Below are 119,693 nucleotides of genomic sequence, written 5' to 3'. Positions count from 1 at the left end.
TGTCCCCTCACTCTCATCCTCCACCATACATGTCGACGTGATTATCATCTCAGGCGGATTAAGTTCTGGCGCCATGGCCTTTATCACGCTCGATATGATAGGAGGTTTTGGTGCTTTCTTCTTCTTTGAGATACGTTTAGCTGGTCGGGGGCTGCTCTGGAGCTCCAGATGTTTCTGTATTGCTGAGGTCAGCACCTCCGGGTCCACAGATGCTCCATGAACGTCCCATGTCATCCCATCCTCGTCCCACTGCACCTGCTTCATGCTTCCTCTCCTCCCCATCTTTACCCTCTCCTCTCCTTGGATCTTCAGACACGACCTCCTCCTCTCCAGATCGGAGGAGGCAGAGTCCCACGGTGGGTCGTCTCCTTGTCTCTCCTCCTCCCCCGCACTGCTTGCCAGGAACATGCTGGAGGACGGGGACACCAGATTGGAGTTTGACCCCAATGAAGACTTAAGGTTCAGTCTTGATCCAGGCGGTGAGCCCAAGACGGAGTGGGAGTCCATGTTTGAGGTGGAGATGCCGAGGCCCCACAAGGAGCCGGCAGGAGAGACTGTCTGTACAGCTGCGTCTACTAGTTCCAGCTGTGAAGTCATTGTACCCCTCTCCCTGAACATCTCAACCTTTTTGATGCCTGCTCTGGTGTTGAAGTTGCACCTGCAGCAGTCACCCAATTGAGAATCACTCAAGGAAGAAACCAGGGGTGTCCTCCAACCTCGGCCTGTCAGACAACTTTGCCCTGGCTGCCGTGGCAGCTCAAGATGGCAAACAGAGGCTCCTCTTCCTGATTCTTGTCCCTCTGCTAGAGAATTAGGCGTCAGGTAGTTAGACATTTGCACATGGGTCATCACATCTCCAGCCTCCGGTAACAGTGTGCCTCCAGGACTCTGCAGCTCTTCCACCTCATCATCAGCAAGGCATCCAGGATCTGATGACACACCACCTCCCACTATGCTAACAGACGACTGGTTCGGGGAGGGGAATGTAAAAGAAAGCAAGTTATTCTGCAAGAAGACCTCCTCCTCTGTGCTGGTGAGATGGTGGAGGTCGGGGGAATTGGACGACAAGTGTGAGGAGGAGAGACCCTGCAGGGGTGTCGGCAGGGGTGTCGGCAGGGGTGACTGCAGTGGAGAGCGTGTGGGCGAGGACACAAGTAAGACTTTCTGTGTTCGTAGTGAAGAAGAAGAATAAGAAGAAGTTAAAAGATCTACAGGTGGTAAAGTTGGAGTGTGCAGGGGGGAGACAAGGGGAGAGGGTGTGGTTGGTGGAGTGGTTGTTTTGGACATGGGAGAGTCCGGTGCAGTAGAGAAAGTGGTTTCCTGGCTTAGACTAGAGGGACGTGAGGTCCCATCTTTCCATACAACTGTCTCTGGAGTGCTGCTGCGGCTGCGTGTGCTGCCGCTACATCCGCTCCAGCGCTGCATGTTGGTAATCCAGCGCTCGCTGAGGGCAGGAGGGCTGTGCGCGTCCATGTTTGAAGCAGTGAGTGACAACTGGTGGCTGTTTGCGTTGATGTGCTGCCACATGTGAGGATGCAGCTGCTGGAGCATCACCGAGTTCTGCTCAGAGTGTGTGTTGGTGCTGGAGCTGCGTTTCAGGTTTGTTTTGACCAAGACTGGGTCCCACTTGTGCAACTGCCCTGTTGCCATGACCACATCCATGGAGCTCTTAGAGAGGGAGAAAATGGGAGTGCGATCATCCTCGTCCTCCAGTCCCGCAATCACAGCTTCACTGGAGAAAGAGACTGGCTGACTGCCCGAATAACAGACTGGCTGGAAGCTCTCAGACGCAGGGCGTACGGGCCTCGCCATGGCAGCATCAACCTGTGAAGAAAAACACATCTTTGAGTGTGTAATCTCTCTTTATCCTTAAACCAGCTTTGACACAGCATTGACATATCATCAGCTTTAAAGCTGATAAAGCATATGGAACTTGTTAGCAAACATTTGGAGTTGTGCTTCTTGTCACATGATGAATGTAAGTCAAATTTCAATCTTTTTTAGCTCTGAAATTATCTGGTTCTTTAGCAGCTACAGTACGTGTGGAACATGCATGTGTGGAACATGTAGCTGTTCACCAGCTAGTCTCTCTGCCTGCTGTTTGGTGCTAAGCAGGTAATGTACACTGTATTTTAATAGCTTTTTTCTGAAAACAGCTGCCTGCTGAGAGCGAACGCTTCAGTTTTTGAACATATTAATAAGTGAGCCTTAAGGCTCTCGTGGACCTTCAGTGTCGGCCAATTGCCGTGCTGTTCGGACTACACAACTTGCCGTTTTGTAGTCATTGTGGCATTCACACTACATGACCGATTGTAGACAGGGGTTCACACACTACACGAGCTGACAACGACTCTGTCACCATGTTTTGTCAAGAAAACACACATGAAATGGGAAATGGGAAATGATTCGAACCTACACATGAAACATCTGTTGTTTTGTTATTATAAAGATACCAATTATAAAGACAATGACTATTGGTGAAAGAATGGATCAGCACACACAGGTAGCAGGGATTGTCTGAGCTACAAAGAGAGCTGGAGGTGAGTAAAAAGTGTTTTGTAGTGAAAATGTAGCTGCCTGCTCTGCCAGCTGCCTGCTCTCATTGACTGGATGTGGATGTCGAGTCGGCCGACTCCTCCAGATATTTGGCATGCTAGATATCTGGCAGACGTCGAGAATGTGTCAGTGATGTGTCAGGGAGCCGTTTTGATGAGTAGTTTACACATAACTACTGGCGACCGCCAATTGATCACTGATTTACTCCTGATTACAGCTTGTGACCGGCAAATCGGGCTTTAAATCGTGTAGTGTGAACTAGGCTTTAAATGTCCTATTAGGTGATTTTGTTGCATTACATGCGGTTTCCACGTTAGCAGCCTTTATGCAAAACCAAGCTAACCAGCTGCAAGCTCAAGCTTCATATTATGAGAGTGGGATCAGTCTAATTAGTTAACTCCCTGCAAGAAAGCGAATAAGCGCATTTCTGAAAATCAACCATTGCTACTTCTCAAACTATTTCTTTATTTGGGGGAGGGGGGTGAGTATACAGATACAGGGTCAGATTTTTGTGCGACGCCCCTGCTCAACCCAGTCAATGCACATACACACACACACACACACACACACACACGCCAAAACATTTACATGCACTCCCAGATTAGCCTAATGGGATTACACAATCCAGATTATTTGATTATTGAGACAAAGCGTAGATTGATCTAGACAGTTTAAGCGAGTATTTGGCCTTCAACTGACAGAAAGACAATGAAGCAAAAGAGACAAAGAAAAGGAGATACAGTGAGAATGGTAGAGGTTATTAGAAAATACAATGAACCTGTTTTCAGTCAGTGTGCATTATTCTTACATTATTCATGCATTCTTCTGTGTATGTTTTTTTTTAAAGTAGGTTATGCCAGTTCTTTAGTCCCTGATGTATTTAAAACCAATGCTACTTTGCCTGATTTAGTAACACAAAAACATATAATATATCCATATTTACATTACAATTAACTGCCTCACTGTAAAATTAACCTCTGTCCCAAACTGACCTGGTGGTGTTTCGACTACAACTGACCTGCTGATATCCAGACTACCTTACAATTTGTCTGTACTGGAAGAATGACCACCCAGCGGCAAGCCACATGAATTATCGTCTGTGTGCACAAAAATACAGCGTGATGTCAGATAAAAGAGAAAAACAACCTCTTACCTTTAAATTCTCACTATGTGTCCTGTTTTGCCCTCTGCCCTGCCACAGAGCAGGTGGTGCTAAATGGTGTCCCTCCCTCCTCCCCTCACTCCTTCCACCCTTCCTCCCTCACTGCTTAAGAAAATCACCTTTCGTGTTTCCAGCAGCCTTCACAGCCTCAAACACTCAATTATCCTTTCCGTGTGACTTGTCTTCAGTTTGATTTTCTCCTCTATCTCTTCTCTGATAACAGGACCTTATGTAAAGTTGCAATCAGCATGAATATGAGGATTTCCCTTTGTGAATATGTTTGTTTTGTGATGTGAGCATGTGCGTGGGGGAGAGGGCCAGTACTCCACCTTTAGCTCTAAGGATTAGCTGTCATCTCATTAGCTGCTGTCCAATCTCTTAACAGAGTCTGCATTTGTGTGTCAGTGAATCAACGGTGGGTGGATGAGTGGCTAATGAGCATTCTGAGTTAAGATCAGATCAGTTGTTAGGGAAGTCACATGTATATATTACATTACATGCATAATACATGCAGATGTATTACATGTCTATTACTCAGTTATTTACATGGATGTTGTTTGTCAGGGGGGTTAGATCTAGCTCTTGAAAGCAGTGGATGAATTAACACATGCTAACAGTTCTGTGAGGCCGTACTAACAGGCACAGCAGTGCTTTGAGCTAAATTGCTTACATTAGCATGTTAACATGCTCATGATTACAATTACCATGTTCACTGTCTTAGTTTACCCAGGTCGAAAAGAAGTGCTCTTAAAGGCATTGAAAATGTACTAGAAATTCACATAGTATGCTTATAGTACAATCATACTTCTAACATGCTTACTGCAAGTGTCTTAAAGATATTTTCCCTTGAGCTTTCACATACTTCTCAAAAGTATACTTTGAATAAATTGGTAATAAATATATGCTTAATTAGACTTTAAATGAATATGCTTAAATATAAGCATATTTTTCACACCATGTAAGTCTATTTATTAAAAAAAATATTTGTACCACTCTAAGTAAATACTATTTAGGTTTACTTTGTTGAAGTATATTGTTAAACAACAACCCTAACCTCCTACACAGCCCTCTAGAGCAGTGCATTCAATTTGACCAATCAGAATCAAGGTTTTCAAATCAACGCCCCAATCACACTGCGTGAAAGTCCGCTGCACGAAAGTACCTCGCGGTTAGGTTACTGTGTCATGTTAACGTAGTGTTGTTGAGAGGGAAGCTAATTTTGGCCAGAAAATCATGTTGTTTCCCAGGTTTACTTTGTTTTACTTTCCTGATTCGGACATGGCAAAGGTGGACACCACAGACATAATAAGAAAAGAGCACAGAAGGGAAGAATATCAGGTCAGCTCCCATGCACAAGTTAAATCATAGACTTCCTGACTGACAGGAGTCAGCAGGTGAGGCTTGGAAACATCACATCCAGCACGCGGACTATCAGCACTGGCGCCCCCCCTTCCATTCTCCCTCTACACCAACGACCGCACCTCAGGGGACCCATCTGTCAAACTCCTGAAGTTCGCTGATGACACAACGGTCATCGGCCTCATCCGGGGCAGTGATGAGTCGGCCTACAGACGGGAGGTTGATCAGCTGGCTCTCTGGTGTGGTCAGAACAACCTGGAGCTTAACACGCTCAAAACTGTGGAGATGACCGTGGACTTCAGGAGGAGCCCCCCCACTCTGCCCCCATCACCATACTCAACAGTCCTGTGTCTGCTGTGGAATCCTTCAGGTTTCTGGGTTCCAATATATCCCAGGACCTGAAGTGGGAGCCCAACACTGACACCATTATCAAGAAGGCCCAGCAGAGGATGTACTTCCTGCGTCAGCTCAGGAAGCTCAACCTGCCTAAGGAGCTGCTGATCCAGTTCTACACAGCCATCATCCAGTCTGTTCTCTGCATCTCCATCACTGTCTGGTTTGGATCTGCCAGCAAAAAGGACAGGGGCAGACTACAACGGACAGTCAGGACTGAAGAAAAAATCATCGGTGCCAACCTGCCCTCCATTCAGGACTTATACATTTCCAGAGTCAGGAAACGGGCAGGAAACATCACTGCAGATCCATCTCACCCCGGACACAATCTGTTCCAGCTCCTCCCCTCTGGTAGGCGCTACAGAGCACTGTACGCCAAAACCAACAGACACAGAAGCAGTTTCTTCCCACAAGCTATCACTCTGGTGAACAGCTGATTTCTGACTCACAGTGTCAGGAACAATTCCTGTGCAATAACCCAGTAACTCTGTCTCTAATCAGCCACCTGTTTAATGGTTTCCACTTATTATTTATGTATTCCCCATTCTCTATTCTAGTGCTGTTCATACTATGTCATTTTATATACTATATACCAATACACCTACATCAGGTCATAGGTCTTATTTATTTTTTCCATCACACTGGGTACATGTGTACATGTATGCATGTATGTGTATGTGTACCTGTATATCATATCCACCTTCAACATGTACATAATGAGAATAGTTTACTCTTGCATCCTTTGCACTCTGATCACTGCACTATTTGTCAATATGTCTATATTGTTTTGTTCATAGTGTGTATGTTGTCTATACTGTAGCTTGTGTCTGATTTTATTTTATTATTATTGTATTATGGTATTTTTGTACAAGTAAGCACTTCATGAGAAATGTATAATCGAATTCCTCGTGTACACATACCTGGCAATAAAACTGATTCTGATTCTGATTTTGAAATGTGAAGAGAGGTGTGCCTTCAAAGTGCTAGCTTAGCTGGAGTGGACAGATGCAGATACTGCCGGTGTTCTGACGATATATGCTGCCTTGTCGAAAAATGCTACCAGCGCAGTTCGACAGCGCTACCTTATGTGTTCCCTTTTCCAATCCCATAAAGTTATAACTCTCATAGTATTATGACATCTTCTGTTTTTGATTATATTATCACATCATTTCAAGGATAGTGTATTCTATACACTAATATCCCCTATCAAACAATGCTTCCACTACAGAATCATTTTATATTGCAACACTACTCACTCCATGTGTACTGTACTGAGATGGGGAGCATGAAATCCTATATTATGCCATCTTTATTTAGGATATCAGGGGTAGTGTATTCTGATAGACTAATAATGATTTGTTTTTTTTATATTACTGACAATCAGCCACTGTCTCGACGGCATGCCCAACAGCAAGGTTGCACAGAGTTATGGGCGTGGAAACAGACCACACTTGTGGGTCACACGCATGTGCAGAACCGCTAAGTAGCCCATCTTGATAGGTAGCATAAATCGACAGAACACCAGCAAAAATCCTCCTTCTTTGTGGTAAGTTAATTATTGTTAGCAAGACAACACATTTGTGTAGCCTAACTAATGTTGAACTCACTCTGGGTTTGAAAATACTTTTCCTAGGTGGATAGCTGGTGTGCATTAGCATGCTAGCTAACACGTGGATTTATAACTTTAATAGTAATTTTCTGATATTTATTAGCTGACGTTAATTAACTAGCATCTTAATAGCTTCATAATCTAGACAGCAACTTTTGTCTGCCTTAGAACCAGTGATGGGAGTAATGCGTTACAAAAGTAATGCAATTACAGTCATGTATCGCTTATTGCTGTAATGCAGTAACCTTAAATAATGCATTACTAATAAAATAATGCAATAATGCATACTAATAAAAAAGGGAGGTGATGGGGCAATGGATAAGACGCATGCCTTTGGTGTGAGAGTTTGAGTGAGACCAGGCTTCGATTCCCACTGTGACCCATCCTCTGTTGTGTCCCTGAGCAAGACACTTAACCTCTAGTTGCTCCTTTTAACCAGAAATTAAGTGGTGTTTTTTTTATATATAATTCACAAACACCACAAAACATTTTGCCACTGCAAAATAATTCTACCTGTTGCTGGAATTTGATGGTTGAGAATGTAGGCAGGCCTGTGGATGCGTGTGTGTGAGCACTCACTTTAGCTTTTATACTGTTAAGATGAGGTCTTTATCAGAGTATTAATGCAATTATTATGATGCTGTCTATATGCTAAAGAAAAGGTTCACATTTTTATAATAGAATACTCTAATGTCCATACTTAGCTTATCCTAATTAAATTGTATAGCTGTAATAACAATTTGTCTTTCTCTGTTTGTCTGTCTGTGTGTATGTATGACCACTTCCGATAATCCAGTAGTATCTGGTGTTTACTTTTGTTAACTGTTATAATACTTCTGATTGTTTCTTGTTCTACCCCGATTACTCTTGCTGATTCGTGAGGTTACAGTCCCCAAGAAGATGTTTGAAAGACTCTACAAGTCACGAGTTCCCTTTTTTTTACCCAAGACCTCAAGACATTAAACAAAATACTTGTTTCCCTTTCACAGATGCTGTGATAAACCTCCAAATACCACAGCATTTGCTGTGCAAATCCTCATTTCGCAGAGTATATAGTATATTTCTTTTTCACCTGGGTGTGCTTTTGTAAGATGGAGGAATGATGTTATTATGATGTTTTATACATATTAAGGATTTCAAACAAATAACAAATCTAGCAGAAACATTAAAAATATGTAGTAAATAAAAATGTCTATTGTGTGGGATGAAACTGGAGCCCCTGGAGTAAACCCACACATACACGGAGAGAATACACAAACTACACAGAGAGAGAACCAGAGCCAGAACTGAACACCAGTTGATCCCGTGCAGTCCACAGTGACAGCTTGTGTGGCGGAAATTGGACAGAAAATGCCACTGACACTGCGGTGTAGACAGCAATGTATCTCCTCTGATCCACATGGAGCCTCCTTCAGCTTATTTTCACCTGGCAGAGAAAAGGGTTCACTGGTACCGAGGTTCACCACCTCTGTACAGGTCCCACCCAACCGGTAGGAGTGTATCATACCTCACTGGTTTCCCACCCATAAAAAATGCACGCATTTGTTAATATTTTAGATGTGTGGAGTCTCATTCACCTTCACACATACTCACCTCTCTATATATACTTATCCTCTGCTCTGCACCCAGATGTTGATCTTCTATCTTCTCCTTTATTTCAGACTTCAGCTGGCTAGCTTCCCATGGACCCTGAAGATGTACAGACACGAGTAGTCAGGATGGCCCCAGTTGCTCTTGACTTGCAGCTTCACAAAGTTGAAGACACCTTTTTTTTGCGACAGGGTGGGAAAGGGCGATGACTAAATGTCCACGCCCACCTTCAAAGGCCCAGCAGCTTCGTGCTGAAAGATAAAGTGAAAAAGAGAGTGTAGGATGTTGTATGTATAAAAAATAATAGACAGAAAAACAATGTCAGCTATTATCATAGAGCCATCTGTTTTGTGTTTGTAGTTCCTACCTGAATAACAGTCCTTGGGCTCACAGAAAATATCTGTCCTGCCTCTTGTGTCTGGTACTTTTTTGAGCATAGCTGGAATAAAACACTGGCCCCTGCACACAAAAGCATACCCAAAGAAAATAAGAAAGCAGTCTAAAAAGCAAGTGTGAATTACAATCTGACAAATGAAAATGGCAAAGATGATTTAGATGTCTCACCTTGAGACTCCAGAGTGAAGATGGGCATAGTGTCTGCTGCCGGAAGCAGGTAGATCTTCCTGTGCTTTAACCTGCTCGTCCTGTAGCTGTCTGAGTTGCTTCGCCACGTCCTATTAGGAAGAAGAGTTAATTAAATAATGCTGCATGTTAAAAACTTTGGGATAGTAATACTGTATCCTGACATCAATCTGTATTTCACATGTAGGTGAGAACATCTTCAGACTGATTTCGTTTAGGTGCACAGAAAGAATAAAAATGTTTCTATCTAAAGAAACAGTCAAGCCACTTCCATGGGCTTAATTGTAGTCATGACAATAAATAACTTATGTAATTTATTTTCACAAAAATTCCATCCGTAAAAAACACAATGACAGAATGTTTGACTATTTGGGATTCGTGTAATTTTTAATAAAACAGCTAAAAGTGAAAATCCTTTCAGATGGAGGACGCTGGAAAAAAAATCTTATCAAATGGGGATCCGTGGTCTAATTTGTGGCAGTTTAGGGGTCCTTGATATTCTATTGTGAAGCTCATTTTGTTGTATTGAGCTGAAAATGACACATGCACTCAATGCAAAAAATACTGTCAGATTCAACCAATCTGACAGCAGAGGAAAACACAACCAAAATCAAACATTATTTTAAAATTTATTTATTTTGGAATTTAATGATTTTTTAAATTTGAAATGTGGGAGGAAACTGGAGCAACCAGAGAAAACCCATGCCAACACGGAGAGTATAGAAACTCCATACAGCAAAGATCAAGGCAGGGAATCCAACCCTGATCAATGCTGTGAAGCCACAGTGTTAAACACTGAGCTGCTGTGCGGCACTGAACGTTTCTCACAGCGGACATTTTGACTCAAGTGTAAATGGTAAATGATCTGTACTTGTATAGCGCCTTTCTAGTCTTTACAACCACTAAAAGCACTTTTACACTACATCACATTTACCCCATTCATACACTTAGGCATCTGCCATCAGAAACAGAACTGAACAGAACTGCTACTGTACATCAAAATGGCCGCTGCGAGAAAGGTCGGTTGACAGGTCAGTCCAGAGTGAGACAGGTTTAAGCTACTGGACCACCACATGTAATGCACCACATGAAGGTGGTGCTTGCAGCTTTTCCCACGGCTGAAAAGAACCTGGCAACTGCGGACATCTTTGGGGGTGAATTGAGGAGGGCATTTATATGGATTTTCAGATACTTCACAACAGCATCATCAAAAGATGTATTGTTTGATGCCATTGCAGCCTCCAGTATCTTTTTTGGAGAGCCAAACTCCCGGTCAAGGTCTTTAATCACGGCTTTGTTGACTTTTGTCATGCAGTTCTTGGTTTTTCCAACAACAGGGCCAGTGATTTTGATCTCATCCGCTACGTTGTCGGACAGACGCTTGATGATGGCGTTGATGTCTGCCACCTGCATGGACCTTTTGGTTTTCAAAGGGGCCTTTGTGACAAGCCTCATGAGCAGGGCAGTGATGAGTTTGCTGGTCATCCGTTCTGATGCGGAAGAAGAGGAATCATTTAACACTGCGGACATATCCCCACCTTCTGAGTGTGACACCTGACTATCGTTAGGCACTGGTGTACAGGAGGAAGTGATTGCTCTGGGTTTAGAGGTTCCTTCTTCAGGAGCTCCTGAAGTCATCTCAACATTGCATTTGAGCAATTGCTGACTTTCAACATGAACCCTGACATTCAAGTTCTCACTATCAAAATCATGGCAGACGGATGCAGATACTTCATCATCATTAATAGATGATACTCTTGAAGTCTGCCTGTTGCTGGCTTCAGGGCACTCCAACCTGATAATGGCATTTTCTGGTGGTGTGGTCAGCACTGTTGTGATTAGGTCTTTGATGTCAGTTAATGCACCTGCCACTTCCTCGCTGTGGCTTTCTTTGTTTGATGGCTCCATCTCCATCCAGAGCAGCACCTGCTGCAAGAACTTTTTCACTGCGTCCTCTGTGATGGCATATGCATTTGTCCTGACAGAGGCAGAGGTACTTCTCACGCATGGGACCGTGGGAATCTTATATGTGTGGCCAGCCATCAGATTACTGTATATTTTATCAGTCAGCTCCTTTGAAAACTTCCTGATCACGCCACTGGATGCGATGTCTTCCAGTGTTTTGTTGGATTGTGCTGCAGCTTTCTCTGGCAGGTTGAATTCATTAAACAAGCTGTCAACATCATTTTTGATGGTCTCAAAATTTAGTTGAGAAAACTGCTGCTCTCTCATGCTGATCAATGTCGAGTTGCTGGTTGGATCACTAGATGCACGTCTGGGCCTTGGAGAATAAGGAACAGTTCCTGGTAAAATGCCATCAATAGCTTCGTCAAAGACATCCTCTTCCATGGATTTAGGCTGATAGGACATAGAATCTGGGTTGAGTCTCCCAAGGAAGTCCGTCTTCAGCTCGGTCATCATTTTGTCAAACTGCTTTTGAGTAAACTTGAAAAAGCTGCGTTTGTGAACTGCTTGGTAGGTATCTTCTGAAGGTGCGGCCTGTGAGACAAGAAAGTCTCTCACCTTATGAAATATTAACCCCATATTAAAATCAGGTCTTGGTGAGCATCTTTTGTCACCGCTGCTTGCTATATCTCTCAAGTCACGAGACTGCAGGTCATCAATTATAGTTTTGACAATTTCAGATGCTACATTATGAGCTTCCAGCAAGGTGCTGCGAGGCAGGACAGCATTTTCAGGCTCTTCTGTAATGTCTGGTGTCTTACTTGACCATTTGACAAGGATGTCAGTCACAGCTTCAATCACTGAGGGGATGGAGATCTCGGATTTTAAGCCCTGAGGCAGTTCATCTCTCTCAGGTTCCTCTATTTCCAGGATCTGTTCTAGAGATTCAGAGCTTTTGTGTGGAGCATACTCTGTGTGGTTTGTCTGCCAACACATTCCCGAGCGCGCAGAGTTCAGCTTGCCTAAATATTTTTTCAGGCATTTGGTCGCATGTAACACAATCTGACGAAGAGGTGATGTGTTGGAGATGAAGCTAGGGACAAAAAGGTCAAGCTCTGATGGCGGGACACTGCTGCTGAAGACCCAAGATACAACAGAGCGTACCTTCTGTGAAACTTCTTCCTTAATTAGAGTCGTCAACTTTTCTGCACTCTCACATTTGAGCGGTGGGGCTTGAAAAGCACTGGCAAAGCTAGCAGGGAGGGAGTCTCCGAGTTGAGCATTGAAGTTCTCCAAAACTGTACTCACAGCAGCCTGAGATGCACTCCTGTGCACGTGCTCCTGAAACACTGGCATGATCTTTCTCAGGATGGCTATAGACAGTGTCTGTATGATTTCAACAAACATATCAGCCAGTGTAGCTTGTGTGTCTGGGTCCAAAGTCCCTGCAACTAACATGTTCCGCTGTGCTGCAGAGATTCTTTCAAAATGTTTTGTTACGATGGGCAGAAGAGCCTCTGGTGTGATAGTGTTGTCCATCTGGAATCCGGTTTGCTCAATTTTGGTACGTTCTGTTCACAAAGCTCTACTTTTCTTCCGTTTGTTTGAAACTTACTGTAAAGTGTTTAGTAATGCGTAGAACAAGTTATTGTCTGGAAATTGTATCTTGCTTAATGTTTTCAGTAATGTGTACCTCGCTATGGTTTCTGACTGTGGTCTGGAAGTCACTTGTCAAGAATGAAAACTGAATGTAGAATTTAGTAACCAGCACACCTTATATAGTCAGGACTGTATGACATCACGTGTTTTGATTCACATTAAAGCACAGCGTCACACATCAAAGGAATTTGAATTTAAACACAAACTCGCTGGCCGACACACGTGGGCTATATAATCACAGCAATTTTTTTTTTATTGACTTTATTGAGAAGGGCAGCATATAGCCTACATCCAACATATAAAGACATCCAACATTTCATTGTCCGAGGGTACAAAAATGATTTAACATTCATTAAGATCACAGCAATTAATCATTCAGAACCAGCGCCGATCGCGTCATAGGCAATGGAATTGGAACACAGACGTGCAGCAGGCGTCTGCACACACAGCAATCAATCTATCATGCATGAACCAGCCAATTAGCTGCAGGATTTTATATTTCGTTGCAAATGTGTGGAAATGAATTCTCATGAATCAAAAAATGTTCTCTTGCGATCACCGATTGTCATATGCCAAAATCAATAAAGTGTGAATTAAGGGATTTTTTTGTGTGGTCAATAAATTATGCCTCTCCACTGCCTAAGGCTATAATGGGTACAGTATCATAATAATTATGTTGAAGATACACAATTAAACAGGCAACCAATGCTGTCACATCAGCATCAAATTCATTAACGGATTAAATACTTTAAAATGCGCCTTTTTTGCAGTCTGGGCCACCTGTGAGCACGACTTTACCGGTTCATGATTTCAGTAGAAACAAATCTATGTCCAGTTTAATTAAACTTATATAATTAAATGATGAGTGCTCCTGACAGTAGGGGGGAAGGTTCAAACTATTAATGCAAGAAAAGGAGGAGCCTATTCTGTTGACTTGCATTCAGGAGCAGGTCACTTATTGTAAATAATGAATGCTCATTGCCAATAGTTTGCAACTTGTTAAGTAATAAGGTCATTTCATTTTATTTTATTTGAACGTGTTTTGGTCTGCTGTACCTTTTATTGTACAGGAATTTATTTTAATAATGTACAGAAGATTAAAGTTTTCTAGTTGTCTGTATGTGTCTGTTTTAAAATAATTATTTTACTGATATTTATTATGCTATAAGGGCATTTAGCAAGGTATTTTTAATGCATTAATAATGAATTATTGTCATACTGAATGGTTTCATAAAGCAGCTTCGTAGTATTAATAGTGGCTCTTGGAGTAACTAGTAATAAATTACTAATAAGCTGAAATGCTAATAATAATGTTTAAAAGCTATTTAAACTGTTGTTCAAGTATAGCACAAAAGGGTATTTTAAGTTAAATTTAAAGCAGTGTATTTAAACAAGAGTAAATATATTTAAATTTGGTCCATTTTAACACAACTAAATATATTGCAATTATCTTAAAGTTGAGTTTAAGGATTTCTAAAAGAACACTTAACATACTTTAAGTTGTTCCAAAGTAACACATTTAATATACACTCAGTATAATACACTTAAAATGTGATAAGCGCATCAAGAAAAAGTACAACTTAAGTATTTTCTTTTTCACCTGGGTTGGCATAGTAGCATGCTAAAATGTGATAATTCGCACTAAACTGAAAGTACAGCTGAGACTGATGGGAATGTCATTAATTTTGCAGGTATTTTGTCTTAAAACAAACACTGATATATTTGTAATAAGTAAAGCAATAAGTAACGTTTGAACATTTTAACATGATGATGGCGCTACATGAAAAGTCTGTCAAGTAGTTGGTGAGACATTTCACTAAAAAACATCAATGTCAACCTCATGGTGGCGCTGGAGGAAAAGTCAGGAGATCACCAAAGTCAGCATAGCTGGATTCTTGTGGTCTTGTCACATGATCAAATAGAAATTTAAGATTGGGAAACAACATAATTTGACTATTTGGGATTCGTGTAATTTTTAATAAAACAGCTAAAAGTGAAAATCCTTTCAGATGGAGGACGCTGGAAAAAAATCTTATCAAATGGGGATCCGTGGTCTAATTTGTGGCAGTTTAGGGGTCCTTGATATTCTATTGTGAAGCTCATTTTGTTGTATTGAGCTGAAAATGACACATGCACTCAATGCAAAAAATACTGTCAGATTCAACCAATCTGACAGCAGAGGAAAACACAACCAAAATCAAACATTATTTTAAAATGTATTTATTTTGGAATTTAATGATTTTTTAAATTTGAAATGTGGGAGGAAACTGGAGCAACCAGAGAAAACCCATGCCAACACGGAGAGTATAGAAACTCCATACAGCAAAGATCAAGGCAGGGAATCCAACCCTGATCAATGCTGTGAAGCCACAGTGTTAAACACTGAGCTGCTGTGCGGCACTGAACGTTTCTCACAGCGGACATTTTGACTCAAGTGTAAATGGTAAATGATCTGTACTTGTATAGCGCCTTTCTAGTCTTTACAACCACTAAAAGCACTTTTACACTACATCACATTTACCCCATTCATACACTTAGGCATCTGCCATCAGAAACAGAACTGAACAGAACTGCTACTGTACATCAAAATGGCCGCTGCGAGAAAGGTCGGTTGACAGGTCAGTCCAGAGTGAGACAGGTTTAAGCTACTGGACCACCACATGTAATGCACCACATGAAGGTGGTGCTTGCAGCTTTTCCCACGGCTGAAAAGAACCTGGCAACTGCGGACATCTTTGGGGGTGAATTGAGGAGGGCATTTATATGGATTTTCAGATACTTCACAACAGCATCATCAAAAGATGTATTGTTTGATGCCATTGCAGCCTCCAGTATCTTTTTTGGAGAGCCAAACTCCCGGTCAAGGTCTTTAATCACGGCTTTGTTGACTTTTGTCATGCAGTTCTTGGTTTTTCCAACAACAGGGCCAGTGATTTTGATCTCATCCGCTACGTTGTCGGACAGACGCTTGATGATGGCGTTGATGTCTGCCACCTGCATGGACCTTTTGGTTTTCAAAGGGGCCTTTGTGACAAGCCTCATGAGCAGGGCAGTGATGAGTTTGCTGGTCATCCGTTCTGATGCGGAAGAAGAGGAATCATTTAACACTGCGGACATATCCCCACCTTCTGAGTGTGACACCTGACTATCGTTAGGCACTGGTGTACAGGAGGAAGTGATTGCTCTGGGTTTAGAGGTTCCTTCTTCAGGAGCTCCTGAAGTCATCTCAACATTGCATTTGAGCAATTGCTGACTTTCAACATGAACCCTGACATTCAAGTTCTCACTATCAAAATCATGGCAGACGGATGCAGATACTTCATCATCATTAATAGATGATACTCTTGAAGTCTGCCTGTTGCTGGCTTCAGGGCACTCCAACCTGATAATGGCATTTTCTGGTGGTGTGGTCAGCACTGTTGTGATTAGGTCTTTGATGTCAGTTAATGCACCTGCCACTTCCTCGCTGTGGCTTTCTTTGTTTGATGGCTCCATCTCCATCCAGAGCAGCACCTGCTGCAAGAACTTTTTCACTGCGTCCTCTGTGATGGCATATGCATTTGTCCTGACAGAGGCAGAGGTACTTCTCACGCATGGGACCGTGGGAATCTTATATGTGTGGCCAGCCATCAGATTACTGTATATTTTATCAGTCAGCTCCTTTGAAAACTTCCTGATCACGCCACTGGATGCGATGTCTTCCAGTGTTTTGTTGGATTGTGCTGCAGCTTTCTCTGGCAGGTTGAATTCATTAAACAAGCTGTCAACATCATTTTTGATGGTCTCAAAATTTAGTTGAGAAAACTGCTGCTCTCTCATGCTGATCAATGTCGAGTTGCTGGTTGGATCACTAGATGCACGTCTGGGCCTTGGAGAATAAGGAACAGTTCCTGGTAAAATGCCATCAATAGCTTCGTCAAAGACATCCTCTTCCATGGATTTAGGCTGATAGGACATAGAATCTGGGTTGAGTCTCCCAAGGAAGTCCGTCTTCAGCTCGGTCATCATTTTGTCAAACTGCTTTTGAGTAAACTTGAAAAAGCTGCGTTTGTGAACTGCTTGGTAGGTATCTTCTGAAGGTGCGGCCTGTGAGACAAGAAAGTCTCTCACCTTATGAAATATTAACCCCATATTAAAATCAGGTCTTGGTGAGCATCTTTTGTCACCGCTGCTTGCTATATCTCTCAAGTCACGAGACTGCAGGTCATCAATTATAGTTTTGACAATTTCAGATGCTACATTATGAGCTTCCAGCAAGGTGCTGCGAGGCAGGACAGCATTTTCAGGCTCTTCTGTAATGTCTGGTGTCTTACTTGACCATTTGACAAGGATGTCAGTCACAGCTTCAATCACTGAGGGGATGGAGATCTCGGATTTTAAGCCCTGAGGCAGTTCATCTCTCTCAGGTTCCTCTATTTCCAGGATCTGTTCTAGAGATTCAGAGCTTTTGTGTGGAGCATACTCTGTGTGGTTTGTCTGCCAACACATTCCCGAGCGCGCAGAGTTCAGCTTGCCTAAATATTTTTTCAGGCATTTGGTCGCATGTAACACATCTGACGAAGAGGTGATGTGTTGGAGATGAAGCTAGGGACAAAAAGGTCAAGCTCTGATGGCGGGACACTGCTGCTGAAGACCCAAGATACAACAGAGCGTACCTTCTGTGAAACTTCTTCCTTAATTAGAGTCGTCAACTTTTCTGCACTCTCACATTTGAGCGGTGGGGCTTGAAAAGCACTGGCAAAGCTAGCAGGGAGGGAGTCTCCGAGTTGAGCATTGAAGTTCTCCAAAACTGTACTCACAGCAGCCTGAGATGCACTCCTGTGCACGTGCTCCTGAAACACTGGCATGATCTTTCTCAGGATGGCTATAGACAGTGTCTGTATGATTTCAACAAACATATCAGCCAGTGTAGCTTGTGTGTCTGGGTCCAAAGTCCCTGCAACTAACATGTTCCGCTGTGCTGCAGAGATTCTTTCAAAATGTTTTGTTACGATGGGCAGAAGAGCCTCTGGTGTGATAGTGTTGTCCATCTGGAATCCGGTTTGCTCAATTTTGGTACGTTCTGTTCACAAAGCTCTACTTTTCTTCCGTTTGTTTGAAACTTACTGTAAAGTGTTTAGTAATGCGTAGAACAAGTTATTGTCTGGAAATTGTATCTTGCTTAATGTTTTCAGTAATGTGTACCTCGCTATGGTTTCTGACTGTGGTCTGGAAGTCACTTGTCAAGAATGAAAACTGAATGTAGAATTTAGTAACCAGCACACCTTATATAGTCAGGACTGTATGACATCACGTGTTTTGATTCACATTAAAGCACAGCGTCACACATCAAAGGAATTTGAATTTAAACACAAACTCGCTGGCCGACACACGTGGGCTATATAATCACAGCAATTTTTTTTTTAATTGACTTTAATGAGAAGGGCAGCATATAGCCTACATCCAACATATAAAGACATCCAACATTTCATTGTCCGAGGGTACAAAAATGATTTAACATTCATTAAGATCACAGCAATTAATCATTCAGAACCAGCGCCGATCGCGTCATAGGCAATGGAATTGGAACACAGACGTGCAGCAGGCGTCTGCACACACAGCAATCAATCTATCATGCATGAACCAGCCAATTAGCTGCAGGATTTTATATTTCGTTGCAAATGTGTGGAAATGAATTCTCATGAATCAAAAAATGTTCTCTTGCGATCACCGATTGTCATATGCCAAAATCAATAAAGTGTGAATTAAGGGATTTTTTTGTGTGGTCAATAAATTATGCCTCTCCACTGCCTAAGGTTATAATGGGTACAGTATCATAATAATTTTGTTGAAGATACACAATTAAACAGGCAACCAATGCTGTCACATCAGCATCAAATTCATTAATGGATTAAATACTTTAAAATGCGCCTTTTTTGCAGTCTGGGCCACCTGTGAGCACAACTTTACCGGTTCATGATTTCAGTAGAAACAAATCTATGTCCAGTTTAATTAAACTTATATAATTAAATGATGAGTGCTCCTGACAGTAGGGGGGAAGGTTCAAACTATTAATGCAAGAAAAGGAGGAGCCTATTCTGTTGACTTGCATTCAGGAGCAGGTCACTTATTGTAAATAATGAATGCTCATTGCCAATAGTTTGCAACTTGTTAAGTAATAAGGTCATTTCATTTTATTTTATTTGAACGTGTTTTGGTCTGCTGTACCTTTTATTGTACAGGAATTTATTTTAATAATGTACAGAAGATTAAAGTTTTCTAGTTGTCTGTATGTGTCTGTTTTAAAATAATTATTTTACTGATATTTATTATGCTATAAGGGCATTTAGCAAGGTATTTTTAATGCATTAATAATGAATTATTGTCATACTGAATGGTTTCATAAAGCAGCTTCGTAGTATTAATAGTGGCTCTTGGAGTATACTAGTAATAAATTACTAATAAGCTGAAATGCTAATAATAATGTTTAAAAGCTATTTAAACTGTTGTTCAAGTATAGCACAAAAGGGTATTTTAAGTTAAATTTAAAGCAGTGTATTAAACAAGAGTAAATATATTTAAATTTGGTCCATTTTAACACAACTAAATATATTGCAATTATCTTAAAGTTGAGTTTAAGGATTTCTAAAAGAACACTTAACATACTTTAAGTTGTTCCAAAGTAACACATTTAATATACACTCAGTATAATACACTTAAAATGTGATAAGCGCATCAAGAAAAAGTACAACTTAAGTATGTTTCTTTTTCACCTGGGTTGGCATAGTAGCATGCTAAAATGTGATAATTCGCACTAAACTGAAAGTACAGCTGAGACTGATGGGAATGTCATTAATTTTGCAGGTATTTTGTCTTAAAACAAACACTGATATATTTGTAATAAGTAAAGCAATAAGTAACGTTTGAACATTTTAACATGATGATGGCGCTACATGAAAAGTCTGTCAAGTAGTTGGTGAGACATTTCACTAAAAAACATCAATGTCAACCTCATGGTGGCGCTGGAGGAAAAGTCAGGAGATCACCAAAGTCAGCATAGCTGGATTCTTGTGGTCTTGTCACATGATCAAATAGAAATTTAAGATTGGGAAACAACATAATTTGACTATTTGGGATTCGTGTAATTTTTAATAAAACAGCTAAAAGTGAAAATCCTTTCAGATGGAGGACGCTGGGAAAAAAATCTTATCAAATGGGGATCCGTGGTCTAATTTGTGGCAGTTTAGGGGTCCTTGATATTCTATTGTGAAGCTCATTTTGTTGTATTGAGCTGAAAATGACACATGCACTCAATGCAAAAAATACTGTCAGATTCAACCAATCTGACAGCAGAGGAAAACACAACCAAAATCAAACATTATTTTAAAATTTATTTATTTTGGAATTTAATGATTTTTTAAATTTGAAATGTGGGAGGAAACTGGAGCAACCAGAGAAAACCCATGCCAACACGGAGAGTATAGAAACTCCATACAGCAAAGATCAAGGCTGGGAATCCAACCCTGATCAATGCTGTGAAGCCACAGTGTTAAACACTGAGCTGCTGTGCGGCACTGAACGTTTCTCACAGCGGACATTTTGACTCAAGTGTAAATGGTAAATGATCTGTACTTGTATAGCGCCTTTCTAGTCTTTACAACCACTAAAAGCACTTTTACACTACATCACATTTACCCCATTCATACACTTAGGCATCTGCCATCAGAAACAGAACTGAACAGAACTGCTACTGTACATCAAAATGGCCGCTGCGAGAAAGGTCGGTTGACAGGTCAGTCCAGAGTGAGACAGGTTTAAGCTACTGGACCACCACATGTAATGCACCACATGAAGGTGGTGCTTGCAGCTTTTCCCACGGCTGAAAAGAACCTGGCAACTGCGGACATCTTTGGGGGTGAATTGAGGAGGGCATTTATATGGATTTTCAGATACTTCACAACAGCATCATCAAAAGATGTATTGTTTGATGCCATTGCAGCCTCCAGTATCTTTTTTGGAGAGCCAAACTCCCGGTCAAGGTCTTTAATCACGGCTTTGTTGACTTTTGTCATGCAGTTCTTGGTTTTTCCAACAACAGGGCCAGTGATTTTGATCTCATCCGCTACGTTGTCGGACAGACGCTTGATGATGGCGTTGATGTCTGCCACCTGCATGGACCTTTTGGTTTTCAAAGGGGCCTTTGTGACAAGCCTCATGAGCAGGGCAGTGATGAGTTTGCTGGTCATCCGTTCTGATGCGGAAGAAGAGGAATCATTTAACACTGCGGACATATCCCCACCTTCTGAGTGTGACACCTGACTATCGTTAGGCACTGGTGTACAGGAGGAAGTGATTGCTCTGGGTTTAGAGGTTCCTTCTTCAGGAGCTCCTGAAGTCATCTCAACATTGCATTTGAGCAATTGCTGACTTTCAACATGAACCCTGACATTCAAGTTCTCACTATCAAAATCATGGCAGACGGATGCAGATACTTCATCATCATTAATAGATGATACTCTTGAAGTCTGCCTGTTGCTGGCTTCAGGGCACTCCAACCTGATAATGGCATTTTCTGGTGGTGTGGTCAGCACTGTTGTGATTAGGTCTTTGATGTCAGTTAATGCACCTGCCACTTCCTCGCTGTGGCTTTCTTTGTTTGATGGCTCCATCTCCATCCAGAGCAGCACCTGCTGCAAGAACTTTTTCACTGCGTCCTCTGTGATGGCATATGCATTTGTCCTGACAGAGGCAGAGGTACTTCTCACGCATGGGACCGTGGGAATCTTATATGTGTGGCCAGCCATCAGATTACTGTATATTTTATCAGTCAGCTCCTTTGAAAACTTCCTGATCACGCCACTGGATGCGATGTCTTCCAGTGTTTTGTTGGATTGTGCTGCAGCTTTCTCTGGCAGGTTGAATTCATTAAACAAGCTGTCAACATCATTTTTGATGGTCTCAAAATTTAGTTGAGAAAACTGCTGCTCTCTCATGCTGATCAATGTCGAGTTGCTGGTTGGATCACTAGATGCACGTCTGGGCCTTGGAGAATAAGGAACAGTTAAAATGCCATCAATAGCTTCGTCACATCAGCATCAAATTCCAATGGATTAAATACTTTAGGACATGCGCCTTTTTTGAGTCTGGGCCACCTGTGAAGTCCGTCTTTACTCGGTCATGATTTCAGTCAAACTGCTTTATAGTCCAGTTTAATTAAACTTATATAATTAAATGATGAGTGCTCCTGACAGTAGGGGGGAAGGTTCAAACTATTAATGCAAGAAAAGGAGGAGCCTATTCTGTTGACTTGCATTCAGGAGCAGGTCACTTATTAAATAATGAATGCTCATTGCCAATAGTTTGCAACTTGTTAAGTAATAAGGTCATTTCATTTTATTTTATTTGAACGTGTTTTGGTCTGCTGTACCTTTTATTGTACAGGAATTTATTTTAATAATGTACAGAAGATTAAAGTTTTCTAGTTGTCTGTATGTGTCTGTTTTAAAATAATTATTTTACTGATATTTATTATGCTATAAGGGCATTTAGCAAGGTATTTTTAATGCATTAATAATGAATTATTGTCATACTGAATGGTTTCATAAAGCAGCTTCGTAGTATTAATAGTGGCTCTTGGAGTAACTAGTAATAAATTACTAATAAGCTGAAATGCTAATAATAATGTTTAAAAGCTATTTAAACTGTTGTTCAAGTATAGCACAAAAGGGTATTTTAAGTTAAATTTAAAGCAGTGTATTTAAACTAGAGTAAATATATTTAAATTTGGTCCATTTTAACACAACTAAATATATTGCAATTATCTTAAAGTTGAGTTTAAGGATTTCTAAAAGAACACTTAACATACTTTAAGTTGTTCCAAAGTAACACATTTAATATACACTCAGTATAATACATTAAAATGTGATAAGCGCATCAAGAAAAAGTACAACTTAAGTATATTTCTTTTTCACCTGGGTTGGCATAGTAGCATGCTAAAATGTGATAATTCGCACTAAACTGAAAGTACAGCTGAGACTGATGGGAATGTCATTAATTTTGCAGGTATTTTGTCTTAAAACAAACACTGATATATTTGTAATAAGTAAAGCAATAAGTAACGTTTGAACATTTTAACATGATGATGGCGCTACATGAAAAGTCTGTCAAGTAGTTGGTGAGACATTTCACTAAAAAACATCAATGTCAACCTCATGGTGGCGCTGGAGGAAAAGTCAGGAGATCACCAAAGTCAGCATAGCTGGATTCTTGTGGTCTTGTCACATGATCAAATAGAAATTTAAGATTGGGAAACAACATAATTTGACTATTTGGGATTCGTGTAATTTTTAATAAAACAGCTAAAAGTGAAAATCCTTTCAGATGGAGGACGCTGGAAAAAAATCTTATCAAATGGGGATCCGTGGTCTAATTTGTGGCAGTTTAGGGGTCCTTGATATTCTATTGTGAAGCTCATTTTGTTGTATTGAGCTGAAAATGACACATGCACTCAATGCAAAAAATACTGTCAGATTCAACCAATCTGACAGCAGAGGAAAACACAACCAAAATCAAACATTATTTTAAAATGTATTTATTTTGGAATTTAATGATTTTTTAAATTTGAAATGTGGGAGGAAACTGGAGCAACCAGAGAAAACCCATGCCAACACGGAGAGTATAGAAACTCCATACAGCAAAGATCAAGGCTGGGAATCCAACCCTGATCAATGCTGTGAAGCCACAGTGTTAAACACTGAGCTGCTGTGCGGCACTGAACGTTTCTCACAGCGGACATTTTGACTCAAGTGTAAATGGTAAATGATCTGTACTTGTATAGCGCCTTTCTAGTCTTTACAACCACTAAAAGCACTTTTACACTACATCACATTTACCCCATTCATACACTTAGGCATCTGCCATCAGAAACAGAACTGAACAGAACTGCTACTGTACATCAAAATGGCCGCTGCGAGAAAGGTCGGTTGACAGGTCAGTCCAGAGTGAGACAGGTTTAAGCTACTGGACCACCACATGTAATGCACCACATGAAGGTGGTGCTTGCAGCTTTTCCCACGGCTGAAAAGAACCTGGCAACTGCGGACATCTTTGGGGGTGAATTGAGGAGGGCATTTATATGGATTTTCAGATACTTCACAACAGCATCATCAAAAGATGTATTGTTTGATGCCATTGCAGCCTCCAGTATCTTTTTTGGAGAGCCAAACTCCCGGTCAAGGTCTTTAATCACGGCTTTGTTGACTTTTGTCATGCAGTTCTTGGTTTTTCCAACAACAGGGCCAGTGATTTTGATCTCATCCGCTACGTTGTCGGACAGACGCTTGATGATGGCGTTGATGTCTGCCACCTGCATGGACCTTTTGGTTTTCAAAGGGGCCTTTGTGACAAGCCTCATGAGCAGGGCAGTGATGAGTTTGCTGGTCATCCGTTCTGATGCGGAAGAAGAGGAATCATTTAACACTGCGGACATATCCCCACCTTCTGAGTGTGACACCTGACTATCGTTAGGCACTGGTGTACAGGAGGAAGTGATTGCTCTGGGTTTAGAGGTTCCTTCTTCAGGAGCTCCTGAAGTCATCTCAACATTGCATTTGAGCAATTGCTGACTTTCAACATGAACCCTGACATTCAAGTTCTCACTATCAAAATCATGGCAGACGGATGCAGATACTTCATCATCATTAATAGATGATACTCTTGAAGTCTGCCTGTTGCTGGCTTCAGGGCACTCCAACCTGATAATGGCATTTTCTGGTGGTGTGGTCAGCACTGTTGTGATTAGGTCTTTGATGTCAGTTAATGCACCTGCCACTTCCTCGCTGTGGCTTTCTTTGTTTGATGGCTCCATCTCCATCCAGAGCAGCACCTGCTGCAAGAACTTTTTCACTGCGTCCTCTGTGATGGCATATGCATTTGTCCTGACAGAGGCAGAGGTACTTCTCACGCATGGGACCGTGGGAATCTTATATGTGTGGCCAGCCATCAGATTACTGTATATTTTATCAGTCAGCTCCTTTGAAAACTTCCTGATCACGCCACTGGATGCGATGTCTTCCAGTGTTTTGTTGGATTGTGCTGCAGCTTTCTCTGGCAGGTTGAATTCATTAAACAAGCTGTCAACATCATTTTTGATGGTCTCAAAATTTAGTTGAGAAAACTGCTGCTCTCTCATGCTGATCAATGTCGAGTTGCTGGTTGGATCACTAGATGCACGTCTGGGCCTTGGAGAATAAGGAACAGTTCCTGGTAAAATGCCATCAATAGCTTCGTCAAAGACATCCTCTTCCATGGATTTAGGCTGATAGGACATAGAATCTGGGTTGAGTCTCCCAAGGAAGTCCGTCTTCAGCTCGGTCATCATTTTGTCAAACTGCTTTTTAGTAAACTTGAAAAAGCTGCGTTTGTGAACTGCTTGGTAGGTATCTTCTGAAGGTGCGGCCTGTGAGACAAGAAAGTCTCTCACCTTATGAAATATTAACCCCATATTAAAATCAGGTCTTGGTGAGCATCTTTTGTCACCGCTGCTTGCTATATCTCTCAAGTCACGAGACTGCAGGTCATCAATTATAGTTTTGACAATTTCAGATGCTACATTATGAGCTTCCAGCAAGGTGCTGCGAGGCAGGACAGCATTTTCAGGCTCTTCTGTAATGTCTGGTGTCTTACTTGACCATTTGACAAGGATGTCAGTCACAGCTTCAATCACTGAGGGGATGGAGATCTCGGATTTTAAGCCCTGAGGCAGTTCATCTCTCTCAGGTTCCTCTATTTCCAGGATCTGTTCTAGAGATTCAGAGCTTTTGTGTGGAGCATACTCTGTGTCGTTTGTCTGCCAACACATTCCCGAGCGCGCAGAGTTCAGCTTGCCTAAATATTTTTTCAGGCATTTGGTCGCATGTAACACTATCTGACGAAGAGGTGATGTGTTGGAGATGAAGCTAGGGACAAAAAGGTCAAGCTCTGATGGCGGGACACTGCTGCTGAAGACCCGAGATACAACAGAGCGTACCTTCTGTGAAACTTCTTCCTTAATTAGAGTCGTCAACTTTTCTGCACTCTCACATTTGAGCGGTGGGGCTCGAAAAGCACTGGCAAAGCTAGCAGGGAGGGAGTCTCCGAGTTGAGCATTGAAGTTCTCCAAAACTGTACTCACAGCAGCCTGAGATGCACTCCTGTGCACGTGCTTCTGAAACACTGGCATGATCTTTCTCAGGATGGCTATAGACAGTGTCTGTATGATTTCAACAAACATATCAGCCAGTGTAGCTTGTGTGTCTGGGTCCAAAGTCCCTGCAACTAACATGTTCCGCTGTGCTGCAGAGATTCTTTCAAAATGTTTTGTTACGATGGGCAGAAGAGCCTCTGGTGTGATAGTGTTGTCCATCTGGAATCCGGTTTGCTCAATTTTGGTACGTTCTGTTCACAAAGCTCTACTTTTCTTCCGTTTGTTTGAAACTTACTGTAAAGTGTTTAGTAATGCGTAGAACAAGTTATTGTCTGGAAATTGTATCTTGCTTAATGTTTTCAGTAATGTGTACCTCGCTATGGTTTCTGACTGTGGTCTGGAAGTCACTTGTCAAGAATGAAAACTGAATGTAGAATTTAGTAACCAGCACACCTTATATAGTCAGGACTGTATGACATCACGTGTTTTGATTCACATTAAAGCACAGCGTCACACATCAAAGGAATTTGAATTTAAACACAAACTCGCTGGCCGACACACGTGGGCTATATAATCACAGCAATTTTTTTTTTAATTGACTTTAATGAGAAGGGCAGCATATAGCCTACATCCAACATATAAAGACATCCAACATTTCATTGTCCGAGGGTACAAAAATGATTTAACATTCATTAAGATCACAGCAATTAATCATTCAGAACCAGCGCCGATCGCGTCATAGGCAATGGAATTGGAACACAGACGTGCAGCAGGCGTCTGCACACACAGCAATCAATCTATCATGCATGAACCAGCCAATTAGCTGCAGGATTTTATATTTCGTTGCAAATGTGTGGAAATGAATTCTCATGAATCAAAAAATGTTCTCTTGCAATCACCGATTGTCATATGCCAAAATCAATAAAGTGTGAATTAAGGGATTTTTTTGTGTGGTCAATAAATTATGCCTCTCCACTGCCTAAGGTTATAATGGGTACAGTATCATAATAATTTTGTTGAAGATACACAATTAAACAGGCAACCAATGCTGTCACATCAGCATCAAATTCATTAATGGATTAAATACTTTAAAATGCGCCTTTTTTGCAGTCTGGGCCACCTGTGAGCACGACTTTACCGGTTCATGATTTCGGTAGAAACAAGTCTATGTTCAGTTTAATTAAATTTATATAATTAAATGATGAGTGCTCCTGTGGTGTATAACATATGTGCATTTGACCATTACAGTTTAACATAATGCTCTGTAGCTGGGGACAGTGAACCCTTATGGGGACAGTGAACCCTCCTATAGAACTTGACCCCTGACTCAGAGCTGGACAGAGGCACAGTGAACCCTTATGGGGAAGTAATGATTGATGGGTGTGCAAAGAGTGAACCCTCCTATGAAATTTGACCTCTGACCCAGTGGTAGGGGGAGTAGAGGTTAGTGTGTATGAAGGGACTGTGCCCTTATATGGTATTTAGCAGATACCTAAACATGTCCTATATAAGCTGTGTTCGATGTACAGAGAGACAGAGTGGCCATCGGGCTGGGTCACTCTCCAAGCTGCTGCAGAGCTTGTAATTGATGCTGAATTCTTTGATGTAATAAACTTTTATGATCAAGAACAGTGTCAAGCGGATTTCTTCTCAACACATCATCGCAGCATTATCGTTCGGACACCACACTCCTGACAGTAGGGGGGAAGGTTCAAACTATTAATGCAAGAAAAGGAGGAGCCTATTCTGTTGACTTGCATTCAGGAGCAGGTCACTTATTGTAAATAATGAATGCTCATTGCCAATAGTTTGCAACTTGTTAAGTAAAAAGGTCATTTCATTTTATTTTATTTGAACGTGTTTTGGTCTGCTGTACCTTTTATTGTACAGGAATTTATTTTTATAATGTACAGAAGATTAAAGTTTTCTAGTTGTCTGTATGTGTCTGTTTTAAAATAATTATTTTACTGATATTTATTATGCTATAAGGGCATTTAGCAAGGTATTTTTAATGCATTAATAATGAATTATTGTCATACTGAATGGTTTCATAAAGCAGCTTCGTAGTATTAATAGTGGCTCTTGGAGTAAACTAGTAATAAATTACTAATAAGCTGAAATGCTAATAATAATGTTTAAAAGCTATTTAAACTGTTGTTCAAGTATAGCACAAAAGGGTATTTTAAGTTAAATTTAAAGCAGTGTATTTAAACAAGAGTAAATATATTTAAATTTGGTCCATTTTAACACAACTACGTATATTAAAATATATTGCAGTTATCTTAAAGTTGAGTTTAAGGATTTCTAAAAGAACACTTAACATACTTTAAGTTGTTCCAAAGTAACACATTTAATATACACTCAGTATAATACACTTAAAATGTGATAAGCGCATCAAGAAAAAGTACAACTTAAGTATGTTTCTTTTTCACCTGGGTTGGCATAGTAGCATGCTAAAATGTGATAATTCGCACTAAACTGAAAGTACAGCTGAGACTGATGGGAATGTCATTAATTTTGCAGGTATTTTGTCTTAAAACAAACATTGATATATTTGTAATAAGTAAAGCAATAAGTAACGTTTGAACATTTTAACATGATGATGGCGCTACATGAAAAGTCTGTCAAGTAGTTGGTGAGACATTTCACTAAAAAACATCAATGTCAACCTCATGGTGGCGCTGGAGGAAAAGTCAGGAGATCACCAAAGTCAGCATAGCTGGATTCTTGTGGTCTTGTCACATGATCAAATAGAAATTTAAGATTGGGAAACAACATAATTTGACTATTTGGGATTCGTGTAATTTTTAATAAAACAGCTAAAAGTGAAAATCCTTTCAGATGGAGGACGCTGGAAAAAAAATCTTATCAAATGGGGATCCGTGGTCTAATTTGTGGCAGTTTAGGGGTCCTTGATATTCTATTGTGAAGCTCATTTTGTTGTATTGAGCTGAAAATGACACATGCACTCAATGCAAAAAATACTGTCAGATTCAACCAATCTGACAGCAGAGGAAAACACAACCAAAATCAAACATTATTTTAAAATGTATTTATTTTGGAATTTAATGATTTTTTAAATTTGAAATGTGGGAGGAAACTGGAGCAACCAGAGAAAACCCATGCCAACACGGAGAGTATAGAAACTCCATACAGCAAAGATCAAGGCAGGGAATCCAACCCTGATCAATGCTGTGAAGCCACAGTGTTAAACACTGAGCTGCTGTGCGGCACTGAACGTTTCTCACAGCGGACATTTTGACTCAAGTGTAAATGGTAAATGATCTGTACTTGTATAGCGCCTTTCTAGTCTTTACAACCACTAAAAGCACTTTTACACTACATCACATTTACCCCATTCATACACTTAGGCATCTGCCATCAGAAACAGAACTGAACAGAACTGCTACTGTACATCAAAATGGCCGCTGCGAGAAAGGTCGGTTGACAGGTCAGTCCAGAGTGAGACAGGTTTAAGCTACTGGACCACCACATGTAATGCACCACATGAAGGTGGTGCTTGCAGCTTTTCCCACGGCTGAAAAGAACCTGGCAACTGCGGACATCTTTGGGGGTGAATTGAGGAGGGCATTTATATGGATTTTCAGATACTTCACAACAGCATCATCAAAAGATGTATTGTTTGATGCCATTGCAGCCTCCAGTATCTTTTTTGGAGAGCCAAACTCCCGGTCAAGGTCTTTAATCACGGCTTTGTTGACTTTTGTCATGCAGTTCTTGGTTTTTCCAACAACAGGGCCAGTGATTTTGATCTCATCCGCTACGTTGTCGGACAGACGCTTGATGATGGCGTTGATGTCTGCCACCTGCATGGACCTTTTGGTTTTCAAAGGGGCCTTTGTGACAAGCCTCATGAGCAGGGCAGTGATGAGTTTGCTGGTCATCCGTTCTGATGCGGAAGAAGAGGAATCATTTAACACTGCGGACATATCCCCACCTTCTGAGTGTGACACCTGACTATCGTTAGGCACTGGTGTACAGGAGGAAGTGATTGCTCTGGGTTTAGAGGTTCCTTCTTCAGGAGCTCCTGAAGTCATCTCAACATTGCATTTGAGCAATTGCTGACTTTCAACATGAACCCTGACATTCAAGTTCTCACTATCAAAATCATGGCAGACGGATGCAGATACTTCATCATCATTAATAGATGATACTCTTGAAGTCTGCCTGTTGCTGGCTTCAGGGCACTCCAACCTGATAATGGCATTTTCTGGTGGTGTGGTCAGCACTGTTGTGATTAGGTCTTTGATGTCAGTTAATGCACCTGCCACTTCCTCGCTGTGGCTTTCTTTGTTTGATGGCTCCATCTCCATCCAGAGCAGCACCTGCTGCAAGAACTTTTTCACTGCGTCCTCTGTGATGGCATATGCATTTGTCCTGACAGAGGCAGAGGTACTTCTCACGCATGGGACCGTGGGAATCTTATATGTGTGGCCAGCCATCAGATTACTGTATATTTTATCAGTCAGCTCCTTTGAAAACTTCCTGATCACGCCACTGGATGCGATGTCTTCCAGTGTTTTGTTGGATTGTGCTGCAGCTTTCTCTGGCAGGTTGAATTCATTAAACAAGCTGTCAACATCATTTTTGATGGTCTCAAAATTTAGTTGAGAAAACTGCTGCTCTCTCATGCTGATCAATGTCGAGTTGCTGGTTGGATCACTAGATGCACGTCTGGGCCTTGGAGAATAAGGAACAGTTCCTGGTAAAATGCCATCAATAGCTTCGTCAAAGACATCCTCTTCCATGGATTTAGGCTGATAGGACATAGAATCTGGGTTGAGTCTCCCAAGGAAGTCCGTCTTCAGCTCGGTCATCATTTTGTCAAACTGCTTTTGAGTAAACTTGAAAAAGCTGCGTTTGTGAACTGCTTGGTAGGTATCTTCTGAAGGTGCGGCCTGTGAGACAAGAAAGTCTCTCACCTTATGAAATATTAACCCCATATTAAAATCAGGTCTTGGTGAGCATCTTTTGTCACCGCTGCTTGCTATATCTCTCAAGTCACGAGACTGCAGGTCATCAATTATAGTTTTGACAATTTCAGATGCTACATTATGAGCTTCCAGCAAGGTGCTGCGAGGCAGGACAGCATTTTCAGGCTCTTCTGTAATGTCTGGTGTCTTACTTGACCATTTGACAAGGATGTCAGTCACAGCTTCAATCACTGAGGGGATGGAGATCTCGGATTTTAAGCCCTGAGGCAGTTCATCTCTCTCAGGTTCCTCTATTTCCAGGATCTGTTCTGGAGATTCAGAGCTTTTGTGTGGAGCATACTCTGTGTGGTTTGTCTGCCAACACATTCCCGAGCACGCAGAATTCAGCTTGCCCAAATATTTTTTCAGGCATTTGGTCGCATGTAACACCATCTGACAAAGAGGTGATGTGTTGGAGATGAAGCTAGGGACAAAAAGGTCAAGCTCTGATGGCGGGACACTGCTGCTGAAGACCCAAGATACAACAGAGCGTACCTTCTGTGAAACTTCTTCCTTAATTAGAGTCGTCAACTTTTCTGCACTCTCACATTTGAGCGGTGGGGCTTGAAAAGCACTGGCAATGCTAGCAGGGAGGGAGTCTCCGAGTTGAGCATTGAAGTTCTCCAAAACTGTACTCACAGCAGCCTGAGATGCACTCCTGTGCACGTGCTCCTGAAACACTGGCATGGTCTTTCTCAGGATGGCTATAGACAGTGTCTGTATGATTTCAACAAACATATCAGCCAGTGTAGCTTGTGTGTCTGGGTCCAAAGTCCCTGCAACTAACATGTTCCACTGTGCTGCAGAGATTCTTTCAAAATGATTTGTTACGATGGGCAGAAGAGCCTCTGGCGTGATAGTTTTGTCCATCTGGAATCCGGTTTGCTCAATTTTGGTATGTTCTGTTCACAAAGCTCTACTTTTCTTCCGTTTGTTTGAAACTTACTGTAAAGTGTTTAGTAATGCGTAGAACAAGTTATTGTCTGGAAATTGTATCTTGCTTAATGTTTTCAGTAATGTGTACCTCGCTATGGTTTCTGACTGTGGTCTGGAAGTCACTTGTCAAGAATGAAAACTGAATGTAGAATTTAGTAACCAGCACACCTTATATAGTCAGGACTGTATGACATCACGTGTTTTGATTCACATTAAAGCACAGCGTCACACATCAAAGGAATTTGAATTTAAACACAAACTCGCTGGCCGACACACGTGGGCTATATAATCACAGCAATTTTTTTTTATTGACTTTATTGAGAAGGGCAACATATAGCCTACATCCAACATATAAAGACATCCAACATTTCATTGTCCGAGGGTACAAAAATGATTTAACATTCATTAAGATCACAGCAATTAATCATTCAGAACCAGCGCCGATCGCGTCATAGGCAATGGAATTGGAACACAGACGTGCAGCAGGCGTCTGCACACACAGCAATCAATCTATCATGCATGAACCAGCCAATTAGCTGCAGGATTTTATATTTCGTTGCAAATGTGTGGAAATGAATTCTCATGAATCAAAAAATGTTCTCTTGCAATCACCGATTGTCATATGCCAAAATCAATAAAGTGTGAATTAAGGGATTTTTTTGTCTGGTCAATAAATTATGCCTCTCCACTGCCTAAGGTTATAATGGTTACAGTATCATAATAATTTTGTTGAAGATACACAATTAAACAGGCAACCAATGCTGTCACATCAGCATCAAATTCATTAATGGATTAAATACTTTAAAATGCGCCTTTTTTGCAGTCTGGGCCACCTGTGAGCACGACTTTACCGGTTCATGATTTCGGTAGAAACAAGTCTATGTCCAGTTTAATTAAACTTATATAATTAAATGATGAGTGCTCCTGACAGTAGGGGGGAAGGTTCAAACTATTAATGCAAGAAAAGGAGGAGCCTATTCTGTTGACTTGCATTCAGGAGCAGGTCACTTATTGTAAATAATGAATGCTCATTGCCAATAGTTTGCAACTTGTTAAGTAATAAGGTCATTTCATTTTATTTTATTTGAACGTGTTTTGGTCTGCTGTACCTTTTATTGTACAGGAATTTATTTTAATAATGTACAGAAGATTAAAGTTTTCTAGTTGTCTGTATGTGTCTGTTTTAAAATAATTATTTTACTGATATTTATTATGCTATAAGGGCATTTAGCAAGGTATTTTTAATGCATTAATAATGAATTATTGTCATACTGAATGGTTTCATAAAGCAGCTTCGTAGTATTAATAGTGGCTCTTGGAGTATACTAGTAATAAATTACTAATAAGCTGAAATGCTAATAATAATGTTTAAAAGCTATTTAAACTGTTGTTCAAGTATAGCACAAAAGGGTATTTTAAGTTAAATTTAAAGCAGTGTATTTAAACTAGAGTAAATATATTTAAATTTGGTCCATTTTAACACAACTAAATATATTGCAATTATCTTAAAGTTGAGTTTAAGGATTTCTAAAAGAACACTCAGTATAATACACTTAAAATGTGATAAGCGCATCAAGAAAAAGTACAACTTAAGTATATTTCTTTTTCACCTGGGTTGGCATAGTAGCATGCTAAAATGTGATAATTCGCACTAAACTGAAAGTACAGCTGAGACTGATGGGAATGTCATTAATTTTGCAGGTATTTTGTCTTAAAACAAACATTGATATATTTGTAATAAGTAAAGCAATAAGTAACGTTTGAACATTTTAACATGATGATGGCGCTACATGAAAAGTCTGTCAAGTAGTTGGTGAGACATTTCACTAAAAAACATCAATGTCAACCTCATGGTGGCGCTGGAGGAAAAGTCAGGAGATCACCAAAGTCAGCATAGCTGGATTCTTGTCGTCTTGTCACATGATCAAATAGAAATTTAAGATTGGGAAACAACATAAGTTACACATATAACCCAGCAATCATCATTGCATATGTAGTCTGTGTGACACGAATACAGACAAAAATAAGACAATATTTATTATGTGGAATTTGAGTAATATAGTTTTTTTATACTTTGCATGTTTAAGACTTTTTTTGAAAAAACCACAGCCTGTCACCATGGAAAAGGTGGATGTGCACATTTGAGGGTGTACATTTGAGACACAACAAAAAGAGATCTAAGATAAGATGGGAATCTAGAGTGCAACTGGTGATGTCAGACTCGCTTCACGGGCCCCTCTATAGCCCCAGTGTGGTTGCACTGTCTATACCTATGCCCTTACTGCTAGCGGTGTTAGAGGAAAAATCACAGGATTACCAAAGTTAGTTAGTTATCAGTGATTTAGCAATTTTTGGCTCCTTAACAATACACTCAACAATCTAAAACAGAACTGCATGGTTTGCAAATGCTTAGCTGTAATGTGAGGTTTTTGCAAGTGGAAACCTCTGTGTCTGAAAAGTGAAGCCAATGAAGAAGTGCTTTAAACCAACATTCAAAATGGTAGTCTACAAACCAATCTGTGATTTCTTTGGGTAAGCTATATGTTATTCGTCAATGGGCTAAAGCATCCTAATTCAATGTTATGGTCCTTTAAAGGGGTATGAGTGTAGCCGGCAGCCAAAAACCTAGATAACAGGATTAAATGGTGAGAATCAGCCAGCTGTGTTGTACTCACTCTGCTCTCCTGGGTCACACACATTAAACACTTCACACACCACTGGTCAACTACAAATGGCTCACAGGTTAATAACTAATGCTTAGAAGTAGCTACAACTTCAGTCTGTGTAAGTGAAAGCTGACGAGGAAAGCTACCTTCTGTTGGTGTTAACTGAAAAATGGCAGGTAGGTAAACTGCATTAGAACAAATGCCTGCTATAAATTTTTGGTCTTATTTTCCTTGTTAATGTGTTTGTTTTTCCAGACCAGGTGATACTGTTGCCTATTGGTCTGTCTGTGGGTCTCTTATTGCTGCTGCTGCTGGGTCTCTTAGTGTACTATCTATGGAGGAAGAATAAGGGGCAGAGTCAGTATGAGGAGCTGCTCTCTACTGTGCCTTCAGTACCACCATGCTCTGCTCCAGTGATCCTGGTGTCTCAGAGCCCCTGGGCCACGTGAGTACCACCAAAAACCTTTCTCATAAAACATACACAAATTCCTATATAGTGCTTTTCTCTAACTCTTTCTTTCGAAGAAGGTTTATTTTTTGAGTGTGCACTTGGAACAGTACAAATAAACATTTACAACAAGTTATATTTTTCCTGTTAACCCTCGACATACATTATATATTTGTTTTCGCTTTTCTTATTAGATAGTGTACAGTAGAGAGAGGGGGTTGTGTGACATGCAACAAAGGTCCCAGCTGGATTCAAACAGGGGACATCACAAACACATGGTCTGCATCTTAAACCCCTAAAACCAGCAAGACACGTTGAGTGGCACACATCTTTCAAGAGTTTAATTCGTAGGTTGCCAAAATCATTACTGCTTCACTGAAGAACAGCATCCATCACTTGGAAGCATCAGGGTTTATGGCTTCTGTAGTCTTGATTTTAAGAGTAGTATCACAGTTCAATTAGTTGATATTTGAAATGCTGCAGAAGGCACAATTAATAACATTTTCCCTCTGTGTGAAAGACCCAGTGAGATCCCTTTCACCTTGCCTCCTCGCTTCATAACACAAAACCATGGTGACCTGGAAAATGAGGAGATGAAGATGGAGGCCCGGAGGGACATACTAGCCCATCGTGGGTCACTCTCAGTAAGCAGTAGGTCATTGGCCTTTATTTGACAGCATATCAAGATGATTATAGTCCCTTTGAATTTGTAAAGTGAAATTCAGTTATTTGAATCTGAAATTGAAGGATAGGTCCCTAGCAAAAACTATAATTCTATCCGTAATAAAACAGTGTCAGAATGTATGACTATTTTGGTCATGGGTTTCATATATCTTATGTAATAAAACATCTAAAAGCCTAAAAATTATGGGGATCCATCCAACAGATGGGGGTCCATGGTATAATAATCAGTTTAGGTGCCCTTTACATGAAAAAGATTGAGAATCACAGATTTAGAGAGGTCGCTGATTTTTGTACAAGATGTTTCAGGTTCTGCCAGAGTGATATGCTCTGCCTACAAACATGCAGCAGCTCTGTGAGGCTGTATTTAAGAACAGTGGTACTTTCAGCTAAATGCTAACATCGGCATGCTAACATGGCAACTGCTAACAATGTTAGCAGTTGACGTTGATCATGTTCATCATCTTAGTTTAGCATGTTAGCCTTTACATTTTCCGTATCATAACACTAGGACTAACTAGAGACCTGTTAGCTTTAGCCTCAGTCTCTTAATACAATATCATGCATATTTACATTTTACAGGGTTCTTGTTTTAAAACGAGTCAGCTGAAAATAATAAAAAGTCAGTCTGAGAGCATTTTTAACCAACTCATGGAGCTAAAGTTTTGGAGAGCGCATCTAAGTTCCCTGTATCCTTACCTCCTAACCCGAACCCTGGAACTGGGAAGCATAGGAATGATCCCACATTTAGCTTCATTAGCTTAGCTGTCATTTTGGGGTTATTCCTATGTTCCCTAGTTCTAGGGTTAGGGGGTCAGGGGAGGACCCTTGGAACATACTGTAGATAGGCTCCCGTCTTTTCATCTGGAGAGATTTGAGAAGTCTGCTTTCTTTGACATTATTGACATCCATTTCAAAAATGACCATGTGTTAAACCTACCACGTTATTGTAAACAACAGTATCATGCCCTTGTGGCACTAGAGGAAAAGTCAGAGGTTCAACCAAAGTCATTAGGATTCATCCCCTGGGCACCATGAATATCTGTATAAATATTTACACTAAAAGTCATCCAATAAGTAAAATTTGCATCTAGAATCAAAGGTAAATCCCACAAACGTCCTAGCAAATCCTTACATACACTCACAACTTGTCTCCACCAGCATGGTACCCAGTGGGGACGGTATTGGCCGGCCTCTACTCTGTTCCTCCTCTGAACGAGGTGGTGCCCCCCCCCCCTGGCATGGCCACCCGTCTCTGCTTCTCTGTGGAGTATCGACACAGCAGCGAGCAGCTCATGGTCTCCTTGCTCCGCCTCGGCAACCTCCCTCCCCGTTTCCACGGCAACGTCACGCTGGTGGAGCTGCGGCTACTCCCTGACGACCGGAGGCCCCGCCAGGCCAAGGCACGGGGCACGGGGCCCGACCCGGAGTTCAACGACTGCTTGGTTTTCCAGGCGAGGACAGAAACATTTACAGAAGTTTTAAAATCTGATCCAAAACCTTAGAGACAAAAGAACAGATGACTTGTGAATGTGGTCTCACACACTTCCTGTATGTTTCCGCCACAGGTGTCAGGAGCGTGCGTGCCTCAGAGCACCCTGACTGTGTGTGTGCTGAGTGTGGAGCAAGATGGTAAACGCCACGTGGTGGGCAGGATTCTGTTTCCTCTGGAGGGGGAGCTCGGTCAGGCTGGCAGGGTGCTCTGGAGGGACCTGGAGACGGAGGATGACACACAGGTACACACAGACACACAAACGACGTTTGCATATGCACAAAATCGCTCATGGACGCTAAACATTTTGTTATCTCTTATCTCTCAGTGTTCAGAGCTGGGTGATATGCAGATATCTCTCAGCTACAGTCCAACTCTGCAACGCCTCTCTGTGGTGGTTCTGAGGGCTCGAGGCCTACAGCTGCTCTCAGACACAGGTATGAGGTCTTTCAGGTTCATGGAAAAGCTTGTGGATATGTGGAAGTCTGACCTAAATCAGTGGAGTAACCTTGTAAGTGTTGGTAATACATCATCTGTGCGTTTCCCAGGTGTGTGTGTCAAGGTGAGCTTACAGATACACACTCAGGTGGTGAAGATCAAGCGCAGCTGTGTGTTGAAATGTGACAGTGACCCCCATTTCAACCACAGGATAACCTTTAAACTCCGCTCGCAGCACTTGGACGAGGCCTGCCTGAGATTCGAGCTTCAGCAGCCAAACAGTGTCTGCTCAGGTGAAAGGGTCAACTTGATGTGCATAATATCTTATTTCAGTTTTAATTCCAGTGTGCTGGAATATTCTGAGGCAAAATCAACAAATCCCACTTAATTTGACTTAACTGTTGCCTTCTTTCCTTACACCTTGTCCTTTCACTGTAATCACCTGACATCTAATGACTGCTAAGTGATATGGAGCTCCTTCAAAGACCTATCTATCTATCTATCTATCTATCTATCTATCTATCTATCTATCTATCGAAGATCTGACCTAAAGATGTATTAGATCAGATCCTAGGATAATTTGTGCTTTAAGACAGGTGCACAGAAAAGGTCAACCACTTAATTCCACAGTATGCATGTTAAACTCAGAGACACTGCTAGTCAATTGTAAACTAAAAAATATATAATATATCCTTCATTTATTTAAAGTTGATTTATATGAACTTTTATTACTTGAGTTATCAACAAATATCCCAAAATTGAGTGGAGTGCTCAAAAACCTTTGATGGTTTAAACTGAGTCTGCCTTTTGGTCACTAGTTTGCTTATAAAGTTAAGAGACTCCAGGAACAATCTTGATGAATGAATGAATGAAGAAAACAATGTACAATTAAAAATTAGATGACAGAAATACTTTTTATATCCAGCTATTCTGTTTTTGTAATATTTCCCAATTAGCCACTTTTGTGCTGTATCTGTAATTGCTATAAGCTAATTGACAGGTTTCCACGTGTTAAAATAGCACTTTGGACATCTTTCTAGACATAATGCTGGAAATAACTGTGCAAAGTACTTGTGTGTGGTAGTTTTTATCAACAAAATACTTTCTCTCCGATTACTTCTCTTGTCTTTATTTTTGACCTTTTACTCTGTTTCAGTCAAACTTTGTTTGTCTTTCAGGAAAGGGCATCTGTTTTTATTTTGGACATTTTCACAACACCAGGGCTTAGAAGCCTGAGCAGTGAGATTTAACAAATCATTTAAAACAATGCACAATGGAAAAGCCAAAGGTTAGGGCACGTCAAAAGGTGAAGAGCACGTCAATATTCTTTTTTCAGCTCCAGAGATAAGATCAACTGTGTCTTTATTTTTCTCCCAGAGCCTCCAGCCCTGCTCGGAGTGCTGGTGTTGGGTCCCTTCATGTACGCCAGGGGCCTGCAGCTGCAGCACTGGATGGACATGGTCAACACACCACAGGAGCCGGTCGAGCTGTGGCATGGACTGGGCAGGGCCACGTAAACACCCCAAAACAATCATTTGCAAAAAGCCATGTCCAATAAAGGGAACTGAATAAAGAATTTGGGGATTTTACAAAAAAAATTACAACCACCTGACTGAGCTTTGAATTTATCCTTTTAATATATAAATGAAATCAAATCTGGTAACATTCTTTGACAGTTTAGTTACAAGAAAACAAATGCATACAGTAAAAAGCATGGTACCCTCTACATCTTTTGGAGTTGGGACTAAGTTAAGCTGAACCACCCTTTTTTACAGTGTAGTCTTTATTTTACTTTTATCTTTTATTTTGATATGTGTTTTGTTTTGTTTGTATGTGTGTCTATATATCTACATCTAAACCGGTTTCAATAAAGATTTTTTTATAGAACAAATCTGACTTCACCAGCGCTTCAGCACTTCCTGATGCTTTCCAGCAGGTGGCGACTTACGCCTTTATGTCAGTGAGTGCAGCTGCAGTTTGAACCAACGAGTGTTAAGGAGGAAGTGAATGAGGAGTTGGCATCAGATAAACATGAAGGTGTGTTGAAGTTATTATCGCTGATATTGGTGGTTAACATCTGTTTTTGACATCATGAAGATAAATGAGAACACTTTACTGGAGGGACACAAAGTCGTGCTGGTTCCTTACAATGCAGACCACGTGCCCAGGTAATACCAGCAGTCATACAGTAACCTAGATCAGACCCACGTGAAGGTACTGACACTGCTGTGTCATTTAAACCGATTGGCCCCCAGGACAAATATAGAAATAGCTGAATAGTAATTTATTATTGTTATTAATTCATTCATTATATTTAGCAGCTTGAGCTTTCATCACACAATCTTCATCAGCAGCTGGAGTTTGCTCAGTTGTCCTGTAGATGTAATAACACTTCAAAAATCTGCTTGTCCATTATGGATTAAAAATTGTGATTTGATCCTAGAATGAACTTTTTAACTTTCTCATTCTTACAATACAGTTTAAAAGTTGTAAAATTATCCTTTAAATCAGGAAGTAAACAACAAGAAGAATCTGACGGAGCATTCAGTGATACATTTTTATGCTCTCACAGTTTTTTAGACTCTTTCACTAGAACACATTTAAGTCAGTACATGAACGTAACCGGCCCTACATTTGAGGAGTATAACCAGAGTGTCTTGTGACGTGGACCTTGTACTAAATATCAGCTCTGTACAAAGATTGAAACATTTTTATTTTCAATCTTTAGACTCTTTATATCTAAATAGTTTATAAATATAAACATAGATATTTTCCTTTGTTTCTCTTTAACTGGCAGATAAGAAGCTGTGAATCAGAAACTCCTTTCCTTGTCTTTTATCCACCTGTTTCAGGTATCACGAGTGGATGAAGTCTCCTGAGCTGCAGCAGCTGACCGCTTCAGAGCCGCTGACCCTGGAACAGGAGTACGACATGCAGAGGAGCTGGAGGGAAGATCATGACAGTAAGGGGTCATCTGCCTGCAACCTGCACACAAAAATAACACCATCACACCATATCAATGGTCTACAGAGCTCCTCTGCTATCTGGTAATCATTGGGTATGATGTGAAAATAAGATATCGCACCATCCTGAGGTCATGCGAGATGTAATATATTGCAACCTTTACTTAAAGAAAAACTGTGTTACTATAATTTTTTAAATTCTACTTTTCCAGAGTGCACGTTCATCATCTTGGACAAGCAGCAGTGGGCAGACACCAGCGTCGAAGAAGAGCAGTGCATGGTGGGAGACGTCAACATCTTCCTGACTGACCCCACAGAGCCATCCTTGGCTGAGCTGGAGATCATGATTGCAGGTGACACCCAACGTGTTTGTCTTAAAAATTATTAAAAAGCAAAGGCATATCAAACATCTACAGTCAACCTGTGCTTTAGGTTTATATGTTTACATTTCCTGCATATATCACTCTGTTTCTAAACTGTTTTGCTGCAGTTGTTTTTTTCATAACTGTCTTGGTTTTAACAGAGCCCAGTTACAGAGGCAAGGGCATTGGGAAAGAGGTGACACGCATGATGATGTGCTACGGTGAGCATCTTATAAAATCTGTCGGAAGATTTCTAAAGCCTTGTTAACCGGTCAACAAGTGACCAAACATGTGTTGGTTCTTACAGTAGAGAGACAGAAGGGTAAAGCCACTGTGTAGTATTTGAACATTTCTGACTTTGGTTACCTCTTAATTCTGTGCCAATGTTCTACTTTTGAAAGGAAAATAAGGCCATTATTTGTTTTAAATGTCGTATCACATATGGCAGAGAGCTGCTGCTACAATACCCTGTAATTCATAAAACATGTTTCACTTAAGACTACAGCCACCACTATGGAGTAAACTCTGGTTACAATTTGTGAATAGTAGTTTGTGGACGGTGGTGATCAGTTTGTTGTCCTCCATCAGGTGTCACCAAACTTGGGGTGAAAAAGTTCCAAGTGAAAATTGGGTTGGACAACCAGGTCAGCATCTCCATGTTCAAGAAACTGCATTTCCAAGAGGTGATAATATATATATACAAAATAAAACATAATCCTATTGTGTGCCTGATGGGGCCCAAAATATGGTTTAGGCGTTTTGTAAGTGAATCTAAACATCATCCTCGTTTCTGTTGCAGGTGTCGGTGTGTAAGGTGTTCAAAGAGGTGACCCTCGAGATGACTGTGGACGAGGCTGTTCGGACAAGGCTGCTGGACGAGACGGCGGACATGAAGGAGAGAGACTACAGACTGACCTGCAGCAAAAGACAGGAACTGGTTTAACAGTGAACTGCCGTGCTGAGCTGCACTCACACGTAGTTAAAGACTTCCAGCTGTGAAGGAGACCATTCTGCACACAAATGAGGGAAATCTGAGACGCCAAGCTGAAAACTAATGTGTGGTTTCACTTTCACACCTTCACAGCATTGGACTGCTATCTGTAATACCAGAGTAATTGTGCATTTTATACCTACAGAGGTGCAGTTTTGATGATCTGGTTCTGTGCATAAATATTTTAATCTTAAAATATACAGTATTCTACTTCAACAGCTACATTTCAGAGGCAAATGTTGTACCTTTAATGTTAATATATGCATCTGACAGGTGGAGTTACTAGTTACACTGCATGCGTATGTGTATACCTGATCATCACAACTCCAAGTCACTCCGAAACCATGGGCATTACTCTGCTACTATAACAGCCTTCTCTCTTCTTTGAAGGCTTTCTGCAAGATGTTGGAACCTGGCTGCAGGAACCTGTTCCCATTCAGCCACAAGAGTATTAATGTGGTTGGTCACTGATGTTTGGTGATAATGCCCGGCTCACAGTCAGCGCTCAGGTGCATCCGGAAGGTGTAGGATGGGGTCAGGGCTCTGTGCAAGCCGGTTACTGTTGAAACAGGATCTTTCCCAAACTGTTGCCACGAAAGTGGAAGCGCACTGATGTCTAAAATATAATTTTATGCCGTACCATTGAGACTTGCCTTAACTGAAAGGGACCCAACTAAACTAAAAAAACAACCATCCATATATTTCTGGCCATATAGTGTATTTTTATTGGACAGTAACACATGCATAAAAATACCATCACCATGACAATATACATTTACCAGAACTGTAACATGATAACATGAGAAAGTTACAAACTTATTTCTATTGTGGTCCTCGTTGTAGTCTGACAAAGATGGCAAGGTAAGCCACGGATGACTAAAGGTATCCTGTACACTCAACCCTTACAAAATACAACCAAAAGACCGAACACATCCTAATACAAATAATAATTAATACATGTACATACAATTAAAATACACTGTAAGACTTAATAAAATCTTAGTCTAATTAGTAATAGTATATCTGTATATTGCAGATCCACATTTTAAACTTGCATAACAACTGTGTGTTTCCTTCTTTCTTTCTGGTACTTTCTGGTGCCTCTTCTACTTCCTCCTTAAAAGTTCACAAGGTCCCATTAAATTGGCCTTTTCACCTCAGACAGTATTAATAGGGAATATATTAGATGTATCCTTGTATACATCTAAGAGGCCAAGTACCTGCACTATGTCCAGACAACTGCTTTTCTCTGAAGTATTTATAGTGGTCTTTCGTGCTGACAGACATGAGAAGACGGTGCGTTAAAGGCAAGACGATGAACGGTGGAAACAATCTGTGGTTTTTATATCTGGTATTTTCTGGAAATGGTTCATTCTTTTTTGGTTTGGCGAAAGGCAAGTTTGTGTCTCTTTAAATTTGATTAAATAAACTAATTCTGACTTTTTGTTTCATGTTCCTCCTAATTGCCACATTAGTCTGCTGCATTTATCATAATTTTCTCATTTAGGACCGGAAGGCTGGTGGTTAAAATTAAATGCCAAATGCAGGAGCTTTGTCATTTTGGGTCGTATTTCAGAAAATGACCCCAAATGTGAAATGGAGTCACATAATTCCACTTGTTTTATCCTCTAAAAGCTCAGTGTGCTATTTGCTCCTATTCCAACCAAGTAATTTGTGTTTTTGGGATCAACAGACATATTTATTTTGGGCATGTACTTTTGTTTTGCTAAGGTCCAGTTTTTTTACATTCTAGTTTAATAAACATCACTCAAAATGAGGCAGTGATATAATGTTTGTTCGCTGCTTTTGTCCAGACTAAAGTATCTCAACAACTATTGAGTGAATTCCATGTAATTTTGTGAAGACTTTTCACAGTGATCAGACACCATGAGATTGATATTTTTGTTTTTTAGTAAAGCGCCTTGACATCTATTAGATTGGACACTTTCCAGCGCCAGCATCGGGTCAAAATTGTAGTTTGTCCTGTACAGATATCTGCAAAAGTAATGACATTCCCTCATAGGCCTAAATTGGTGTTCGTGTTTAGTGCTTAGCAAATGCTAACAAGCTAATCTAACATGGTGAACATGATGAACATAATACCTGCAAATCAATAGTTACAGTTGCATTGACATTGTGAGCGTGCTGATGTTAGCACGCTCACAATGCTGTAGACTACCATTATTATAAAAGGAACGATAACCAAGCTCATTATTATTTGCTAGATTGATATACAGTAAATGTATTTCAGTTGAAGAACCTCTAACTTCATTATGTCCCCTCCACCTCTGACACAAAAACTTAGATATTGTCTATAATTTAAATTTCAGGGGATTTATATGTCTTAGTTCTCTAACCATTTAGAAGACACTTTTATAATGCAAAATCCTGAAAAATCTTTTTATCACTTCAGGAAAACATGAATCAGCTCTTACAGCAATTACCTACAAATCTGTTTATGACTTCATGTGTTGCGGTTACCCAGACATCAATGGGCCAGCTAGGAGGCTTAACATGTCATCACATTAACTTCCCTCCACTAGTGGACACATTATAAATACATATTAGACTAAGGTTTCATGAGGCTAATGGTGACTGTTGTTGCTGCCTTTCACAGACTGCCCTCTCTGTCATGTTAGTCTCTGTACTCATTCACATTAACGTCTGAGGTATTGACTTTGTAAGTCAAAGTGATGATCAGGAAATAGCTATCATCCAGCATGCAGTTAGATCTGTGTTTGTACTGTGAAGCTTAGCTTATATTCAGCTGTGTCATGGTTAGATTCTTAGTCTTGTTTGCTCATTTAATCAGATTTTTCCATATTTAAATAATATTGTCTACTTTCAGGATGCATTTAACTTAGAGAAAGATATTTTTTCTGATGTTCTCTCAAAATCAGGAGAATTTCCCAGTTGCTAAGTTGTATTCACCGCCACCTTCTTCTATTACAAAAACACAGACACAGTTCAAAAATGTCTTGCAGTGCATAGCCATTTATTGGTGCTGACAATGTTTGAGCATGGAGAAAGCTTTACAAGAACCACAGCAGCAAAGGCAGCTTTTTGCATGAAGACACCCTGACAAATGACAAGAAGATGCATTTCAGAAGTCACCAGTTAAAACTGAAAGAACAGTAAAATAATCTGCCAGTTGCCTTTTATTTCTATAGTTAACATAAGACATGACATGATTACAAGAAGAAAGGACCACTAGTTCAATATAACTTGATCCTTATTTATCAGATGATTTAGAGTTAAAAAGGACCATACCAATCGTTTTACAACTAATAAAACAAAAAAAAAACCATGTACACTTGTATTACAGCTAACGTTTTTGCTAATGTTTTCCTCCCTTCCATGCAGCCATTGCTTTCAATTGTCTGTGTAATCCATCCATAACAGTGAACATCAAGTCTGGATGTATTTGTGCTGAAGTTCCATTATTTGTGTGGTAATGACGTTTAAGTGGATATTAAGAGTCTGTATCTTGTTACAGTAAATTCACTTTAACACATATTCTTGCAGACTTGATGTGTACTGTGATGGCGAGCTTCAAGTTACTTTTCAGACTGTACGGAAATTAATGGAAACCAATAAGTGTAGGAAAGTAGGTCTAGCGTATAGCTAACACATGGAAAACTATCAGTATGGTCCTTTTAATACAGTTTAATACATTGGAGCCTGACTAATACAGGATTTTAGAGGCCAGAATAAATATCAATATTTGAGTTTATAAAAATCTGATGATGATTAATCGGCTGTTTTTTTTACTGAAAAGATTAGTCAATGATTCAGTTAGTTAATTGACTGAAAAATAAATCGGCAAATATATTCTTGTAAATGGATAATCATTACAGTACTGCACTGAGCTGGACAAACTACGTAATGACAACGCTGTTTCTAAATGACTTCAAACGTATCTTTGGCATTTCTTGTTAGTCGTTAGCCAGCAGACACACCTGATACCATTATATATGTGATAAGATAATGTGTGTGTGTGTGTGTGTGTGTGTGTGTTTGTATTTGCTGTGAGATTTAGCTGGTGACTGTAAGACTATAAAGAAAAGAGGAGGCCACAGATGAGCCAGTTCTGCATTTGCGCAGCCTTCACTGCACATGCTCAGACTGCCACATCTAACACTGGCTGATGCACGACTCTGACTGGCAGCAAACATGTGATTCGACACTCCAGTGCAGCACTGACATGGCCACTTGACATTTCACTTAACATCTCTCAAATACAACCCACGTTCCACACGATGCACAAGAACACAAACCAGCTCTGGGTGGTGGTCAAAGTGCAGAACACGGACGGCATTTAAGACGATGAGTTTTTTTAAAAACAGGCTGTACAAAGAAGGGTACAAGAGCGACAACAATTCCATAGGAATTTAAGATGATTTTAACACATCTGTCCACCCCCCTTTATCTATCTGTACAGACTCTTCACCTCCCAGCACCTCAAACAGGGTGAGGGGATGCAGGGTTGTCCATCTTAATGAGATTCATGATTTCAGCATATTAAAAAAAGCCAGGATTCACAGGTGGAAGTGGAAAACCTGCAGCTCTGGAAGTTGATGACAGCAGATGATAGTTTAGTTCTTAGACGCTTGCGTAGATTCAAGAAACTCTTTCGCTGCAGAGGACAGATTTTGCACCAGCTGTCTAACCACACCCTCCTGCTCTTTGGCCCAGGATAGGCTGTCGTCCACGGCGACATTGACCGGCACACACACGGCTTCCTTCCGCAGGTCGGTCAGCCGGCATGCAGCGGCGACTCCGGCCAATCCCAGTAGCAGCAGGAGGAGGAGCTTGAACATCAGGCCAACAAGAGAACGCCGAGGTTTAGGAGCCGATTCCACAACAAGCTTTTTATCTGTTGAGATGAAGCGAGAGAGGGTGACATTAGAACAAAAACAAACTCTTAAAAAACTATACCTGGGTTTTGATTCTAGGTTTAATTTTTTAACAACATGGCTCATGAAAGAGATGCTTTTTTAGCAAATGGTCAAATGTTGAATATCCCCCCAGAATGCATCGAAAAGCATCAGTCCTGATTTTGTTACGTTAACATTTCAACTACTACTCTACTTTAGTATTAAAAAACTACAGACTTGTATGTCTTTACTTTTATTTTGCATGTTTGTACATTTATTTATAATATTTTATTTCAGCAACCGCTGGTACTTAAGACTTTCGGTTCCAGTAATGTGCAAAATCTCTCATTTTGATACAGAGGCGCTGTTTTGTGGAATTCAAACTTATATCATTCATCATCTTTGTTTACTATTAAAAAAGAAACATCTTAAACATTGGTAACTTCCCAATAACAGTGTTGAATGTTGGTGACATGGAAGGAGAAATAACTGTACTAGTTTTGTACCCTTTTTATTTTTATTTAATGTAACAAATACATGCAATCCATGTTAATTTTACATGGAGCTTTTAGGAAAGGCCTTTTTGTATAAACTTCAAACTACCTATCTCCCCTGCACAGGCTTTTGTTTACTGTAAATTCATGTATATCTGAGGTTATTTAGGTAAAAGTGTGTTTGTATATTTTTGAATACGTGTGATCAGCTGTCATTGTTAAACTCAGCATTCATTCAGTCACAGCACGGCTGCTGCCTCAGTTCTTAGTGCCACAGCAATCTCTGGCCTCATGTTATCTAAAAATAGAGCACTGCTATCAGATTGGTTCTCTGTTTTGGCAGATACTCTGAGTCGAGGTATCAGGAGAGAAAACGTTAGATTAGTGCATCCCAAAACTGCACGACTACCATATTCATTTAACAAAACGAGCTGAAATCAACCTAAAATCTTACATGACTTAAACTATTGTTACCAAGGTTTGGTCGATGGCCAACACAATGCTTATAATCTGTAGGGCAAAAACTTTCTGCCTCACATAAATGAATAAGATTTTACTTTCAGGGCTGGTCGTCATTCCTCATAATCAGTGGAGCGATTAGAAAACTAGCTAATAACATCACTTTTCAGAGGCAGCTCCTCATAAACATGCTAACAACTTGTTAAAAATAAAACGTATACCACAAAAAATATAACTGTGGCGTGCTTGAGCTGTAATTGTAGCTGTACTGTAATATGTAGTACTCTGAAGTCAGCTGTAATTGGCTATCTGGAAGTTGGGGCGTGGTCACTGCAGAGGCGCATTGGACAAGTAAAGACGCTTTAATCCCACCTGCTGCCTGTCCATTCTTTTTCTTCTTCTCCTCATTCTTCTTCTTCTGTTGCTCCCGTGCAGCCACGGCCGCCATCTGAGCGTTATACTCTTTCCTCCTCTTCTCCTTCTCCTCCGCCTTCTCCCGTTTACGAGCCTCCTTCTCTCTGGCCTCCCGCTCCCTCTGCTTCACCTCCTTCTTCCTCTCCAGCTCTGGGTGAAGATGCAGTCAGACAGACGGATCACACAGACGGACCACTATCACAGTCGTTCATAACAGGACATTAATAAAACTGTATTATCTGGTTTCCTGCAATAAACAAAAAGCACTTAGTCCTCAGAAGATAACTTGTTGTGGAGTACTTTCACATTGATATATTGGTACTTTTACCAAAGTACTTCTTCCAGCACTAGTGAATGGCACTGTGTTACACACTTTGATCAACAGGGCAGGTTTGATGAGATACAGGAGTTTCTGCTGTCATTTGTTTTTATTTAAATCCAAAACTTTCTGATCAAAGTGTTTAGTTCTTGACAGTCTGTGCCACATACACATTTTGGTCTGTGCTGTACCCAAAAAGTATTACAGATGCAAAATGCAGTTGATCAACTCCATCCACAGACGTCTCCTGAAAAACACATTTCCCACCTTTTTCCCTCAAAAGGCGTTTCTCTCGTACGCGATCAACCTCATCCTGAATAGCTCTCATGTGCTCCAGAACCTGGAAGAAAATGACCTTTAGCTTTAGATACTGTAGACTGCTTTACTGATCTCTTCTCAATCATTCTTATCCATCTATTTCTCTCTCCCTTTCACCTTGGAGGCACACTGTTTGCACTGTTTCTCATCCAGACAGTCTCCTGCTGCCTTGGCCAGGCCGGCCTCTAGCGGGTTATCCTTCAGATCCAACCACTTCAGACTCTGAAAACCGACACACACATAGACTGAGTAAAATAAATACTGCCAAGAGGTCAAAACACATCATCACACAAATCACAGATCATGTAAGTAAAGACATCATCTTTAACAACATTTGAGTACTAAAGTATATCAGCAGAGGTTGACACCATATAATAACCATATCATATAGGAATATATAGGAAAAGTTCAACATTTTGAGAAATATGATTATTCACTTTCTCACAGAGTTTGATCAGAAGATTGATAACACTCATGTCTGTATGCTAAATATGAAGCTACAGCTAGCAGCTGGTTAGCTTAGCATAAAGACTGTAAATAGCTAGCCAAGCTCTTTGCAAAAGGTAAAAAAACACCCTCTAAAGCTCACAAATTAGTTTGTTAATTACCAGTTTGGTTATTGTATGGATTAAGCAAATGAGAGATGTGTTAATAGGTGAGCTTAGAGGAGTTTTGCACAGGACCTTTGCACAGACCCAGGGTAGCTGTTTCCCCCTGAGTCCAGGCTTTATGTTAAGCTGAGCTATTTGGCTGCTGGTGCTAGCTTTAAATGTAACCGACAGATCTGAGAGTACAATAAACAGAATTGTATTAAAGATTCCTTTTTATACTGCATCAAAAAATGTACAAAAATAAGCACCTAATAACTGGCCGGTGTCAGTCTTGATATTACACTCACTGACGCAGCTTTATGTTAATAGTTCAGTACAAATGTAATATGAGCAAACAATGCTTGTGTCTGGAACTTACCCTGAGCTGAGAGAAGCTGACGGGCAGCACAGTCAGCTTGTTGTTGTACAGGTCCAGATGTTGAAGGTTGGCCAGGTTCCCCAGGTCATCTGGCAGACAGGTCAGCTGGTTTTTACTCAGATCCACTTTCACCAGGTGGGTCAGGTTGCAGAACTCTGGCTACATGAAAGAAACCAAGTGACAATGACAATGTCTGACCTGCAATGGAAATCTGCAGGTCAAATTTAAGGTTAGCAGGTTAAGCAGGAGGCAGCTCAACCTGTAATCCCAGAGTTTGAGAGGGACTGACTCCTCTATGACCAACTGTACACTTTTACTTATTTGTCTCACACATCACAAATTTACCTCAGAGGGGTTTAAAACTTAACCAATCTCAGTCTCCAAGGACAGACAAAATTCACATTAATCCTTCATTCATTTAGGCAATCCCCTAAATTTAGTGTTATAAACTTTCATTATATGTAGTTTATTTATTTTAATCTAATTTCTAAAATCTTGTCTGATTTTTATTGCTTATTATTGTTTTTAATGTCATTCTCATGCTTTTCTTTGCCTGTCTAAAAGCACTATGACTTGCCTCTTGTGTGAAATGTGTTACACAAATTTAGCTGCCTTGCCTTTTAAATGAAGAACACGTTTGTTTTGCAATAATTGAGACTACTTTTGAGAAGATGAAAATTTGTGACTGCTTTATATTCAATATAATGAAAAAGCCAGGAAGACTTGACTTCAATTTAAAACTATCTCAGATTTCACTTTACAGGTATATTAAGAGGTTTGCGGGCGTGAAGTTGCTACATACCTTTAGTTGTCAAACTGATTACAATTTAAACACTTTAAAAATCCCTAGATAACTACTTAATTTAATACATTAATTTCTCTAAAAATCCACAATACAAAGCATCCTACAGCTCAAATTTGGCTTCGAGGTACAACTGAAAATTTAGCCCAATTTGTAGAGCATCCCGATATATATTGTGTATCGAAATTCAGCCTAAAAATACCAGGATGTGATTTTTGGTCCATATCGCCCAACCCTGACACTCTCACACTGAAGCCATAACACATGGCTCCAGTTTAAGGAGTCACAAGCCAAAAAAAAGCAGGGCTCTAAGGGCTAAATGGTGTGTTTAGTACAGTATGATTGTGTTTATACTTACAGGAAGAGAGATGATGTTGTTGCAGGACAAGTCCACAACAGTTGCTTTGGTAAATAAAGCCTGTTGGGATAGATTAATATCAGGCTTAACTGTCCATTCAACAAGCATTTTAACAAATAAAACAGCATGACAGCCTTGTGCTTAAAGTTACAGTGCAATGTTTAATCTGACTTCATGATCACACACAAACAGAGACACAGACACGTAAGGTTAACCTACCAGCTCTCTGACTGGCACCTCAGTGAGGTTACACAAGCTCAGGTCCGCTTCTTTCCCACTGATTTTATCCTTCAGGTTCAACACTTTGCTGTTTTTACTCATCCTGGGGCCTGTGAGAAAACACACCGTAGAGTTAATGTGGAAAATAAACACTGACACGAGGGGATTTCTAACCAATTTTAACAGTTTTTACTGCAGGTACTTTCGACTAGCAGCAGAGAGCAGGAAACCCCTCTAACATTAACGTTTTACGAGACCCGCTCACCTGTTATGAAAGCTGTGACAAAACTGTGTTCAAGTGCGACAAACGGAGGAAAGAAAATGAGTGGTCCAACTTCTAAATGTGAACAAAGTTAGAGGAAAAGGTCTGAAACGTTGGCGGGTCTGTCTTTTTGGCAGCACTGACTGCCACAATGAAAATCCACGTCACTGATTGAACGACAGCGCGGTGACGTTGAAGCAAACAGCGCCGCCTGCAGCCCAGGAGGACACACAACACACTACAAACATTAAATACACAGGACAACAAATAATTATAAACAAAAACTAATTTTACCAGTAGTATCATCAGATAGTATTGAATAATTACAAACATATTGATGCATTAAAAAATTATTAGATTCAAATATTATAATTACATTAAACTTATTTAGCTGATGTTTTTATCCAAAGAATTTCAACCATATATAACTGCAAAAATCATGCCAGTACATCAAATATGCTAAACTGATTCATCGCATACTTTAAACAATAAGAGATAGATTTTCATCTAACCAGAAATGCAAAAAGCAGTAAAGTGCAGCATAATATAAATACCACTGTGCAGTGGTTACAGTGGACACTGCAGGTATATGTATTGCATAGTGCAGTTGTGAGTAGGCCACAAATAATGCTACTAGTAGACATTATGCTGGAAGTATGATAAGATCAGAAATAAGTACTATAGACATTAGTATAAATACGAATTCACTATAGATCAGATATGTTTAGTATAGACAGTAGTATAAATATGTATTGTATGTAGCTTTATGATATGTATGCAAGACTATTCTGAGTGAACAGACCTGAAATTAACAGGCATATAAGTAATCATTTGCAGAATCTGGAGAGATGCTGAGTCTCGTGTCGTGTGCACGCTGGCATCTTGGTCATGATATTTTCAACCTTCTTGTTTAATTGTAGTGCCATATTGACTTAATTGTCCAGGAATAGGTTTGGAGTCAGCGCCTGTCTTTTTTTATGAATGTGGATTTAAAACTAATTGCACAAAGAAAATCAAATCTTTGTCCAAAATGCCTTTGTTGGACCATTTGCTCATAAACTGAAGTAACATTTCACCTGAAGATTTTAAAAGACTATACTCGAGTATTTGCAGTTCCACTTGTAATTGCTTTTCTTAATATAAAACTCGTATCTAACTTGTGTGTGAATGTTTTTTGTCTGTCCTGTATATGTTTATTCTTGTACACAGGTCTCTCCTGAAAAAGATGTCATGATCTCAATGATACTACCTGATAATATAATGGATTAAATATATAAATAAATTAATATTTCTATTTTTTTATCCACAGAAATCACAAGAATATTCAATATCCTGTATTAATCTTACCAACACATTTTTATATCTTGTACCAAATTCAAAATGAAATGACACAATAGTTATGGACTTTGTTTGATGGACTAGAGGATGGAAACATTGTCAAAAAAGTGACTACATGTGATGGACATTGTGAAAACATTTTTTGTTTTCTTACTAATACAATATTTATCACCCGTTGACCAAGTTTCATGCCACTTTAATTCTCCATTTGGAATACAAAAAACACCCCGAACACCCTGTAGTTTCTAAGAAAAGCATCCGTGTGTAACTGGCAAATTAAATTTAGATTTTTTTTCAGGAGAAATAGCTTGTTGTATTTGTTGTTATTAATGTGTTTGATTATTGAGACAGACAATACAACAATCATTCCCACTTAAAGCAACAGCTGGTCATGTGTTAAAGTGTTAAATTAGGCAGATTAATCAGATAATCCCCACTTGTATGATTCCTCACTTCAAAACTACAAGAGTTGAGAGTATTCTGGGGGAATTAGGATTCATTTCATGCGGATCTAATTAACATTGTTAAATTAACATTGGATCTTGTGACTACTTAAGTGAAGTTAATAGGTGGCTTCTCTTAGTGATGAACCCTCAGAGTATTTTCTGTAGTTCCCCTCAGCTCTGAGGAGCATTTTAGCATCCTTCAGCTCATTGGTTTGGTTTTCTGGACACAACCTTACTATTTTGGTTCCCTCACACACACATACGAAAAAATAGCGCGAATAGGTTTTGTTTTATTGTTTATTTCTGCATCACAAAGAGTCTGATACATGTTTTCAGATATCAGTACTGTTATTCCATTGTGAATACATAAAGAAGATTAATGCAGATAGATATATGAACAACCTGTTACGTTAGCACCTTGGCTCAACAGATGGCAATATTGGTTTGTAGGTCGTTCTTTGGTTTAGACTGAAATATTTCAACATCTACTGGATAGATTGGCACAAAAGCTTGTACACCTAATTACGGTTCCCAAGAATGAATCCTACAGACTTTAGTGATCCTCTGAACACATGTAAGCATGCTAAGACGCTAATCTGAAATGGTGAGCATTGTAAACTTTATATCTACTAAACATTGACATGTTAGTATTGAACTAGAACAAGGTGCAATCTTGCTAACATCTGCATGCATAATTAAACACTTGACATAGCACTTTCTCACATATTAGTGTACTAGAATATTACAATACAACATGTGTGATTGATTTAAACCACTGTGTGAAACATGCAAATAGCAGATGTGTGTGATTGCATTACAGGACGGATTAAATATTATCTGAACAGCCAACTACATCTTTCCTCATAAGCTTTTCTAGATCAGTAGAACAAGGTGTGAGTGTGTGTGTGTGGTCAGTGACTTAAGTTAATGACACCAAACTGGGGGCAGGGACTTTGTAATCACCAAAGCTTCACATCTGCATAACCTGAAGGGCCACATGACTTGTTGTCAATCATCAGAATAAATTTTCCCAGTAGGTTCATAGTGCTGATGCAGGACTGATCACCAAAAATTAACGCATTACAACTTCTGGGAACTGTAACTCAATCATTCAGTATGTTTCACTATTTAGCACAATTATTCTTCTGCATAAGTCCAACTGATACACATACAGAGTAAAAACAGACTCGCAGCTATGACATAGAAAATGAAAAAGGCTTTGTTGATTCTTTTAGTCACTCTGGCCCAGTAGCCGGGCTTCCCTTCTTCCTTCTTGCTGTTGAGAAGCACGCTCAGTGTTTTCAACACCTCCCTCAGGTCATCTGAGAGCTTTTCAGAGTCATGGCACTCCTCTGTCAGTTTGCTGCTGCTACCCTGCAGAAGTAGTTTAATAAACTGTGGTTAAAAAATGTGATAATGCTAATCCAGCTGCTGCATTTGAAGTTCACATTTTTGTGTCAATTGTAATATGAAAGGTATCTGGCTCTAGATATCTAGATTTATTTTAAACCTCAGCCCCGATACAAGTTCTATGTTCTGCAGAATCTCATTACAATAGTGGAATCTACAACCGTGGAGGGTATATCCCACCTATACAATGGCCACCTCTCAACAAAATACAGGCGCTGTGCTGGAAATTCTGTGCGGTGCATTTTATTTTAAACAATATCTATTTATGTCTGTGGAAAGTATTCTAGCATATTTTTTTTAACTGTGCATAGCGTGTGTGTGTGATGTGCCAGTCCTCAGCACAATTGGTAGCTTGGCTTGGTGTATACATGAAAGAAAGGGGATTGGAACTTACCAACTATGTGGACACTCATTAGCTATTGTAGGCTGTGAACAGGGCATGGAAGTTTCTACTGGTTCAACTGAGGTGTCATTCAAAAGGTCAACGTGTGGCAACTTTTTCTTGTTTACATGCTAAATGCAGTTAGGCTAATATAAAACAAAGCAGCAGTCTGTGTGTATACATAATAATACGTTTTGTACTAAATATTTTACTGGACTGGATTGTCTGGACCTTTGTGAATGTAACAAGGCCACTTTTGTCGGAAGGTAATCTATCGGTGGACCACGTCTACATTTTACTCTTTGGTGTACCGGGGACCAATGTTCAATAAATATTTGATTTAATTCATTTGAATCATGAACAAATTAGCACCTCATTTTTCTATTCAGATATTTATTTTGTTGAGGAAACAGGACAGAAAAGGATTTAAATTTTATTTATTAAAAACAGATTTTATCTTAATAGTTTTGAATGTTCTACCTCAGATTTGTGACGTGATCCAATGTTTGGTATCAAGTATTTGTTCTGACCATAAAGAAAAGTTTAAAACCACAATTTAAAAACTTTAACTCAGGAGCTAAAACCAGCCTTTAAACTTGAAAGACATTGACATTTATCCTGATAAATACTGATATCGAATCATATGACATTTTTTATCACGATAACATTTTTGGCCATATTGCCCAGCCCTATGTATCAGCCCCTTTTTTTCCACTTCAAGCAGTAATTATAGGTGGTGGCAGAAAATTTCACCAGAATGCAGGAAATTAAGTGTTTTATGCTCTATAATTCTCTGGGGGAGGAGCCCCCGGATCCCCCTATGTCTCGTCACACACCTAATCTGAGCCCCTATGTCCCCACCACTTTTCAACACAAAGTTACACTCTTGGCCTCCATCTTTGTGGTAACCCCTGAACACATTTCAGGCACAGAAGATTTTCTTGCTTTAAGCTCTGAAAATGCCACATGTAATCCAATAAATAATACAATTTGGTTGTTTCCTTATAAAACTAAATTTGCGTTCGCTTTTACCATTTTCAATGAGTAGGTTTTACAAGTCCTTAAACTACACAAGTGGCAAAAGTAATAGGAGCACTGTCCATTGTCCCAAGAAGGAAATCTTGCTAGCTTAGAGTGCTGAATTAGCTCAAACTATCTGGTCAGAGCCTTGGATTTTATGAAGGCAGTGAATGGTTTTGCACTGAAACTGCAGAAGGAAACACCTGTTATAGGGTAAAATGGGTCACACGGTTACTGTGCGTTTATCGCTGTTTTATGAATTGTGTTTGGCAACGTTTGTCAGGGTCTGTGATCAAGTTCAGTGATCAGTTTGACTTTTGTTTAGTGTACTATAATTTTTCTGAGAGAAAAATCAAGAGTGCAGAGTATATACATTAACCCAGTAACTCTGTCTCTAATCAGCCACCTATTTACTGGTTACTACTTTTAATTGTATATGTCATTCTGTATTTTAGTGCTGTTCATACTGTTCATACTATTATATTGTCATATTGTGTATACTGTATCATATCCACCTTCCTCAAGTACATAGCACCTGCACATAATACTTATTTATTCCAGCATCCTTTGCACCATGCTCCATCACACTGTGTATGTGTATATGTGTATATGTGTATATCAAATCCACCTCAGACATGTACATAATAATAATAATGATAATAATAATTTGCTCCTGCATCCTCGGCACTCTGCTCATTGCACTATTGTCTCAGTCTGTGTATATTGTTTTTTTGGTTTAGTGTGTGTATGTATATGTTCCGTATACTGTAGTTTGTATCTGATTATATTAATGTATGAGTAAGTGCATCATGAGAAATGTACGATCCAAAGCCAAATCCCTCGTATGTGTACACATACCTGGCAAATGAAGCTGATTCTGATTCTGATATTATCTCTAATATGAACTCAAGTTATTGCACACACATTATGCATCTGGAACCTTTTCTGTGTCTAAAATATTTTTGTTTGTTTGATTTTTAAACATGCTAACGTAATGAATACAATAGCCAGAATGAGTTTACGCATCCCAGTGGTTTTAAGGAATTTCATGCTAATTTTACTTTTTATTCTTACTAACTTTGTCTGTATTAGCTGTAGTGCTACATTATGATATGGTTTTAGCAAGCAAGAGCTGACAGATGTATATCAAAGGAGGATGCATACAAATGTAACTCTTAACAGTTATTTCATTGTTTTCTGCAAAATGCTTTATTTGTAAATGCTGAAAAATGTCCATATTCAAGGTATCTTGACATTCTAACCTCTTTGGCCTCCGACAGCAGTTCAGATGGAGTTTCACCAGTAGACACATCACAGAGAGTCCATTTCTTCATCTCTGCCAAGATATATTTTACACAAAGATGATTGTAGAATATAAAATATATACAATTGTGTATAAAAGAAAAAACAAGTGTGTCTGTGAGTATTCATATCATAAAGGTGAACACCATTATAGCAGTAAAAAAAAACAGTAGCAAACTGAACAACAAGGGGAGATTGAGTTGAGATCCAGAGTTTTGTAGAAATCTATGCTTAATCTCACCTGCATCATACTTGTGGAAGTTGGCTTTGCTCTGTTTGTTACAGTCCTCACTCAGGCTTTGGTCTTTATCGGCCTCGTCGTCTTGGGAGTCTTTCTCCATCAGATGCATTACCAAAATCGTCTCCAGGAGGCTGAGCAGCATCAAACCAAAAATTCCAATACAGTAGGTCGCTAAAGGGAGAAGGCAGCATCATTAATGTGGACAAATAACTGCACATGAAGTCAGGATGTGCTCTGTAAAGTTTTCTTTTACCTATAAGTGGAATCTTGTCTGATGAAGAAGGCAGAATTTCATTCAGAATAAGTTGTAACACAGTGACAGCAAGCAGAACAGTGACCTTGAAGCTGAGCTTCTCACCCCCGCTGTCTGAGATCAGGAAGGAGGCCAAGTCCAGACACAAGAAGAACAAGACGGGCAACATGAAGTTGGCGATGTAAAGGGCAGACCTCCTCCTGATGGAGATCTGTGAAGTTATGTTCAAGGGTCAGATAGTGGATTTATACATTTGACAAAGGCCAAACTGAAGCATCTACAGGTATTAGTAGGATATACTGTAGGTTGCAAAAACGAGGTAGTCTGTCCCAACCTGCCCATGTATACAGTGGTGCAAGAAGCACTCAAATTGTCTGCTCATTTGAAGTAGTAATGCAAGAGAAAGGGTGGAAATTCTACATTGTACAGGGATTGGTCCAGAGTGTGTGCTTTTTGCCAAATCTTAGTTATCTTAGTTTACACAGTCCGTGTGCCCACAACTTACCGCTTTGTGCTTGTTGTCACACTTATCATTTTGCGCCATAAAAATAGGGCCTCTTATGCTGAATCAGTAAATTTAAACTGCAAATAATTCAGTGACAGAACTTCTGTAAAAGAAAATGTAAAGAATGGAAATGGAAACTTCAGTATTTCTACTTACTTAAGACACATGATGTTTTCTCAGTAATACTTACTGTATAAATCATCACATCTTGTTTGAAGCCGAAAGTCTCGACAGTTTTGTTGGTGACTGTCATGTTGATGAACAGCCACTCGTACTGGGTCCGCATCAACTCACGAGACGACTCTGTGGCCTCAGAAGAGTTGAGATACTGAACAAGGTGTATTTCTTCAACTGAAGTGGTAGATAAAAAATAAAACTGAGGTTTTCTTGCAGATCAACAAGTGAGGAATGTATGGCATTAGATTTTCAAAGTTATGAAAGCACACGCATGCATTCCAACAGACACAGAACACATAAACAACTTACAGAAACTTGTAACACAAGAGATTACGTGCTCACCAGAGTGTACGACAGACTTGAAGGAGATGTTGCAGCTCTGAATGTCAAAGGGGAATTTGTAAACGTGCATTCCACAGGTGCTGACCAGTACCTGGTCGTTCATAACTTCTACTTCACCTCGACTGTTAACAGTGAGATAAGGACTTGGAGGGGCCTTGTCCTTCTCTGTCCTGTACGAGAACAAACACACACGTTTGCTTTAATATGATTTTCACAAATGGTATTATCTATTTTACTTTAGAACATAACTTCATGTAAAATACACTGAAAGTATGCAATAAACTACAACGCATACCATATAACTGAAACATTTCTAATTCAATACTGGCTGGGGACATTTTGTTGGATGCCTTAAACCCCCACCCTTTTGCATTTTCTGAAAGCATCTGTACTTTCACTTTAAAACAAGTCAGAGCAGGAGAGTTTCTGTGCTAATGGACTGTGTGCGTGCAGTAATTAGCCCAATAATCACTGTAACGATGTTGGTGGCACTTTACAACTCGGTACTAGTTGGGTAATTCTTAAATAAATAAATAATTAAATAAAACAAAGAGGTAATAATAAATTGCTGGCATTTATCATCAGAAAATCTTTTCTGAGTGAAAGGATATGTATTCGACTCCTTTGTTGTTAACGTTATCATCATATGACCAGAAACATCATAAAAGATGTTCTTCATTCTTCTCTAACATCTGTTTTCCCTGTCGGATATATCCTTCATTTAATCCCAAAAATACATTATGGACAGCATTTCTGAGTTGCTTCTGTCCAAAGAGCTTTACAACTGCCTCCCATTCACTCACACAACAATGGCAGCGTGCAAAAATGTTTGGCATTGGAAGCAATGTGGGGTTCTGTGTCTTGCTCAAGGAAGGCGGGGACTGAACCGACAACCCTGGAGTCAGGGGACAATCTGTTCTGATTCCTTGTATATATATATTTGAATACCAATTTCTGTAATTTATTGTGTCTTAAATGTTTTTTGGGTGCACCATTTCCCCAAATATCTTAACAAAATTGTTTTCAAAGATAACAGGTATCTTTAGGCTGTCCGCTAGAATCTGTTCAAGGTCTTTGAACAATGTTTTGGCACAACAGGAGTTTTGGAGGATGGAGCCACTGGTTAACTTGACATTAGTTTAATCTTGATTGGTGGTTGATAGGTCAAATACAATACCTACAGGATATATGCAATAAATATGATTGTGAATAACAGTAAGATGATGCTCTATACACCTGTATGTGCATTTGTGAGTGTAAGGGAATACTTGTACATACATTCAAACTTACATTTCTTCAATAGTTAGATCTGGCTTCCACAATAATTCAGTAGGAAGAGAAAATTTCCTAATACCACAGAAGTCTGCAGGATCCCAAGCAATGTAGTCGCTCTTCCACCACTACAGAGGCAAACAGGAGGGGAGGGGGGTGTTTAAACAAAAGAAATTTGAGTTTCCCAACAGAGTGAGAGGTGGGAATGCAATCAATCAAAAGGTGTTTTCTTTTTTTATAGAGAACTCACCATATTAATCCAAACGTAAGGAACCACTTGCTGTTCCTTCTCATTCTATGAGAAAAGAAATATTTATGAAAATCGTTAATACAAGTTACTACAAGTTCACAAATATCAAAGGTCATATGACAGAGTTTAGAATAGGCACACTAGAGTCAGATAATAAGAGTATACAAACAGCACCCTGTTTAAGTTTCTGGGTTTGTTAAGCCTGAGATGAGGGAAACTCTGGGTTTTCTGTTCCAGAAAGAGGGTTAACTTAAACTCTGGGTCATTTACCATGCATGGTAAGTGATCTGTTCGCTGGTGGTTTTTCTTCAGCAAACTTTCTCTCTGTCTGCAGAGCCTGAGGTAGCTGTCGGACACATTTCCTCATTCATGCAGTTGGCATCAAAGCACATACGTAACACATTGATTTGCAGAAGTTTATGTCTTAAACTTAAACGGCTGTGGCTCAGGAGGTAGAGCGGGTTGGCAGTTAATCGGAAGGTCAGCAGTTCAATCCCTGCCTCCCCCTGGTTGCGTGTCGAAGTGTCCTTGGGCAAGATACTGAACCCTGAATTACCCCTGGCAGCTATTCCGCCAGTGTATGAGTGTGAATGTTAGTTTTCGTTTGAGCACTTAGGCTCAGTGTATGAATGTGTGTGACTGGTGAATGCAGATGTAATGTAGTGGTCGAAACGACTAGAAAGGTGTTACATTTACAAAAAAAACAGCAAAATCCCAATTAGTTACCCAAACAGGATTTTTAACATGATCACTTTTATGATCAATGTTTCATCAATGTAAGGACAGAGACAGGGATCGCTGGACATCGTGGATTCATCCTCAGCTCAGATTAAAGTCTATAGGCCTCACTGTCCTTTTTTATCTAACCTCGAATTACACAGCCCCAGAGGACAAGGTTAGCCGGCTAGCAAGCTAGCTAGCAACACAGAGTAACATATAGCATTAGCTTCTTAGCCTAAGACAACTTGGTCATGTTGCGCTAGGCAGGCGTGGTTTCAGCAACACGTCATCACAGCTCCACCTATAACCCACCTCTTCGCCCATTTTTGGTTATCCGGGAGTGACGCACTGCCAAGATGGTGACGGCTGGCTCCGCCAGATTGATTGGTCATACTGATGGGATATTCCTGTCATCATGTTGAAGATGATAATGACAACGATTGTGGTGCAGCTGAAATGACTAACTGGATGAAATGTAGTTTAAAAGGGAGTTTTGAATATTAGCTGCATGGTCTTAATGTGTTTTGACTTTCATTTAATACAAAATAAGCAAGATTTAATGATAAAATGATAAAAGATAAAATGAAAAATAGATGTCAAAAATGTACACTATGACTTTATAATCACAGGTCCATAAGTAAAGTATGTCTTATCTGTTTGATCCAAATTTTCATCTTTAGTTATTGCCACCAGCATGTTGTCCCCGTCAGGTTACAGGTGACTAAATATATTTAAAAATCTAATCTAACATACAGAAGGATTCCAGCACTTTATCATCTTTTATCTAACTGACAATGTTTATATATTCTAAAAACTGGAATTCAGTCAGTCATTCTAATCAGCATGATTAGATAGTAGTATCTTCTAATATGAGGGCTTAGTACAAATATGATTGTGAAAAATATCAAATTAGTCATCAAATGCCAAATCTTTCACAGTCACTGCTATGGTTTACAATAAGAATAATAATAATAAAAAAAAAACAAGTACAAAAACAGTATGTGTGAATATTATTAAGGTGAATAAAGTACAATGAATAACAGTGCCATCTATCTGTTAGTGTTTGTGAGAGGAAGGAGGGTTAGTAAGATTGCAGGGGGAGAAAATTGTTTTTCAATAGATGTAGATAAGATAATAGTAGATAAGAAGAATTTTGCAACCAATTATAGGAAATTGTATGAAATATCAACATTTGTTAATACTGGCAAAAGAAACATTTAGCAGAAACTGGCCACATGTTGATGTTGGCTTATAGCCTAGATTTCCAGTAAATCCTGAGATATCATGCTATTGTACAACTGAGAAGATACACTACTTGGCAGAGTGACTAATAATTGCAATTTATAATAACAAGTAATCACTTACCACATCTAGAATAGCATAGAGTAGGACATCCATGTGTACCACTGTGGGCTCTTTGTGGTTTTTAACAGGCCGGATCAAGGAGTGCAGATCTTTGTTTTCGGTAAAGTTCAAGTGCTTTAAAACATCGTGATAACTGCAGTTACGCTCAGAGGACAGTCCATCTACAGAGAAAATATAAATTAGAACAGAGCACCTATGTTTGAGACATGTTTTCTCAGTTACTTGTTATTTCAAAAAATACAACTTTTGTAATAATTTATAATAATTTAATAATTATAACTTTTGTAATAATTTTTGTTTTTGTTTTTATATTTCCTGTTTTAGCTTGTTTAGTTTGTATCAGTGGCTGTTTTTCAATCAGTTTTTTATGCGAGAATATAGTTGTTAAAACTCCAAATATGTGGTTGAATTCTCAAGACAGAGGTAATTTTAAAAAATGCTAGGACGTTTTCGTTTCGACTGCGGGCTCCCATTCCTGGGAGTTTGTACTCCTGAGCCAAACTTGCCAAGTCCGAACTTTAAAGTACAGAAGTCCGAACTTGGCGAACTCGGTATTGAGGAACAGCTTGTGTTTTCTCATTCTTTATATTTGTTCGTTGTTCGTTCTTGAAAGCACTTTGCATTACAATTACTTTTGTCCTAGCAAATATGGCTGAACAATTAATTGCATTAGCGATATTATCGCGATGTAATAAAACAAGATTTTCTAATCACAAGAGCTGCGAGTGCACTCTGGTCACATGACACCCAAGAGGAAAGCAGTCGGACGAAGTTGACGCTTCGTCTGCACGTTACGCTGTTGCTTGCCTTCTTGTTGTACAATGGCCTTAAGCTTGACAGAAGCTGACACTACAGAAACTTAAATGTCACACAGGGAATGAAAGTAGCACCGCCACCCGCAGGTAACGTGGTGACGGTGGTGGTGGTGCTTGGAGAAATTGTTGGGCCATCGGCCGCTTTGATGGACGGGAAAAATGTACAACAGAAATACTGTACTGTAATGTGTAGTAAGGTAAGTGTATTGTGGCGATCGGCACCTGCGTCACACACAGCCACCAGTCAGCTCAGGAAATATCTGTAAAAAGGGATTTCAAACTAAACGCACCAGTCCGAAAGAGGCCCAGGCTGTCCTGAGTTACAGCCTGGTTACATGCTTACCAGCATCGAAGGCTGCGGGGGAACTCCAGTGTTGTTGGAGAATTACTAAGCTTGTCTATTAAACATGAGAGACTCGTTGGCCAACTTTAGGATTGAACTTCAAACTGAGTATTTTTTGTTTGCTTACTGGGATATAGAAAGATGGACTCGTAGGAGATTTGAACTGAGATAAGTATGTATGGCAATAACAAAAAAATCGTTAAACGAGTGTGCCAGGTGTCTCTTTGGGTGGCACAGCCGTGGCTGGACTGGGATAAGGATAATAATTCAAGCCAGGAATCTTAACGTAAGCCCAGGCCAATCCTTGTGAATTCAATGTGTATAAATGGTCTGCCATGTATACATTGTTGAAATTCATACATAAATACATATAATTACTGAGTGCTTTTGGCGTGTTTATTTACTCTACATACTTTCCTCAGAGCTCTGATTGAAGTTCTGTTGATCATCATGTAGCTCCGGTGGCTCTGTATTATTGGAGTTACTTCCACCTGACAGAAAAGGGTATACAGATCTTTATTTTCAACATGTTTTCCTTGCACACACATCTCCCGCTTTCCTACACAAAATGATTAAGTGTTGGCAACATTTGTTAGTTGATTATTAGTTAGTTATCTGACTCCATCCCAGGCCACTCTGCTCAAACAAACTACCAGACTAACCATATTTGTTGCTGTAACGGGCACCAAACTAAGTTTAGATTTGGCTACTATGTTCATCTGGCAAGAACTTTTTACACATTAGATAATACAAACATCTGGGACTGACCAATAATCTGAGTTTTCAAAGTATGCTATGGTTACGGGTACACCCGTCGGAATGTACAGCAATCATAGCAAATACAAACGTACAAGGCTAGACCCAAGAAAAATTAATATGTACTTTTAAAAAGAGAATGATATATATAGAGTTTGCTCAAATATTCAAATGATTATTTTAAAAATCATGTGATTTCCCGTAAAATGAGAGTCCTGCCATATCGTGTGAGCAGCTAAGCACTCTTGTTTTAGTATGTTTTTTCAATCATTAATAATATATAATATTGATTCATGTCAATCCAGCTCACAAATATCTGTAGAAATATGCTGTGGTTTGTGGTCACACATACTCGACCAGCTCTACTCGACCACTAAAAGGATTTTAAATGTGGGCACTTTTACAGGACACTAAGTCTAAATAGTCTCTTCATTTGAGAACAATCTGCTAAATATCACCAAATGCACACTGATAAAATCATGAGCAGCAGCACTCAGAACTATTTCTGAAATATTGATTCATTTGCAGTAAAGGTAAGCTTAATACAATTTAAAAAGTTAAAAACATAAAACAGTAAAATGTAAACTGGCAACTGAGCATATAAGCTAATAAAATAAAAAAATAAAAACAAATGTCTCACTCTAGTTGACAGATAGTGTTATTCTTTCCAGGTTTTGAGACATCCATCTCTGAGATTTCTGTCTCTCACAAAATAGTGCAGGTGGATGGAATTAACATAACATTAAAAAGCAGTCAGCAACAACACATCTTTAGAAAAACTGTGTCCATGTTAATCTTGATTAGCCAAATAGTTCACTAAGACTATTTCCTTGGAAGAAATTAATTCCATTGAAAGCTGTTGACAGTGAGGTCTGTTGATTATTCAGAGCAACAGGGACACTGAGTGGATGATCGAAACCTTACCTCTGAGAAGGAGGAGAAAGAGAAAGCCAGCAAGCATCATGAATGCAGGACCAGTGAGAATCCAAAGTCTGTGAGAGGTGTGTAAACATGTGCATCTCTGTCCACTCTGGGCTTTCTGGAAATATCATGTTACTATAAAAATACCACTTCCTCTCACTGGAAGAGGGCTGGGTAAACTGAATGACCAACCCTTAGTTGAAACACCAAATGCAGGAAACAACAACCGCTTATGTCTACCACACTGTGGGCTGATCAATATTACTGTTAACCCACAACATTTCCTGCACTCTTACATATTTAAGGCATAAATACTGCAGGCACTCTGGATAAGTCTCAGTAGCTGTCAAATATGCACAATATAAGGTGATAAATCAGGGTGTATATCTTTTTCCCCCTTTTTAATGACCCTAAATGTAATTTATCCCTTGTAATCCCTTGTTGCCTCAATCAACCTTTGAAAACCTATAACACAACCATGTATTACTACTAAGTATTCTTCTATAGTATATCCTATAGTGTATATGGTACATCCTATATCCTAGAATAATATATACTAAGTAAGAAAAATCAGCCCCTACCTTACTCAGTATGGCACCCGGCTTCTGGTACAGGCCATGTTTGTCTCCCGCCTTGACTATTGCAATGCCTTCCTAGGAGGTCTTCCAGCTTGTGCAGTGAAACCCCTACAAATGGTTCAGAACGCAGCAGCACGACTTGTTTTTGATCAGCCAAAAAGGACTCAGTTCACTCCATTACTTAGTGACCTCCACTGGCTACCCGTGGCCTCCTGAATCAAATTCAAGTCACTAATGCTGCATACAGAGTGACCACTGGGTCTACCTAAACTCTATAATACAAGTTTACGTTCCTTCTTGGCCACTGCGCTCCTCCAACGAACGCCGCCAGGCTCTGCCATCCCTACACACAAAGCAATCTCAGTCCCTGTTCTCATCTGTGACACGATGGTGGAACGAGCTACCACATGCCTTCAGAGCAGGGGCGTCCCTCTCTAAATTCAAGAAGCTCTTGAAAACTCATGTCTTCCGAGAACACTTTCTCTTATAACACCTCTAACCCTTAACCTCTAACATGCACTTCCTATGCCCTTCTTCTTCTATCCCCTTATAATTCTCTTATATTGATTGCACTGTTATTGTTAACTCTTACTTCTTTCCCTAGGTATTTACCCCCATGATGCCATACATACTATTAGCTCTTACTAGTATTTATGCTGCCCTTACTTGTATGTATTGTTAGTTGTAGATCTTGTATTGTATTGATGCTTGTATGCAGCTCCTCAAATGTAAGTCGCTTTAGATAAAAGCATCTGCCAAATGAGAAAATGTAAATGTAAATGTATCCTACCAATCAAACTGTTCTGGACTGCAAAACAAAATCTCTCTTCCTGAGATTTTGAAGACACTCATAATCCCAAACAGATGTTGACCGCTCTGAATTAGAACACAACATAACAAAATTTTTCTTAATTGTTTATTTCAGAAGCACAAAGTCTGATCCAAGTTTTCAGAACCAGATAAAACTTTTATTCCATCATGTGAATACATAATGTAGCTTTAATGTGGATGTGGAAAAACCCCACAAAGACAGCATGAAATTCCTCAAACCATAGAAGCAAAAAACACATTTACATACCTTATGCTTTGCATATGGTATATGCTTCGTATAATAGATGAGCAAACAAATAAATAAAGAAGAAAACTTGATGAGAATCTTGAGATGAGATGCTACATTTGCATTTTTTTATATATCTTATTATGTATCTGATGGACTGAGAATTGTGCATATTACACATCAAAGGCATATATATTATTGGAACTTTATAATACAATCAGAGGGCTTATACAGAAAATATGTTAGATATATGGCAGTGTGTAGAACAGCAAACAACACTACTGATAGACTACATGTATCTAAACAGCTAATAACACATTTCCTAATTTGTTTCTTGAACTAAGTGTGAATACAGACTAAAGAAGTGTAAAGATCCACTTGAGATTCTAAAATTCATCCTCAGCACTGCACCATGCAATTTTTTTTTCTTTATCTAATTTTATCATTTTTGCTTATAATGTTTGCTTTGTAGCTTAAAGGGAACAACAAACAGCATCTCGTTTTACAACACTGTTGTAACATGACAAATACGTTACCTTGTATGTTAAATTAGCGTACACTCAGCGGTGGGTAGAGTAGCCCAAAACTGTACTCAAAAGTCCCGCACTGTACTGTGGGCCCATAATGGGAGCAGCCCGCTGAGTCATGAGCTGGACTTTGTCATTTAAATGGTAAAAACATCTCTTGGTCTCATCTATCAACAGTAAACACCCAATACCCATCTAACTTTAGTGACCATGAAGATCAAGTAGTATATATACACTCATATGTGCATTTCCCCCTTTGCCGTGGTGTCTGACACCACAGATTTTCTGCAGCAAGCAGTAGGCTATGAGGTATACAGTGGAAAAGAATTGATTCCACACATTCAGCAGAATACATTTGTTTCTTATTTTCTTTGCTATTTGTGTCACATAACTCACATATGCAGTGATGATTGCTGGGTAATATGTACTATATGGCTGTCCAATCTTCATGTGACAAGAAGACAAGACTCCAGAAACCGGCTGAAATGCAAAATCTGCCAAGTAGACTAGCAGAGTCTAGGTGACACAGTCCGACTCTAAGATCCATCACATATTAATAATAATAATAATAATCCTTATCTGTAGAGCACTTTTCAAAACCAAGTTACAAAGTGCTTTAACAAGTGTAAAGAATAATACAAAAAAAAGATAAGAGCATGAAAATTTAATATAAAATTAGTAAATGATGGTACTTTGCTTTAGACTGCTGCATCCAGGCGCACGCAACACAGCTGCAGCAGCAGCGTGTGTGTTGGAAAGAGATGCACAAAAAGAGAACTGTTGAATTGAATGTGTTATTATGGGAGGAAATTGATTTAAGGAGCTTTAAATTAGGTATTTACTGCATCTTATCTGTTGTTAAACCGTGCAAAACGAGGAAACAAGGCACGCAAATTTGCCAATATAATGTTCCCTTCTAGACACAAACGCAGTGTGTGTGTGCATGTGCTTCGTATCTGTGTAGCCCAAGGGCCCATCATAACAGCCTGCACTGGGGCACGTTGTTACTACCTTACGCCGCAGGGAAGATCATATGTGGTTGAAACACTATAACAGTCACATCCACATGAAATAAGGGTAGTTTTTTTTGTGTGCATAATTTCATCTTTCTTCATCTGGCTACACCAGCATGACTAGTTAAATGCAGACTGCTTGTAAACTGTTAGCTTGAATATTTACATTAAGGCAGAAAGCAGGAAGAGTTTTTAAGAGTTTTTAAACTGTGTGTAGCTATTTATTAATAAACATATTAGCATTAACACAACAGACACTGATCTCTGTCAGCTCAGAGTCAGCACAGGGCGTCAAATACCGATGCTTTGAGAAAGTCTGACAAAGTATTGGTATTGGATGCCCTGGGATGAGACAGCGCTAGCTGCACGTGCACAAGTGGATGCATGTAGTAAGGATAAAAAATTAAGAGTATAAGTATGATACATTAAAACTACTCTGACAACAACAATTTACTCAAAAAAGTTACTTGGGTACATGTAACGGTGTAAATCTAACTTATACCCACCTCTGCTTACACTTAATCATGTTTTTAAACTTTAGCACTACTCGTCTGCTGCATAGATCCATTTTAAAAAGATACAAACTAAAAACAGACTGGCCACTGTGACATAGACAAAGAAAAAGACTTTGTTGATTATTTTAGCCACTCTGGTCCAGTAGCCAGGTTTCCCTTCTTCCTTCCTGCTGTTGAGAAGCACAGTCAGCGTTTTCTCCACCTGCCTAAGGTCATCTGAGAGCTTCTCCAAGGCATGGAAGTCCTCCATTAGTTTGCTGCTGCTGCCCTGCAGAAGTGGTTTAGTAAACGGGTTATTAAAGAAATTATGAAACACAAGATAGCAAGCTGCTATATTTGACATTCTGGTTTTGTGTCTGTTGTGATGAGACTAAGGCCCCATCTACACTCCTCCGTTTTAGTTTAGAAACGGAGAATTACAACAAATATGATCTCCGTCCACTCTAGCGTTTTAGCTGCATATCAGAGTTAATCTCCGTCTACATTAAAATGACTGAAAACGCACATCTAGTGGCCGTTCACGTACACTGGGCATGTGCGTGCCGGTGTAAACATGAAGCAGATGATCTCTGTCTTCCGTAGTTACAGATTTGGTCGAAAAGAATAAAGTAATGCAGACGAAGAACCACACCAGATTTTTTTTTGCATGAATCAATTACGAGCAGTGACTACTGAATGTAACACAGGAGTTAATAAGCGGCGGCAAACAGACTGGGAGTCGTCGTAAAGTAAATACGGTTACATACACAGTACAATTGTAAGCATTAAGTGTTATTTGCACGGTACAAATATTTTAATAAAAATACCAAGTCAAAACCGTCAGTAGCATTGTGTTTCTGCTTTGTGTGTGAGCGTCTGTGTCATCGCTTCTAAAGTCCTCTGTTTTTGCCTGTCTTCACTAAAATGCCCTCCAGAAATGCGGGCTTGGCAGCGTTTCCAAACTTCTCCGTTTTAGGTCTTCATTTGCGCCGTTTTAGTCCGGATGGGATGTGCAAACGTAGCAAAAGGTCTCCGTTTTAAAACCAAAACGTAGTAGTGTGGATGGGGCCTAAAAGGTTTGGTTCATCCAAATAACAAATTAACATATTTTCTCACTTAACCATTGTGGTATCATGTCATGCAAACAGTTTTTGGGTTAGTCTTAAGATTTAAGTGCATGGGGAAACTTTAGAAATTTAACAGCAATGTCTTCTTCCAGAAACAGAATCCATGTCTTTAATGCAAAGAGCCTACTGTCAAACGTTTTATAGACTTTTCCATTTTTGTTTGGTATTTCATTTAGGTGAACCGACCATATTAATAATTCTAACCTCTTTGGCCACTGACAGCAGTCCAGATGGAGTTTCACCAGTAGACACATCACAGACAGACACACAGTGAGTCCATTTCCTCTCATCTGAAAAGAAAAGTTTCGCACAAAGATGGTTGAAGCATATTCAAATAGTGTACACCATTATAGCAGGTAAATAAAATAGTAACAGTAGTAAACTGAACAACACGTAGAAATCTATGCTTAATCTCACCTCTACAACAATTGTGGAAGGTGACTTTGCCTCGTTTGTCCCCACAGTCCTCACTCAGGCTTTGGTCTTTGTTTGCCTCGTCTTGGGATGCAGAGTCTTTCTCCATCAGATGCATCACCAAAATCGTCTCCAGGAGGCTGAGCATCATCAATGCAAAACTCCCAATACAGTAGGTTGCTAAAGGGAGGAGGCAGCATAATTAATGTGGACAAATATCTACACACTGAGTCAGCATGTGCTCTGTACTCTGAGCTTTTTTACCTATAAGTGGAATCCTGTTTGATGAGGAAGGCAGAATTTCATTCAGAATAAGTTGTAACACAGTGACAGCAAGCAGCACAGTGACCTTGAAGCTGAGCTTTTCGCCCCCTCTGTCTGAGATCAGGAAGGAGGACAAGTCCAGACACAAGAAGAACAGGACAGGCAACAAGAAATTGACAACGTAGAGGAGGGACCGTCTCTTCATGGAGATCTGTGAAATTATTTTTAATGGTCAGGTGGTTGATCTTCCTACTCCTATACGTTAAAAAAGGAAACTGTTTGCTTCACTTAGTGTTGCCTAATAAGAATTCATGATGTCTAAAACGTATTAACAGGAAAGAAGCAGAGGAGAAAACAACAAAATCAGGTGGAGGCAGTGCAGGCAGCACATTGAGGCCACTGTGGCTGCAGGGCATGTAGCTGTCATGGCCTCTTTGATGTTCCTACTATGCCTGCGCCAGCCAACTTTGCAATATCACACACCACACTATATCTTTCATACTTCTCTGAATACAGATGTACAGAGGGTAACCATGTCCTAGGAAAAAACTACTGTTGTTCCCATTGCAAAAAAAGCCCATGCAGTTTGCAATAGGAGCAACAGAGGGATGGAGGAAGCTACACTCACATTAGCCTCCTTTACAGCCATCTCAAAAAAAGGGAAATACATGCTCCCCATTCTACTGGTCAACTTCTATTTTTACCGAGGAAACTTAACTCTTTTAACGTGGACTAAACGGTTATGACTATGTTTTATAGATCCTTTATTAAATCAATTGTAACTTTTGTCCTGATTTGCTATTTGTTTGGAAATCTTAAGGTGAGGAGTAGGACATGCTACATAGAGTGGTAAAACACCTGCTCTCAGATAACAGAGGTGTCCCAGCTCAATAGTTTCCACCACTGTGTGTTTGTATGCAGAAATACTTACAGTGTAAACAATTGTGCTTTGTTCAAAACCTAAAGTGTTGACACTTTTGGTGGTGGTGTTCATTCTCATTAACAGCCACTCATACACAGTCGGCAAATCATGAGACCACTCTGACATCGATGGATCGCTGATCTCCTGAACAAGCTGTATTTCCTTGACTGAGGTGGGAGATAAAAAAAAAATACGGTGAGGTTTCTTATTAGGTCAACAAAGAAGGAATGTATGTGGTGGCATCTGCTGGTGTGTGCTCATGTGGCACTACAGCAAAACATTTTTGGTGAATGTCTAGAAATATTTAAACACAACAGGTTACATGCTCACCGTGGTGTATGGCAGATTTGAAAGATATGTTGCAGCTCTGAATGTCGAAAGGGAATTTGTAAACTTGCATCTTGCATGTGCTGACCAGAACCATATCATTCAGACGTACAACCCAACCGTTCCAAAATATTCTGATATAAGGACTTGGGGGAGCTTTATCCATTTCTGTCCTATATGAGAACAAACATACATTATGTCAAAAGCTTTATGCTTCAAATTAAAGTTCAATCATACCATACAAATAAATCTAAGTAACATACAGTATGATGCAATTAACTATGTCTTAACCTCTTTATTTTTCTCTAATTTATCTTTTTGTTTCTATAAATACACTATCCACACAATGTGACAATGTCATATTTCAGCCTGTTCCAACATTTTATATTTTGTACACACAGGATAGTACTACTAAATTACTGTAATAACGTCTCGGGTTACGTATGTAACCCTTGTTCCCCTAGAAGGGGAATGAGACACTGCGTCGGTGACGACACTATGGGAACGCCTCTGGGAACAAGGGTTACATACGTAACCCGAGACATTTCCCTCAAAGTGGAATGTCTCGGTTGAAATGTGTCGGTGACGACACTATGGGAATGTGAATACCCACCGAAGCCTCTGCCTGCCCCACAGCATGCAGTAACCAGTAGGCACGACTAAGAGGAGAGTGCACGGGTGCCGGGTGCAGAAGGAAGGTCCAGACTGTAAAACCGGATGAAAGTGTGAGGAGTGGCCCAGCCATCTGCCTCACACAAATCCTGGAGCGAAGCCCCTGCGAGGAGGGCCCTAGAGGCCGCCATGCCTCGAGTAGAGTGCGCCCTTACGGCCATAGGTGAACGTAACCCACGCACCTGATAGGCCAGGGAAATAGTCTGAACAATCCAGTTGCTGATCGTGTGTTTAGAAGCGGGGAGCCCAGCCTTGGGGGACCCGAAACACACCAGCAACTGGTCTGCTTTCCTCCACTGGGAGGACCTCTGAGTGTAAATACTCACTCATCTGCTCTGCGTCTCCCGTCCTCCGCCGTCACATGAGGTGGGGGATGAAACACCTGCAGCACCGTAGACCCTGCCAACCTGGACGGAACCTTAGGGACATAGCCCGAACAGGGGTGCAGGATGGCTCTGACCCTACCCGGGGAAAACTCCAGGCATTGAGGAGAAACCGAAAGTGCCTGGAGAACCCCCACCCTCCTCAGAGAGGTGATAGCGAAGAGAAAGGCAATCTTAAGGGTCAGGCGCCTCAAGGAACTGGACCCCCTCAGGGGCCAGACCCACAGTCTCCACAGGGCGGGGCAAGGGTGAAAGACCTGGCCCTCCGCCTGAGACAGCAGGTACCTCCTCAGAGGGACCTGCCATGGCGGGCCCTCCAGGAGTGATATTATGTCCGAGAACCACACTTGGGCCGGCCAAAACGGGGATACTAGCAGTAGGCTGACACTGTCCTGACGGACCCACTCCAGAACCCCCGGGAGCAGAGCAACTGGGGGAAAAGCATACAGACGGCGCCTCGGCCACGTCTGCACCATGGCATCCAGCCCTAGCGGGGCTGGGGATGAGAGGGAAAACCACAGTGGACAGTGCGTAGTCTCTTGAGACGCAAACAGATCGACGTCTATAGGGCCGAACCTTTCGCACAATAACTTCCCCACCTTGGGGTGGAGTCTCCATTCCCCAGGCCTCAGCCCCTGTCTCGACAGCAGGTCTGCTCCCTGATTCTGGGTCTGGGTCGCTCTGAGAGACAGCAGTCTCTGCTGGGACCACAGGAGGATCTGATGTGCCAGCTTGCATAATGGGCACGAGTGCAGACCCCCCTGGTGATTCAAATAGGCCACCACTGCCGTGTGTCGGTCCTGACAAGGACGTGGCGACCGCGGAGAGCGGGCAGGAACCTCCTCAGAGCTCTGAAAACCACCAACATTTCCAGGCAAATGATGCTCCTGCCAGGAGCCTCTCACCAAGTGGCCGTCCATGGCCGCGCCCCACCCCGTGAGTGAGGCGTCTGTCGAAATAATTGTCCGGCGACATGACGCTCCCAACACGGGACCCTGGGACAGGAACCAAAGGTTTCCTCCATACTGACAGGGAACGAAGGCACCTGCTCGTAACCCGTATCAGACGGAACGGATTTCCCCTCGGGGAGAACCCCTTGGATTTTAACCACCACTGCAAGGCTCTCATGTGTAGAAGGCCAGACGGGATTACGCTGGACGCTGCCGCCATGAGACCCAACACCCTCTGAAAGTGTTTCACAGTGATGGTGCGGCCTAGCTTCACTCTGGTCACTGAGGACACAATGGATCTGGATCACTACCCCTAGGAACGTAGTCCATTGGGCGGGCATCAGCACGCTCTTCTTCGCGTAGTCCCAAACGCTGAAGGTGGGCAAGGATGACATCTCGATGCCGAACTGCTAACTCCCGAGACTGAGCCAAAATGAGCCGTCGATGTAGTTCAGTATGCGGACGCCCTGGAGTCTCATCGGGACCAGAGCTGCACCCATGCATTTTGGTGAACGTGCGAGAGGAGAGTGCTAGGCCGAATGGAAGAACCCGATACTGGTACGCTGCGCCCCTGAAGGCGAACCACAGGAACTTCCTGTGAGAGGGACGGATGGAGATGTGGAAATATGCGTCTCGCAGATCTATCGTGACAAACCAATCCTCGGATTGGATGTGGCTGACGATGGCGGGGATGGTGAGCATCTTGAACCTGAATCTCCTCACAGATTGGTTCAGGGACCGCAGATCTCCAGACCACCCCGTTGAATCTGGGGGGGCCGACCCGGAACTGCAGCCTGTAGCCATCCACAGGACCCACGAGAAAATAGTGGCCAGTTTTATGCGTAGGTCCCCGGTGGCACCCTGAAGTGGAGGTCCGCCAGGGAAAAAACGCCGATAACCTGCGGTGTGTGAGCGCGAGCGCCTCTCGACTGCGGCCCTTCGGGGCAGGCAGGACGGCGCGTGCTCGCCTCCCCCATAATGCTGAGCACATCCAGCTCCTCAGAACCGTACAGCCGCAGCCTCTCCGGGCTCACAACTCGAGCGGGAGAAGCCGAAAAACAGGCTCCCGAACGGGGAAGAGGGGAGTCGGAGCCAGCAGACGAGGAACGCACTCGAGACTTGCCTGGACATGCGGCATCGCCAGACAGGAAACACACAGGGCATGAGTGTCCCCAGCCGTGATGTAGCGCGGGCATGGAAAAACACACTGCCTGAACTGCTCACTAGCCATCTCCTCTGCTTCTCCTTCCAGGTCTCGTGGTTTTTTTTCCTGAGTAGTCTCGAACATGCCAGAGTGCCTGCTGAATAGAAAAAAGCTAATGTGTCCGGTGTGCCGGTGTGCTTATATACGCCACCAGTTACGCCGTCACACGCTACTGTTCTAGCAACGCCAACAGGATTGGAGTAGTTTCATTCATGATTTCAGCCCTGCCACGCCCAGAGGCGTTCCCATAGTGTCATCAACGACGCAGTTCAAGTTCCCTCGAAGGGGAACTGGGTCTACCAACAGTAGTTCATGAAAGAAGTATAGGGAATAAGGGGGTAACAAATTTGCAGTTAGGAAGGCCATTGAATAAAGTACTTTATAAAAGATTACCCAATACATACTAAATAGAAACCAAAAATGCATTAACGTTACAGGCAAACACTGGGCAGTAACGATGACCATCACACAAACACAGGCAGGGTGATTAACACAGGTGAGATCACCAAACAATAACCTCAATCTCAACCTTGATCTTTAAAAGAACATGTTTAGGCATTTGCATGGCTAAATAATTTTATTTGTATTTCATTATTTTATTGCATTTTATTGCGTCGGCACACTTACCTGTTTTCCCCACTTTTCCTGTCTTGTTATCTGCACTGACCAAAATTATAAACGCAACACTTTTGTTTTTGCCCCCATTCATCATGAGCTCTTCCTCCTCATCAGGGTCTCGACCTGACTGCAACTTCGCACAGCCATTGAAGAGGAGTGGACCAGCATTCCACAGGCCACAATCAACAACCTGATCAACTCTATGCGAAGGAGATGTGTTGCACTGCGTGAGGCAAATGGTGGTCACACCAGATACTGACTGGTTTCCGTCCCCTTCGGACTCCTTCAATACAGCAAAACTGCACATTTTCGAGTGGCCTTTTATTGTGGCCAGCCTAAGGCACACCTGTACCCATGCTGTCTGATCAGCATCTTGATATGCCACAGCTGTGAGCTGGATGGATTATCTAGGAAAAGGGGAAGTGCTCACTAACACAGATTTTGACAGATTTGTGAAAAATATTTGATAGAAATAGGCCTTTTGTGTACACAGAGAAATTTTTATATCTTTAAGATCAGCATATGATGAATGGGGGCAAAAACAAAAGTTTTGCGTTTATAATTTTGTTCAGTGTAGTAACAATATTTCATTCTGCTGTAATTTATAGTATTCAGTATTCAGTAAGTATTCAGGAGTTACAAAAATTTTGCAGCGTATTTTAAGTCCCCACACAAAGTTGTTACTTTCTTATTCCTGTACCTATGTATTACTCATTCTCAACGTATACAATAATTACACTAATTTGATGTGCGATAGTTTAGTGTTAACATATATTTCAAACCCAAGATGCTATATGTTTAATGGATGCACCATTACATTTCTCCATTAGTGCATATGGCTTAGTTAAATCTTGATTAGTTTTGATTGTTTCAGACTTTCACAAAGCATTTTACATTAAAAATACATATATGTAATACATAATATTGAAATAATCAACACATTTAAAACCTGTATAAATGTTGTGGCATCCAAATACTTCAGTTTTTGTGTCATTTCTAAACAGTAACTGTTGAGAATAATATGTGACATGCAAACACAATAAAACGTACATCTCTTCAATAGTTATATCAGGCCTCCACAATCTATCAATAGGAACTGACATACTACTAAGCCCACAAAAGTCCTCTGGTTTCCAGTAAATGTGTTCATTTTGCCACGCCTACACAGGAAAATGAGAGAGGAAGGGGGTAAGGAAAAAAGAAAGGAGAGAAAGACAAAGAAAAGATGAAAAGAATGGAAATCATTTGAGTTTCCACTTAGCATGAACAGGTGAGAATGATCAAAAAGTGCTGTCCATCTCAGGGACAACTCACCATATAAATCCAAATGTAAGGAACAAAAGTCTGGTCAGTCTCCTTCTATGAGAAAAGAAATGCAATATTTGTGAAAATCTTTCACAATTAACATCGTCATAAGATGACCATAAACACAGCTACACAATCAAAAAACATTGTGCTATACTGGTTTTAACATATCATACAAGTTGACAAAAATCTGACTTCATATGTAACTTTGAGGAAACAAAGGACAGTTATCTGGATCAGCCAATCAGCTTTACTACAGACAACCCGATGAGACAATAAAGTTGCATTTATTCTTCTGAGTTGTACCTTCGATGGCTACATTTTCATTTTCACAGCAAATAAAATCTACCAACTTGTATGTATGTTGTATCATGAAAGTAGTAGAAATATGAAATTATCTGAAAACGAGATTCTAATTTTTATCTATAACAAAAGTGAGCCCCTACATCTACAGTAACAATGCTTAAAGACAGCTACATAAGCTTTGTCACAGTACTCAAGTGAGTTTGTATCATTATTTAAGGTGTAATGTTTCGATTTATATGGCTGACAGTTAGTTTGGTTACATATAAAAGCCAAGAAAGTGCAGAAGTTGGGAGCTTTTGTTAGTTTTAGAGTGCTAGCATATGGCTACTATACTATATCCAAAACAAAACCAGGGCACATGGCCATGATTTTCACAAAATATCATATAATTTAATTTCAAAATTTAATTTCAGAAATAATTATTACCATTAAAAGAAAAAAAAATGACACAAAATGTAAAGTATAATTCAAAACTTACCACATCTAGGATGCTATGGACCAGCATTTGGAGGTATACATTTGTAGTCGTTGTGTAGTTTATAACAGGGCGGGCCATGGTGTACAGATCATTATTTTTGGTCAGGTTGAGGTAGTTCAAAACATCCTGATAACCACATTTACCCTCAGAGGAATCACTATTTACTGGAAGAATATCAAGATACATTCTGAGTTTATAGTTGAAAGCAAAAAAATAAAGACATTTGACTTCCATGCTCTTATCTTTGCTTTTAAATTAGAACTTCAGAGTTTTATGTTTTTGTTTTTGTCTGTACATCAGATTTACTGTGTGTGTTCATCATTACTTATAATTTAGAGGAAATGACAAACATCTGTTAGTGCAGCAATCTACTGCTTCTGAATGTATTATCAAACCTTGAAAAACACCAACTCACCAATATCTACAGTAATATCCAGTGATTGGTGTCTATCCACTGATAGGCTGTTATGAGATAGGTGTTGGCAGTGGTGCCAACTTTTATGTCATTAGTCCACTTTAATGCATTTTTCAGGAATTTAAGTCTAAATAGGGTTTCCATTTAGGAGCCATCTGCTATACATAAAAATGAATGGTGTTCAAATCAAGGACAGAGGTGCAATTTTCTCCTTTTTTAAACCCAAGCCTGGACTGGAATAAAAAATCAGGCTGGGAATCTTTAACGTCAAACCAAGCCAATTGTCATGCATTCATAACAGAACACACAACATCCAAGATACTTTTGGAGTGTTTGCTTCCTCTACATACTTTCCTCAAAGCTCTGATTGAAGTTCTGTTGATAATCGAGAAGTTGAGGTCGCTCTGTATAATTGGAGGTACTTCCACCTGAAAGAAAAGAGTATATCTTTATTGTCAATATGTTTTCTTTTCACACACATGTCGTGATTTCCTACATAGAACAAAGTGTTGACAACATTTATTAGTTATTTAAAACATAGAATCAACTTGGGAAGGGTAGTTGTGACACGATGTGCTGAGGACAGTCTTACTAATACCACTTTGATTTACCCTGACTCAACTTGATTCAGTTGTAGCAGTTTTGCAAGTGTATTTGAAAAACAAAGAAATATTAATATTTTTAGATATGCAGATAGTTGTGGTTTTAACTGCTTTTGAAATATCCATCTATCCATATCCAAATTATTAGGCTCTACCCTAAAACAATGGAGGTGAATGGGATTTTGATTGTGAAGCTCACCGTACTGTTAAATGGCAATTACAAAATTCAACAGCAACATTTCCAGGAACAGTGTCCCTGTTCCTCTGAATTATCCACATACCACACAATGTGAATAGTTTTTAGGAAGACATTTTGATGGCATTTTTGTTTTATTTGGAATGCTGTGAGTATCACAAACAAAACCCCATTAACTTATATTGTATTAGGGTGGCAAGAAAAAAAATACAAAAAACTAAAAGAAAAATATTCTGGGTTGCTAGATACCAGTTAAGGTTTTTTATAATTGTGTGAACTGATCCATTTGCAATCGACTTTGAAATTCTGATTTACTGTGTGTGTTCTTCATTACATATAATTTAGAAGAAATGACAAACATTAATCTGTGTGGTTAGCTGCTTCTGAATATATTATCAAGCCTTGAAAAACACCATCTCACAAATATCTGATTATCCAGTGATTGTGGTCACTGAAAGGCCATTATGAGATGAATGTTGGCAGGCCTGCCGGTTGTCATCAGTCCACTAATGGACAGATAACTAATTATTTATTAAATGTGAGCATTTTTGCACTAATTTACTATCTAAATAGGGTTTCCATTTGGTATCCATCTCCAAATACATGTTGTGTAATTCAAGGACAGGAATGCAATTCTAGTAAACTCAACTGGAATAATACTTTGGGCCGGTAATTTTAACGTCAGGCCATTTACAACAGACAATGTATACTTTGTTGAAATACTTTTTCTGTTTACTGCTTATACAAGTAATATATATTTTAGTTTAATTACTACACACAAAAAGCTTCAAAAAGCATCCACAATGGTTAAAAACAGTGACTTCAGGTGTGCGCTGAGACCACACCAAGCTCAGTGGGAGAAAAAAGGTTGTCGGAGTGCATTATGTAGATGCCAGTGGCTGTGTGGATGCCGCATGTGTTTGCTCTAACCGAGCTGTGTTGCTTGTCCCCAGGGAGCTGGGGTATGTAGCGTGTGGTACGTTGATCTGTTAGGGTGATTGATGATTGTTCACTTCTTGGTTGGCATTTATCCTGTGTCTTGAGTTACCTTTAATGACAGTTTTCACCTCCCATTTTAGAGGAGATTGTTTTCAGTTGATTGTAGTGTTCTTAAGTTAACAACAAAATATTTGATTTATTCTTGAACTGTTCTCCGCCCATCCTCTGATTCTTTCCACCCAATTTAGAATTCAATTTATTTGTTGGTCCCACTTTCCTGGATGCCACTGTGATGTAACAAATATTGGGTCTCATCTGGGATCTTTCTTTTAAAATCAGGACGGTTAGGTTTACTTTTTGAGTGTGGATTAAATACATTGTAATCGCTTAAGGTTTTCATATTGCCCAGGGTGTTGCCTTGGCTGGTGTCCTAAAACTTCCTGGTCATATCCAGCTTGACTCAATCAGCCTCTCAGAAAACTATGTTGAAACCATATGAATCTTATATTTTGCCTAAAACATGTCATTTTGAAAAGCAAATATGGTAAGAACCCAATTTACTAAATAAATATTTTCTCATTTATCTATAGCTATGCAGATAGTTGTGGTTTTAACTGGTTCTGAGAGATGTCTGCATCTACCCTAAAGCAATGGAGATGAATGGGATTTTGTTTGTGAGGCTCTGCCCTGTAAAATGGCATTTAATCAAATCTCAAAAACAAAACAAAACAAAACTCTATTGTGTTGGGGTGGCAACAGACAAAATCATAATTATCTGCATGTCTAGATGTCAGTTAAGGTTTTAATTATATAATAATATAATTGTGTGAACAGACACATAAATATTAAGTTCCGAAAATCCTAGAATTCAAGTTTGTCAACAGGACACACTGAAGCTAGTTTGTGTCAATTAAAGAAGATAGCAAATTGGATGATCAGCCAACATTTCTGACATTTTTCTTTAAATTAACAAGCAGAAGGAATGATGAGGAATTAAAAGTTTAACCAAACTGCAAAACATTACTCCGTGTACACCTGCATGCATCATACACAATTATCCCAGCTTACCTGTGAGAGGGAGCAAAAAGAGGAAACCTGCAAGCATCATGACTGTCCGAGGTCTGCACATTTAATGAGCATTGCTGTCCTCGTCCACTGCCTTGTACTGGAAGGGGGCTGGGCAAATGTAATGTAATGATGTGATGAATTTCTTTTTCTTCTAATGATAGAAACACATCTAATGCAACAAAGCAGTGAAGAAATGCCAACACTCTCAACACTTAGCGGCCTGTGGGCAGATCAATTTTGCTTATTAAACCAAAACCCATTTAATTCTTACTTCTAGTGTTATTGTGGTTTAGTTTCCAAGTAAATTAATTCAATGTAGAAACTCTGAAATGAGTAACAAACTAAAATTTGCATTTATTTACAATTTACTGTTCATAAATGGTTACTGCGCCAAGCTTAATTAATTATAATCAGGCTGCAGTCTCTTCCCTCTGGTGTGCTGAGCAGCTTTAAACACACACGGAGCGAAGTCAACGGACAGCAGATCAGAGGTGGCGATTACTCCAGTTGGCAACAACCACTCTCGTTACAGTAAGTACGTGTAATAAAACCTTCACATCATGGTTTTGGGGTTCTTGTTGTTTTTGGATTTTAATGGTGTTTTTGGTAGCTGCATGGGCTCCGTCAGCACAGGAAACAGTATTGATTAATTCACGACTCTCAACTGTGGGTCTGTTTGAGTCGTTCATTTGTCACGTGACAGCTCAGCTAAAGGGCTGTGGTAAGCAGGCAGCACAGGAAACAGAATTGATTAGTTCACGACTCTCAGCTGTCTGTTTGAGTCGTTCATTTGTCACGTGACAGCTCGGCTACAGGGCTGTGGTAAGCGGGCAGCACAGGAAACAGAAGTGATTAGTTCACGACTCTGAACTGTGGGTCTCTAGGTCTGAGTCGTTCATTTGTCACGTTACAGCTACTGTGGAGCATGAATGAATGACTCGTTCACCGCTCACATGGGTCCTCCTCAGTCTTTCGTTCACTCGGCAGGCTGAGTGACTGCCAGCGCCGGAGAATGAGAGTCAGGTCGGCTGTCAGGTAACAGTCACTGGACTGACATTATATAGCTGTTTTGTTAATTATGTGACATTTAATAAAGCATAACATTATTACAGCGCAGTGATGTTGTGCTAAGTTATAGTTTAAACACAGCCGTACCGTAACTTTAGTCCTGCTAGTGTTTAACATTACAGCTAACACCTGATGAGAGTTGTTCTGGGTCCGCTCCACTTCAGAGCCCTGACAGGGTTCTTCCTGGAGCCGAATTACCTCAGAGGTCGTCTCCTCTCCAAAACAAACAGACCCGGTCATTAAAACATTAAAACACAGCCACATAGCAATGTTAGCATTAGCCCTGTAAACAGTTAACAGCTGATCCAGGTCCGCCAGAGAACGCAACGTAACTTTTCTGTTTTCTTTAACAGAGCCGTGCTGTTGTTTCACAGCTCGTGATGGTGAACAACCTGGCAGTGTTTGGGAGTGATGTGCTCATGTGTGTTTCTCTGTCTGCAGAATCCGGACCTAATGTTTCAGAGATAATGATAGTAATAATATACGTAAGCTTTTATATGGCTGGTCTGGTTGTATACTTGGGAAAGATTGTGAAAATGGAAGATTTAGCCGGAAGAGTGGATTGCATATAGACAACATATTTCTGTGGTTTTTACATGGTTTGAATTTGGTTGTGGGCCCAGGGGGGGTTACATAATGATGGCATACAGTAATCAAGAGGTGAATTTGTGTATTATACTTTGTCAAATAAAGCAAGCCAGGCAGCCTTCCGTGTTTGAGAACGGCGCTGTTTTTTAATCGCCCACTAGAGGGCTGCAGCGCCACAATAACCAGCCTAGTTCAAATGAACAAAATGACTCAAAAAAAGATAAGTTCATTTTAATGAACAAGATTTGAATGAACGAGTCTGTCAAAAGACTCGAACTTGCACTAATCACTACGCTAGACCCTTTTTACTGTTGCACGTGCCCCTGTATGCAAGTGCTGTGCCTCAGTGAAATTTTTAAAACCCCTTGGCATCGTCTTTGGACTTGTGACTTTGCGGTCAAGTTAGCAACAATATATGCAACGTCCGGTTACAGTTTCAAAATAATACTACTGATTGATGTGAAAAGGCATGTCGTTACAATATGAAACGTGGCAAAAAACATGTCAATGTTGAAAGTGAGTGTTTACAACATTGATGAGAGGTCAAAGAGGGATATCCTTCTGTGCACAAGAAGAGAAAATAACTAAATGATAAATGAGAGTGACTTTCGAGAACAGCATTCAGGTAAACTTGTGTTTTCTCCTCTGAAAGTCTGTGAGCAGCATGTGTAGCTGCAGGGAATCTCTCTCTGTCTGTCTTGCTAACTGAGCAGCGCTTCTGTCTGTTTTAGTCTTTTTGCCAGACTGAACAATATTAGAGTGAAATACAACAATTTATTACATTTGATAAACGCAGACAGACAACAATGTATTTTTTGTCCATTTTCAATTTAGACCGCTGTGCCAGGTTACAGGGCTCTACGTCTGACTCGCATGTGTAAGTGACTAAAAATATAAGCCCGAGTCGCTCATTTCCTTTGATTATTTATTTAAAAACAAACGAACAACAAAAAAGGCTTTCAAACTTAACATGAGGTCAAAGACTGTGTTGATCCTCTCTCATTAGTGTCCGCCCCTACGTTCAGACCCAAAAGACCTCTCCAGACACACCTCTTCCTCCTTCCACAGCTGACTGCAATCTGAGTTAATTAATCAGGACAGCTAAATACATAAACAATTAATAAATCCAAATGACTATTCTCAAAATAAATCATTTAAATGCTAAAATAATTGAACACAAGAAATTGGCTTCAACAATGTATATAGCACTGAAAAGAAAATGAATGAATATGCACTCATACGCATGTGCGCATGCATGAAATGAAACTTGCGCATTCGGCTGAGCATTGCTACAGTCTGCAGCTGAACCTTATTGTATTCCAGCAGCAACATTAGTGGGACCAGTCCAGACAACAAACAGATGTGATGGCACTCCTCATAAAACGAGACATTATCTGTCTCTCGGTGAAGGTTTAGTTACAACTCTGGATTAATACAAGATGGAAAGCATTGGATTCAGATTGACTATTAAAATGTTGATTAGCAGGGCAGACTGGACAATATGGATGCACATATTTCAGTAGATAATTAACATCACATGGTCATGTCATAGTATAAATAGTATTTTCCTTTTGAAAATGTATTAAAAGAAACCTGGGGAGCCAGTTTAAATGGGGTTGAAGCAGCTGATAACCTTAATATCTTGCAAGTATTGATATTTATAATTTACAGGGCCTATGCTGAAGTTTGTCAGTAGAGTGGGTGCTGGGTCATAAGCCAGCACAAGCACAGCTGATCCAAATCCAGTAGGCCTACTAGCACAGACCCAGTCCAGAAATTTTTAGCAGGTCACACACCCAGGTGAAACACAGGTAGCCTCAGCCAGTAAAAGCACAGCCAGAGGTCTACAGGCAGCATCAGACACAAGCAGCTCAGACCCTAATGGAGGAGTGAGTTAGTGAACAGAGGTCTGTTCAAATTAGCAGCAGAATTTTCTACAAGAGGTTTAGAGGGAGGACTATCATAAAATACCATAACTAAAAGCGGACAACAGTGAAAGGAGCGCTATCCGTATGATGAGAAAGCAGCGGACAGTAGCCTACAGCAGGTAAGATATGCTAGCATTAGCAAGTTAGCTATATTAGGCTAACTGTTGCTGACATGCATGAGTTATGTTACTGTCGGTATAAGCAGGTTTTAAATGTGGCTATTAATCCCGCTGTGGGCTGTATGCATAAACTGTTATGAGTTGTGTTTAGCTCTCTGTGGGATTTTGTTATTTTGATCTGTTCAGTATTTGTCTTATAGTGTTTTGGGTTTCAGTCTTGTCTGTCTGTGATCTTGTATCTAGTTATCTCTGTGCCTTAGCTCCTAGTTCTGTGTCTCAGTTCATGTCTTAGTGTTTTCTCCAGGTCTGTGTACTTCTGTATTATTTTGTCAATGTTTATGTTCTGTTTAATCTCAGTCTGTTTTCCCTGTTAGTTGTAGTTTATTGGTATATTTGTGATCTGTCTGCTTATGTTCTGGTTCAGTTATTTATATTCTGTTTCTTCCTGGTTATTAGTTTCCCTGTGGCCTTATTGGTGTCTTTGTCTTCCCTGCTGTCTCTCTGTCTCGTTAGCCCTGATCCCAGTCACCTGTGTTGCTCACTCACGAGTCAGATATGAGCACCCCCATAACAGATTTTTTCTTAGGTGGACCATCTGGTCAAAGCACTTTCTGACATAACAGCGCCAATATTAATGGGCTTAGCAAGGGAAGTTGGTGAGGCACATACATATAACAAATTTCATACACTTAAATAAAAAATATATCAAAATCAAAAATTTACATGGGGAATATATAATACATTTAGAATAAATGACTGCACCAAGGAAAGGGACATTAATTAATTAAAAATTAATTGTTTAAATACTTTTTGTTTCACATGCAAGATAACCTACAGCTTCACACAGCCAAGCAACATACTGAATACTGAATTGCCTGAATATATTAATTTATTTATCAAATACATTATTATTGCTATATTACATTTATCACACACACACACACACACACACACACACACACACACTAACTGATGGTGACAAAGGCTTAGTTTAACATTCGAGAGAGGGCTGTCTGTATCATGTAAAGATATCAGCATACAACAAACTCAAAATTAACCACAACAAAGGTAATCTGCATATTTAAACATTTCAGGGGGAAACCCTCTTTATGTTAGTCATTAACTGGGGAAGTTCTGTGTTGTTATGATTTAGTTATTTTGTTTATCTTATGCAAGTCAGCACATTTAAATTTGTTAAAGCCTAATTTGCATATCAATGTGGCAATTTTGTGATGTTATTAGACCATAGACTGTATATAAGAAATGGACGTAGTCATCGTGAAGTCACCCGTTGGTTTGTGGACTGCCGTTTTGAAACCTCCAGTTTGGCCGATAGGGTGCCGCCATGTCAAGCAACCAGGAAGTGCCCGGAAGTGATGATACGGCGGAGCTAACGGCCGTGTGCAGAGCTAACTAGCTTGCTGAGCTAGTGAGAGATTATGATTTTTGTTTTACTCAGGGTAAACAAAATTATTTTGTTTTCTTATATTGATCTCTGATGTAGTTTATAGGTAGAAGTTTATATGTTGGTTTATCATTTATTAAACTAGACCTGATGTTTTTTTTGGAGAGGTGCAGAAACAGGGGTTCTCTGCATCAGATAAGGACACTTACTTAGGAACAATGGGTGAGGGGTAGTTTGGAATGTGGTACAAAACATCTCTTCTCCAAGATATCTTATTTCAGGAACTACGCTCGTAATCTGCCCAGCAACAGCATGGTGATTCGTGGAGTCAGAGGACAAACATTGGGGTCAGAGGACTTGGGCCAATCATGGACTGACCTACTCTTTTGTTTTATTGTTTTATGACATGACGATGTATACTAAAACACTGGGTCAGGGAGAGATAGCCAGTCAGACTTCATGAACTGATACGGCTTGTTGTTTGTCAGAGAAAGGAAGATCGACCCAGAGCTCTGTAAGCTTTATTAATTTACTTGTAATAAAACTGATTAACTTGGATCAAAAACATCTTCTCCTATTGCTTCATGAAAGAACACACAGGACCAAGGACTACACATAGTTTAAAAAGGGTCATTTAAAGTCATGGTCCAACAATTTGGTGACCCCGACGGGATGAAGACGGAAGGATGATGGTCCAATAGAAAGAAAATTCTCAACGGAGAGCTTTTGCTGGGGTGACAACAAACGACTGGCCAGTCAAATTTAAAAAAAGGTAAGCAGACACCTGTTTCATCAAAGTCTGTCATTGGAGATTCTAAATTTGTCTGTCATTCTGTCAGTATGAAGCATCCTAGTCATTAAGTGATTGAATACAGCTTAAATAAATAAAGGGGTTGAAACGCAGGGGGGGTGAGAGGCCCCCGAAACACAAAGGAGGGTGCATTGTTGAATGTTTAATGTGTAGTGTGGTTTAAATAATTGTCGGTGTGAAAGTGAATGTACATTGTATATAAAGGAGTAATAGGAAGTTCACTGAGTTTCAGAGATTTTGAGAGCAGTGTCTGTGTGATAGTTTAGGGTAGTCGACGGCGGAGAGATCGACGTAGTGAACATGGAGGGTGAAATTTATAAAGAATCTGAAAAAATAGGAGGTTGTGGCCCGCTGAGGCAGACGATACAGCAACAGTGGGAACAGGCACGTACTCAATTGGCATCAGGAGTGAGGAAAGATAAGAGAGAGAAGGTGATGGAGAGATATGATAAATTATGGGAAAATTTACAAAAGGCAGGGGAGTTGCCGGCGGAGATCAGAGAAAATTATTGTCTCAGTATTTCGGAAAATCTGAGATGAAGGCCAAGGAGGATTCAGACATACACACCAAAACTGAGACAACATTGTTAGTAAGGAGGAAATGGATGAAGAGACAGGAGGAGCTGGAAGCTCCCAGAATAGATTTGCATAACATGGCTATAGCTGCATTGGCGGGGGAAGTGAACAAAGGCAGGCAGGCAATAGAGAAGCAGGCAGAGGGGAGACAGTCAGGCCCACACACATGCATCCCCATAACTCCACCTCCCATAGCACCTCTTTATCCTGATTTAACACAAACTATAGTTTCACCACCACCGTATCCATCTAATCAAATGTCAATGCTAAGGGTTCAAGATGGACTTTTGAAGGTAGAGGATCTTGGAAAGAGGGAATACACACAGTTGAGGGCACAGCTGAAGCAGGAAGTGAAGGATGGATTGGGAGGAATTGAGCTAGGGGGTCTTATTCAGGAGGCGCGAGAGGCCAGTGTGGTACAAGGTACAGGATTTAGAGGGAGAGATTTAGAAGGGTGAGAAAGACAGAGACAGAGAGTGAGAGAGGAGATGAGGAAGAGTTAGAAGCAGATGATGAGTGGGGAGAAGGATCAGACATAGTAGAAGAGGAAGTTAAAATAAAAGGGACATTACAAAGAAGGAGGAAGAATGCAGGTGGAGATAGACTGAGTAAAGCAGCATATAATCTGCATAGTAGAAAGAAACTGGAGGAGCAGGCAGACGAGGACGAAGCCATAATGAGGGACTTACTAGTAGAACAGGAGTACACACCGGTGAGGAGGAACACAACTACACAACAATTTCCTCAGATCACATCCAAATATAGTAAACAAATGCCACTAATTTATAAAGGACCAGGTACCATTCTCTTTCACTGACATGAATTGCATTTTTAGAAAAGAAGCCGCGTCCGATGGAAGGAGGAGCTCAGTGGATGAATAACTTTTGTAAATTCACTTTGGGTCACAAGCTGGGTTTGGAAGACTAGAGAGCCTTAATGGGGAGACAGGCGACAATGTGGGAAGTGGATCAAATTGAGAATGTCGCAGGTACAGGCGGGTTACCAGACTCTGAATCGTTTGGCCGTTGTGCCACTGACATAGGCCGAGCTATGCGAGAGAAATTTCCTGCTCCAGTGGGAGCAATGCATACTCTAACGCTTTCCATAAAACCAGAAGAACCGGTGTCAACCTTTTTGAGCAGATGTAAGGAAGAGTGGACAGATACTGAAGGAGCATATCCAGGCTCTAGTGAATTGCAGACTACGCTCTTTAGAAAAGCAGTAATGACAGAGATCCCACAGCAGGTAAAAGAAGCCATGGAAGGAAATCCAGATATTCCTTGGTGTTCCACTGAACAGTGGACACATCACACCTTACACATCACTTGAAAAGATACAGAGATAAGCAAGCTCAACAAAAAGGTGACTTAGATTCTGCTCAGGAACAGCTTTTAAAGTTATAACTGGAGGAAGCTAGAAAAAAGGCAAATGAGGCAAAGAAAGAAGGCAGAAAGTCTGCAACTCAGATGATTCAACAACAGCAGCCACCCGTCAGTGGTGCACCCACTCCTGACCTATATCCTACACCACTGTAGGTCTTGACACACCCTCCTTATCGTCGGGGACCTGGCGGGCAATATGGAGGCTTCAGGGGTCGGGGAAGGGGTCGCGGAGGATTCAGGGGAAATCCACCAAATAATGGCTGCTTTAATTGTGGTGATCTAAATCACTGGAGGAACACATGTTCATATGGGGCATTGCCAGGACAAAGGGGTCAGATAGCTCCCCCTAGAGGAGGATAAGGGCCACGTTTTCAAGGTCCAACCACCTCAACCACCTCAGCATCAGGCGCCATATACAGCAGCAGCTCCCCAGGGCCCGTACCCTCAAGTGGATTGGACTGAGCACTGGTGATGTGCCTAAATCACAGCTGTCATCCTCAAGAGTGGAATTAGTTGGATTCTTGGGAAAACCTGCCATTCACCAGACGTCTACCTACCAGGGTTGCAGATCAGACTTTTATGCACTCATATATTTCTTCTCCCTTATGCCCAGCAAATCTGATGGGAAGCGATGTGCTCAAATGTGGTGCATCCATTTTGTGTGGACCTCAAGGGCTGGTGGTGACTTTTCCTAATGGTTATACTGTGAACTGCTCAATCTCTATAATGCAATCAACTTCTCAGATGTTGCTGTCAGCAGATGTGTCTCCCACAGCTCCAGGAATATGAGGCCTACTGACAACTGATCCTGCATGTGCTGGAGGAATACAGCACCTATATCGAGACTGGCAACCCTGGATCCTAAAGCTACACCCCTACTCCCCTCCTTTGGACCCTCTCCATGTGACCCTTTTCTATGATAGGGATGGGGATGAAATTTATCAGCAGGCATTCTTCAATGAAATCATCGACCTCAAGTGGGATATTAATTCTAGTTGTATCCTGGTGGGAAAAGAAGGCGTGGCTGCGGTTGTTGAACTCACTGAGGAACAGATGACATGGTATAAATTGCAGGGTGAAGTTGTACCCCATATTACTTTAGCTATAAGTTCAGACCATCAGGCTAAGGATTTGGGCCATATGTGTAAGCGCTTGGAGTCGATATCTGACTGGGTTTCCATGTTTTTTAATCATCATTGAAAAGGCTTACAAAATTGTTAAGGCCACTACAGATCAGGTTACTTTGGAACACAGACAAATTGAGAGGTTCCATGGTAGGGAAAGAACAGACCATCAAGACGCAGAGGCGATGTAAAATTCGCTCCCATCTGCATTATGGTCAGCAGGCCCTACAGACGTGGGGCACTGCATTTATGTGCAACCTGTGACTTTTGACCTCTCGGATTGCACACTTATCTGGCAGAAACAGTATCCATATAAGCAACAAGCTGAGGAGGGAATAGCAGACACTATTGAGGGACTGTTAGCAGCAGGGGTGTTGGAGGAATCTCAGTCACAGTGGAACACACCTATCTTGCCAGTAGAGAAGCGGAACACTGGCAAATATCGCATGGCTCATGATTTACGTAGGATTAATGCAATTGTTTCCACTCCAACAGTACCTGTGCCTAATCCATATAATGCAATGTCTGTTCTGTCACCACAACACCGGTGGTTTACATGTATGGACTTGGCCAATGCATTCTTCTGTCTGCCACTGGCTGACCATCTTAGAGATATTTTCTCTTTTACCTTCCAGGGTACTCAGTTTCGTTACACTCGAGTGCCACAGGGTTTCATACTTTTTCCTGGACTATTCAACCAGATTTTGAAACGAAAAGATCTTGAGCTCCCTGACGGAGTAGTTTTGATACAGTATGTAGATGACATATTATTGGCTGCTCCAGACTCTGATTCCTGCTGGACTGCGACTCATTCTGTGCTCTCTAGGCTCTTCGCTTGTGGTTTTGAAGTCCCCAGATCCAAGTTGCAGTGTTGTAGACAGCAAGTTTCATTTCTGGGAAGAATCATTTCCAGACAAGGTACAGGGATGTCACCCTGACACCTGTCATCTCTTTTGCACCATCCCATACCCCTCATTGTGAAAGACGTGTTGTCTTTCCTAGGCTTGACAGGGTACAGCAGGCAGTTTGTGGCATCATATGGCGAATTAACTTACCCTCTCAGGGCCTTGGTTAATGAGCAAGGCATGAGAAATCTCTCTGCCCGATTGAATTGGACCACTGAAGCCGAAGCCAGTTTTATAGCTTTGAAACAGGCCCTAACCAGTACTGCTGCCCTGGCTATACCGGACTACCAGTTACCATTTTTTTTGGATGTTTCTGAAAAATCACACACAGTAAATGGGGTGCTTTTTTAGAAAGAAGGGGGAGGTAGACAGGTGCTGATGTATGCCAGCATAACTCTAGATCCAGCTGAAGACAGACATCCTCCGTGCACAAGACATGGAGCAGGAGTGGCAAAAATTTTGCAGAAAACAGCACACATAGTGATGGGTCATCCAGTGACAGTACTCACAACACACAGCATTGTAGCATTTGTTAGTTCAACAGCATTCACCATGATGTCACTCAGACACATTACGCTGGAGAAGATTTTAACAGCACCCAACGTAACATTTACACATGAAGGCATCAACATGGCAGACGACATGGGAGTGGGAGAACCACATAGATGTGAAGATGAGGAAAGAGTGCAGAAAGATGTGAAGGTCAGAGAAGATCTGCAAGCAACTCCGTTGACCCAGAGGAAACACTGTTCACAGAGGGTGTTGCTACAGGCATCCTACGGAGGGACTGAAAGCAGCATATACAGTGTGGATTTGTGCCTGTTATATTAAATAAATTTACTACTACTACTCCAAATTCCTCTCTTCTCTCCCACAGAAAAGCAGGGTGGTTAATTATCAACCCTCAACAGACGGTTGAAGAGACCCCAACAGAAGGGGGGTGGAGAGGTCACTTTCCCTAAGTGCTATTCCTGAGCAGTTGATCGTAAAACTGGCCACCTTTGGCAACAGCCGCGATAAGTCTCTGCCTGAATTGTTAAAATGACAAAGAAACTAACCAGAGATTACAAACAGCCTATCAGAACTCTCCTTGTAGGGGGGCAGGAAACCCTAAACTGCCCCCCCACACACATGTAACCGTGGCAACTGACCTTTTTTCTTTTATAGGCATTAAAAGTTTAGAAAGACAGTCCCTTTAGAAGGACTGCCCTCTGGGGACTTCTAGGTAGCTTTTAATAATTACACAATTATTCACCAGTGATCAGTTAGTTAATAATTGCTCAATTATCTTAAATCAATCGGTCAGTCTCATATCTAAAGGGTAACTTCTCTTGGCATAAAGGTGGTTAAATACATTAGAGAAATAAACAATGGCTAAACAAATGTAAATGCTCCGTATTTTTATAGCGCCTTTCTAGTCTTTTCGACCACTCAAAGCGCTTTTTACACTACATCTGCATTCACCAGTTATACACATTCATACACTGAGCCTAAGTGCTCAAACGGAAACTAACATTCACACACATTCATACACTGGCGTAACAGCCACCAGGGGCAATTCGGGGTTCAGTATCTTGCCCAAGGACACTTCGACACGCAACCAGGGGGAGCCAGGGATTGAACCGCCGACCTTCCGATTAATGGCCAATCAGCTCTACCTCCTGAACCACAGCTGTTTTCAAGTGTCCTTCGTTGCCGCTGGTGAGACCACGTGGCTGGGTCTGACCTCGGTGAAGATTCGCCAGATGTGTGTCGAAGCATCCAGAGAGCAGAGCAGAAAGCGGAAGAGAAGAGGGCGGGCAATGTCGTGTGTCGCTCTTTTGTTGTGTGGGGCGTGGTTCCCCAGAGGGCAGTCCTTCTAAAGGGACTGTCTTTCTAAACTTTTAATGCCTATAAAAGAAAAAAGGTCAGTTGCTACGGTTACATGTGTGGGGGGGGGCAGTTTAGGGTTTCCTGCCCCCCTACAAGGAGAGTTCTGATAGGCTGTTTGTAATCTCCGGTTAGTTTCTTTGTCATTTTAACAATTCAGGGAAAGTGACCTCTCCACCCCCCTTCTGTTGGGGTCTCTTCAACCGTCTGTTGAGGGTTGATAATTAACCACCCTGCTTTTCTGTGGGAGAGAAGAGAGGAATTTGGAGTAGTAGTAGTAAATTTATTTAATATATAGGCACAAATCCACACTGTTGTTCACTACAAGAGTAAGGTCAGACAATGGCACACATTTTAAAAACAAAGACCTGCAGGCTGTAGAGAAAGCATTAGGCCTGAAACATGCATTTGGTACCGTGTATCATCCTTAATCCCAAGGAAAGTGGAAAGGATGAATCAAAACATCAAAGCAAAAATTGGTAAAGTGTGTGCACAACCTAAACTGAGCTGGGTAGAAGCTCTTCCAATTGTCCTAATGTCCATCGCAGTTCAATTAACTCAATGACGGGGTTTTACTCCTTATGAGTTAATGACAGGACAACAGTTCCCAGGACTGGGAGCTGGACTGCTCACTGAGGAAGCAGATGAAAGCCCAGTAAGGTATAAACTTTATTATTATCAATAACAGCATTGGTGTCAGCTTTCTGCAAACAGGTTGCAGCAGCAAAGGGGGTGTCGGACGAAGGGACATCGCCATCCACGGAGTGGGTTTTACTGAAGGGGATCAAACGGAAGTGGTCTGAGCCAAGGTGGACGGGACCTACAAGGTGACAGAAAAGCTGCACGGAAAAGGGAAACCTGGTACCATTGGAGCCAGTGTGCAGCAACAGATCCTCCCACTAGGACCCTCGAACAGATAAGAGATACTCAGTGAACTCAGAGACACATTGAACTCACTTTAATCTGTTTCCTTTGATTCATTTTCTGGTGAGCAGATGAGTGGGGTATAAGTACTCTCCTGGGAAAGATTTTGCCAGGATACATATGAGAGGACAGTCCCAGAATTCTTGAAGGATTAGCTTGCTTTTACTTATATTTTATTCATTATTTTGTGTGCTTGTTTATTTTCTATTAATATATATAATGTATGATTTTTCAGAACGATGTACATCCCAGACAACGGGCTCTTCCAAAAGGGATGGTTTTTGTGTATTGTTTCATTAATTGCATGTATGATTGTGGTACCAATATTATGGTGGGAGGACGGTCTGAGAGGCAGGGGTACCAAACAACCAGAAAACCAACACCAGATGGATCTGTGACTAAGGCGCTGGAAGGCCTTAGAGCACTCTCAAAGGAAATGCATGAAGCTTCAGGGATAGACAACCCATTAGGTGGTATATTTGAGCAGTGGTTGGTAAATGGAAAACTCATTGTGTCGGTGGTCATGTCTCTGGTTGGGATGATTGCTTGTGTGGGATTGTTGTATTCCATGCATCAGGTCCCTCTGCGAGCGTGCAATAGTCGCAGCGGTGGAGAAAAGGAATGCTCCACCTCCCTATCAAATGGTCCAGGGGGAGGTGATGGCATGGCTGGGAGAGGGAAACGATTTTTGTATTACTCAGGGTAACCAGAATTATGTGTTTTCTTATATTGATCTCTGATGAAGTTTATAGGTAGAAGTTTATATGTTGGTTTATCATTTATTCAACTAGACCTGATGTTTTTTTGGAGAGGTGCAGAAACAGGGGTCTCTCATGATCAGATAAGGACACTTACTTAGGAACAATGGGAGAGGGGTAGTTTGGAATGTGGTACAAAACATCTCTTCTCCAAGATATCTATTTCAGGAACTACGCTCGTAATCTGCCCAGCAACACATGGTGATTCGTGGAGTCAGAGGACAAACATTGGGGTCAGAGGACTTGGGCCAATCATGGACTGACCTACTCTTTTGTTTTATTGTTTTATGACGTGACGATGTATACTAAAACACTGGGTCAGGGAGAGATAGCCAGTCAGACTTCATGAACTGATACAGCTTGTGTTTGTCAGAGAAAGGAAGATCGACCAGAGCTCTGTAAGCTTTATTCATTTACTTGTAATAAAACTGATTAACTTGGACCAAAAACATGTTTCCTATTGCTTCATGAAAGAACATGCGGGACCAGAGACTACACATAGTTTAAAAAGGGTAATTTAAAGTCACGGTCCAACACTAGGTGCAACTGTAACTCACATTAACTGTCATTTTAACAGGGCAGATAACTTTGTCTAGCAAACAACAGCCAACTCCTAATAAGCTTTTTTCAACGGCGCTGGTTAAATTTACACAGCGACGTGGCCACCTTAAGAAAATGGCAAGGAGCATATGCATAAAATGCTATATACTGTATATTATGTAACCTGCATGGGCAAATTGTTGTGCTGGATCGGTTGAGACTAGGCTATGGATTACGGTTGTTGTCATGATGTTGTTGTCATATAGCCACTTTCATACTGCCTTTTTATTCGGGATTATTAGGCCAGTTTGCTGGCTCGCTGCGCTGTATGAAGGTACAGAGCTGGGAATGGGATATATTGGCCGACATTCTTTCCATTATGATCGCAGGATCTCTGTGGAAAGCGGCTATAGAAAGGCTCTGGATCCCTAAAACGTTGTCTGTGCGTGTTGTTGACTTAATTGGTGTTGAGCTTACTGCTCTTTGCTTATGGCCCTGTGCTCATTTGTTCTGAGCTTGGTTGTGTTTGCTTAAATATTGCATTCTTAATCTGGTTTGTAACAGTGGTACTGTAACTTGTGTCAGCGCACTCCTCTCTCTCTCTCGCTCTCTCATGTTAAGTATTTTGTGGAGCCATGCTGTTTGTTAGCATGTTAAAAAACATAGAAGAAAGAGAAAGTATTGTAGTTTTACTGGTATTTACGTTTTGAAATGGTCTGTGCCACCCCACCATTTTTACATATAAATATGACACTGGTCAAATCGGTTGTTAAAAAGTGGGATATTTCAAAAATAACTATCCTAATTGTTTGCAACAAGAATAACACCAAACTTAGTATGTTAACAAATAATTACACAACTCTATACAGACACATATCATATATTTCAATTTGAATTTAAAGAAAAATATTTATGCTCCATGATGTCTGTAATCTTGAGTTGGCTTGTTCCCAGTAAATGTTACTGGATTACATACAGATAACACACCAGGCAGGATTTTTATGGAATATTAACTGAATTGGTTTTAGTCTGTGGACAATTTTAATTGTAAAATAAGAAACAAAAGTATATCAGTCTGTGATTCTTTAACTCATATTTTTATGTAGTATTCAACTAGCCTATATACTGCATAATAGAATTCCTGAAATTCAGCTATGGCTTTTGGTTTAGTGTGCCACCCCAGGATGTTCAGTGGCCCCATCTGGCCACCCCTGGGAAAGTTTTCTGGGGGCGCCCCTGGTGCTCAAGCCACTTTTTATGTCTATGTGTGCACTGCCTGGATGAATGTATAACAGACACAAAACAAGAGCAAATGCACTCTGTCTGAAGGCAGTAGGTGGCTTGCAATCATATATCCAGACTCTACAGCCCCAGAAGGAATACCTACAAAACAGAGAGGAAGAGACAAGACAGCACAAAACTACAGGAGATTGAACAGTTGGATTAGTAACATGCATTAACAAGATAAGAATGCATACAGATGAGAGCGAGAGGAGAAGAAAGGTGCTCAGTGCATGGGATTATATGGGCTTGGCCTGAGTACCACACACTGGGTAAAGAAGTTGGAAAGTTTAGAAAGAAATATGTTGTTTCTGTGTATCGCCATTTGTTGATCAGAAATGTCATTAAAATCAAGTTCTTGACATCATGCAAAGTAATAGATAAATGGTCCCTGAAACAAACACAAATACCACTTCCAGAATGAATAAAAAACAAAATCCTATAACAGAATTTACTAATTGGCGAACCGCATTCATCCTCTAGGACCCGGACCAATTAGCCGATTAATTATTGAGAATTACTACCTCATGACGGAGCATTTCTATTGTATCTTTTCTAGCGTTTACTGTACTGGGTTAGCAGCACAGGAAATTCTCACAGACCACTTGCATGTATTCCAATCGTCTAATGTGATGCTGCTCAGCCAATCAAGTCTGTGCATTCCGATAAGCATTGCAAGCCGAGTCCGCAAGTGAGATGCACACACGGAGAGAGGAGAAAAAAAGATTTCACATGGCTTTCAACTAAGAATGTACATATTCTTACATGACATTCTTCCCATTGGCAGTTCAAAACCAGAATATCTCTTATATCTCGAATCCTAGCCAGAGGTCACGTTTCTCACTGAACAAGAGAAAGTAGGAAAGTGGTAAGAGGGAATGAAAGAGAAGGTAAAAAACTTATTATATATATATATATAAAATTGGTTGAGACTACACTTCAATCACTTCACCTACACTTTTAGCACTTTTTAGAATATATTATTAGAGAAGTTATTTATTATCCTTCCAGTTCGATGTGAATTCTTGAAATATTTGATTTGACAGTCAGTTGTTGACTAAAAACATGTTGATACAACTAAATGTTATGGTACTGAATAATAACCCAAATTACTCGTTTTGATGTTCCCGACCTTCGCTTCGGGAAATTTTCTCTAACTGGACCTCTTTGAATACCCCTGTCCTATGAGATGGGAGATTCAGGGACAAAATCTTAGAAAATGGGGGTCCGTGGTCTTATTTGTGTCACTTTAGGGGTCCTTGAAATGAAATCACATGAAAAGGTCGAGAGAATCACTGGTTTAAAACATCCTGAAAACTATACACTTTCTCAGAAGACTCCCCATCCACAGCTAAAACATAAGGCACATTCACTATAAAAAAGATCTTATGTCGTTATCATCATCACATTATCATGCTTTAAATTACAACCTCAAAGCCCATTAATATATTACTCTACTTATCCACTGCTTCTGAATTTACAATCTTACGTTTGTGAATTTTTTATCAGTCTTTTAGTATCAGTCCACTTTAAACTACAGCTCACAAATATATGCATTAGGTGCTTTTGGCCACAGACAGATGTTGGCGGGCATGTAGAGTACCAGTTTATCTATCCAACCACTAAATACGTTTTAACAGTCATCTCAGTCTAAATAGGCTCTCTGGGTGATATCCATCAGCTGGTACACTAAGAGGACAAGAGAAACCTTACAGGAGGAAAAAGAGAAAGCCAGCAAGCATTATGATTGCAGGACCAGTGAGAATCCAAAGTCTGTGAGAGTAGTCTACAACAAATGTGCATCGCTGTCCACTATGTGCTCTCTAGAAATATTACCTTGTGGTAAAATACCACTTCTTCTCACTGGAAGGTGGGCTGGGAAAATTAAATGACCAATCCTTTGTTGAAACACCAAATGCAGGAAACACCAGAGACTGCTGATGTCTACCACACTGTGGGCTGATCAACTTTGCTGTCAACCCAGTACATCTCTTGCACCTTTGAATATTTAAGGGATCATTACTGCATGCACTCATAAATAGTCCAAGCACACCCAGGCAGCTGGAAAAGGCTGAGTAGCTGACATATTAGAACATTTTAAGGTTCCCAATCAGGTTTCATGTCTTTCTTTCCCTAAACCTAATGTATCCCTTGTAATCCCTTAATGCCTCACTCAACCTTTGAAAACGGACTGCAACAACAAAATCTTGCTTCCTGAGATTGTTGAGACACTCAAAATCCCAAATTGATGTCGATCACAATGAACCAGAACACGTCGTAACAGAGTTTGTCTTGACTGTTTATTTCAGAAGTCTGATACATGTTTTCAGACCCAGATGAAACTTTCAGAACTGAAGAAGTCTCTTGGATGAGGGACAAAAGGTCTTTGAGTATCTTCAATTTATCCTGGATGACTCTCGAGGGGTCTGCTACGACCTGCAAGGCAAGAGTCACGTGACAGATGGAGATATCCAAAGACGTCAGTAGGTTTTTCTTCATTAGCTTAACTAGCTTGTCTGTCACGGTTTGGGGTTTTTGTTTTGTATATCCTGTATTATTTTAAAGTTGTCTTTCCTTGGTGCATACTTTGCTTCCTGTCGGTGTTGAGTTTCCCTGATTGTGTCCACCAGTGGTTTTGTCACCTGCCTCTTGGGTATTTAGGTATGCATGTTCTCTTTGTTCTTGTCTGATCGTCTTGGTATTTTGTCGAGTGTCTCTGCCTGTTCCCTCAATTATCTCTGCTGTGGTTGTATTTATGTTTTGTATTTATTATTGGATTCATGCGCTCCACTTTCTGTTAGTACCTGTGTTTGGACTTATTTATTCCCTTGGACTGCCTCATCTGTTTCTGTAAGTTGCCATCCCCTGGTTTAAATAAACACATAACTGACTCTGCTCTGCCTAAGCGTTTGCATTTGGGTCAAACTCCCTGTTTTCCTGTCTTTGCTTGGCAAAACCTGTCTACTTGTACTGTTTGAAGATAATACCCTAAGAAGCACTCCTGTCTACCTGCTTATTATTTTATCTCTTTAGTTTTGACAAAGCAAAACCAACATTTAAAACAACATTTAAATGTAAACATTTAAAATGTACAAAGATTATAATGAGAGAAAACTAAATCTTCTATATATTATAATCTAATTTCTTATCTTTTTGTTTAACAATGGCGCCATTAATTTTTGATTTAATTAATTGGTTCTCCATCAACTTGTTTTCCATGCAGCAATCGAATATAATTTGCAGCTAAGGCGCGGGGGGGGGTTACAACACCTAATTAATTGCCAGAATGATCAACTGAGAATTGGTTGGATTTCGGTCAGCTGTCGTTGTCCCCACATGGTTTGCTTAAAAAAGATCCTCTGCACTTTATGTTGTGGCTAAAACTGTGATCTTCACTGAGACTGTGCTATGTTATAAAACTGTTTAAAATGTTTCTGCTCACAGTGGAATAGCACTGCCATAAATTAACATTAATAATAGTAATTATTTGATTGCAGAGGTCTTGTAATCAGCACAGTAAACTGCAGCATAAGTTGCTGTCAGTCTACACAAACTAATTCCTCTATGGGTCCGTGTTGTTGGTTCATAACAAGTCAGCGCGAACCCTCAATGGAGTACGTAAAGCAACAATGGGTCTTTTTTTTTTCTTGAACTACAGGTGTGAACACACTACAAATGTGGTAATGTCCATGTTAAGTGGAACAATGACTTAATTGTATTTTTGAACTTTAGCACTACTCGTCCGCTGCATGGTACCATGTTAAAGAGATACAAGATAAAAACAGACCGACCACTGTGACGTAGACAATGATGAAAACTTTGTTGATTCTTTTAGACACTCTGGTCCAGTATCCAGGCTTTCCTTCATCCTTCCTGCTGTTGAGGAGCACAGTCAGTGTTTTCTCCACCTTCATCAGGTCATCTGAGAGCTTCTCCAAGGAATGGGAGTCCTCCGTCAGTTTGCTGCTGCTATCCTGCAGATATGGTTTAGTAAACAGGTAATTAATGAAATTATGGAACACAAGATAGCAAGCTGCTATATTTGACATTCTGGTTTTTGTGTCCATTATGATGAGAATAAAAGTGTTGGTTCATCTTAGTTAAAATCAAACGCATTTTCTCACTTACCCATAATGGTATCTTGTAATGCAAATTGTCTAGCTACAACAGCTACATCTCTTCCCTCAAACAGAATCCCTGACTTTAATCAAAAGCATACTGTCCACAGTTTTTAGAGTTTCCTATTTTTGTTTGTTTTTTTAAATTTGGGTGAACTGACCCTGGATAACCTGCAATTTTCGAATTAGTCCCTTAAAACTCTCCAGCTGATCTATCATGCTGCAGCATATGTATCGACAAGAGCTAGGAAAAGAGATCATATTTCTCTCTATTAGCTTCTCTGCACTGGCTCCCTGTAAACTCCAGAATAAAATTTAAAATCCTTTTGCTCACCTAAAAAGCCCTCAATGATCAGACAGAATCTTCTTTTAAAAGCCTCATAGTACCTTACTACCCCACCAGAGCGCTGCACTCCCAGAATGCAGGGTTACTTGTGGTTCCTAAAGTCTCTAAAAGTAGAATGGGAGCCAGAGCGTTCAGCTATCAAGCTCCTCTCCTGTGAAACCAGGTTCCAGTTCGGGTTCAGGAGGCAGACACCATCTCCACATTTAAGAGTAGGCTTAAGACTTTCCTCTTTGATAAAGCTTATAGTTAGAGTTGGCTCAGGTGAGTCCTGAACCATCCCTTAGTTATGCTACTATAGGCCTAGACTGCCGGGAGTCCTCCCATGATGCACTGAGCCCCTCTCCTTATCTCCCTCTCCACCTATATGCATTATTATCCCACTAATGCATGCTACTAACTCGACTTCTTCCTCTTCTTTGTGCTTTCTCATCTCCTTCTATCGCTTTCTGCAGGTGTTTCTGGCTCCAGGCTCAACACCTGCTGCTTGTTATTAGTGATATTAAATTCATTAATATTGCGATCATCATAATATTATTAATTTTCATTGATGTCTGTACCACGACCACCTTCACTGTTTTACTTCTGTGTGGATATGGTGTTGGTCTTCCCCCACCACCCAACCAGTCGAGGCAGATGGCCGGCCACCCTGAGTCTAGGTTCTACTCAAGGTTTCTACCTGCTAAAAGGGAGTTTTTCCTTGCTGCTGTCGTCAAGTGATTGCTCATGGTGGGAATTGTTGGGTCTCTGTAAATAATATTAGGCTACTACGGTATGGTCTAGACAAGTGCAATGAGATAACTTCTGTTGGTGCTTTATAAATGAAATTGAATTAAAAAGTTCAACCCAATTCTAACCTCTTTGGCCACCGACAGCAGTCCAGATAGAGTTTCACCAGTAGACACATCACAGGCAGACCCACAGTGAGTCCATTTCTTCTCGTCTAAAAGGATATGTTTCGCACAAAGTTATAGCATTCAAAATGATAAAATTAACCAGTGGTTATTATATATTGTAATTGTGTCAGTGAGTATTTAAATTAGGGCTGCAGCTAACGATGATTTTAGTATTCCAAGCTTCAATAGATTATTTCAATGATTCATCGATGCATAATAAAGACAAAGAATCTGGGTAAAAGGATGGATTAGCACACGCACGTAGCAGGGATTGTCTGAGTTAAAAGGTGCAGCTCCCCGAACCCAGTTAACTAATGACTGTAAGGTTACAACTCACGGCCCAAAAAGGAGAACAACAAACGCACGTGTATACATTTACAGCTGAGGACTGCGGCTTACTTTGGCTAGCCTTCAACTCAACAATCAATCATGATTTCAGTTAAATGCTAAAGTTGCTTTTACCTTGTCTGTGGTCCGCTGGCAGAACACTGGGGCTTTTTGTTCAGGTGCCGTCCTGCTGTTGCCGAGGTGTGATAAGTTTTGTTTTACAGTGGATGGATGGTAACATTACAGAGTTGTTGTTTTCTTTAGTTTCGTTTCAGCCCTAATTTAAATCATAATTTAAGGTGTACACCATTATTGCAATAAAATGTAATAACAGCAAACAACAATTTGAGTTGAGATACAGAAGTAGAAATCTATGCTAAATCTCACCTCTAAAAAAGTTGAATTTACCTTGTTTGTCCCTACAGTCCTCACTTGAGCTTCGGTCTCTGTCTGCCTTGCTGTCATCGGATGCAGAGTCTTTCTCCATCAGATGCATCACCAAAATTGTCTCCAGGAGGCTGAGCATCATCAAACCAAAACTCCCAATACAGTAGGCCGCTAAAAAAAAAAGAAAAAGCAACATCATTAATGTGGACAAATAACCACACAATGAGTCAGTATGTGCGCTGTAGCATCATTACCTATAAGTGGAATCTTGTCTGACGTGGCAGGCAGAATTTCATTTAGAATTAGTGACAGTGACAGCAAGCAGCACAGTGACCTTGAAGCTGAGCTTCTCGCCCTCTTTGTCTGAGATCAGGAAGGAGGCCAAGTCCAGACACAAGAAGAACAGGACAGGCAACATGAAGTTGACAACGTAGAGCAGAGACCGCCTCTTCATGGTGATCTGTGAAATTAAGTTTAAGAGTCAGGTGGCTGAACTTCCTACTCCTATACTTCTTAAAAAAGGAAAATATGTAGGACCCAGATTGCAAACACAAGGTAATCTGCACACATCTGCAGTGGTTGAGGAAGTCTTCAAATTATTTACTAAAAGCAGCTATCATCTCTATATTACATAACCGTGTATCAAATGATGTAAAAACCATATGACAATGTGAAAGGGATCACTTGTAGTGATGAACCAACAGAATTATTGCATGAATCCGGCCCACAAACTTACTGTTTTGGTTGTGATGGCCCCAAGGCCTGGTTTCTGATTTCAGATCTGATCTGAGATTTTAGCTGCTATAGTGCCAGATATATAACAGAAATAGTGCAGGCCAATAGCTGCATGGAAGGGGATTAAGACTATGGTGGGGGTGCAGGAGAAGGCGAGTGGGGATACTGGCTCCTTTGACAATAATGCTGACCTGGCAAATGGACTTAATGACTTTAATCTGAGATTTGATGAACATTACTTTAAAGAAGAACTTGACTGTATCAGTGCACTTGTGTCCACTGGAGAACGAGTTGTTATAGAGCAATCAATGGTATTGAAATCTTCTAAAGTCTTGTGCCAGCCAACTTTGCAACATTACACACCACATATTTCAGATCTCTCTGAATGTAATTTCCATTACAATTTTTTTTGCCAAAGTGCTGAGTGACTCTCATGAAGTGATTTGATAAAATGTATATAAATCTATTAGGGCTGACCCCGAATAGTTGAAGATTTGATACTTCGATGGGCGGAGCCTGATTCTACTGTCAATCTCACAGTGGAAGCTCTGCGGCTAAACAAGGATCATGCCATTTTGGTGATATGGGGGTGCTCAATGTCTGATTTTTAATAGAACTACCAGTTTTCTCCCAATAAGTTAATATACAGCCTATTAAAATATACATTTCAACGTTTAATGCTGTAAATAAACATGTAACAAAAAAGGATTTAACAAATGTTTTTAAAGTGCGTGAATAAATCCATAATTGTAACCCTAACCCTGGGGCATCAGTGCGCATGTGTAGGCGTAATGTATATTCGTGTAATTGCAGAATAGGAACAGTTGCTTCAAAGGTGTTGTGCCGAGTTGTCCGCACCTCGGGGGACTTTCGGATCATTTATCACCATTGATGAACCATACAAAGAATATTTTATTGTTTTTAAATAGTGGGCTACTTGAAATAGACCCGCGAGGAACCGTGACGCAAAACTCTGCACGTGACCGGTGAAGGGCAGGCGATCATAGAGAAAATGGTCAACAATAAGCCTCAGTTTAGCTGGAAATGTACAGTTTAAGTCACAATGACTAATGAATAGAGACTGCAGCTCTGCAGCTTCTTGAGATTAAAGCAGAGCTACCGCGTGTTACCCGACCCCGCTCTCAATCGCTGTGCACAAAAACACACGATTCGACTACCAGTCGACTATAGGCAAGACTTGACAATTCTGATTCGACTATGTTAATCCTTAGTTGGGGATAGCCCTAGAATCTATAAGTAATAACATAACTAAAGTTCGCTTCTAGAAGCAATTCATAGTTTTCAGTCATTTGACATGTGCGTTGACCTGGAGGGCAAAACAACAGACCACCGCGACTCCCCCGTAGAGATGCCGCAGAAGCAGTCAGATTTTACCTCACCTTTCAACTTAAGAAAAAGAAAGATATGAACACAAACTGCAAGTGTTGGGAATATCCGATCCATATGACGTTACAGCACCCATTGCCGCATTTCTACCATTAATAAAACGGCAGGTCCCTGCCACTGCTCGGCTGCGGTATGTTTACTTTTACTTTCTGGGGAATCTCTCACCTAACACAGCCCAGGCTTGTCTCCTCCTCTATTAGTAAATCCAAAATCAAAACAACCATCCAGAATTTTAGTAACGCAAAAGTAACAAACTCAAAGTAACAGTGTATCACTTGCATATTGGTCTTTTTTGCCCTCCAAGGGAGCGTTTTCCTTGGATTGTGACGTCAGGTGAAAACTATGGATAGAGGGGTGGAGGATGCTACACTCACCTTACTCAACCTCCTTTAAAGCCATCTCGAATAAAGAAAAGCTCATGCTTGCCTCTTATTCATCGACTTCTCTGTTTTTAATGTCATACAACCCCATATCTTGGCAGAGAAGCTAATATCCCACTTCTCCTAAGACCTCTCTGTATACTGGAAAAACAGACTCCAGTGAGTCAGAGTTACTGGAGTCCTGTTTGATGAATGGCTTTCCTCCACTGGTGCACCTCGGGGCTGTATTTTATCCCCCTTACTGTACATTTTGTATTCTGACAGTTGGCATGAGCCTGCATGTGAATGGTAATTCTGCTTCACAACTGAGTCTGTGCACTGGGAAGGTTTAAGTGGTAGAAGGCATCTCACTGAAGGTCAATACAAGCATTGCAGGACATACTGATCGATTTTAGAAAAAACATCTATTCCATCTCAGACAATCACAGCAGACAACATAGATGATATTGTTACTGGACATAATACTGCTGAATGAACATTCACTGCTGGTGGCTGTAAGATAGTTTGTGGTATATTGTATGTATATAGCTTTTCTCTGTGCCTTTCTCTCCTCCTTCTGCTTACTAACCCAACATGCACACACAACGTGATCTCTGAAGCTAACCAGACCTGTGACCCACAGCAGGCTAGCACCAGAGTGCGTTTCCAATTTTTTCAGTTCAGGGGAGAGTGAATTTCCACCATCTTGATCTTGAAATCACATGGTCTGAACTACCATCTTGATTCCAAAATCAGCTGGCCTCAAGCCCATTTTGATCCATATCTGCGACCACCCACGTGGTCGGATCCACCCCTCTCTTAGTCTCTCCCCCTGCTTTGTCTTTCATTCACACACACACATGCTTGCTGGCTTGTTGTATACTTTTGTATGATTTGTTTTATTGGCTTTATTTCATTTTACTTAGAATAGTTAATAGTGATTTACTTGCTAAAGTTATTGATCATTGATCTATGCTTGAGTTGAATAAATCCTATTATAATTTTAAGAAGTCATTTGTATATAATGTTGTAGTAACAGTTGGTTTTATTAATTATAATTAATAATTTTGAATACTAATAGTTTTAATATTTCTAGAATATCTTTGATATTCAGCTAATAACCAAACCTGACCAAACCCCAACAATACCTGGGCGTAATCATTGATGACAAACTGCAACGGGAGGACAACTAAAACGCCATCCACTCCAGAACACAACACTGTTTTCACTGAGGGAGGTCTCTCTTAATATTAACTCTTAATGTGGACAAAACAGTTATGACTCGGTTTTATTGATCCTTTATTGAATCAGTTTTAATTTTTGTCCTGGTCTGCTGGTTTAGAAATCTTAGGTGAGGAGTAAGACAAAGCTATAGAGTAGAGAACACCTGTTTCCCCCGGTACCAAAAGAAAAAAGAGTAGCAATAAAACTGCAACAGTATAAATTCTACATGTAGATATTTGCTTAAAGAAACAAGTATTAGCAGTGAAATAGAAGAAGCACATGTACGTACTTGAGTGGAAAATAATTTCCAATTCTGTGTGTTTGAATCCAGAAATACTTACAGTGTAAACAAGCATGCTTTGGTTGAAGCCTAAAGTGTCAATAGTTTTGACTGTGGCCGTCTTGCTGATGACCAGCCACTCATACTGGGTCGGCAACTTGTTAGTCCACACAGGCAACGTGCCATGGTTGTAAAAATCAATAAGCTGTATTTCCTCGTCTGAGGAGGGAAATAAAAATAAAACTGTGAGGTTTCTTATCAGGTCAACAAAGAACAAATGCTGTGGCATCTGCTGTTGTGTGCTCATGTGACAATAAATGGTTAAAGTCATTACAATACATAAAAGCAAAGACAACCGGTTACAGGCTCACCATTGTGTACGACCGACTTGAAAGTTATGGTGCAGCGCTGCATGTCGAAGGGGAATTTGTAAACTTACATTTTGCAGGTGTTGACCAGAACCATATCATTCAGACGTTCGACCCAACCTGAAGAACGAACGATGAGGTAAGGACTCGGAGGGGCCTTATCCTTCTCTGTCCTGTATAAGAAAACACACACATGCACTATGGCTATTTAATTTAGTTTAACCTCTCCTCGTGTGTCCTTATTAACTTCACTTCCTGTCTTTGCGTTATCCCGCTCTGTGTATTGTCTTATGTATTTCATTTTTCATGAATTCTGTTTCCTGTTTTACTTTGTTAATCATCTCTCCTCCTTGTCCTTAGTTTCACCTGTCCCTTTTTATCCTCACCCCTCTCGTATATTATAGCCCATGTTTAGTTCCCAATGTTTTTGGATTATCTGTGATTCCCTTGGAGCTTGCCTGATTTTTCTCTAATTTAACTTTTTTGGTTATATACACACTCTATCTAAATGGTGTGACAACATCACATACTGCATCATACTGTTCCAACATTTTAGTCAATATTTGTACATAGGCTATAGGGTAGTAATACTGAATTACTGTAGGCTACTTACTGTGTACCTACCAGTATGGAAGAAGTACAGGGAATGAGGGGTAGCAAATTTGCATTTAGGAAAGACCTTGAATTAAAGCACATATTGACAGTGTTGTGTAATTACTCTCACTGTCAGAAAGTGGATTGCAGGTTAATAAAAATAAAAAGAATGTCTCATGGGGATTACCTGACATTTTCAGAAGCCTAGGAGCAGTTTTGTGTGTGACTGGGCTCAGCATCCAGTGCGCATGGGCACCAAAGTCAATGCACACAGAAACTGTGTGTGTCTGGTAAAGCGGGAATTGCACTTGGAGTAGAAGGCAAGAGGGCAATTTAGGGTTTTGAGTCCGGCCCACCAGCACCCTTCGGGTTGACCGTCAAATGGATTTTGTTGTGCCTTCCCTTGTACCTAAATATTTGTTCCAGTATAGGTACATTATAATTTTTAAAACATAAACATAACCACTGTATCTTGGAGCTACGTTCCTTACAAAAGTTACACTCTCCTTCCAGGACCTAGCGCTTTGTTCCCCAGTAAAAATAATATTGTAAACTGCAGTTCATTAATCAGTCCTCTATATTTAAACAAGTCTAAGGCTACGTTCAGACTGCAGACTTGATACTCAATTGTGATTTTATCCCAGATCCGATTTTTTTTGTTTGGCAGTTCACATTATTGTTTAAATGTGGCCCATATCAGACTTCAGTGTGAACTGTCCGCGGCCTGAAAGTGACCCGCATGCGCAGAAGAATAAAACAGTGACATACAAATACCTTAAAACTTACATCTCTTCAATAGTTATATCTGGCTTCCACAATGCTTCAATAGGAACTGTTACCCTTTTAATTCCACAGAACTTCACTGGATCCCACTTAATGTGATAATTAATCCAATCCTACACAGGAAAACAAGGGAAAGAGGAATGGGGTAAAGAATCAAAGAAGAAGGACAGAAAGAAAATCATCTGAGTTTCCACTAAAGATGAACAGGTGAGAATAATGAAAAAGTGCTGTCCATCTCAGATAGAACTCACCATATCAATCCAAACATAAGGAACAAAAGTCTGGTCAGTCTCCCTCTATCAGCAAAGAAATTACAGTTTGTGTGAAAATCTTTCCAGCAGCACAATAAACATACTCATAAACTAACCATACACGCAGCAAAGCTGTCATAACCCATAGAACTATGCCGGGTTTAATATAAAATACAAGAAACAAACGACAGTGAAGTTAATACACATCAAATATAAGCACAAATTCCCCAAAGGTTGCACAGTGCTTGTTGTGAAACAACAAAAAATGACACACACCTGTGAAAACCCAGTTTAGGATACTGCTGCAATACCTGATTATAGAGCTGCATTTATACTTCTGAGTCAAGAGGTTTTGTTTTGATTTTGTTAATTTTGGCCATCGGCTATCCACAGCAAAAGCTAATCACTTGTTCCGAAGCACATGGCCTTGATATCTACAAAATGTCATCAAACTGTCTGAACAAGTAGTTCAATGAAGGAAAAAAAGGTAAATAAATCATTACCATTAATAAGAAAAAAATGACAGACAATCTAAAGCTTCATATAAAACTTACCACATCTAGGATGCTATGCAGCAGCATTTGGATCCATATTCTTGTAGTTTCAGTGTGGTTTTTAACAGGCTTGGCCATGGTGTACAGATCTTTTTGCTGGGTCGGTTTCAGGTGGTCTAAAACAGCCTGGTAACCACAGTTAGATGAATCTGTATTTATATTAAGAATAAGAAGAATATTAAGAATTTATTCTTCAAAGGTAAAAAGACATTCAAACTTTTTTTAATTAATTAAACTTTAGAGTTCTTCTATGTGTCTATACATCAATTGTGCTGTGTGTTATTAATGACTTATAATTTTGAAGAAATGACAACCATTAGCCTATGAATCTATAATTAAGGCTACAGGAATAAATATTAGGCAAGGATGGGGGATTGTTGGACTTTGGGTTGGGGGTGTGTGGGGGTCTGGGGCTTGGGGCTTTGGAGCCTCTGGGTCTGGGGCGGGTCTGCGCACTGGGGGGGCTGGGCCCCCCTGGACAAGTCCTGGGGCTGGGCGGGGTTGTCGCTGACTCTGGGGTGCTGCCAGTGCTAGAGGGGCTCTTGCTATAAGCCCTGGGCTGGAGGGACCTGGCGTCCTCCTGCTAAGGGGGGAGGGGGACGGGACTGAATGATGGGGCCAGTCAGGAATCTGGTCCCAGTGAGGAGGACCATTCTAGCCTCCCTTTGACCTCCTTCACCTTCCCCCCTTTGATCATGTCTCACTACATACACCCTTAGGACTCTGGGGGGCAGGCAGGCTGCAGGGCCTTCCTCCCCCACTGGCCGCCCCTCAATTCTAATTACACATTAGACACAGAGGGCTTGGGGGATAGGAGGGGCACGATGGGAGGCTCCTCTACCTGACAGTTGTGGGGTGCCTGTGTCACACCTACCCTCCAATTTTAACTGCACCTTAGTTACCACACACCTTATCTTTACTCCACCATGCAACACTTCACAATCCATGACATGCATCCAACACAAAACAATACATTTACAGAGCCAGGCAGAAGGGTTGAAGGAGTGGGGGGGGGTTCTCATTGGCCTCGTGTCCTGCCCTTGGAGCCCCGGGGCGTCGGGGGTGCCACGGGGTTGGTGGCGGTCTTGCCTGATCTGGGGTGGGCTGAGGGGTTTGGAATGCTGTGGTGGGATTGAAGAGCGATTGTCGATTCATCTTGATGCATTGTGCTTTTTCCCTGTACATGGCTGCTGGGCGTTTAGTTTGTGCATTGGAGTCCGGGGGAGGCATTTCCTCGTTGGCTTGGAGGGACCAGTTTGCGTCCCTGGTTTGCTTCGTTTGCCTCGGATCCATGCTTCCCCATTTCTCTGTTGGCCAGTTAAAGTTAGTTTTCGGGATGTGCAGTGTGGGTGCAGGGCAGGGCTGTGTTAAGCTTCATGCGTTCCGTCGGCATTGCGTAGTCAACTGGCATTTGGATAGTCGTTTTTATTATCTTTTTTATTTTTATTTTTATTTATTTATTTTTGGGGCGTCTGTTGGTTGGGTCGGTGTCTTCCGCGTTTGCATCTGCATCTGGAGTAAGGCTTATGCGCACACACATATATAACACACGACACAAACAAATTTAGGTTGTCCCTGGTAGAATTATTCCTGATGCTTTTCTTTCAGTTACTTATTTAAATTAATTGTTATTATTCCAGCTCTGGTGGCTGTGCTGTGTTGCTTATTTATTGTGCGTAACTGTTTCTTGTTTTCATTTTTCTCTTAATGTCTTACCATGTCAGCTGTTTATTGCTGCTGTTCGGCTGGTTGTCTTTTACTATTATTATTATTATTTTTATTGTTTGTTTGTGTTTGTTTGTTTGTTGTTGTTTTTCTCCTCCCCAAGCCCCCCTCTCTGTTCTATTGCAGGTTTCGCTGCTTTCTGCAATTGGTGTTTCCCTCTGCTATTCCCTGTTGTCCCCACCTTCCATCCCCCTTCTCTTGCAGGTGTTGTCCTTTCTCTGTGCTGTCTGTTTGTGCCCCCCCATCCCCACGTCTGCCCACCTGTCCGGCCCGGTGACAAATCAATACATAATTAAATAAATAATAAAACAGACAAAGGAGTATATTAATACTCTCTTGTTAAAGTAAAATCTGTCCGGCACAATATGGTATCCAGCTCATCATACTCTATACCAGGCTGCTGGGCAGGACAGGTATAAAAAAAAAAAAAAAAAAACCAACCAGTTTCAAGACTTACATAATTAAGGCTAAGGGAATAAATATTCATGCATATAATTATTGGGTACTTATGAAGTGTTTGTTTCCTCTACATACTTTCTTCAAAGGTCTGATTGAAGTTCTGTTGATCATCAAGAAGCTCTGGTGGCTCTGTGTAATTGGAGGTACTTCCATCTGACAGAGAAGAGTATACAGGTCTTTATTTAAAATATGATTTCCCTGCGCACACATCTCCTGCTTGCCTACACAGAACGATTAAGTGTTGACAACATTTATTAGTTATTAAAAACATAGAATCAACTCACAAAGGGTACACTGTAAAAATGAAAAGGTTCTGACAAGCCAACCAGTTATCTTTTGTTCAGATAACTTATCTTTCATATGTATAAAAACTCTAAATTTCAAGGCAACTTACTGCACTCGATTTTTGAGTATTGAGGCCAACTCAAATTCCTAAGATTTGAAAAAAACACCAATTTCCACAAACAAAGCCACTTCAATTTCCTTTTTTTATTTTCAACAAACACTAAAGAAAAACATGACTGTGTCATTCAAGATGGAATCATGCAAGTCCAGTGTAAACCTTTAAAACAGGCATTTAAAATAGTGTACATGTATATCTGATGACCAATTTCAACATTCATCACCATCAAAAAGAGATGCAATTTTATGTTCCAGAGTCTCAGCTTCTACATACTCTTCCCCACCGTTGTTAATTGAACCACTTTGTGCCTCTACCTCATTAAAGTCATTTGATGGCTGGTCAAGGATATAAGTGTCGAAGGCACAGGTTTCATTTTCAGCAATGTCAGGGCAATGCACAGTCTGTTGATTTTTTAAATGATGTCCCAGGGGAGTGAAAAAACTATGCTCAGTCCAAGTTTCTCCAAATTCACATTACTCACAAAAAAAAGTTTGATGTCTTCTTACAGTCCGGCAATGTAAGGTGTGATTTTAATGCGACACAGGGCAAGTGAGCTCCTCTTCCGTGTCGTAGTCTACGGCTCAATAGATCTTGTTGACTTGAGCTGAGAAAACCGCAGAACCCACACACATAGGATAACTGTAAGGACAATGAGAAATAAAAGGCAAATTAGTTAATTTACTTTTAATGGATCTATACAACAAAAATATTCTCACACACTTTAACAGTGTACTGTGTACGACTGCCTTCTATTTAGGCTGTGTATATATTGCATTTCCTTAAATTGTGATTTGAAATTTAAACTCTGCAGCAAAACAAACACACACCTTACCTTCTCTAGTGTGTAGCACGTACCCATGCACTGTATTTACCATCTCTCTCGCACTCACTGGCTACTGGCTCGCGGACTGTGAGGAAATATTACCTGAAGTCAACAAAAAGTTTGTTTATTTCTCATTTACAATTTTTAATTCAATACACTTTTTGTGTACATCAACTTACCGTCTGCTACCTGTCTGTTCTGTTTTTCCTGAAAAAAAAAATTCACAGCCTTGCCTCTGAAAATTGGAAATAAACATAGCGACTCTGCATGTGAACATACCTATCTAGCACACGAGAGAGGGTTGTGGTTGGTGGAACCTCAGTACACCTTTCCCGGTGAGACTGGCCACGGAGCAGCACCAGCTTCACAGGACAACAGCTGTAAGAATTTATTTATTGAACACTGTGTGGGGGCATGTGCAGGTATACACCATAGACTGTATAAAAAAAGGTATACACTCGCACAGTTTTCAGCTTATTAGGTTCACCAAGAACTAATGCAGTGTAATACAGCTCTGAAATAAATCCTTCCTTCATGAGGATTATAATGAGTTTTTATAATGAGTCATGGTATAATTTACACTGAGAAGTGTTCCAAATATTTAGCACCATAAACGGCCTTCAAATTGACCATTAAAATAATTTAATACCTCTGTCAAACAGATTCAATAAACTTACCACCAAAATACCTATCAAAGAAGGGTTTTAATGCAGAGCCATTGTATTGCATTAGTTTTGTTTATGTGTACCTAATCAATTCTAAAGAATGTGCAACACAACTAGCAAATGCCTTGACAAAATGACATGGTGGGTGGGGCACACTTAAATACATTTATGGGAAACCCTGTAGGGTAACCTTATATGGCCATAAAAAATAAATTATGCTAGTTAGCAGTATTTATTTTGATGTAATGCATAAACGAATAAGTTCCACATTGAGTTCTGACAATCAGCTGTTTTGTTACTGACGCGTCCATTGCACTTCTGAACCATACATAGAGACTCTGCGGTCCATATAGACATGGAATTTATCAAACCATTGTTTACTATGCTAACATTAGCTGACTACTTAGTTAGCAAGCAAGCTGAAGTGTAGCATCAAGCACATGATTAAACAAAAGAATTAAACATGTGACTACTGAAAAGCCACACTTTCAATACTATATTCATATTCAAACAAAACTCACCTTTTTGACTTCAGGTTCTCTTGAAGAAAACAGGAGAGCTGTCCTGGCATGTCCAACACTGACATGTGGATGAAAACCCCTGCAGGACTGCTTAGAAAACCCCATGCTTAGCACCACTTAAGTTGGCTCAGCTCCAACTACAATTTCATAGGATTTTGCATTGAGACCAACTTTATACAAGAAATGTAATAAAGTTAGTTGAGGAAACTATTTTAACAAAGTTTACAATGCCATTAAGTATTTTTTATTCAGTTTAATCAAAAATCTAATTAAGATGAGCAATTTCAAGTTTTCATTTTTACAGTGTAGGGTGTTGAGAACAGTCTTACTAGTAAGTAAGTATGTACGTATGTATGTATGACTAATCACGTGTAATAACAGATTGAGATAAAAAACCAGTCAGAGGGCTAACGAACTACAGTTGTGTGTTTTGACTCAACCTGATAAAAAATTTTCCACACAGTTAGAATGTCTAGTAGCAGTGTGGAAAGGTTTTGTACTTTGTACTTGTTTCTGAGTTGTTTGATGCTAAAGTGCTAAAATATCTAGAATAAATATGTGGAAATAAAACTAGTGCTGGTAATAAAACTAATTACATGGTAACAAATTGACATATTATTTATATAATAATAGTATATTAACATCACAAATTTTAAACCAGTATGGTTTGTAATTTTGATTTTCGATTTGCTGTTTTACCAATAACATATGAACATTATAAGGCCCTGCACTTTTCTGACCCTTAGAAAATCCTCAAGATTCTAATCTTGATCTGAGTGATTACGATGACCAAAGAGAGGATCTTGATCATTTTGATTATTATTATTAATGCTAATATTTTGACAAGGTAGATGTGTATATTAAAAGGAAAACTTTGGGTATGTTAAATAATATCACAGAGTGCGGTCTAGTCCTGCTCTTTTATGAAAAGCGCTATAACTGTTGTGATTCAGCGCTCTGTAAATAAAATTGAATTTAATTCAAATGTTGATTTTTTTTTAAAAACGACAATGATTATTATTGCCCCAAGGAAATAAAAATGCAAAGACATTTTCCATTGCTTTTTTCTTGGGGAGGACTTCAATGGCTTGTTTCAATTAAAAAGCAGTGTAGTTTTGAGGTTCAGCCAATCTCTCCCTCTTCTTACATTAACATTTTTCTGTGACACAATTAAAAATAAACAATGTTGTTTAAATTAACAAGCAGCAGGAATAATATGGAAATAATAGGTTTAATCAAACTGCAGAACATTTACACCTGCATGCGTCATATAGAATTGTCCCAGCTTACCTGTGAGGAGGAGCAGAAAGAGGAAAACTGCAAACATCCTGACAGTCAGAGGTCTGACCAGTTAATGAGCATCCCTGTCCTCTCTGTGTTGTTTGTAAATGTTTGTTGCAGCAGTAATATCACTGCTTTGTACTGGAAGAGGGCTGAGCAAATGTAATGACTTTAATGTTTTTTTGTCTAATGATAGAAACATTAGGCCAAACACACATAATGCAACAAGGCTGCCAGTAACTGACAACACCCTCACACTTAGCCTGTGGTCGGATCAATTTTGCTATCAAAACAAAAACAGTTTACTTCTTGCTTTTACTTCTTGTTGTTTTTTCCAAAGTAAGTAGTAAAACAGTTTAATGTAGGAACAACAAATGTACAACTAATCTCAGATTTGACTGGTTACTGTGTCAGGCTCTCCCTTCCCTTCCACACGTCATTTCTTGCCCCGAACATCATGTTACTCACAATAGCCACTTTTGATAGGTTTGAAGTGGAAGGAACCACTGGTTCTGGAAGTATTTTTCCCCATGAAGTCTCTCAAATAACTTTTCTCTTGGTATATTTGGTTTAATTATAAGTTTTGATTATTTCAACTTGCTTTATAAGAAATTTCTTTTTTGTCTATTTTGGATGTCTCTAAATACTAAAATACCAGGATCCAAGATTCCTTTAATTGTTATTCAGCCAAACACAGAAATATGTAAAGTATGAAAGAAATTACGAGCTCGGCTCCTTTGGCTACATTAGCCATACCAATGAGCATAGCCAACGTTGCTATGGAAAAGAAGCAGGTGAACGGCACAAATCAGAGCTGTAGCAAATTCAGAGTTCTTTGTTTTTGTCACATTTAGGAAACAACACTAACAGTCTACAGCCACTTTACGCACTGCGATGACCGGAATGCTAACATCAGCACATTCAAATTACACCTGATGTGTAGCAGATACAATGTTTACCATGTTTACTATGCGTGTTAGCATGCTGATATTAATAATTATTCAAATAAACATTATGTAGTATTCTTATCTTAAAATAATAGTTTCAGAGTAATTTTGATGGTACACTGACTTGTAATAGAGTGAGTGATGTCACTATCATTGCTGTGAAAGCTTTCTAAGGCACTATGTAGACAGATGCTGAGCGGCCTTCTTGCTGTTGGACTAATAAGTAATAACTTTTTAGCTGGCTTACTATGTCTTGTGATGTTGCACGTGCTTAATGTTTGAATGTGTTAGCACAGTTGTTGAAATCAGCCAGAGGTTTCACAGAGGTTAAGCTGCTAGCAGTAGCCTAAATCTCTAGTTGATGTACTTTCTAGATAACACACTCAGGCATAGGTAAGATTACTGTACGTGCTCTTGCATCTGTTCATTTCCAGCTTTGTTGGCTAGCTTGCCACCCAAGTTTCAAGCAAAATAATGCTGCTGCTTGTGGTGGAGAGCGGTGCCAGTGTGGAGCTTGGCGACAGGGCAACATAATTGGACTCAGCAGCCTCTACATTAACTAATGGCAAAGGTGAACAGACCAAAGAGGATGTTGTCAGATGCTGGTAAAAGCTTTGTTAAATAAAAGGCTGCAAGACAGCCACTGAGCTGGCATTCTTTCTGTTTACACAGTTGGACTAGTAAGTAATATTTCTCACAGAGAAAAGAAAGGTCAGGTCGAAACAGTGTAGAGAGACTGCCGCAGCTGTTGTGTGAAGCTGCTTCCACCAATTTTATGATAAGTTAATTAAGATAAAACGATAATAGCGCTGAGTGCTGTTTCACAACGACACTCATTTTGTTTTATAAATTCAGCGCACCTCTTTCCTTTACAGCTGAGGCCCTCCCTAAAAGGTGTGTTAAGTGTTGCTTTACTTGATCGGTGCTTGTAAAATATCCACGGTGTCTGCATCTTCTAACGTCATAGCGATTTATAGTTTTCTCACCGCTGATTTCTGTCACTGCATCTCCCGACAAAACACCATGGTTGTATTTCAGCGTTCTGTAACGTAACTTCGTCAACTCCAGTAGTTCACCTGTCACCTGCTCTGCTCCCCTCCGTGTACACACACACACACACACAAACACAAACACAAACATACACACACAGAGCCCCCTCAGTGACCCATCCGTCTGAAACTGTGCTGCTATCTCTTGTACTGTAGATGCTGCAAAGTTAATAATGTTGGATTATTGTTTCTTATTTCATGGGCTATATGAGATTTTGGAGTAATGCATATAATAGCTTTTAAAAATAAAGTATTACATTTTAGAAGTTCAATAGTTTAATGTTTCCTAAGGCAATGAGTAATCCTGTGATCTAAATATTGACCAAAAATAATTAGCAGTCCTACATGAATTAATTATAGAACATCTGTAGAGTGAAACTGCAGCTCTACCATCTTTCTGTACAGGCTTCATTCAATCATTTTTTAATTTTTAACTTATAAAAACTTTTTAAATGTTTTTTAAATTAAAGAACGCATTATGACTTGTTTAGGACTCGAAACTCAAGGTTTAAGACTTGGATTTGACTTGGACTTGTTGGTCCTTGACTTGAGACTTGACTTGGACTTGTAAAACAATGACTTGGTCCCACCTCTGCTACTAGTTTTTGATGTTATGCAATCATAACAACTGCACGTGTACAGCTGTCCTTATTTACGAAAGCGGTGAATTACAGTCTGAAATGGTAGGGCCACCAAATCACACAAAAAAACTAATATTACATAGTTATCCAACGAAGGTTAAAGTCAAGGGCAACTGGACTTGGTTGAAGATACTGGAAGACGTCTATGAAGATTCTCAGTCATCCAGGTCATAGTTATACTGGAAGACGTTTCGTCCCTCATCCAAAGGACTTCTTCAGTTCTGACTGACTGGCAGGTAAACTCAGCTATTTAACCTCAGTGGGGTCGTTTGCCAGGATCGTTGATACTGCTGGTTCGTTAGTGTTCCTGGTTGCTGTAACGGCCGTCGTCACCTGAGGCCAATAGGTTACGTTTCTTGAGTTTCCTGGGTAAGGTAAGGTAAGGTAAGGTAAGTTTATTTGTATAGCACAATTTAACAACAAGGTAATTCAAAGTGCTTTACATAAAACATAAAGCAACAGGGAAATATGTAAAAGTTTAAAAGCAACATAAAATATAATAAAAGTTACAGTGTTACAATCAGGGTTAAAAGAGTTAAATGGAAAATAATAAAAAGCTAAAAACAAAGAAAAAGAAAACAGGAGAGTAAAAGTTACAGTGCAGTGTAAGTTATCAGTAAAAAAAAATCTTAAATATTTAATTAAAAGCAATGGTAAAAAGAAAAGTCTTCAGTCTTAATTTAAAAGAACTGACTGCTTCAGCAGACCTGCAGTTATCTGGGAGTTTGTTCCAGATATACGGAGCATAATAACTGAACGCTGCCTCTCCTTGTTTAGTTTTGACTCTGGGGACAGAAAGCAGACCTGCCCAGACGACCTGAGAGGTCTGGATGGTTCGTAATGAAGCAGAATATCAGAAATGTATTTTGGCCCTAAACCATTTAGTGCTTTATAAACTAACAGCAGGATTTTGAAATCAATTCTTTGACATACAGGAAGCCAATGTAAAGACCTCAGAACTGGAGTGAGGGAAGTGATGAACCCAAATCCTTACTTGCCTTTTTGTCTTCTTAGCTGAACTTTTTGAGCCTTTCACCTTATCAAAAAAGCAGAAGTTGTCTAATCAACCCAATCTCATCTCAGGGGTCACATATACACACTTTGTAAAAAACCGTGGCTATTGTACTCAAAACGGCAATTTAGTGTGTGTATGATGTTTTGTCAGAAAATTGTGTCCTCTTACATTTAATCTTATATGTATGATCTTTCAATATTATCATTATTATTACTATTCTCTTTATGTCTTATAGATGCGTGAATAGTCTTGGACTCTTACGTTCACTCGTTACACAGCAGCTGCATGGTCTCCGTCAGCACAGGAAACAGAATTGATTAGTTTACGACTCTCAACTGTGGGTCTTTGGGTTTGAGTCGTTCATTTGTCACGTGACAGCTGGCTACAGGCTGTGGTAAGCAGGCAGCACAGGAAATAGAATGATTAGTTCAGGACTCATAACTGTGGGTCTCTGGATTTGAGTCATTTATTTTTCATGTGCATCTCGCCAGAAATTGGTACAGTGAAATTCAACTGTGTTAATGATAGAGATGGCCCTCACAAGTGACCCAAAAATCAGTGGTCACTGACAAAAACAAGAATGTGTGTGCTGGTGTGTTTGTTTTTGTATGAGGAGAAATTTATTATTTTGTTGTTTATTTGTGCAAACAATGCCAGTACTGTACATACTGTACAACCGATCACTGTTATTCCATCAAATAAATACATCATGACATAATGTTAAACAACATTAATTACATTGCATCTCCTCAGAAGAAAATGTGATGTTAATATTAAAATGATCTAAAACATTCCTTCAGTAATCTAGACAATCTGTGATAGCATGTATGATACATACAAATTGTGCATTTTACACGTTAAAACAACATGTAAATATTAGATGTCATATTAGTGTACTGGCATTTTTCAATACAACTAAACCACTGTTATAAGTTCATACTGTGTACATGCGTTAGGCACTTTGAGAGCCCCGGGCAAAAGGGATCTGGAGGGCCCTATATTGGAACAAACTGATCCCCCCAACCCTTCAAGAATCACATCATGGACACATCAATCCATTATTTAAAGTTTTTTTTTGTTTACCAGGTTAGTTTTAGAAAGGGC

The 119,693-nt window shown here is 40.2% G+C and overlaps 5 protein-coding genes and 1 pseudogene across 9 annotated transcripts; 2 read left to right on the top strand and 4 right to left on the bottom strand.

The window, feature by feature from the left end:
- Nucleotides 1-31,714: 31,714 nt before the first annotated feature.
- syt15 (synaptotagmin XV) lies at nucleotides 31,715-39,552 on the top strand. 4 transcript variants are annotated; one of them, XM_038736093.1, is made up of 8 exons: nucleotides 31,715-31,866; nucleotides 34,829-35,018; nucleotides 35,542-35,672; nucleotides 36,864-37,156; nucleotides 37,271-37,438; nucleotides 37,523-37,631; nucleotides 37,743-37,925; nucleotides 39,010-39,552. In XM_038736093.1, the coding sequence occupies exons 1-8, from the start codon at nucleotides 31,791-31,793 to the stop codon at nucleotides 39,147-39,149; spliced, it is 1,290 nt and encodes a 429-aa protein (XP_038592021.1). In that variant the 5' UTR covers nucleotides 31,715-31,790; the 3' UTR covers nucleotides 39,150-39,552. The 4 variants fall into 4 exon arrangements, with proteins under 4 accessions (XP_038592021.1, XP_038592022.1, XP_038592019.1 ...); XM_038736094.1 differs by lacking the exon at nucleotides 37,743-37,925; XM_038736091.1 differs by having other exon boundaries at nucleotides 37,271-37,631.
- A 55-nt stretch (nucleotides 39,553-39,607) lies between these two features.
- On the top strand, nucleotides 39,608-43,392 carry nat9 (N-acetyltransferase 9 (GCN5-related, putative)). Of its 2 annotated transcripts, none has more exons than XM_038736096.1 (6): nucleotides 39,608-39,669; nucleotides 40,485-40,594; nucleotides 40,808-40,948; nucleotides 41,119-41,178; nucleotides 41,546-41,640; nucleotides 41,757-43,392. In XM_038736096.1, exons 2-6 carry the CDS (start codon nucleotides 40,498-40,500, stop codon nucleotides 41,898-41,900), a joined length of 537 nt encoding a protein of 178 aa, XP_038592024.1. In that variant the 5' UTR covers nucleotides 39,608-39,669; nucleotides 40,485-40,497; the 3' UTR covers nucleotides 41,901-43,392. The 2 variants fall into 2 exon arrangements, with proteins under 2 accessions (XP_038592024.1, XP_038592023.1); XM_038736095.1 differs by having other exon boundaries at nucleotides 39,619-39,800.
- A 1,530-nt stretch (nucleotides 43,393-44,922) lies between these two features.
- LOC119916098 (leucine-rich repeat-containing protein 59-like) lies at nucleotides 44,923-51,601 on the bottom strand. Its single transcript, XM_038735978.1, has 8 exons — nucleotides 51,443-51,601; nucleotides 51,178-51,287; nucleotides 50,959-51,018; nucleotides 49,799-49,957; nucleotides 48,947-49,051; nucleotides 48,779-48,851; nucleotides 48,151-48,342; nucleotides 44,923-46,824 (listed from the first exon to the last, which is right to left on the bottom strand). Exons 2-8 carry the CDS (start codon nucleotides 51,277-51,279, stop codon nucleotides 46,544-46,546), a joined length of 972 nt encoding a protein of 323 aa, XP_038591906.1. The 5' UTR covers nucleotides 51,280-51,287; nucleotides 51,443-51,601; the 3' UTR covers nucleotides 44,923-46,543.
- A 2,590-nt stretch (nucleotides 51,602-54,191) lies between these two features.
- On the bottom strand, nucleotides 54,192-65,337 carry LOC119916583 (5-hydroxytryptamine receptor 3A-like). Its single transcript, XM_038736634.1, has 10 exons — nucleotides 65,301-65,337; nucleotides 62,463-62,623; nucleotides 60,378-60,422; nucleotides 60,146-60,255; nucleotides 58,856-59,025; nucleotides 58,527-58,687; nucleotides 57,832-58,042; nucleotides 57,604-57,749; nucleotides 57,298-57,363; nucleotides 54,192-54,597 (listed from the first exon to the last, which is right to left on the bottom strand). The coding sequence occupies exons 1-10, from the start codon at nucleotides 65,335-65,337 to the stop codon at nucleotides 54,361-54,363; spliced, it is 1,344 nt and encodes a 447-aa protein (XP_038592562.1). The 3' UTR covers nucleotides 54,192-54,360.
- Nucleotides 65,338-68,604: 3,267 nt separating this feature from the next.
- On the bottom strand, nucleotides 68,605-78,122 carry LOC119916532 (5-hydroxytryptamine receptor 3A-like). The gene is made up of 8 exons (XM_038736571.1): nucleotides 77,937-78,122; nucleotides 77,162-77,206; nucleotides 76,898-77,007; nucleotides 72,024-72,193; nucleotides 70,772-70,990; nucleotides 70,501-70,687; nucleotides 70,280-70,376; nucleotides 68,605-69,255 (listed from the first exon to the last, which is right to left on the bottom strand). Exons 1-8 carry the CDS (start codon nucleotides 78,120-78,122, stop codon nucleotides 69,016-69,018), a joined length of 1,254 nt encoding a protein of 417 aa, XP_038592499.1. The 3' UTR covers nucleotides 68,605-69,015.
- A 21,924-nt stretch (nucleotides 78,123-100,046) lies between these two features.
- LOC119916531 lies at nucleotides 100,047-113,720 on the bottom strand (annotated as a pseudogene).
- Between the last annotated feature and the right edge of the window lie 5,973 nt (nucleotides 113,721-119,693).

Source organism: Micropterus salmoides, unplaced genomic scaffold (assembly GCF_014851395.1).
Source record: "Micropterus salmoides isolate LMB-PRFRI ecotype aquatic unplaced genomic scaffold, ASM1485139v1 Ms_hic_scaffold_21, whole genome shotgun sequence".
In the NCBI taxonomy this organism is placed as follows: domain Eukaryota; kingdom Metazoa; phylum Chordata; class Actinopteri; order Centrarchiformes; family Centrarchidae; genus Micropterus; species Micropterus salmoides.
The sequence above is the reverse complement of the archived record's forward strand: the minus strand, read 5'-3'. Positions and strand labels throughout refer to the sequence as shown.

Coding starts and splice junctions, on each gene's coding strand:
- syt15 (XM_038736091.1), top strand. CDS start 31,791: ATGATTTGTTACGATGGGCAGAAGAGCCTCTGGCGTGATAGTTTTGTC. Junction 37,157..37,270: donor ACGACTGCTTGGTTTTCCAG/GCGAGGACAGAA, acceptor TTTCCGCCACAG/GTGTCAGGAGCGTGCGTGCC. Junction 37,926..39,009: donor GCCAAACAGTGTCTGCTCAG/GTGAAAGGGTCA, acceptor TTTTTCTCCCAG/AGCCTCCAGCCCTGCTCGGA.
- nat9 (XM_038736095.1), top strand. CDS start 39,724: ATGAAGATAAATGAGAACACTTTACTGGAGGGACACAAAGTCGTGCTG. Junction 40,595..40,807: donor CTGGAGGGAAGATCATGACA/GTAAGGGGTCAT, acceptor CTACTTTTCCAG/AGTGCACGTTCATCATCTTG. Junction 40,949..41,118: donor GCTGGAGATCATGATTGCAG/GTGACACCCAAC, acceptor TGGTTTTAACAG/AGCCCAGTTACAGAGGCAAG.
- LOC119916098 (XM_038735978.1), bottom strand. CDS start 51,279: ATGAGTAAAAACAGCAAAGTGTTGAACCTGAAGGATAAAATCAGTGGG. Junction 48,343..48,778: donor ACGCCTTTTGAGGGAAAAAG/GTGGGAAATGTG, acceptor ATCTTCACCCAG/AGCTGGAGAGGAAGAAGGAG. Junction 46,825..48,150: donor AAAGAATGGACAGGCAGCAG/GTGGGATTAAAG, acceptor TCATCTCAACAG/ATAAAAAGCTTGTTGTGGAA.
- LOC119916583 (XM_038736634.1), bottom strand. CDS start 65,337: ATGCTTGCTGGCTTTCTCTTTCTCCTCCTTCTCAGAG. Junction 62,624..65,300: donor CTTTCTCCTCCTTCTCAGAG/GTAAGGTTTCGA, acceptor TTTTCTCTGTAG/ATGGACTGTCCTCTGAGCGT. Junction 60,256..60,377: donor CTTACGTTTGGATTAATATG/GTGAGTTCTCTA, acceptor TTGCCTCTGTAG/TGGTGGAAGAGCGACTACAT.
- LOC119916532 (XM_038736571.1), bottom strand. CDS start 78,122: ATGTATCTTGATATTCTTCCAGTAAATAGTGATTCCTCTGAGGGTAAA. Junction 77,207..77,936: donor TCCATAGCATCCTAGATGTG/GTAAGTTTTGAA, acceptor CTTTTCTCATAG/AAGGAGACTGACCAGACTTT. Junction 70,991..72,023: donor CAAATCTGCCATACACCACG/GTGAGCATGTAA, acceptor CATTAAAAATAA/TTTCACAGATCTCCATGAAG.